The sequence below is a fragment of the Hermetia illucens genome, chromosome 2 (assembly GCF_905115235.1).
Source record: "Hermetia illucens chromosome 2, iHerIll2.2.curated.20191125, whole genome shotgun sequence".
Lineage (NCBI taxonomy): Eukaryota > Metazoa > Arthropoda > Insecta > Diptera > Stratiomyidae > Hermetia > Hermetia illucens.
In genome coordinates, this window is record NC_051850.1 from 11469211 (window position 1) to 11604419 (window position 135209).

General features: G+C 41.0%; 1 protein-coding gene across 1 annotated transcript; it reads right to left on the reverse strand.

Annotated features, from left to right (window-relative positions):
• Positions 1-40486: 40486 nt before the first annotated feature.
• LOC119647951 (leucine-rich repeat-containing protein 15) lies at positions 40487-113345 on the reverse strand. Its single transcript, XM_038049338.1, is given in 3 exon segments — positions 40487-43757; positions 57712-57846; positions 112419-113345. A coding segment is annotated over 1 exon segment (2103 nt). The 5' UTR covers positions 43628-43757; positions 57712-57846; positions 112419-113345; the 3' UTR covers positions 40487-41524.
• Positions 113346-135209: the final 21864 nt, after the last annotated feature.

Genomic DNA, 135209 nt, shown 5'->3' on the forward strand with positions numbered 1-135209 from the left:
AATCGTCCATCCTCATGTAGGGGGCCAAAAATTCTGCGGAGGGTTCTTCTCTCGAGCGCGGCCAATGGTTCGCAATTTTTCTTGCTGAGAACTCTCCGAGGAATACATGAGGACTGGCAAGATCATTGTCTTGTACAGTAAGAGCTTTGACCCTATGGTGAGACGTTTCGAGCGGAACAGTCTTTGTAAACTGAAATAGGCTCTGTTGGCTGACAACAACTGTGCGCGGATTTCATCATCGTAGCTGTTATCGATTGTGATTTTCGACCCTGGATAAGAGAAATTATAGTCTCCTATCTTTATTCTTCCCATTTGACCAGTGGGGTTTGATGTTGTTGGTTGGTTGGTTTTTGGTGCTGACGTTGCCACCATATATTTTATTTTGCCTTCATTGATGTGCAACAGAAGATCTCGCGCCGCCTGTTCAATCTGGATGAAGGCAGTTTGTATGTCTCGGGTCGTTCTTCCCATGATCTCGATATCATCATCATAGACCAGTAGTAGGGTGGACTTAAACAGGATCTTACCCCAATTATCTTAGCATCACGGATCACTTTCTCGAGGGTCAGGTTAAAGAGGGCACTTGATAGGGCATCCCCTTGTCGTAGACCGTTGTTGATGTCGAATGATCTTGAGAGTGATCCTGCTGTTTTTATCTGGCCTCGCACATTGGTCAGGGTCAGCCTAGTCAGTCTTATCAATTTTGTCTAGATACCGAATTCTTTCATGGCCGTGTACAGTTTTACCCTGGCTACACTACCATAGGCGGCTTTAAAGTCGATGAAAGCATGGTGCAACTGATGTCCATATTCCAACAGTTTTTCCATCGCTTGCCGCGCAGAGAAAATCTGATCTGTTGTTGATTTGCCTGGAGTGAAGCCTCTTTGGTATGGGCCAATGATGTTCTGGGCGTATGGGGCTATCCGGCCTAGCAAGATATCGGAGAATACCTTATATATGGTGCTCGGCAACGTGATACCTCTATAATTGCTGCACTGTGTGGTATCTCCCTTTTGTGTGAAACAAATAATACCTCCTTGCCACTCGTCAGGCATTGATTCGCTGTCCCATTCCTTGAGTACAAGTTGATGAACCACTTGGTGTTACTGGTCGCCTCCATATTTAACCTATTCGGCTGTAACTCCATCGGCTCCTGGCGACTTATGATTTTTAAGCCGATGAATTCCACGGACTGCTTCTTCTATACTTGGTGGTAGCAGTATTTGTCGGCGTTTTCAGTTGGCAGGACCTCCAACTGGCTGATGTTCTGGTTGTTCAGTAGCTTATCAAAGTACTCAACTCATCGCTCCAATATGCGCATTCTGTCGGAAATCAGATTTCTTTCATTGTCTCGCAGGATGAACACTGAGTTGTGTAAGGCTTCATCTTGCTGACTTGTCTGTAAACCTTGCGCGGATGGTGTGGTTGCTCCCTGTATTTTTCAAGTTCACAGACCTGTTGGTTCTTCCTTTACTGTCTGTGAAGTCGCTTCTCCTCTCGTCGGAGTTCGTGGTAAGTCTCCGCGTGTGCCCGCGTTCTTTGAGAATGCATCATTACTCGGTATGCAGCATTCTTCCATTCCGTTGCTAGCTTACATTCAAAGTCAAACCAGCTGTTTCGACTTTTTTTTTACGGCTGGGGCCAAGTATCTTTGTGGCCGTATCAATGATAACGTTCTTCAGGTGGTTGTGAAGATCATTTGTTGATGCTTCATCTCCAGGATCTCTGTTGACTGCGGTTATTACGGCATCCATTTCCCTGTTATAAGTGTCCCTATCCAACGCATTTCCTGCAACGCTGATACATCTGCTCTATATTGGGACAGGGTATCGGCTAGCTGCTCAGCAGCTCCATTTCTGTACAGAGAGCGCACGTTCCATGAGAAAATGCGCAAATCGTTATTCTTTTGTCGTTGCCGGGTTCGTCGTTGTGTTATCCGTCCAGTTCGAGGCTCCTGTTATGGCTTCGTAACAAGTTGTTTTCCGTCTAGGGTTGTCAGCCCTACCCAACCTCCAATCTGAAGGACCAGTTGGTACAATGTGTGCCGTTTTTAGCCGCGGGAGACTCGCCTTCATCCTTCTCCGTCTGCAGCTTTTCGTTAAAAAAGGGTTACCAGCGGTCACCATGTGGAGATGGAGATAGGGTTTGGTAGTAGAGCTGTTGGTGTTGGTTCAGCAGGCATTTCTCTAATTTTATGCTCCATTATGGGTACCAATTCACGTTTCGCCCTGGGATCTATACTACCATTTGACCACCTTCGCTTTCACAGCAGAGGCGAACGCAATTTCAACTCTCTTGCAGGCGCTGGCGAACGTTGCGAGGCCACATTATATGAAAACTATGCTTCGCGGATGGGAACATGACCGATTTAAATTTTACGGCGAGCCTAAGTGCCTTATTCGTCATGCCGTCTGGGGCTTTACAATTGGTTATTCTAGTACATATATTCAGCAGCTAGTCTCCGGTGACTATAAGAGTCCCCCCACCCATGCAGAGATCACTAGACGCTACGCTATTTCCCCAGCAAGAGGAGGGCTGGGGAAATAACCTCTGATTTGTCAACAAGAAGGTAGGGTTCGTGATCTGCGCAGATGAACGTCCTATAAATAGACATGTTCTTTTCCCCTGATCGATCCTACCTACCGCCCTCAGAGCCGTTTTTCTGGCATGCTGATCGAAGTCGGGCCAGTTCATTATTCCACCATTAACTGGGTCTTCTATGAGGAATGCTGCGACGCATACTTGGTCTGATCCATTTTAGCCAAACTTTGCAAACTACAGTGGTCTGTCGACTATAGCCTGTATGATGCGTATGGACAATACAGGAAGCGGCAAACGAACAAGGAGAGCCAAAAAAAGGGAAGGACAGCACTGCAGAAGGTCGCTGTTAGGATTTGGCAGTGGATAGACGCAGACAGCGGACATACATTGACAGGCAATATGTTTTGAATCCAAAGGCTCTATTCAGGCTATCGTCCCGGTAATAATGATGACGACCTTGAATCAGAAGCCCAGGTATATTTGCATATATGACTGATCCGTTAAAATGATAACCCTTCTTCACGGATGAGAAAGTTATTGCAGGAAATATTGGCTCTATTCACAGCGTTCTGACTTGCCTTCCGATTGTGAGTCATCTCAGAAAGGGTGTCTTTCATAGAAAAAATAAAAAATCTTCTGATAAGCAGTCAACCAAAACCCTTCAATGATTCATTTAAGAAATTTCATCCAGATACCTGCAATTTTCAAACGATGTCCCTAAACATTCCATCATCATCAACATCAACATCAACGGCGCAACAACCGGTATCCGGTTTAGGCCTGCCTTAATAAGGACCTCCAGACATTCCGGTTTTCCGCCGAGGTCCACCAATTTGATATCCCTTAAAGCTTTCTGGCGTCCTGACCTACGCCATCGCTTCATCTCAGGCAGGGTCTACCTCGTCTTCTTTGTCTACCATAGATATTACCCTTATAGACTCTCCGGGCTAGATCACCCTCATCCATACGAATTAAATGGCACCCCCATCGCAATCTGCTGAGCCGGATTTTATCCACAACTAGACGGTCGTGGTATCGCTCATAGATTTGGTCGTTATGTTAGCTACGGAATCGTCCATTCTTATGTAGGGGGCCAAAAATTCTTTGGAGGATTCTTCTCTGGAACGCAGCCAAGGGTTCACATTTTTTTTTGCTAAGGGCCCAAATCTCTGAGGAATACATAGACTGCCAGATCATAGTCTTGTACAGTAAGAGCTTTGAGCCAATGGTCAAACGTTTCGAGTGAAACAGTTTTTGTAAACTGAAATAGATTCTGTTCCACAGTTGGTGCCTCCATTATGAACTCACGGCAAACACTAAGAAGACTAAGAGTGGACTAGTTACGTTCATTAGGAACGTCAGGTGGGATAGCTACAGGCTACCCACCTTAGCAAGGGCGGAAACGGAGCTGGTACAAACAGTCAAATATTTAGGAGTGCATCCTGACTTCAAGTTAACGAGGAAGAACAATCTCCCGGCACAATACCACAAATCATGCGGATTGCTCCGGTGCTGTAAGACTGCGGTAGGTAAGACCTGGGAACTTCCATCAAAACGGATTCATTGCATGTATATATCCATAATATAACCCATTTTGGTGTATATGCGCATCGTATAGTGGCTGAGACTCAACTTTGCGAACAGCAGGAAGCGACTGCCATAGATTCACAAGCTCGGTTGCCTAAGTATTACTGCAGCAATGAGTAATATGATACTTCTATGGGTCAAAGGCGCCAATCATAGGCCCATGCGTCAATCTAGAAATTTCTTAACAAACATCAGATGGTTCTGATGTCTGCCGATCATATGGTTTCCGAATACGTCTTCGAAAGGACATATTGTATTCACCAAAAGCGAAGAATGATCGATAAATGGCCATGAGTCTTTCGGGATTACAGACCTCTTAACCTTCACCGATGGTTCAGTCATGGAAAACGAATCAGGCGCAGGGGTGTTCACGGGATAAAGGAACTGGATCGATCTCTCGGAAAAATGAGGACCATATTCCAGACGGAGATATATGCCGTTTTATTTGCAGCGGAAGAATGTTTGCAACAAAATGGAGGGGTCGTACTATTCAAAACTGTCCCGACAGCCGAGCAGCATTATGAGCACTAAACAGCAATGATATATCAAGTATGTTGGTGTTCAGTTGTCATCAGGTGCTGTTGAAACTTGGCCGACTGAACGAAACAATCCTGGCAAGGATTCACGTAGCCGAATGGAGAAATTTGAACTTCTGCCGGTAGGCGAAAATCTTTGTGAAGGAATCCGGGGCCGGCTTTTTTGTTGTCCCTTAAAAAGGGACATGAAAACACTAGTTCAGCTTTTAGCAAGAAACTTCCCATTAAATTATCACATGGAAAAATCGGAGTGGTGGTCTCGACAGCCAATTTGAGGAGGAAGAAGATACGGTCCTGCCCTTCATATGCAGGTGCCCGGCCTCCTCAGACCTCAGACGAAAATACCTTGGTAAGGTTTTCGTCAACAAAGAATTTGCGCCGTCGGCGAGAGGCCGATGAATAGGCGATCTCCGGGGATAGTACAATGGGCCTAGTAAAGGTTTGAGTGCTTGGAGCTGTGACTCTTCCCACTAAACTAAACTAACTAGCTAACTAAAGTCTTATGTCCAATTTCAACGATCTTTTCTTGGCCTCCTTTGGGATCAGAGCAGCTCATAATTTTCAAGTTCCTCGGGAATAAGTACGCTCCCCTGATTCGTAAAGCCTAACCTATTCTTAGCTGATCCCTTCTAATTTAAAGAATTCCACATTTACAGAGCTATCATCAGGCCTGGTTTACTGTTTGGTTGGTAAACCACAATGACAAAACTGCCTTTAACATTACTGAACGCAGAGCGAAATTTTGTACTATCCAACTGTATCCATACTAATTGACTAGTCGGAAACTTCAGTGCGCAGGTCATGGACGAGGTAAGAATCTTTAGGCGTTCCGTAGGGCTCGATGCACACGACCACAAGATAAACCATGAAAGGGATTGGAGGACCCGATATACAACTACAGCAGGACCCTGTTAGGATTTAGTTATTTTTTTTTTTTTTTGTTATGGATGGAGGTGGAAATCTTAGAAAGACGCTGCTGCGCCAGGTTGCAGCAGTGTGTGGGATTCACACCCACTAAAACCACCCCCACTCTTCCGCCCCTCCCCGCGGGACCACCGTGAAGTATTACTTCGCGGGGGAGGCTCTGGTTCGCTATACCAGCTCGTCTATGTCACGTCTCCGTCGCGCCGCCTTCCGAGCTCGATCCAACTCCAGGAGTTTTGTCTGCACCACGGCTACTGCCTCATTTACCGCCATCTAGTTTTCCTCCGACTTCAACATCTCTTCCACCAGGTTAGAGGGCTCGATGTCCGCCCCTAAGATGCTGCTCAACCTCCTTTTCTGCTGCAGAAATCTGGGACAATAGAACATAACGTGCTCCGGGTCCTCGAGTGTAGCACCGCATTCAGGACAGTTGGGAGACTCGTCCAACTCGAAGCGATGCAAGTACTTCCTATAGCCACCGTGTCCCGTAAGGAACTGTGTCAGGTGGTAATTCAACTCTCCGTGCTTTCGGTTGACCCATTTCTCGATACAGGGGATCAATGTATGGGTCCACCTGCCCTTGTCGGAGTTATCCCATCGTTGTTGTCACTTGCCACACAACTCTCTCCTGATGGTTTTTCGGAAATCCGCATTCACCTCGGCTGGATTTGCCTTCCGTTTTTCGTAGAGCCAGTGTGCCTCGCTCGCTAGAAGATCTATAGGGATCATTCCTGCGATAGCACACACTGCCTCCGTCGACGCGTCCTAAATGCGCTGCACACCCTTAGCGCAATTGGCCGGTATGCCGAACATAGCTTCCTCCGGTTGACAGCGTGGTTCAACGCTCCCGCCCAGACAGGGACTGCGTATAGCAGGATCGACCTCACCACTCCCGCGATGAGTAGCCTGCGACTATACTTCGGCCCTCCCACGTTAGGCATCATCCTTGCAAGGGATGAGCTGGCATTTGCTGCCTTTTCTCGCGCATAATCCAAGTGTCCCTTGAAACTCAGCTTGGCATCGATCATCACCCCCAGGTATTTGACAACCGATTTTGAGAAGACCTCACGATTACCAACCCGGATGGTAACCGTGTTGTTCTTCCTACGGTTGGTAATGAGGACCGCCTCCGTCTTTTCGTCCGCCAGGTCCAGCTTGGCCATTCGTAACCATGACTTGATGGTATGGATGGCTTCATTTGCATAAAGCTCCACGTCCTCGGGATGCTTTGCAATTGCAACTACCGCCAAGTCGTCCGCAAAACCAATCAGCGTTGTCTCCTCCGGCACGCGAAGGCCAAGCACTCCGTCGTACATTATGTTCCACAGCAGCGGTCCCAATACAGAACCTTGAGGCACACCTGCTGTCACAATATACTCCTTCGGCCCGTCGTCCGTCTCGTACCAGAGAAGTCTATCCGAAAAGTAACTCTCGATGAGCCAAGCCAAGTAGCTATCCAGCCCCAGTTGGCTGAGTTAAAAGCATTTTTGACGTCCAGCGTCACCAGAGCACAGCATTTGCCCATGGCCATCGCATTTCGAGCTAATTCCACGACCTTTGCTACTGCATCGACCGTAGAACGGGCTCGCCGAAACCCATATTGCTGCTCTAAAAGACCACCCGCAAGCTCGATGAACGGGAGCAGTCTGTTGTATATCACCCTCTCCAACATCTTCCCCATGGTGTCTAAGAGACAAATAGGGCGATATGAAGAGGGCACGCCGGGTGGTTTTCGAGGCTTCGGTAGCAAGACCAGCTTCTGCCGGGAAACACTCCTTCCGCCATGCACGGCTCGAATGTGCTTGCGAACCACCTTGGTCTGGCCTTGACCGCCACCTTTAGAGCCCTGTTCGGAATTCCGTCCAATCCCGGAGCCTTGTTGTCCCCAATACGTCTGCAGATTTCCCAAAGTTCCTCTTCGGTAACATCAGGGATCGAGAAGACGTCCTGCTGAGCTGCCAGTTGGGGTTCTCTTTCGTCCTGCTCCTGCTGCGGGAAAAGAGTTGCAATTATTTGCAACAAGAGCCGTGCCCATGTCACCTTAGCCTTTCCACCTCCAGAGCGTCGTTGACTGCTTCCCCGGTTCCCAATGTGGAGGAAGATGGCCTGGTGGTCACTGTGGGTGTAGTGCTCACTCACTTGCCAAGCCATCCCCCTCACCAGTGAAGTGCTAACAAATGTCAGGTCAACGATCGAACCCGACCCTCTTCCTCGAAAGGTGGGCACGCATCCAACGTTGGCCAGCACGATGTCTAGCTCCGCAAATGACTCCGACAGAATTTGACCTCTGGTGTTCGTCGATCGGCTTCCCCACTCCAGGGCCCACGCGTTGAAATCGCCCGCAATGATTTTAGGGCACCAGACTGTCTAACATCTCCTCATATTGTGCTAAGGTTGCACTCGGACGAGCGTAGCAGCTGTAAATATGGACACCGTTGACCTTCGTCCTTATAAAACCGGCTGCCGGGGGGGCCATGACTTCCTGAATGGCCTGTCTTCCGCACGCCCAGATTGCCGCGTTGCCAGACGCATCCACCGCCCAAGTCGCACCGCCGTAGTTTCTGTACGGCTCGCAAATAACCGCGACATCGACATTCGACTCTCGAATGGTTTGCGAGAGCAGGTCCTGAGCTGCCTCACAGTGATTGAGATTGATTTGTATCAATCTCATTTGCCTGTGCTGTTCAGCTCCCTCCTATATACCGGACATCTGCTGCTTCCCGCAATATGCCGGCCGTCCACGCCCTCTTTCGCACTACATAACATACACCGTGGATCTCCGGTGCAATCTTTGATGAGGTGCCCCTCTTCCCCACACTTCCTGCAACTCCTCGACCTATCATGCTGGCTAGTGCATGCCGCCGCAAAATGGCCGAAATCGAGGCATCTGAAGCATCTCTTTAGAGAGATTTGTTCCCTGAGCCTGCATACGACCCAACCTACTCTTACCTTGCCCGCGGTAATCAACTTAATAGCTGATTCCGCCGGCAAACTAATAATAGCGGTCTGTGTGCCACCATATGCCTTCTTCATCCTTTTTATGGCATTCTGGTCTATATCGCGATGGTTGAACTGCTGCTTTAGCGCAGCACAGATGTCCTCCCGGGAGGTGACTTCATCTAGGTCCTTGCACTCAACCACTATCTCCTGTTTCCGAGCTCTTACCTCAGCTTCCTCTCCAAGTACACTTTCCAACTTCCCGCGGAAGTTATCGGCCGACTTGTCGGCGGATTTACTTAACTCCAGCATCAGATCCCCTTTCTGTGTTCGCCTAGTACGGCTCACATTATCCCCCAAATCCTTCAATTCCGGGTCTGACTTCACCTTTCGGAGGATGTCGGCATAGGACATATTTCCCTTCTTGGAAATAATTATTATTTCCGGGCGGAGCTTCTTTTTGTCCTTTTGCCTCTTGTTGCTCACCTTAGTCCATTGTTCGGGCCTCCGGGCGTTGGTTTTTTCCACTTTTGTAGGTGTTGTGGCTGCAATCGTGAGATTACCGACTTTCGCGGGTACTCTCGCCGGCTCCGCCTTCTTTGGTGAAGAGGCTTTTTTCTTCTTCGGGACTTGCTGTGGTCCAAGAGGCTCGCTGGTACCGTCTCTAGCCCGTTTTCCTGTCTTCCCGCCTGGATTTAGTAATTATGGTAGATGTGAAGGCACTGTGGGGAGGTGTGGGTATAGCGGCATATCAGGATGACTAATCAAATAAAATTGACACCCTTCTTTCCTGTTTAAATAATTGGGACAGATCTCAGATGGAAATGTGAGGAAGTAAAAAAGGATTGTGAGTCACTTTAAAAAAGTTGATTTTCATCAAGGAAAAATATAAACTCTTCAGGCAAGAAGCCAACCAAAACCTTCAATGATTCACCTGAGAAATTTCATCCAGACATTTTGCAATTTTCACATGATGCACATAAAGATTCCATGCACATGCATAAATACATTCGTTGATTATCCAAGACAAGTCACCTAATGGCCTGCAGCTCCTCCAGAGCCTATAATCAATTCAATCTGAATTGAACCATTCGTACCACTATCCGGGCACGAAATTGCCCAGACCATCCTCAGTTTGACCTTCTAGAATCTAGAAAATCACAACGTTAACCCTTAAATTTATTTGCGCTCGGCTCGAAATGTATCTTATTTAATTGTTCCGGTTTCTACGCTACGGGCGGCATAAAATTATGATGACGCGATCTGCATTCATGTATACCTTCAGTAACCGTTTGAATCTGTAGATATGCGGATATCTTGTCCAGATAGTGTAAGAATCTTCCCGGCTAGCAGTGCTGGTGTCCCTCGTTGCAAAAAGTTCAAAGTCATTGATGAACTGCCGCCAATGGGACTTGTTCGGATTCATTTATGCTGGCGTTATTTAGTCCAGGGATGATGGGAAATCGCATCGTGGACATCCAGCGGAGGGAACTCTCGCAATTAGTGGGGAAGTTTATTGCAAAAGCTTATGTCTCATGGTACCTACCATGCACTTAGGTATACCTGCTATACCAGCCTCAGCAAAAAGTGGGTGGTAACAGAACCCATCTCCATCAAATTGAAGAGGATACTTCTTGCAGGCCTCACTTCCTTGATATTTTATGCGTATTCGCAATTATTCCGCAATACCCTAACAGCAGCCCTACCTCCAGCAATCCCCTTTTCCACAAAACATCTTAGAACATTTTTTGTGGCTGGTCGTCAAGAAGATTGAAAACTCGTTCAACTTCCTTGAAACTTGCAACCGATATAATGTCAGTTCAGCTTGCAGTCCGCTTCCAGAGCTATTATTATCCAATTAAAATTATTATTACAGGTTGTTAGATACGAAGCGATCCGAGCTGAGGTTCTTACACTTGCTGACCGCATCTTCCGAGCGTCATGTCTTTCGTGGATAAACTGCTCAAAGAAAGGCCGGAGGAAGGCCAGAGCAGGGGCGCGGGTTGTATATTGGCATTTTAATTGGTCGACAAGTGCAAGACAGTCATTATCTCCAAGTATCTGAGTATCTGACTAAGTGCAGCCGCTGCAGAGTGCTATTAAAGCTGCCCGGACTATTGTAAGCTGGCCTGCAGTAATTAGAGGAGTCAACTGTTTGTTAGTGAAAAGTAGCGACGTGCTAGCCTTACGTGCGGCTGGGAAGGCATGAACATTGCTATGATGAGATGCATACGCTCTGTGTCTACGATACGCCATACTATCATCAATTGCATATCATTGTGTTCGATTAGATTGCATCTTGGTTTCATTCGCTGCAGCACAAGATTTTAGATTGTTATTAGGAGGCAGATACGAATGGGCGATGTGAGTTCGATCCGTGCATCAGAGCCCATTAGAACGATAATATCGGGTCTGATTTAAGTACATGTCTCTGATATGGTACTGAATCAAGTGGTAATGACAGGGCAACGTTGGGAGATACAGTGCTTAGGGACAGCTACTCTTGGCCCAAAACTATTATCTAACAAACTAAGTTCGGGGCACTGCATTCAATCCCATCATTTCGAATAACTCTGAATGAAACTTTGAACCTTTCGATGCACTTAACCCTTGGCTTTCATATGCACCCCTATGCCCTACATTCTCCCACCCAAGTCCTCGAAGCTATATACTAACACAATAATGACATTGACCGGATTATCATTTAATACTGCATTCAAAGCCTCAGATACAGATACAATCTATAAGATATGGAAATCAAATCGGGGCTGCAATTTCGTTCGTAATTGATCTCAAGGATAACAGGCGCATATTAAGGATTCCTGTTGGAGCATTATAATAATTACAATTTTCAGGTGTTGCGGTAGATCTAATCGAAAGACGATATAACGTGAAGTGAATCGATTAACATGTCCATTGATATCAAAGGCTGATTGGGGGTGAATTGCAGGAGCTTGGTGAAAGTTTAATATCGAGCCGATTATTCAATTTGCATGTTTCTCATGGAAATTAACGAGATATGTGTCACATTTGCAAGCTTTAGAACAGCAATTAAAGAACGGATATATATAATCAAAAGGTTGGCTTTAAGGTTAAGGAATTACTGAAAATTATTCAATAGTGCGCAAAGGAGGTAGTTCCCCGATGTGGAAAGGAAAATTAGGTCTTTTAGGACGTTGTTAGTGCCTGATGTTAAATTAGTACTAGCCACGTTCTTGGGATCTTCCTACAAATACTACAAATCAGAAGCTTAGTAAAGGAAAATAGGATCTAGCCTGTATCAACATTAAATAAGATTAAATTAAAGAACAGACAGGACCTAAACTCTAAGCACTAAGTCCTACTGAGCTACACAATTATACTAGCCCCTGAAGCACTCTCTAAGATTCCTACTTGCCTACAACACTCGCAGGTTTCTTGTGAATCTGGAGACGTCCCCCAAAACCAGAGGGTTTACACATCCCTTATTGAAATGGACCTGCGCATTTCGACGGAACTAGGTCCATTACCTAAATGAAGGATCTTCACGTTTGTTCCTACTAGATACTGTGGTACCTAGATCGCTATGCGTTGATGTTTTTTAAGGGTAGGGAGCTGGAAAGCGTTTGGGCACCTGTCTCAGACATACTACCGGCGAAACCACCCTCCACCCCTGGAGAGTCTAGGACTCTGAGATTTGACATACTACCTCAGGCTAGGCTTATTCAGTACGGAGCCAAAACCCTTTGGATCCAGAGAGCTTTAGCTGCCTTGGCATTTCTTCCATCCATATCCCTGTTTTTTGCCTTAAGAATGCCTTAAGTGTAGGTAGGTAGGTCTCAGTGGCCGCTCCGAGAAGTCCAATTAGCGCTGTGGTGCCACGTTTTGATACCATAAACTCTTAAGGCCGTGGCTGCTGTTTCGAGAGCAAGGAGGCACCAGTCTACTTAGATCTTCAGAGTCAGCCCGCAGAATTCATGAAGAAAAGCAGCTCTCTATCCAGCAGCAAGAAATTTCTCTGACATCCCCTAAGAATGGTCTACCAAATATCCGCAGTCTGAATCTAGCTAGAGCTGAGCAATCGTAAAAGAAGTGCCTGAGGGTTTCTCCCTCTTTTCCGCGGCTTCGACAATGCGAATTGTAGGGTAAGCCGGGCCTGGCGGCATGGTCTCTTACAGACCAGCGCTCTGTGCGGACCGCCGTAATATTGTATGTAGGTTTTGTTATAATCCCGCCAAATCTTCCTTCTATTTGCGATCCGCGGCAGCTAAGTAGTTCGAGTAGATTCCAGAGGGGGGTGACCTTAAACGTGCCGCGCCAGCGTGGATAATATCGTTGCTGAGTACAAGGCCTTAATGGCCGTTTGGTTGTCGGTCAGAATGGCTTGAGCCTCGGATTATGCCTTATTGACCTTATGACCTTATGCCTCGGATATACAGTGTGTATTCAAAGAAGCCTCCGCACCGACTTCACAGACCATCTTTGATCCGACGGTGAAGAATATTGTGTCATAGCCTTGCAACACACCGCCATTCCCTCCCCTGGTTGGAAAGTCCACAGCCCAAAGCTTTTCGTGAAGTTCAGCTTGCGTGTGTCATAGTGCATGGGGAATGCTCAGATTTCCCGAGGTACTTCGTCTGGGATGTTACTATGACTGTACAACTTTGCACTAAAATGTATTTAATGTGGTGGTCAAGGGGGAAGAGATACAGGAGTATATTGTCGTACGCTAAGATGGGACGCACCACAGCTCAGCCGGAGACCCCATTTCTTCGCAAAGGTTCTGTTGCATTCGGTAGGTGGAATTCAGGTACCTTTGTTTTGGTGGTGAATAGCATCAGTTCCGTTTTGGTTGCCCTTATTCGAGTTTGCATCTTGCTACCCATAGGCACACTTTTCGCAACGCTCCGTCTATTATGTGAATCATAATAGAGAAAAACATCCCTGACAACAATATCACCAAATCGTCGGCATACGCCACGACCTTCACCCGGCTGCTCCTCAGTTTTGTCCATCGCTATTAAGCAGAGCACGGGGGAGATTGTGCCACCATTGGACTTATCTTAGTTCACAGCTCTGGCCAAGTGCTTGCCTTCTAGATCCGATTGGATTATCCTGGATTTCAGCATGGATATTATCCAATGCGTAAGATACCCGTCCAATCCAATACCGGTCAAGGCTTCCTTGATGGCGTTGGTACTAACGTTGTTGAAAGCTGCCTCTATATCCAAGAAGACAGCTAGCTTATGCTGCTTGTACTGCAGTGACCGCTCAATCGTGCCAATTACCTCGTGAAGAGCGGCTTCTGTGGATTTGTCTTTAAGGTAGGCATGCTACGACTTGAAAAGCGTTCTCTCCATAATTGCCCTGAAGTGGATGCCCAGGACGCAATCTAGGGCCTTTAATACGTAAAAGGTGAGACTGATTGGACGAACGTCGTTTGCCGACATATGACCGCGCCTGCCCGCTTTCAGTATGGGAGTCTCCAAGACTGTAGTACGTATCCTAAAGAGATACAGCTCCGGTAAATCTTGACAAGCCAAAGCACCCATTGCTGTTGCTTCTGTAGCATGACTTCGGTTTTACCATCTAGCCCCGCCATCTGGCATTATGCCATCTGGCTGTAGAGAAGCTGTTTATAGCCAAACCGAACTTATTTTCGATAATTACCGATTTGAAAGTCTCGCAAGGCTAAGGTGGTTGCAAGCCCTTTAAGCGACGCTCTGAGGTTTCTAGCAAGCAGCGCCAAGGTTGCAATAAATAATTCCATCCATGAGCTGAGCTGAGTCCGTTGGTATCCGGCATCCAGTCACGATAATAAACCCCTCTGCCACCAGTGAGATTTGAACAGGTGATCCTCTTGGGGTCTCTGAATGATTTGGAGACTCCTGCGGTGGCAGAAATTATGAAAACTATCCAACTATTATTTGAGAAGGATTTTTGGTCAGGCATTCTCCAGTTCTTCACCGAGAGAATCCCATTGTTGATTAGTAAAGTGGTATCTTGGACCTTCTCCCAACCGTGACAGTTCTGCGAGCTGGGAAAATGGAAGATTGGTGTACTGCCCCTTTTACATACAAATAGATTTGTATTAACAATAAAAACAAAGAATGACTTACCCCTCTCGTTTATTTTCAAGCTACCCCAAAGCGAATGACTCGCATTGACGTCGTAGCCTATCAACAGGTGGTCCTTCTCTCTTGCTATGCTGCTCGTCAAATGTTGCAGTGCTTCCGGCAAACCTGATCCGTCGTAAGCGTACACACTCTCCCTCGCGAGGATATATGGTCTAAGTCTGTCCTGCCCACCTTTGAAGTTCTTTGACGGTTCGGTTGCCTCCGATGTAAGGGCTTCTGTACTAGTGCGATGAAAGCGTCCACTAGGAAGAAGTCCCTAGGAGAAAGGCGCACTCCGAGTGCTGGCATCGATTATATTCTGGCTGTCGCCCGCTTTCGCCTTTGCGTTCCTGAATCCGAACCGTACTCTATAGTCTTATAGTCTATAATCTCCAATGCCTCCAAGCACTCTCCGTTTATATGGAGTAGCAAAGTTTGGCTGTTTATCTGGGGTTCCTCCTACATGATAACAACCCAGTCGTCCATGGGAAACCAGCTGTTTTGAAGTCGTAGGGATTAGACGAGTTTGTCCGACTAGACTCCTGGGAATCTCATTGTACGTCCTCCCAGATGTAGTCCCGGCAGAATTGGGTCTTGTGAGCTATAACCTGGAATCCACGGGCCACCTGAGAAAAACCAGGAGACGGATCCCATGTGTTCGCTTTAACGTTCAGGAAATATTCAAAGATCATCTCCAACATCCTGGCTTCAATGCTGGTCCACACTTCCTGTGCTAGTTTGCCGCTATTGGAATCTCCATCTGCCAGTGCTGCAAGTAAGTAACTCCTGTCCACTTCGCTGAAGAGTTTCGCCCGTCAACTGGCTATTGCTACTTACTTTCTTGCAGAGGTTGCTTAGGGTCTGATCTCTTGCTCACTCTGCTCCGCTTGTGTTTTTGTTCGAGCTTGTCTTGAGATCGATTGTGTTTGAGAGTGGCAGGTTTCGCCTTCTGTTCGTTTGGCATGCGTTTCGTGTTATATTCCTTAAAAATTGCCTGGTATTTAAACAGGTTCTTTCCATCCCGTTCGTCGACAGTCTCAGCCTCCGTATTCTTAGCAATCTCGCCGAGAGTATGCATAGTCTTCTGGTACCGGCTCTTGAGCAGGGCTCCAGTGGACCTTCGCTTCTTAACCGGTTTCTTCTCGATTTTTACTTTCGTCGACGGTTTTGGGTAAGGAGTACGATGTGCGGTTGATTTTAGCACATTGGTGCTACGGCTGGCACCGAATGTATTATTCTCGACGACTGCTGTCCCCTGGCTGAATGCCAGAAGCTCGTCTTCCGATGATACGCCTGGTATCACCCCCTTTTCTTCCCTCGTCGGTTTATTTTGTTTTTTGTTAATTAAGTGCGCGTCTTGGTCTCACGAGTATTCCGGTGAGAATATTCACCCTGGCTAGCGCGGCCACCAGGATAAGGGTCTTACTTTGAACAGAAAGTGTACTAAAAGCCAAGCTCTCCTATGACCACACAGCCCTCGGCGTAAGCTGTTCCACCTTAGTTTGGGGTCCTATTAGCACGTTCTCTAGTGTAATCAGGGCAATTCCCGGGCTGTTGAAGTAGACAAACAAATCCTCGTTAGTTTAATGAGCCTAATCCCAGCCTGACCGTACACACTCTTGACCCGTCCGAAGACGGTTTCCAGCGGCCATCGCGAGGAAGTCGTGTTAGGACTTACCGAATTATGCAACTTTAACCTGAAGCATAAGTAGACCGAGCCGCCGCTTTGAGTGTAACGTCCCACTCGGCTGCACATGTCCTCGCATTGCAGCATAGGCTCAATTCTGGTGTTCGGGGACGAAAGACACCCTTCCACCGAAGGGTGATAGCGATGGCGTTCCCATCTTTTGTCGAAGAAAAAGTTGAGGCAGGCATCATCCTTGCACTAAATGCAGTCGGGCGATCGTGATTTCTCGATTGAGTGCAGGTAAGATTGAAAATATCCATGTCCGCTAAGCAACTTAATTAGCTAATAGTCAATTTCATCGCGCTAGCGATTGAACCGCGCCCGCGCGTCATTTAAAAGATTTAAGAGGTCCATCTACCGCTAGATCCTCTTTCCTAAGATTGCTACCATGCACAGAGGATACGACCTTCACAGTCTATACTGAGTGTGCGACTCAGTTTATTCATACTGGTAGATGCAAGACCTACCTAAATCTCTACCTCTCAGAGAGCCATCCCGGTTACTATGGTAACAGATAACTTCCAGAGGGCGATCAGACCCGGGTCTCCCAGGGTCTTATCTGAAGTGGCTCAAGAAACTTCAGATAAGTCTACTACAAGAGAATTATTTACTCAGGAACTCCTTCTTTGAAGTTTCAAAGCAAATGATATCCCCTTATCTGCCAGCATCCTTCAAAGATTTAAGTTAGCAAGTAGAGACCGTTTGTTCTATAACTTTATTGGCGATGCAAACGCTTGAAAATCTTGAAGTGGTTTCCATCAGTTGAACCTAGATAGCAGAATATATTCTCCATAACATTAAATCCATTCAAAACTGCACCAGTCATGCGATAATTGCATAATTTAATCATTATTGCATCTTTGACCTACATTCGGGTTTTCAACAAAATTTTTCTCATGACTACTATCACAATCGCTGATGCAACTTGATCCATTATCAATGTTTAATCAATAAATTTTCACTTAAGTATTAATTAATTAAATTCAATCCGCTCATAAACGCATTTAACATTCCACTCGGCTCATTTCGAAATTTAATATTTTAACAAATTTCCAATGGTTCCAATGGATGCCGGCTCAAATTAAATATTTTTTGTCGTATCTGATGTTATACAACAAATCAAAAGACACTTGAAGCGCAAAAGCAACCCATTAGACAACGACGTAGTCAGCTTTCGGTGTTGTGTTCCTTGGCTCGTTTTCCTAAATAACGAATTTGTTCAGCGATTTTATATGCATAATCAAACGATATATTAAAATTTGAGCTTGAAAGCTAATACCGAACCGTTTACCTGGAATACTCGAAAAAAGATAAATTAAAAATGCACAAAAAAATACGAAATTCTCCTGGAAAAATAAACACAGCCCGAGAAGATACAGAAAAGACAAAACACCTCATGAATAAATTATTTTTAAAATCATTAGAAATTTAAGAAGGCAACAAAGTCAGAGAAATATCTTTTATCTTTTTTGAGTAGTTTAGCCAGTTTTTAGTGGTTTTGTGATTTGTACTTGCTCACTAGGTTGAGTCAGATTATAGATTTGGTCATTTTCCCAGATTAAATTCGGTGACTTGCGACTTTGGTGTAATTGTGGCCTTAAACGTTAAATTGCACGTAAATGAGGTATTTTTGGGTAAATCATGTTGAATTGAATGCGGAATTTAATTACGACTGTGACTTGGCAGGTATTTGTGATGTGGTTGGCTTTCAGGATGTCTTGCATTGAGGTCTGCTGTAAATAATTGCATAAAATTCACTTTTAAAGCAGATATTTCCAATACATCTTTCGAAAATAAGAGATGCGTTTGTGAAATATCTATGTTCATTATGTTGCAAATTACAATGTGCTGTTACTTATCAATTTAGGTGAAAGTGGTAGCAGAAACTGAAAATTTCACGCAGTCATCGCAGATTAAAATTGAAAATTGTTTGTTTCCCATAAAGGCCCAAAAAACTGCCCACCAAGGAGCAATTGCAGCTAAACTCCATGTGCCAGTTTGAGAAACATCGTTATGTCTTCGTCACTTCCGTAACAATATTTGGCCACACGATGGTTCCACTTGCCCGACATTCATTTCGACTTGACAGTGTCATTTTATTTCGTAGGGGTTAATAATTTTACGCGAATGTAGCAAATCTAACCCACTATAACTTCGTTAATATTAGTAGGATTTTCACCAAACTTTCCAGTATAATGTTTTCTACAAAAATCTATGTTGTTGCAAATTTCACGGTTCTAAAAAAAACGCGTAAAATTTTCAAAATATAATAATAATATATTTGATATCATAACGGGGAATATTTTGGGGCTAACAGATCACTTGCATAGGCCCCCCTCATTTTTATAATTGAATTCTCATTTTTGCAATCAATGTCAAAACTAATATCTGCTTCGAAAAGTACTAATGGTGACCTTTCATTTGATACCCCGAATGGCGAAAAAAAGTAGACCTCCACTTTTGAATCTATAGAAAACCCCCTTAAACTTAACGTAAAACAATGTTACTTCCTGGAGGGAGGAGAACTACACCCTGCAATCCAAAAGAACATCAGAATGGTCTGCAAAAGCGATAGATGTACAAATATTCATGGAGGTGTGGTTAGACCTCCCTAGCAAAGCAGGCACCTCCACGGATAGAGCTCTTCATGTCACACAAAGCCTCTCTGAAGCTTGTGATGCATCGATGCTTAGGAGATGTTCATTCTCCACTAGAATACCCAATTATTGGTGGAATAGTGAACTTGAAAGCCTTCGAAAGATTTGCCACAGAGCCAGACGAACGGCTCAGAGAGCAATAGGTAGGATCGATCAAGGGCAAAAGGAGGATGCCGACCCGCAATAACCTCAACCTCGCCATCTAGCGGAGTAAGAGGTAATGTTTTAAGGAGCTCTGTTCGAAAGCGGACATAAATCCATGGGATAGCGTCTATAAAATCGTGACAGGACAATCCAGAAGCCATTCATCTCCGTAGATCAGGAGCCCTATTCTCTTGTTGAAAACAATCCAGGGGTTATTTCCCCAGCAATAGGGGTGTACTGACAACTTCCATCGTCGCCTGAATGCCATAAGTTACCAGGGACGAGCTGCTGGAAATCTGCAGTCGAATAGGGGATAGCAAAGCCCCAGGTTTGGACGGCATACCGGATAAGACCCTCAAACTTGCCGTCAAATGTAGACCGGATATGTTCGCTGAGTTGTTCGAAGCGTGCATGTCCGAGAGAAATTTTCCTGTACCTTGGAAGCGACAGAAGTTGTTGTTATTGCCTAATGCTGACAAAGCTCCTGGGGAATCGCCTATATGTCTTCTAGACACTATGGTGAAAATATTCGAGTGCATAATTTACAGCAGGTTGCCCCCCATCGCCGAGAGCCAGAGAGGCATTTCAGATCGGCAGTATGGATTCTGTAAAGCTAGATCAACCATTGATGCCATCAAAATGGTTACGGGCTGGGCTGAAAATGCACTTCGCGGAAGGGGTTGTACCAGCAAATATTGTGTAGTGGTGACCCTGGATGTGAGCGATCCATTCAACTCGCCCAATTCGAACTTTATAGGAAAGTTTCTGGTAAAGATTTGTGTTCCCACCTACCTTGCCGGTATTGTCGATAGCTACTTGTAACAGCGGACACTCTGGTATAATACAAGGAGTACATTGTCTCCCCGGGTGTCCCACAGGGCTCTGTATTGCGCCCACTACTGTGGAAAATTATGTATAATGATGTATGTACTTAAACTTCCGTTTTCGGAGGTGATGGGTTACGCCGACGACATAGCCTTAGTTGTAGTTGCAAAACATCTCGAAGGCGCTGGTTGTATTTGAACGAAGCAATCAATGTTGTAAAGGCTTGGTAAGAAAGTGCTGGGCTGGAACTCGCGGAGGAGAACATGAAAGCGGCCCTCACCACTAAGCGCCGCAAGAGAAATCGCGCTTGCTTTAGAATCGAGAATCGTATCATCATCTCCAAAACGGCCATCAAATAGTTGGGGGTGATGATAAACGGAAAACTTAATTTTAAGCAGCACATGGAGCATACTTGCGAAAAAGGATCTACCAGTATGGTTCTGGCAAAGGTGATGTCGAACGTAAACGGAGAGATCAATGAGCAGATGGCAACAACGATGCGACCGGTCGAAAACGGTCATTGGTCTTACAAGTTGATACCTTCCATCGGGGAGTGGCTGAAGAGAAAGCATGGGGAGATCAATTATAATCTCAATTAGTTTCTCACCGACCATGGAGAATACCTTCAATATTTCACCCAATTGTCCAAACTGCGACAGTGTCTCAGAGGACCCAGCGCACGTATTGTTCTAAAGTCCTAGGTTCGTGGGAGGAAGGAGCAACCTAAAGGAAACTCTAGGTGAAGTGCTATCACCAGACAATTTTGTTCGGAGAATGGCAGCTTGCTAGGAGGCTTGGGGTACGATCAATTCCATGATGGCAACAATCCAGGATAGACTACGAAAAGTATAAAAAGTTAGGACGACGCGCAGTAGACGGAAGGAGACTTAGTTTCTTTTTCTTTTTCTGCGGGCTTTGTCCCATTCGCAAGCGGAGGTGGGCTCGTTGTGATCGGTTTCGCCATTTGGATCTATCAAATGCCTGATCTGGAAACTCGTAGCTTTTAAATCCCCATCCAGCGTATCAAGCCATTGTTGTTTCAGCCTCCCTTTTGGTGGTTCACCATCGACTTCGATGTTCAGACCAATCTTGGCAAGTAAATTCTCGTTAGCGCGAATAACATGGCCATACCGTCGAAGATGCCTCTCTCCCAATTTTTACACAATTGGTGCAATCGATCGCAGATGCGTTCATTTCGGATGTGATCAAAACGTGTCGCGCCACTAGTCCAACGCAACGTCTACGCCTCCATCAGCACAAGACGTCGTTCATTGTCTTTTATAGTTGGCCAGCACTCAGAACCATAGAGAGCGACAAGACCGACGACATTGCGGTAAATTTTAGATTTGCGACATTCGTCGATAGCTCGATCACAAAGAACACCAGTTGTGGAACGCCACTTCATCCAGGTTGCGTTAAAGCGCGAAGCAATTTCATAGCGTAGTTCTTCATCGGCTGAGAGCATTGACCCGAGAAATTTAAATCGCTCAGTTCTGGGCAGGTCATGCCGTTTCCAGTTAGGGTGCCAACATTTAGCGTGCAGACATGCATTTGTTTTGTTCGGACTAACTTACTGACTTACCACATTGCATTCAAGAAGCGAATTTAACCCGAGTTGCATGTTTAAGGCCCCGCTTCGATACCAAGAATTTCTCACTGCTTCCGCTTTTCGCAGTTTACCACTAAACCACTTTCGGTTTTTTTCTCTTACATGAATCTCAAATAGTAGAAAAGCACGTGTTCTAGGTCTTCGGGAACTCCGTTGCCGTATACTTGGATAAACGTATACTTGGATGAATTTCCCAATTTAAACCTTTAGAGGTGCTGGCAATATCATCCTGCCTGTCTGTCACAGGCACTTTTCTCAGAAACGGTTCTTCTAGTTGACACGAAATTTGATGGGAAGGCAGTAACATCATCGTGTGTGGAGTTTAAGGAGGGCTCCAACGGATGGAAAAAGGAGTAGGTGGCTATTTGTAATGGAATGTAGTCACAGGGGTGCCAAATGGAAGCTCTTGATTAGTATTTTTCGAAGCCGATATTAGTTTTAACATCAGTCTTAAAAGGCTATTACGCATAAGTGACTCTGATAATTTTTTTGTCATCTCACTTCTGCCTTGGAATCCCCTAATCCCCAGATAAGAAAATGTAGCTCCGGGTAAGCTTTGGTATGGAATATGGTGGCTCTGGTTTTATCACAACTCGCACGCACGTTCTGCTTTGTTAACATATAAGGAATAGAACTAGCATCTGCAAACCTTGCATTTTCAGGATTTCGACACCAGCGTTAGGTACTGATGATATTTAGCTTTTCGGTATTACTTTTACTTTGACTCATTTTTTAAGAAATATGTTGTCCTCTCTGATGCTTCGTAACATTACTCATGGGACTCCCAATCACAATTGTTTCCCACCGTTGTTGGTTTTTGGCTATATTTTATTAATAATCTTGGACCTCCTTAGAAATTCATACCTTCCATACCTTAGTGTGAGTGCAGCTTCCGCTACATTACGCGGCCACCAAATAGAGTCACTTGGCTCTTTTTATATGTGATACTGCCACTTCCACCTCTACCCCCTAATCGAAACAATAGATCACCGAGTATCATACTGAAATTTGTCAAAAACGCGCTTTAGACAAGACGAAAATCTGGATCCTTCGAGTGACTGTCTTTCCACTTGCTGTCCCCCTATAGACCCTGCTTCTTTTTTGACGATTCCTGCTTGAAATACGCAATTCCTTGAAGAAAACTGAGAAGACCTCGTTCCTAATTCACTAGACCCCCTCCTCTACTACATCTGGCAGAAGGTACTGGAAGTGAGGGGACCTTCTGCCCGATAAGTGCCTTATAATGTGACTAGCTAGTTACGTACATGTTAAAAAGATGGAGGTTTTAGTTTTCTAAGGACTTCAGCCTCGTATTAAAAGATGATCTAATAAAAAGTAGGAGCATTAGCGTAGATCCTCTCCTCACTAATGCACGCAGTTATACTAACCACGGATTATCAAACTGAAATCTAAGGTGCATTCCCTATGAAACAGTTTACTTCGTTTGAAAATGCTGCCGAACTCAAAGCCTTTAAGAAACATCACCCGTTGACATTCAGGCCTACCAGAAAAGGTTAATGGATGATACCATAGGTTGTCCAGTGGTGGTATGCATAGACCTCTATTTTGGAAATTGGATGTAGGGTTCCAAAAGAATACCGCATGTTATTTCATTCCTCAAATCGAGTACTTCAAAATGTTCATGTTTCGTAAACCTACATTTCCAATAATGACGTAGCATACAAAGGGGGTACTTTCAGATAGGGAGCAACCAAATGTCACACTGCCGGTCATGCTACTCAGCGAACTATTAAAACTGATTTCGAATTATTTGATTATAAAAATATTTTAAATAGATCATTTCATGATTGCATCAACCGGAAACGGTGTTCCAAATTACAAAAAAAAGTTTGACAGCCAGAAAAATTATCGAAAAAATCTAGTTATTTCTCACTGGTAGTCAATATTTATCTGTTTTTGTAACCATTCAAAATTTGCTAGAATTGACTAAATTCAACATTTTTTATTGAAAGATAAATACGCATTGATTTCACCGATCGCGTGTTTTTCTCTCCCATGGCCACTGAATATTCACAATTTGTATTGACGAAGTAATTTATTTAAATTTTTCCATCATTTCTCTTTTCATCTCGTCATTACGCCAACAACGATTAGAATTATAATCATCGCAATAAAGTTGAAATTTCGATCAATTGGAGGTTCGCTCGTGTAGATAAATCTGTTTCTGCCTCTGTGCCATCTGTGAATAGAAGGCATATGGCTGGACGAGATTCAAAAGCTGATATTGAAAAAGATATTCTGGAATGGATCGCATACAGATGCCAATCTTTCAATGGAGATGCTTATAATTTTGATTGATCTAAAAATATTTATTTTGCAATTTCTGGAGGATTTGCACATTACGTATCTGTTTTGATGGCGATTTTATGATTCTGTTGGGGGTCATGGGTATTTTGAATAGAATGTATTTCCAGCTGTTTGGTATTTTTTAGATGATTGTATCTTTGATCTCTGAGCAAAAAGTTTTATGGTATCTAAGTAAATATTTTATTTTGATATGGAGGCTAACATTAGATTTTAATGTAATGTAATGCTCAGGAATAAGGAAAATCCAAAAAAAGTGAGTAAATGAACATCTTCCTCAAAGCCTGGAGACTAAGATCTTTTTCTAAAAAAAGCAATGACTCCCGTGACATATTGCATTTGGACGCCAATGAAGCAGTTGGATGGTGACAAAGTCGGAACCGAGTTGCTACACTCTTTGTGTCTACAGAGGCTCCCGGAGAACACGCAGGCCATCCTGGCATGACCAGATTCGGGGTCTCCGGACATGTTAGCCATCATCGCGGACGAAGTTCATGAGGTCCACGTACAACCCATGGTTGGTGAGTTGTCTCGCGAAAACTCAAACCAGGTGGCTCAGTTACATCAGATGGCTGCATTAACAGCTACCGTCTCTGAGTTGGCAGAAGCCGTCCTTGCTTTTCGCTCGGGGAGTAGCACTAGATCAAGACCTAGATCCTTCTCCTGAAATGGGTAATCGGTTAAGAATTCTTTGAGATCTTTGGCAAGTCCCGCAAAATACCGCAACTTCACTACCGACCGTCTTCTCTCGGAGCCTGTTAAGCCTGATGTTCAACACCACATCAACACTACTGGTTCCCCATTTTTCTTTAAAGTGCATCCGTTACTACCGCAAAAGCTCGCAGTTGCGCGGAAATAGTTCAAAGAGAGACCTTGTGGAGACAACAGACGTCTAAATGCTCAGACAATTCCAGACATACACCCCACCCCATTCATCCTTGATTTTGCGTACTCTATTTCCTCGACATTGGACTTATTTAAGGCAGATGCCTGTAACTCCCGAAGAAACTCCGAAAATGGCAATATGCACACCTTTCGGACTCTTCGCGCTCACTAGGACGACTTTTGCACTGTGCAACGTGTCGCAAACCTTTCAAAGGTTCATCCACTCTGCCCTGCAAAACCTTAACTTCTGTTTCGTATATTTGGATGATGTTTTGGTCGCGTCTTCCTCAAAATCATTTAGAGCATATCGAGTGGAGGGTCTAGTAACTTACGTTTAAAAGTGCAAACTTCTACAATCGCAGGTGAAATTCCTCGGCCGCCTGATTACCCCGAAGACATTCCACCGGACCTAGTCAAGGTGAAAGCGTTTTCGAGTTTTCCGTTTCCAAAAATCAATAGGGGTCTCAGAAGGTTCTTCCGTATGTCAGACTTCCATAGTCGTTTCTTGCCCAAAGCCGCCCACCATCAACCGATACTTAACGCCTTCTTGCTTGGTCCCAAAACCAAAGATTGATTTGATTGTCTGGTTTAGATTGTCTGGTTCCTAGAGGCTGTCTAGGTGTTTGAGACTACTAAGCAAAAGGTGACGGATGATTCACTTCTGGCATTCCCTCAGGAAAATGCACCCCTCAGATACGGCCGTAGGGCAGCCCCCACCAGAAAGTGAATCGAATCTGACAACCGTTGAGCTTCTTCTCCGAATAGCTCAATCCCACTCAACGGAACTACAGCACCTGTCTTCGTGAGTTACTCGCTGCCTACCTCGCATTTAAATACTTCCGGTATCCTCTTCAAGGCAGGCTATTCACATTATTCACGACCGATTTACTTTTGCTGGAAAACAAAAGCCCGACAATGCGTCCCATCGCCAACTTCAGCACTTGAACTTTATCAGTTAGTTCACTTCCGACATCCGACACGTGTCTGGAAAAGATAACGCGGTTCCTGACGCTACGCCACGTGTTGCAGAGGTCAAGATCCCCGTCGCTTTCGATTTTCCGGCTGAGAGAATGCAACGTCATTTTGGAGGATGACATTTCAGAAATATTAGGTTACCAACTATGTAAAATGCGTGCGTGATCGATTCTTAATACTTACAAAATAGAGCAATGACGGTACGTAGCCGTAATTGGCGCGCAGCGCTCCTTTTGGGCTTTAGTGGCAACCAAATATATCCTGAGCTGACTTTTACCTGCCGAAAAGGCAGAACTATTCAGGATCCTTGGCAATCAGCAGAATCCCAGGTAATTTCCGTCCCTTATACCCTATTTATCTAAATATCCTGTACCAAAATCTCCGAATTTCACAAAATACCTGGGACCTGTGAGGCCAAACATATCCGCGAAAAATTAGCCGAGAAAAGCCTGACGAATTTCCACCTCATCACGATTTGTTTCCTATTTTGTTTTTTAAAAATAAAGCTTTTTTTAGGCATAGATCTGGATAGATATGTACTTCGTACCATCACCATTTACTCGTATAAATATACCAGAATGAGGAAGACATTGGCTGCGGACTCACAAATGACGTTTTAGGTAGTTCCGAAATGCTGGTTTAGATGCAAAACAGTTTCCTCGGGGTCCTTTTTCAACTATTCACATTTTCCCAGAAAATTTAAGACTTTTGATAGTGTTTCATTCTGAAAACTCCAGCCAACAGATCGTTTTGTATATCTCTGTACCTAAAAGTTGAAGAAAGAGATTGGAAATTTGTATTCCATATGCTCCATAAACCCTTCATTCAAAATTTTACCAAAATTTCATATTTCGAAGAAAACAATCTTATTCGATTAATATACATCCAAAAATAAGAGGAAGAACTTCTTTAGAACCACAAAGTATACCATGGACATGAGTTAAGGTATCTCCAGAGACTATCTTAAATACATTCAAATTTATTTTACTTACATTCGAGTATACCTGTATCTATGGGTGTGAAAGTAATGCCATGAGAATATCCGATTATCTTCCAACTTAATTCGGATTACGTGCCTTATTATTATCGGCAATTGCTACTGATATTTCAATAACATTTCAATAGGTAAACATAGACCTTATGGAATGGGACCTAGAAGATCAATACGAACAGGTAGATACATTCAGAAGATACATTCACGACATGGCCATGAAAAGTAAAAAAGTCCGAACTTAGTACAGAAGTGCGGGTTGAAATTGGTCAAATATTGGAAAAAAGTAGAAAGGGCAGTAACGATACAATAAGTCTTTTCGACCACGTTCGACCATGTTGTCTCTTGTGGAAAATAGTACTCAGGAGAACATTGGAAAATCACAATTTGCGGAAATTAGATACTTAAAACTTTGTTGGGGACAATGTCCGAAAAAGCCAAATCAGGGCGGTAGAGAGCGGCGTTAAAATTATGCGGTTTTTCTATTATTCCTAGTTTTCGTTATGTGTTTCTATTCCAGGACCCTGAAAAAATTCCGGATCTGGGTAAAAGCATCTCCTTCTTCCTCCCTCCCTCCCCCGCCTGTTCAAATTTAAGCAACCTAAAAGTATACCACATACCGTATGTGTTCGGGTTCGTCCTCGTCTGGGTCACAGGTTGTATCGAATATACTCGTTGTAACGCCTAACTTGAAAGTGACGACATGGTTCCCAATGTTAATGAATGCATGATATCCCTTACAGAGCTTTATGATGTATTGTTTCCGCATTCTCCTCCCCGAGTTTGTCTTCACACGAATTTGTTATATCGCTGTAGAACAGAGCCCATTTAAATAGCCTTAGAGTCAAGATACTCATTGGATCCATCATCGGTGTCGTATCAAAGTCGTCTATCCCGTGGTAGTGCCCAACAGGAGTAACAAGGTGATTGCCACTGTGCTTCAAAGATGTGCGGGGCAGTAATAGGATGGCTCGCCCGAAAGTTTACTAGCTCTAGGTATCAATATAGGCTGCCGAGCTGATGCGGAGATCTCCCGTCTCTATGGGAGTACATGAAATTGCATTAACTCTACGGAAGTTTCCTGAGTCGTCGCTTTTTTCGATCAGCTTATCGGTCTCTCCCTTCCCTGTGTCCTGGTAACTCAGTGGTTAGAGCGCTAGGCTGTCGTAGCGGAAGGTCTCAGTTAAAATCTATCCAGGGCAGAGGGTTTTGTATCCTGGCTAGCAGTCGGATGCCAGTCGATTCAGCTGTGGATCAATGAGTACCTGAGTCAAATCAGGGTAATTATCTCGGGCGCTTTCTACATGGTACCTCCTGTAGTGAACCCTTACGGTCTGGAATGAAGTGCTCCAACATACTTCAAAGCCCTGACCTAACTGGATTATCACGCTAACGATTATTATTATTAAGCTTCTTAGTGGCTCCCCCTAAATGGTTGGGTGGAGGTAGAGTGGGTGAACTACACCGACGCGTCAGCTGAAATCAAATTCCTTACTAGATGTTGCGCGGATACGCCTGATTAAAGTGATAAGACATGTTATGCACTAGCGCAGCACTAATGAAGGACCAGGCCCGCCTTCTCAGTACGTATCCATATGAACAAGCTCATCTAGATTTTCGCTAATCATCAGCAATCACCGGCGACGGAGAGTAAGCTGTCAAAGCACGTTCTCGAACTTTCTCAAAGCTGTCGTCTACCATAACTAAAATAAAACTGCCTCATACAACCCCGAATATTTGGCCATTGGGCATACATCATTGCAAAGATTCCTGCTGGAGTCACTTCGGAGGTGGGTAGGAAATGTAAATTCTAAGCGATCCTTCAATGGTTAAGAAATAATTTAATTAAATTTTTCCATTCCAGTTAGCAGCGGTACTGAATATTTTAACTTCTTTTATGTTTGTACTTCGAACTCCAGAGAAAACTCAGCATCTGAGGGAATCAGCCTTTCCTTCCTCCCTCACGACCACCAATGATTTTATTCTGTCTTGACAATCAAACTTACTAAACCATTAAATTCATTCCATACTTTCAGCGTGCTAAATAAAGTTGGTTAAGCCCCAACCTCTCGATCTCGTTGATCTGGCCTGCCATGCCGGTTCATGATGGATGTTTGTGTTCGTCTTCGTGCTGTTCTGCTGCTGTAGGCTTATCATCTGCATAGCATTTAGGTGTGATAACAATGAATGAGATGGACAGTTCCTTTGGTCAATCAAATAAGAATAAAAAAGTAGGTATTCCCCATATTCTACAAAAAAGCAGAAGTAGGAAAATACAATAATATCCTCCTAGGTAAAACAGTTATATTCCTTGTAAACCGTAGATGTGCCATCTTACTTGAAAGATTTAATGACTTGAGAAGTCGGGACTGTGCAAGATCGTTGCAGAAGAATGACTTGCTTTCAGAGCATTGAAGACCGAGAGCGCTTCCTCAGCAAAACTAACGCTTCCTTAGAAGCGTTCCTGCCGACGGTGCAGTCAGTAACGCCCAATTCGGCACAAATCGATGATATTTCGCACATGGTCTAATGAAATTTCGTAAGTGTTTGACGGTTTTCGGATTTGCAGAGAACAGTTTGTATGGAACCTCATTCAAGTGAGCAGGGACGACTTTGTCTATCAGCCGGTTCATAGTTTGAGATATAGTGCAGGGTCCAAAAAGCATTATCATGGACTGATAAGGCGGTTGCCCCGGAATAGTGAAGGTAGTGTTATCCTTGAGCGTACAATCCAGTTGAATTTGCTAGAATGCCTCTTTCAGATCTAGAGAGTAAAAACCCTTAATGATAGGTAAAAGATAAAGGTCCCTCACAATGGCACTCTCCACCTTACACGCATTTTGCCAGATTTCACCACAAGGGTGCCCTTCAACTTGAAAGACGAAACGCTATCAAGGACAACATCGAATCTGGTCCGCTGGTAGGTTATCCCCTGATATTATTTGACGTTCTCGACATTTTTGATTGAACATTGAACGTTGATTGCAACTTCGAAAATCCGTACAAAATCACCACCAAGTTACAAGTTCTACATTAACAAAGGTATAAGAAAAAAACGACATCGATTCCGTCCAACCATGAAACATCAGTTGATACTCTACCTACTATCGAGTGGCTATTCCCGTCTTAACACACATTCACCTAAGATTGTGACATATCCCTACGATTCAGTCAGGACGTCCTGACTGAACCGACTGGTGAGAACGACGTTTGTGACGTAAGTGAAGCGCGGAAGGCTTAGTTTTCCCCGTCGAGACATCTTCCACCGCTTGATATTACTGTGGTATTACATGCAGCAACTCAGAACCGAAAGAGTCGGTTTTCTGAATATTGTCGGTGGTCCGAGAAGTCCATAACGGCGCCAATGAAGCGATAAAAGGGGGTTCGCCAGATGCCAGAGACCTTGAGGTAGGAGTTACATCTGTCAACTCCAGGGGACAATAATTGGCCGTTGCCACTGTTCCTGGGAAGACAGCGAACCAACTTCTTCATTGCGGGAAAATAAAGATTGGGAGGACAATTTACAGCATAAGGGGTGGGGAGTTCCAATCCGCTCTTTTAAGTGTTTGGGTACGGACATATAGAAGTGGCTTGCAAAAGGCAGGATAGAAGCATTTTGTGTTACAAGTGTGGCGAATCCGGGCACAATGTGGAGACTTGTGAATCTGCCTGCAATGTCTTTTGCAAGAAACACGGTCTGCAGAAAGAAGACATGACTCATATTCCCGGATTCAGGTGGTGCCAGGTCTTCAAAGAAGACTTCTAAAAAGCGAGAAGCCAAGCAAGATGATCCACATTCTGCAAGCAAACAAACTGCTCACTAGTTGTTGATCGATGATGCAGGATAAACGAGCTGACTTGTAACTTTTTAAAAAGCAGCGCTGGGATTGGAACTTACTTTCTTGCTTACTGCTACCATCTGGGTGAGAGATGTGGTTAGTTTGTGAGTGCAGGCACATGGTCGAGCAGATGGCTCATTTGGGTTCGTTGCGCGGACGTAAGGTATTACAGAATTTACCTTACACCGAACGATCTATGTCTGCTTTTCGGAATAGGCTCGTCGCCTTACAGGACGAAATTAGAAACACGGGAGGAATAGTTTTAGTCGGAGGAGACTTTCATGCTAGAGCCCTGGAATGGGACATGCCCCTACCAAATTCCTGAAGCACACAGATTTTGGAGATGTCTGCTAGGACAGGACTCATTGTCCTAAATATCTGTAGTTCTCCGACATTCCGGCGCCATGGTTGCGAGAGCAATATCCCTGTAACTTGTGTTGCGGAGTTCCTTCAAGTATGGTAAATCAGCAGCAGTATCCAAGCGCAGACAGACTGAATCGCTAGTTAATTCAACAATGAACCTTATCACAGCAGCCTGTTATGCATTTGCCCCCAAAAGACAACTGCCTCCCGCCATATTATCTGTGTACTGGTGGATGGCTGAAATTGCAGGCCTACGAAGAAACTGCCTCAGACTTTGGTGGGTTGCTCAGCATGCAAGAAAGAACCATGGGGCCTTGGCTATATGCTGGTTTCCAAAAAACTCGAAATCCATCGATCACCTTGTTCCATGGAAACAGCGAAGAAGGAATAAATCGCGCAGACCTTTTTCCTGCCCACCCCATCCGAGCTGGCCTTGTGGGTGAGGGAGTCAATACTAAGCAATGCCCACTTTTCACTGTAAACAAGAGGAGTCGGTCTTGTCCATGAAGGATAAAAAGCATCAGTATCGGATGGTATTCCCTGCGAAGTGTTGAAACTTATATATAAAATCAGGGCATACAACGTCTGTTTGAGAGAGGATATTTTTTCCTGCCGCTGAAAGGTTGCGAGACTTATGGTGATAAGCAAGAGCAAAACGACTCCGGGGCACCGTCAGCGTATCGTCCTCTCAGTATGCCGGATATAGCGCGGAAGCGCAGAAAGAACATCATATCACGGGTGGCTCAGAGATCTGTCTTTAGCTCGGACATTTGGAACACCTAATTCAATAGTCTGCTGTGACTTGGTGAGATGGTTTATAGATCACATCCGGCCGTATATGCGAATGATGTTGCGCCACTTGTTGCCGCACGCACGGTTGAGGAAGTTAACGCAGCGAGTAAGTGGAGAGATGGCTAAACTTGGGTTCTTCCTTGCTGTGGGGAAACCGAAGTCGTTACCCTGATCGAGGAGAAGGTTCCCAGAGTCCTGCCTAATTAAGGCTGAAAAATCCACGGTCTTGTCGAAACTGGCGGCGAAATACCTTGGCATCATGATGGACACGAAGATGAGCTCCTTCAAGCAGAGTCATAACTCCGAAAACTAGGCTGCGGCTAGAATGTCTGCGATTTGCCGACTGATGTTCAATGTCAGAGGTCTCTTATCTGGTACGCGTTGCTTGCTGATGAGTGCGGTTCAGTCCGTCCTTCTTTATGGTTGTGAAGCATGGGTTGACTCCCTCAGTAAGGAGACATATCGCAAGTACAAATACGACGGGCTCTGCGAGTTGTGCCCGCCTATCTTATTATCTGTTAGTTATGATGATAGCTGGAGTTATTACGATCGATCTCCATGCTGCTGAGCTAAGGTTTATGTACCTCAGAGAATGCAAGGGAAATAAGGAAGGCTTCACTTGTGAAAAAAGAGCCCGTGCTGTCTGCGCTTGGTAACAACCTCGAGAAAGAGAATGGAGAGGTTGATGGACCGCGCTTCTCATCAACAACGTGCGGCCGTGGTTCAATTAAAAGCACGGTGAGATTGACTATTTCCTAACCCAGCTGCTAAGCGGATATGGGTAGTTCCAATCTTACATGCACCCAATCAGGAAATCACGGTCGCCTGACTGTATTTATTGCAAGGATGTAATGGATAATGTACCTCTTTTTTTTCTGCAGAAGGAAGGAACGCGACGCCATTACCTTTCGATGGAAGGGTATCAAGTGTCCCCAACACCATAATTGAGGACATGCTGCAGAGCAAGGACACGTGGAACTGAGTGGCTCGTTACACTCATAGTGTACTTAAAGGGGAAAAGAGGGAGATGGATAGGGGAGATGCGAGGGTAGTTGAAGCTTCCTGAGTCACTCCTGTCCTGAATTGGCTTGACCTGAGTCAATATGTCAAACGGTTCCGGGTTAGAGAGCTAGATGCCTAAGGGGGTTTTCAGTCGGTAATTCGTCTGAGGCAGAAATCTGGCACTTTGCGTGTAAAGGCATTTCAACTCACTGCCCACAAAAAGATAATCGGGGATCAAATCTGGAAAAAGTAGAAGAAGAATGAGAATGCTTCCACGTGGTAACTTTCATAGTTACTAACAAAACAAGTCTGGAACATGTCCAGATGTCGAGATAGTGGGTTCTGGAGTTCGACATATTGGACATAGCGGCTTAGGCATCTTTTTAGGTTCTTGAGATAGCTCTAAACTTTTGATTAATTCTAGCCAACTCAGATGGTCTTTTGATGACTGCCCAATCCAATAAGCCATTACAAAGGTTTGGCCTAATATGATCGGATAGCTCGGAAGAGTCAAGGATACGAATTACGGAAACAAAAAGAGTCACATATTCCTTTGACTCTATCGCCCTTGCTTGTGCAGGAACATTTTCAGTAAAAGATATGCCCAATTTAAGAAGCAAGTGAACGTACTCTCTTTACTATTGAATCTTTTAGCTCCATTTGCCCTTCCATCTACTAAAGAAAGTCTAAAAACTACCACTCTACCGTACATGGTCACAAAACTAAAAATTACGTGTCTTTTCTCAACCGGAAAGACTTATATAAAATAAATATTCTGAGACTATAAGATACATTCCTTTCAAGTAACGAAATCGAAAACTTTGAATTGAATGATTTCTATACTTTTTCCGACACCATTGCTTCCTCAGACCGTCACTAATGATACCAAAAAGAATTCATTCGTTTTCAATGCATCTTTTTTTTCACACAGATACATCACATTATCCGAAAGATATGTATTACCTGATAGGTACTGTATGATTTCTCACCGTATTACGCCAACTATGTAATTAAGGTATTCTGGAGGAGCCACGCTTAGAGGAAGCACGGTCGAAGGCTTTGTTGTTGGCGAAATAATTTGTATGGCATTTTATCTGGGATTTTTTCACGGATTTATCTGCAATGTAATCATCATTACGTTGTGCGCGTTCTGAATGTGTGTGAAAGATATGGATATCGAATTTAAAGTTAATTTTGGTGGCGATTGTTGAGTAATAATTGAATAAATACGGAACTTAATGATTTTATTATTGTGTTTTCCTATTGAATTTGCGTTAAATTTAAGTGGAGTTCGGGATGCTCAGTGTTGGGGTACTTGAACGATTATTGAATGCTTAATAGATTGAATAGAACAGAAAGCAGATTGCGTTGGTTTTGCGATACTTGAGTAGAAGAGGATTCATACGAATTTTCCATCAAAGTTCAACATTGTAATTCGCTGTGCTTACATTTTACTGTTTAAGAGGTAACATAAAATATGTATTTATTTTGAACCTATTTTTACGTAGCTGTTGGAATATGCATATACTTCTACCCTCCCTGGGGCAATGGATGGATGTATCTATTTCATGCTGGTTTGTAGTAGAATGGAATTGAAACATTTTACTGCGGCTTTCAGAACCTATATGATCAGTCCCATGTAGATATAAGGTATCAAGGGCTTTATCGCGTTAATTTTAATCGAATCCTTTCCGATCAAGATTGAAGCGATTGGCTTGTTGCCAAGATCTATGAATTCAGTATCATTGTTAGCGTGCTTTCTTTTTCCTGAGTGACCATCCTTGGTCACAAAAGCGGAAATGCTAAACTGCCTGATATTTTATTTTGTGGAATAGATCTACAGTAAAATCCCGAAAATTCGTATGGTCAAGGTACTGATAGTTTAGTAAGAATTGTCGGGAGCATAAAACAAAAGAAATTAAATCTGGGAACCGAAAAAGGTCAGGATATGAAATATACAAACATTGGAAGGGAAGGGTAGAGGCATCACCCCCGCAAAATAGTTGTAAGTAAACTTACAAATCATCAGAATCAATACTTTTATATTTAATGCACAATGTTGTCCTAGGTAGTTGAGATTCGCCGTGGACTCGGAACGGAATTTCCAATGTCCTCAGGACTGACATAATTATCGATGCTATAAAAGACGATCGTGGAAGGCAGCAAACTACAACAACGTTTATTTCATTGGGCGAACGCATAATTGAACTTTGTGAATTCATTAAGGGTAGGCGGAATATCCAACAAAATATCAGGGCTCTGATACGTGGCATTAAGTTTTTCTATATTAGGGCGGGAGTGGAGAAAAACGTCCAAGCGCCATGTGGCAAAGTCACGCGAGAGACACATGTGATGGCACCTCAACATAAGGTAGGTGAGAACGCAGGCAAACGGAGTAGGGAGTAAGTGAATCCCTTGGTGCCCAACAAGTGGCCAAGAAGAAAAAGGCCTTTTTGCCGATGAAAGCTGAAGGGCCTACATCTCGTATGCCCGAAGAATGGACAAAGGGGGGCGGCGAAAGAAAAAGAGAAAAAGTTGATTCGTCCGGAAATAATCATTATTTCTATGAAACGAGATATTATATTTTAAACCGATATCCATTAGAAAGCCAAAGCGGATTCGTAATTGACAGACTTGTGTGGCAGTGTGATAGGTATCAGGGGTACCTAAAAGGGGGATCTGATCCTGGAGCTAAACAAATCTTGCGAAAAAAATAGGAGATAGTTTTCGCTGCCAGGAGGAAAAGGTGCTAGGTGAGCAAGCAGACGCGAAAGCTCGAAAGCAACAGATACTAATCGAGTGCAAAAAGTTAGACGAGGTCACATCATCATCAACGGTGCAACAACCGATATCCGCTCTAGGCCTACCTCAATAAAGAACTCTAGACATCCCGGTTTTGCGCCAAGGTCTACCAATTCGATATCCCTAAAAGCTGTCTGGCGTCCTGACCTACGCCATCGCTTCTACCATAGATATTGCCCTTACAGACTTTCCGGGCTGGATCATCTTCATCCATATGGATTAACTGGCCCGCCAACCGTAACCTATTGAGCCAGATTTTATCCACAACCTGCGATCATGGTATCCCTCATAGATTTCATCGTTATGTAGACTATGGAATCGTCCATCCTCATGTAGGGGGCCAAAAATTCTTCGCAGGATTCTTCTCTTGAACGCGGTCAAGAGTTCGCAATTGTTCTTGCTAAGAACCCAAGTCTGCGAGTAATACATGAGGACTGGCAAGATCTGACAGCACAGTAAGAGCTTTGATCCTGTGGTGAGACGTTTCGAGCGGAATAGTTTTTGTAAGCTGAAATAGACTCTGTTGGCTGACAACAACCGTGCGCGGATTTCATCATCGTAGCTGTTATCGGTTGTGATTTTCGACCCTAGATAGGAGGAGGGGGAGAGATAGGAGGACGAGGTCACATCACGAGAGGATATCTGTGCTGCGCTAAGGGAACAATTCAACCTTAGCGAAATAGAAGAAAGTGCCATCAAATAAATGAAGAAGCCATATGGAAGTACACAGACCGCTACTATTAACTTGCTGGTGGAATCAGGGACTAAACTGACTATTGGGGCCAATGTAAAAATAGGTTGGGCCATATGCCGGCTTAAGAGATGCTTGAGATGCCTCAGTTTCGGTCACTTTCCGGCAGCATGTGCTAGTGAGCATGATAGGTCGGGAAGATGCAGGAAGTGTGGAGAAGAGGGCCACCTTATCCAAGAGTGCACGGGAGATCCACGATGCATGTTGTGTAAAGGGAAAAAGGGAATGGACGACCGACACGTTGCAGGTGGTGGCAGGTGCCCGGCATATAGGAGGGCGCTGAATCGTAGGGCTAAGTAAGGTTGATACAAATCAACCTCAACCATTGCTAGGTAGCTCAAGACTCCTTCCTCTCGCAAACCATTCGAGATCCGAATGTGGACGTGTGGGTAATATGTGCACCTTAGCGAAACTACGTTGATGCTACGTGGATGAAAGACTCATCAACCAACTTTGGATGCGTGCTCACCTTCCGAGGCGCCGGGCTAGGCTCAATCGTCGATCTAACTTCCCTCTGTATCTTGTTGGCGAGAGGGATAGCCTGGCAGGTGTGTGAACACTACACTCGCAGTTACCACCAGGCCATCTTTTTCGACATCAGGAACGGCGCTGGAATAAGTGAACCAGTAATATTAACGCGCAACGGAAGTTTCACCGCAGTAAAAAACCAAACTACTGATCGAACCAAGAAATCGCGCTAATGAGAGCATCGTGTCCGCGAGCGAGAAGGATCAGAGGGAAGCCAGAACATCGTAGTAGTAGAAGTAGTCTCAAGAAGGCTATACGGAAAAGTAAGCGGAATTGCTACAAGCAGTTGTGCCTCGAGGCAAATACGAACCAGTGGGGCACTGCTTAGAAGGTTGTAATGAACAAGATTCGTGGATAAAGATCACCGTAAGTGACGTTCCCACAACAGAAAGAAAGTGGACCTCAACCAACGGTGCAACAGGACGTCTTCCCAATCCCAGGGGTTACCAAGGAGGAACTATGGGAGATCAGTGGACGAAACGGGGATAATAAGGCTTCGGAATTGGATGGGATTCCGAACGAAACCCTGAAGTTGGCTACTAAAATTTGGCCGCCATGGTTAAAAAGTACATTTGTATCGTGCATGGTGGAAGGAGTGTTTCATGCGCAGTAAAAAGGCGGAAGTTGGTTCTGCTACTGAAAGCCCAAAAACCACCTGGCGCACCCTCTTCATATCACCATATCTGCCTTTTAGACATTATGGGGATGTTGGAGAGGGTGATTTACAACAGGCTGCTTCCGTTCATCGACCTGACGGGTAGTCTATCGGAGCGGCAGAACGGGTTTTGCAGGGCGCGGCCCACAGTCGACGCCATTGCACCGGTTGTTGATCCGGCCCGCGAGGCATCGCCCGCTGATAAGTGCTGCGCAATGGTGACGCTGGATGTCAGAAATGCCTTTAACTGGGCTAATTGGGATTGGATTAAGGGCACCCTGGCTAAACTGGGTAACCCTGGTTACTTAGCTCGTGTAATCGAGAATTACCTTCAGGAGAGACTTCTTTGGTACGAGGCGGGCGACGGCGCGAAGGAATACGTTGTGACGGCAAGTGTTCACAAAAGTTCTATACTGGGGCCCCTGCTGTGGAACATAATGTACGACGGATTTCTCGGCCTTCGCGTGTCAAAGAAGGCAACATTGATTGATTTTGCAGACGACCTGGCAATGGTTGTAGTTGCCAAACACCACCAGGACGTGGAACTGTATGCAAACGAAAGCATTTATACCATCAAAGCATGATTCCAAATGGTGAAGTCGGATGCGGTCCTTATTAACCATCAGGTCGTCTCAAAATTGATCATTAGATACCTAGGGGAAATTATCGATGCCAAGTTGAGCTTCGAGGGGCAACTGGACTACGCACGCAAAAAGACAGCAATGGCTGGCTCATCTCTAGCAAGGATGATGCCTGATGTTGGAGGGCCAAAATCTATTCGCCAGCTGCTTACCGCAGGGGTGATGAAATCCAACCTGCTTTACGCGACTCCTGTATGGTCGTACGCACTGGATATCGCAGTGAACCAGTGAAGGGTAAGTTCGGCATACCGGCCAACCATGCAGAGGGTGTGCAATGCCCCGAATGCGCCGCTACACCCGAGGACCCGGAACATGTTATGTTCCACTGTCTGAGGTTCGCGACTAAAAGAGGGAGGCCACCCTCAACGCAGTTATCGGACCCCATAATTTCGTGTAGGAGATGGTGAGGTTTTTAGCAAATTGAAGTGCGATAAACACAATAGTAGCTGCAATATAGGGGAAGCTGCAGGAACTGAAACGAGCCCGGAAAGTGCGACGGACGCGTGATTTGGTTGTGCTGGCATAAACAAGTGCCCTATTCGCCATGTAATATTTCACTTCAGTCCCGCGGGGATATTGGCGGCATTACTGCAACCTGGAACAGCAGTGTCTTTTTGAGGTTTCCATCTAAAAAAATACTCGCAGTAACAACGAAGGAATACTGGGTATTTTCAGTAGGCTGGTAGTAAACAAAACACCGAGCCGATGTACCACACAAAGCGCTTGAACTGGCTGTTAAGCACAAGAGAGGGAGGAGCTGTTTGAGGCATGCTTAGTGAATAGATTTTTTTCGAAGGTATGGAAACTCCAAATTCTTTGTCTAAAGTTGACACTAGCCGCTTCGTGGCGCTCAGGAGGGCGAAGAGAAACTGGTAGACAGTGGAACTCCGACTAGCTGAACGTGATGGTTGAAAAGTCAAGTATTTGAAGGTAATAAAGCGTTTAAAATATTGAATTTAAATTTTGTTATGTTAGTGGTACATCATCACTTAAAAACCAGCAATCAAATACTTTGCAGTGATGATAGACACTAGGCTGAATTTTTTGAAGTAGCCGTCCAATATCAATATTGCCTTAGAGAGCCTGCAAATCCGTGATGCACGTCTGGCACAGACAGATAAACTATAATTTCACGCGATTTCTCACGAGTCATTGGCGGATAACGTAAATACCTAACTGCCGGTATTCGCTCTTAGATTCGTATAGGAAAGGAGGAGTCTAGAGGAAACAGTGACAAAGACAATATAGTTGAGCAGAAAACTGCGCTTAACCTGATCGTTGGGTAGATTCAGTGCAGTCTAGGTCTAGTAGGTAATACTTTCTGGTGGTTCCGTCCGCAAGAGGACGCTAGACAGGGGTGGTTTTATTGGGTCTTTTACACAATCTTACAGTATACATACACGTGTCTTTTAAAGACTTCGCGGGAAATGAGGCAGGCAGGCTGACAGACGGGCGGGCAGACAAACAAATAGTAAACCGATTTCAATGAAATTTTGCTCTGAAATCGGGAGTGATTCAGATCTCTACAGAGATTTTCGAAATTAGTAAGAGAATACGCTTTTTACCTTGTGAGGATATCCTGAAAACAAAGTCTATTCATACTTACAATAAAATCCGAATTAGCAAAACATTGAGAACCCCCCTCCCCTCGGCGAAAATAAACCGCCCTTCACTCTTCCTTTTCAGTAGTTAAAACACAAAGATTTTCAATTAAGTATCGAATGTTTATTTCAATTTTTTTAAGTTATTTTTTTTTAAATATTTTTTTTCGCTGTTTTTTCTTTTCTTCCATTTCTTTCTCAATATATAACCATATTTTTGTTGTTTCCATAGATTTTGTTGTTGTGTTTTTCATTATGTATCAATTCGAATTCGAAGACTATATACAAAAAAATAGAATGTTACATACAAGTATATAAACTTAAATAATTATAGTAGTGAGTAAAGATCTTTAGTCGAAATTTCACAATTATCATTGTATCAAATATTTATATTATTATGATCAACGAAAAATCTAAAATTATTTCAATTAAAAATCGATACACAAAAAAAGATAAAGATAATAATTTACAGCACATTTCACAATACAGTTTGCTATTTCGCGATCCATTCGGGGTGGATGGTGAATGACAAAGTGGTATTTCAAGATGATCTTTTTTCTTGGATTGGATTTTTTTTTGTTCATCCAAATTTATACAAGTTTATAACTCAAAAAACTTAAAGTTCAAATTTAGATTTATTTTTTTTATTTACAAAACAATAAATACATTACACAAAAGGCAATTTAAGCAGAAAAGATTCAATTTCGAATGGTTTAGTTTTGTTTTTGTTTATTTTATGACTATATAGGTTTCTTGAATTCTTCCTGGAATTTAGATACAATACTTTTTTGTTATATTTTTTTCGTGTGTATTCTATTTTTTTTTTTTCATCTCGTTTGTGTCGGTTTTATTTCTTACGTAAGTAAAATCACTGGAATTGTTGCGTCTCCAGCCGAGGAGGTGGGGGATGGTTTGAGATGGGAAGAATTAGTACAAGTTATTCCAGAAGGGTTTTTGTGTAGTTTGGCTCAAGAACATTGACTTTATGTAACAATTCTCCCAATTTAAACAACCCCCACCCTTCGGCTCCATATACTTAGAAAACAATAGTCTAAAAGTAACTTATTTTTTTATTCACTTATAATATTATCAATAATAATTAATTGGTTGTATATATTTACACAATTACAAAATTTACAAGTCTTTTAATTGTTTCCTTTTCATCCTTTGTTAAATGTTCACAAATATTATATCTTTTTGTTCCGTAAGTTTATCTTTTATGACTTTTTGACTGATCTCCTTGATTTCGAGTTGCTTTTCAAAATTTTTGCTTTTAGTTTTCAATAGTGGTCGCATGGTCATCGGGTCGTATAGAGTCCCTCGTCCTGTTTAGGTTCCTTTAAGTTCCCAGAAGGGTTCATTGATATGAGATTTAGGAGGTCGTGGACCAGCAGAAACTCTATGGTAACCGATGACCATCTTTTCGGCTAGTATAGGAATTACAGTATAAGTTTCATAAAATACGTGACATTAATTTGTATGGGGGCGAAAAGCATCGTGTGTTTTACAAAAAATAAATTAATATTTATCGAGGGCAAGATAGTTTTCAATTGTTTGGTTGTTTGCTTAGCCCGAACTCCCATATGTATCTAATATGCCCGGCGTCACTTTTCTCTGATGGTGATCGCCTGGGATGTATCTTTTTTGTTTATAGTAAAATTCCTATGACTCAATTTTTCACTTTCTATAGTTTCTCTTGTTCGTGGTAATGCTTTTGTGTGTTTTCTGCTTATTATTTAAATTAATAATTTTTGTATCAGTATCTTTTCAAATTGTTTGTAATAATATAATTATTAATTATATTTCTATACCTAATAACTTCTAAAAGATCATCAATGATAATGCCGCGATGTTAGTGACCTTCGACCGGCTGTATTGCTATTATTTATGCTACCGTTTCGCATGGGTAGCGCAGGAGGAGGGGGTGTAAGGGCAGGCGAGGGTGGTTCACAGTCCCGTTCCAAGGGTAGCGAATAGTGACTGTTCTGGTGAATGTAGTTATCGCTGCCGATGGTGTGATGCTTGCCGTAGTTCAAATTGTTATTCGTGCGATTATTAAGGATCAACTGGGGTTGGCTGTAGTGATTTTGGTGAGGCATCGTGTTCGAATTGTTCGATTTGAGCACTGCATGTTGCTGGGGTTGTGCTTGTTGGTGCTGCTGCATCATCAGATGATCTTGACTTAGCTGTAGGAATGTTGGCGGGCAACCGTTAGTACCGTTATTTAATGCAGTCGAAGTTGGTACTTGGAGTTGCTGAAATTGCTGCTGCGAGGCACCCCTCCCCCGTGGAGGAGGTGGTGGCGCTTCTAGCTATAGTTCCGTCACCGGTATTGGTCGTATTGATGAGTGGTGGTTGTTGTGGTGGGGGTAGGCAGAAAACGCCGGATGGACACCTAAATTGCAAGAATGCTGATGCCGGGCCATGTAGTCTTCATCGGAAAAAGTCTTCTGGTATTCGCGCTCTTTGCGACCCAACGCGCTGTTTCCCCATCCACCTTTGAGCACTTCACGGATTTTTCGGCGACATCGATATATTATCAGAGCTAGGGCAGTGAGTGTTGCTGCTGATCCTACAAGGAGAGCTCCAATCATGGCTTGTTTCCGGGGATCGCTATGTGCGCATCCTAGGAGTTCAGGACTGACCGTTCGTAGAGGTTCATCACGCAGCCTTTCTGGTGATTTACACAGCACATTGGCGATATTATCATTCGTTGCGTTCTTCAAAACTAGCAGGTTCCTCAGCCATAGTATCCTACAGTCGCAGGATATGTCGTTCTCTGACAAGTCCAAAGTGTGAAGATCATTCCACTGAAACAGTCCTTCTTGCAACGTAGCTAATGCATTGTCTCTAAGGGTAACATGTTTCAAATGCGGTAAGCCACTCAATGCACCCTCTTGAACCTCCGTCAGAATCTTGTTTGATGCGATAATAAGCGTTTCTAGGTTTGTATTCGTACCAAAAGCTCCACTTTCGATCCTCTTCAAATTCAGTCCACCGCTAATATCCAATTTTTTGAGACTGGTCAAACCAACAAAGGCACCTTCTGGCACTACCTCAAACACATTTTGACCAAGAGTTAACTCCTCCAGTCGAGTTAACGTACTCAACTCCACAGTCGGAATTCGGTTCAATCGATTGTCCGATAAGTCTAAAATGCGTAATCCTTCTAATCCCTTCAAGGATTCATGTGAAATATTGTAAAGACCGGCTGTCTTCAGGTCAAGCCGGCTCAATCCTTTCAGGTCGACGAACGCCTCCTTTTGAATTGTCTGGAATGAGTTGCTTCCGAGGAAGAGCTCGGCCAGACTGGGCATAGCTTGGAACGTAGGGGTCGGAATGCTCGTTAAGGTGTTGTCATCCAAGTACAACACTCGTAGATTAACGAGTCCATTGAAGGCAGTAGGGTCTATCTTGCTTATCCGATTCGCCCCAAGATTCAACTCCTCAAGCTTTGTCAGTTGCGAGAAAACGCCTCGTTCTAGTTCGTCCAAATAGTTCCCCCTCAAGTTCAGGACCGTCAGTGATTGCAATCCCATGAATGTGAAATTATTGATAGCTCCTAATTTGTTATGGTTCAGATGGAGCTCTTGAAGTTTCCTCTGATACGCGAACGTCCGCTGGGGGATGTTCATCAGGTGGTTGTAGCTCAGATCCAGGAAAGTCAATTCCGCATAGAACTGAATCGATGAATCAATTGTTTTAATTTTATTGTTCTTTATGACTAGCCTTTGAATCGACGGATTCAAGGCAATCGGAAGTACATCTAAATGTCCTTCTCCGCATTTTACCACCAAAGTTTCATCATCACATTTACAACCAATCGGACAATTGGCTAGACCTGTTGTTCGTCCAATTACAGCCAATAGTATCAGGACAATGGAAAGCGAATAAACAATGTGTCTCGTCCGATAAATCCAATTTAGCTCGTTCATTTTGTAAAACTTTGTTTTTCTTCTATCCTTGTTGTTGTTGTATAATCCAGAATCTTAATGGTATAGAAATAGAATCCTTTTCTTCTCGTTCCGGTCGAGATGAACTCGTGTGTGTAAATTTGCTGGATTTCTGGAAAGATAAGAGAAAAAAAAACGGTAAGGAAGGAAGTTCATCAGTAAAAGTTCGATCGATTATTTCATGCGAAAGGACTATAAGAGATGTAAAAAAAAACCTACAGGCATGCCATAGTTGGGAGCCTTCTGGCCTAGTCTAACTGTGAAAACGACATTCTATTTCGAATTTAAATTGCAGGAGAATATTCTGAGAGATCCTTTTGTCCTGTCTATCCATCTATCTATCGATTGGGTGTGTAGTGTGCGGAGGATATCCTGTATTTGTTTCGTCGAGTTTTCAGTCACAGGCAGCATATGTAAAAATTTCAAAAAAAGGACTCCGGGACAACGGGTGAAGGAGCTCAATTTTATAGGTACCATGGCCTGGTGCTCTTAGCACAAGACTGCTCGGCTTGTCTGGATAGGTTTTCTGTCGCTCTTTTTTCCCGGTTTTTGTTTTATTTATTTTCGTTTTTATTTTTTGTCTCCCCTGTTTGTTGAATGCTCCAGGAAAGGGTTACTTGGGGAAACGTTTAAGTGTTTGTGCGATTTATTGTTTTGAAAGACAAAAGGAAGTAGGAAGGAAGTTAGAAGCGTGAGGTTTTCCCATTATAGACGACTAAAGCCCGGCACAACATTACTAGAAAATCTGCTCCTGGTTTTTGTCTCCTCTAAAAGGGTCTCAAAACAACACGATATATGTACATAAAATTGAATATCAGAGAATAGAAAATGGAAACTAAATAGACCATGGAAATCGACATCGACAACAGTTAGGACGGAACATTGGAGGCAAAGATGTTTGTTGCTGCTTTCGGTCGTAGTCTGATGGCAACAGAATGCTTTCAGTATGTCCGGATTTCAACTAAAGAGAGAGCACAGGAAAAAGGGAAAACACCGAAGAAAATTTCAATCGTAAATGAGATTCAATACAATCGGATATCGGATAGCCTATATGCCTGAAGTGAACCGACTCGGGAGAGTCTCTAAAATGTATGCATTAGCAGACGTGTGTTCGGTGAATCCTTTTTTCTTCCAGTTTATTCATTCGATTTGAGTTTTCTGTTACATTTTCGATCCTTGGATGTTTGCAATTTAAATGTGTTCCAGAGAACATCTTGAAAAGGGGTAGAAATGTCTTTAATTCGTCCCAGATGTGAGGGCCCATGTATGAAGTGATATTTTAGAGGCGAATTCAGGGAGCAAGTGGTGGAACAAAACTGGAGTGAATTTAAAATGAGATGATAGCCAGGTCAGGGTAATACAATGGATTCTGTCTTCCCTGTCTTCTCTGTCCTCCACATCTTTTACACGGAAACTGGCTGTTAAATAGAATTGGGGTTGAGAAAGGATTCGAGCACAACTGATTGGCTTTAAGAAAATCCGAGAGTTCAGCGGGAGGTGAAAGTAGATAGTCTCCACTGGGAAAGTTCCCACCAAATCCTCCTCCCAATAAAATTCTATGTCAGAGCGATTCTCGTAAATAATCCTGTTCACCGGATATCTATAGAAATTGTCTCCAAATTTATGCCATCAAAACAGATATTCAACGATAGGCAAAACCAGAAATGATACCGGACAATGGGCAACTTTTCATAGGGTGAACAACAGAGGACCAACATCGGAACCCTGTGGGACCTAATTATCAACAAATCGTAAATTTAATATCTCCATTATCAACAAAGACAAACTAGCTGAACTACTTCAACTAGTGGACCTAAAAGACAGCGTGATAGCGGACAAATTAAAATTTTCATTTTTAATTAATGCCATCAATTCAACGGAGGCCTCTCAAATTATTACCCATTATATCCATACGGGGTCGACTTTCCTTTCCCTGTAGTTTTTCTTTCTCTGGCCCTAAGGTCTCACTGGAATCATCCAGCGGACCGAAGAAAAACTACTTTTTACGACTTTTTGGTGTGTACAATTTGTTAATTAAGAAATTTGAAATATATGACCATATTTAATGTCTTCTTCTAGTAATTTGTAGTTGTGTTTTCAGCATGCAGTTTCCGCTGCTGGTATTCCTCTCGACCACGCCATGAAACAATCTGAATCTGTTTTTTTTTCAGGCCATTGTAATTTCAAGTAAAGAATGCAAAGTCATGCTGTGCACAAAATGGAATATATTAAAACGGAAATAATCGATTTAATGCATTCTCGCGCCCTAGAATGTGTTTTGTGCCCTGAACAGAATCTGGGTATGCAAAACACTCATGTCCACCAAGCATACAACCGAACACTCCCATAGGAGAGGACCAGAAAAAAAAAACGAACTGCAGTAAACTGAGGACCAGAAACAGAACATAATAAATTTCATGGTGCTGAAAAGATTTATTTCTTTTACAGCATGTCCGACAGATATAGCACTTTGTCCATTGCACACCAAATGTATAATACAGGCGGTTGCCTCTTCTGATATCCCCACATACTAGAACGAAGGACAAGGATAAGAAGGTGGCGAATCGGACGACTTTGGGGCTAAGTTTTTTTTCACCAGTTATATCATGTCATGTACTTCATGCCGTTGTGTCGACCTAGGGGCTCTTCCATACATTATGAGCCTCGTCACTGATGCATGGGGCTAAGAAATGGAGAAGCTATAAAGTAGAGTAGAGGCTGCATCGCTTTATTGCATTCTGTTGCCTGGAAGAACCACAAAAGCGACGAAGACTGTTCAGTCCTCGTCCAGGCTTCAAGGCATGGCCATAGAAAGACACAAGTACCCGTATGCAGGCACAAAAGTACTGACCATAATAGCATGACGCTATAAATTAAAACCACTTTTGAATGGATTTTTCGACATGCCACTTCCTTCAGTTTATACATCTTTTAGATTCTATGGAATGGAATACTATTTGGACGGATCAAGTCGGTCATTTGAATTGTGGTTTTCTTCTCCAATGAACGTATGAATGCTAGAGGATGGCAGTTGTGGTGTTAAGATATCATGCAAGCTTTTTTCTTCGTGAACATAAATATACTACTCGGCGGAACAATTGTTTTTGGGTGAAGGCTTGAAAGGAAACCCCCCTCTGAGGTGAGATTTTAAATGCTGCATTATTAAACGACAGGAAAGAAAAATCTGAATTGTGACTCGCCCAATCGAAAGACAATTTCAGTTTTGTGGTCAGAAACGAATGGATTTATTCGGACGGAATATCAGTTCATTTGGAGGTGTTCGTTGTGAGGGTAGGGGCGGAAATGAGCTTCAGCATTTTGAAATATTGCATGGAACTTTAAGAAAAGGTTTAAGGTCTTTGAGAATGCCGACAGTAATGGTTGCAAGCTCCTTTTCTACCAGTTGGGGTAGTGCTTCCTTTTTCTTTTCACCCTTCCTGGCTCCCAAATAAATAAGGGATCTAAGGCAGGGCTACAAGAATGTCTCTATATCGACAAAGCCTAAAAAAATTTTTAGGACTTAACTTGAACTCTAGGCTGTCAGATACCATACAGTGAGCGTTCCAGGCTCGAATGGCTTCAGACTTCAGACCTTCAGTCTAAGTTTTCCGGATCTAAACTACGTGATTGGGAACAGCGCTTTCAAATCAAGCACTGACTTTTTTGAGCCTAACGAATTGCTGGTACAATATACTCCCATCATTGGGATACTAGCTTCGGAGGACCAGCCATTTATTTGAATTTTTTTTTGACCTCTTTCGCATTCCTTTCTTTGTTTAGCGTTTATCTAGTTCAGAAGCGGGGTAATACCTCGACCCACGTTGGGCGCCGTTTTTAGAATGATTTAACAGGACATCATTAATAGGGAAAGGATCTACTGAAGACAGCCATGAGCTCTTGTTATCCAAACTTAGCTACCCACAGGGGAGTGGTATCCAAAAAAGCCTTTCCAGGTCCACTTAACTTGACAATTGACAACTGAACTTTGTGTCCTTGCTGTTTTTCATCTGGTTCTGACGCCTTCCGCATTCCTTACTTTGTTTAGTGTTTTCGTGTGTTCCGTAGTGGTTTCGTTCAGAAGCGGGATAGACCCTCGACCCACATTGGGCGCCGTTTTGAAAATGATTTAACAGGACATTATTAGTAGCAAAAGGAGCTACTGAGGACAACCACGAACCCTTGTTATCTTAACTTAACTACCTACAGGAGAATGGTATCTAAAAAAGCCTCCCCACGTCTAATTAACTTGGCGACTGACAACTGCACTTTCATCTGGTTTTGACGTATTCCGTCTTCCTTTCCTTCTTTAGCATTTCTCATGTTCGGATTAGCTTTTGACCCACATTGGGCGCCGTTTTTAAAATGATTAAAATTTGTCATTATCAGCAGGGATTTCGGGCCCTTTTTGGTTAGAACCAACTATTTATTCTCAGATATGATACTCGTCTCAGAAATGCTCGTATTTTCGCCCGCCGGGTGGATTTCGGATTGGAGGAGGTGGATAACCCTTGAAAATAGACACACGAACAGTGGGGATTAATAGGCAACAAATAAAGGTCTGCAACTGAACAGGATTCTTGAGCAAATATAATGGCCTTGTCCAATGCAGTGACCAACTGAACATGATTCTTGTACAAATAGGACGACGTTGTTTTCGAGGCTTTACAACCCATTTCGGACCTTGTCTTTCAGGATGTCCTTCCTGCAACCATCCGTCATCAAATCATCCAGTTCCAGCCATCAAGTTCCGCTTATATGCTTTACAGCGCCAAAAGAGTTAACTAGTAATGGATGAACCCCAGTAAGGAACCGCTTCTTATGCCTTAAATGGTTAATAGTAGGTGGAAAGGTTCAAAGAATCTCTTTAATGCAGATTTCTGCTAGCTGTAGACTCGTACCTTGTTGAGGAGGCAAGCTTTATCCTGTCATTTTGTACAAATTTATCCTTCTTTAAGGAAGATTATATCCAGGAATTTGGATTTGGGAGTCCTAAAATCCAATTTGCCTTAACAGAAATTTGTTAGTTAAATGAAGTGGCACTGGATCACCATATGAAAGTGGGAGGGTGGGGAGGCGAAGGGATAGCATACAAGCAATAAAGAGACATTAATTCTTGCAAACTTTGGCCCTCATCCTGTCACTTTTATCACCTGTAAGTCCTTGAAATTGGCTGCCCTTCTTCAGAACCCAAAGCAGCATTAATTCATTAGTCCTTTTGGCAGTAGAAATAGTCGGAGGGCAAGTGGAATAAAATAAGGACAACATGGAAGTGAGGAGTAAAAAATTTATTTAGGACGACATGGGAGTGAGGAGCTAAGAATTTATGCATGTGTGATGGGATGTGTAGGTCAGCGTTGATGTGAGAGAAAACGCTTGACGACTGGGCTAAATTTTTAGGTATACCAGCCATGAGTAGACTCTGGAGCAGTTTTTAATTGAATATCTCATGATACGAACTCTTTGTGGATAGTGCCGTGAATATGGAAGTTTGCCGACGTCCTCTATTTTACTCTGAGGCAAGTTTGCTGTAGTTAGAAAGTGAAGGGTCAGTGTACAATCATCTGAATCTAGGTCTAGATTTCCTGCCTGTTGAAAGAGTGTCAGCAATCGTGTGTAGTTAGCCCAAATGACTGCCAACGTTCGCTAACCCATGTAATCACAATGGTTGAAATTCAAAATGAAAGGAAGAAAATGTCACTCATAAGCCTTATCCACCCTCTCTTAGCTACCAGCAGGATTGTTTCAAAAAAGGGCTATTTTTTACATAGTTGAATCACGAGGTATCAGGTCGGGTGAGAATCTGCTATTTAAACCTAAAAGGTAGCATACAAGGGTCTGCATTGCCTCATGGGTTCCCCATTGAAAGATCACGCTATTCAGATTATGAGAAGTTCGGCACAGTGCGAGGTCACGTTGTTTTAGTTTTCTCTCCAACTGCTATGGTGTCGCGAGTAGAAGCTTCCTGATTTGGATGAATTTCGGGTTGTCTCTAAGAATTTACAAGCTTCAGATAACCGAAATTCTAATAAATTACGTTAGAAGGACAAAATCACCAATGAAACCGCCTTTACTCCCGAACTGGTTGTTACCACAACAACTTCTAAGCACATATATCTGGCACTTCCAGGCAGGGGTACTTAGGTCTGGACGAACCTGCTAGTTAGACATATGTAGCCATACTCTGTCTCTCTGTTAATCGTCACCATTCGCGACCACTAGTGTGCGCAAAAATGGTCGTTACTCTTGCCAGCTGCCAGTGGTGATTCTCGCTTTGTTTGGAAAAGACAGACCCAATTTTATTAGAGGGCATCAGGCAAATATTCCTGTCCGTACAGAACATTCCACTTTTGAACGATTTCGAACAGCTTCCCACCAGCCTTTTTTAAGGACTTGATAACGAGACCATGTTGGCTTTTTTCAACGCCCCCTAAGCCGACCAGAGACCACAGAGAATTTTGATGCGGGACTTTCTCTAATTTAAGCTCAATTCTACATAGTGAGGGTTTCCCTTTTTAAAACAGGATTTACCTCTGGCAAAATTGGGGCCTATCCCAGAGACGATATTAATTTTGAATATTTGAGATCCAAAATATATTTTCGTTGCGATGGCGTTCTATGGAACCATAGACATGCCATTGAGAGCAAGGAAGTATCTACGAAGACAGCTTCCTGTGTGGACCTGTACGAACTCCACCAACACAAGCCTAGCAAACGTCATTGCTTTGAAGGCTCCCCAGTGATAGATGACTTAGGAAAAATACAGAGTAGGCAAAGGATCCTTAGGACTTCAGAGGTTTGCAAAGGATGTAATTATTTTTGGCTACAATTTACAAAATTGTGAAGAATTCGGTGGTTACATGATCTGAGGTTAGCTTACCTTGATCACTATTTTTTGTTGTGATCCTGGCAACTGAGGCTGGTTTCGTCGAGATATCCCTTGGTAAGTCTCAAAATATTTGCGAAGATCGATTTGCATCCTTGAACCTTTCAAAAATTGTTGTTAACCGACAAATTTCTGCCGGCGTAACTTGTAGAGAGGTATTATAGTTGGGTTTCATTACATCTTGCCTCCATTCTTGTTACTTTTTGTGAAGGACCTCTTCAACAACTAAGAATGACACAACAAGGGGTACAAGAGGACATGTTCATGATAAGCGGCTTACTATTGCATACCAACTGCGAACTTATATATGGAACCATTCACGGAGACCCTCCGGGCACCGAAATTATCCTCTTACTTTCGTCCTCCCTACATGAGCCCATCTGTTCCCTCAAACCCTCACGACCAATTTCGTCAAACTGTCGAAACTACATCAAACCAACGACAAATTAAACACTTTATGACTTCCAACTCAAAAATTTAAAATAGATTCCACCAAATGAGGGTATACACAAGCACAGAAGTCAAAACAGGGACGATCCTTTCCATTTCATTCATCACAATGACCTCTATATCCAACCATAATTCGTCTATCGCAGGATCAGTGAAACTGTCACAAAATTTTATCATGAAAATTGTTTATTGTGAAAATTCAAATTTTCGACATTAAGCACGCGACCATGTAATTTATTTTCAAGGAATATATTGAAAGATAAAGGACTCGAAATTCATTGCAGATGTGGTAAGAATGGTTCTTGTGGTTTTTGCATGAAATGGGAAGGACACGTGGCGGAGAGAATATTGTAGGGATATGTCCTTCCGAGGTTGGGATATAGGAAGACAGGCCGGTGTGCGGTTTGGGGATGCGTTGAGGTGTTCAAAATTCAATTGTAGCTTTAAATTCCTTAGGGAAAATGCGCTCAGGGATTAGGGCTCAAATTAATTAGGTTTAGGCCTGATTGTGATCGCAAATTGTTCATGAATAGAGATAAGGCTAGTCATAAGTTGGGAGCAGCTGATATCGCGGGGATTTTTGCTGGATTCTAGGGATGGATCACTGCTCTCGGTGCTTTTTTCTAGAGTTCGAATTTTTGGTTTTGATGAAGGAGGTGAAGGAGGACCAAAGTCTTGTCTAAACAAATTCTGGACCAGCAAAAATTTTAGTGAAAATTAAGAGCTCCATTTGTCTCCCATCGAATTCTAATATAAATTGAAATGTTTTCCTCTTCCACAGCTAAATCAATCAACCAAATATAAAAATTTCACGCAACAATGATTTCAATTTCAATCAATTAAGATGATCACCATTTTTCCTTAATTAGCAATCATCGCTTGGGTTTTTGGTTAGTCTAGTCTTTGAAGAGAAACTCTTGAATCAGTCGACCGTGAAGTTTCAAAAACTCTTTTCAATTCAACCCTCTTAAGTGCTCAAAGTCCTTCAATCGCTTCATAGAAAAACCTTTAAAAAAGTGAATCTACCTTCAAGCGTTTCATTTGAGCTTCAATTGAGCTCGTCCAACGTCAGAAACCTAGGAAACGTACTCCTATATATTTCCAGGAAGGTATTCAAGGAGCGAGTTCATGATTCCTCTAAAAAAATTTCCAAGCAAAATCAATTGGAAATGGATTCCGGAGAATTTTAAATGTTTATGGAACAAATTTTTCCTTAATTTCTGAATTAAATCAAACAGAAATTGATTCAAAAAAATATGCCCAAAAATCCCTCAAATTCCTCTTGAAATTATCTGTTGTTTACGGTTATTTTCACAATCATCATCCAAGGACGATGAATACGCAAGAAGGCAGGCAATTCCTCTTATAAATTCAATTGGGTGCGAGAAAGGAAAATATCCTGACAACTGAAAACGAAATATTCCCATACAAATCCGTTGTGACCAGGACTCCGCACAAAAAAAAAGAATGTGATGTTTTCCCAGGATAATTGAAGAAATAAATGGGCTACGAAAAAAAATTCAGTCTATTCGCGCTCCGACACACATAATCCAAAACACTCGGAAAGGTAAAACAAAGGACAACATTCAAAAGATTGACGCGGTCCTTTTTTTTCCCCCGGAGTGCCAAGTTGGGGCTGAAAAAATTTATAAAATAAAAATAGCAGAACATCGGAGACCAGGCCAATTCACAAGGACCTCGATGGCCGACGCTCTCTACTCATTACCTTTCATTATCATTAAATGGACCTTATGATATTCCTTTTTATTTTGTGTACGAAAAATGAAAGGATACGCGCCATATTACACTCTACCACGAGCGATGTCTTTTCTTTCGCTATGAAATAACCGGAAATCCTTTTTTGTGTTTATGTAGGTTCGAATACAGACTTGGATCTACATAGATACGAATACAAAGCCTGGCGAGAAGTGGTCCTGTCGAAAAACTCTATAGGAATTGTATAGATGAATGTTTTTCCTAAGGTAGGTCCTACCTTTTTGCAAATCAAGGCTTTTGTGGGGAAGGATACTCTCTTGCCGTCGTTGCCTCTTTGTAGTCATACCGGCCTATATAATGTTGGTTTGGTATTTTCAATTACCCTAAAAGGTCCTTGCCTTGTCTTCTTGTCTCAGGATATATATTCTTTCTATTATGCTTATTCATTATTAAGAAAAATCATTTAATATTGAAGTAGAAGAAATGAGTGAATAGAAGAATTGGAACTGTAAGAGCTGTTTTGGGACTTTTGAATGGAATAGAATGGAACAGGGAGTGGTCATGCGGCTTTTGATGGCGAGGAATAAATCTAAAAAAGTTTTTAATTATGCAATTTGAAAGGATTGAGGCAGCAGACAATGTAGTTAGTATAATAATGATAAGTGGTGATTGTTGAATAACAAAAAATGGTATAGAAATTAACCTGGGAAATAATGTCAACTCCGGGAAGGCTCTTCAGTAATTGTCCTTTCCTTCTCCTTGTCAGCAATAAGTTTTTATGATTATGAAAGGAGCTGATTGTTCTTCTCATTAAATAGTTTGTGAAGATTAATCTTGAGATCGTAAACGAATATTAAGGCTCGGGAGCTACTTTTCCACAATAAGGACTGCGATTTCCGTGGATACCAAGATATTGTCAAGCCACTTGGAAGAAAAGCTTGACATCGATAATATGGGGCCATACTTTCGGGCCAGAGACTCCTCCAATTAAAAGTTCAGTTTTATTTCTTCTTCTTCGCACAGACAGATGTAGCAAGACAGATGCATACCACTCAGGAGGAGAAAACGAGGCAACTCCTGGAGAGCACTTCCGTGGGTGACGAAAAGTCTTCTTAGTCACCTGCAAAGTCATAGAGTCGCTGATGCGAAAACGGCCGGTAAGACATCTTCCATCTGCTCTTCAGCCGACTGTAGCGACGGTGGATGTTAAAGCTGCCGTATTTCCCTCGACAACAAACATCGCAGAAGCAACGTCAGATCTATCTTTCATGTTCCGCCGCAGAAAACCCTTTCAATGCAGATAGCTTTATGATCGTCAATCCAACCTGCAAAGCTATGAGCGTAGATACATGCGAACAAACAGCAGGTTCGCTCCGTGAATTCTTCCGGATGGAAATGTTGGCACTTGGTATATATTGGTACCATTGAAGGTACCGTACCTGGGCCAATGCACAAAGCTAAGCAAGTGACTCCAAAGAACCTGAATGCTCCGATTTCATCCGCTTCCCGATTTTGTATGTTTGCCAAAATATAAAAATATGGTTTCGCATAGATATAAGCATTGATCGCACATCAAAAGTCAAAGACTGCATAAAAAAGACGTTCCAAGTGAACTATGGAAAACCACCAGCAACAACAATCGCGAACACGTGACCAACAGGTGCAAGCAGTGACGTCTGTATCTCAACAACTGGCTCAAAAAAACATGCAAACAGTGCCGACATTTTGAGGCTGAGATGGTGCTCTCGCTGCAACGACGAGTGCAACTATTAGTAACATGGATCGACCCAATTAGTCTTACTCGATGGTCAGCGACGTCGAAGGGAACCCGATCTCAAATCATCATGGGAGACATCCCGAAAACTAACCCAGCTTCCATTCAACAACCTGCAATGGGAAACCCCGTGAAATTCGGTAGATGGGTTAGATAGGTTAGGTGATCACTGCCTGGGATTCAATTTGGAATTTGGAATGACAGGCTGCATCAGACTCATATAAGAGACAATTTCCAAACATCTGACTATGAACCTCGAACAAGTTCTCTCCTTTAGAGTTCCCGCGGTTTGCTTACGGTATTGGCAGTTACTTATTAGATACGTTTGACAGAAAACCTGGTATCCCAAAGTATATATTTCCCAGGAGTTAATAAAACGGCTGCATTCAAAGGTGGAAGTGGCGGCTAAGATGACATCAGAGCACATTGAAGCCAATGACGAGGGCAGGTCTATTTTAACGACCTCTGCTTGGTGACATCTATGGTAGCCAGGTTCGGACAAAGAAGTCGAGATTCTTGCACACTCCTGCTCCTATTGCTTCTTGTGTTTCTGAATATTCTGCTCTGTTGGGTTAGCAAGAAAGTGAGATCTTTTAATGGTGACGTGTTTAGCGGGGCACTAAGCAGACGAGATGGCAGACAATCTAATGTGCAAATTGCGTTCGGTGGAGAGGGGGGGATTAATTATGCCTAAGAAAACATCGAGCTTCTCTAGAGCGTTTATCAGCGGAAAATGAAAAGACGCATGAACGTTTTCCACCCACTATTTCATCAAAAGGACCTACACTATCAGATGACATTAATTAGAGGACCCCAAATGGGTGAAAAAGTCTTTCTCCGGGGTTTTCAACAAACAAACTCGAGATGAACCGTTTTATTAGTCCCAAAAATGGAAATTTTGAAAAAGCACCTTAAAGAAATTCTGCATATTGGTCGATCAGACGTTGAAACACCTGATCGGAGATGAGAGCATTCCCAATTGAAGGCTAAAGCGTTGCTTTGGGCGTCTTCGTCGTTTTATACATTTGACAATTAACGATGTAGCTTTACACCTAGACGTGCCCCAATATTTCAACAAAGAAACACGTGTACGCAACAGATAATCGTGCGCGCGAACCACCATCTTGCAATTACGAATTGGAACAGAACCCTATCGCCGATGGAGCTCCATTTCTCGCCGCTGTTCTAAACCCTGGTACTTCATCCATTCGTGTAAGCGGTCCTGAGGTAAATGTTTTTTTTTGCTAGCCGTTCGCCACTTCTACGGACGAGGTACTAGAGTACATAAAAGCAAAGTTGGCTTACTTTCACCATTATCATGTTTCAGACTGACAGAAGACACCAATCCCGACCTAGTGATAGGTTCTTTTAAAGTCAGTTATCCGAATGAATGTGACTCAATCGACACTCCTTCTTTCTGATCTGAAGTGTCAACGTTCATCTAACCAGTCTATCGGTGGTTCATCAACAATTTGAGCCACGTACGTCCAGTCACCACCATGCATGTTGTGCCTTTTTCTATATTCCTTCGAAATTTGTGAACTCCAGTTTCCGCTTAACCGCCCGCATGCGGTCATAACAAACGTCTGAAATCGTATGGCAACTTAGGGAGTTGAGCCTTCAAGTAGGTAGTGTCCCACAAAAACGCTTCAATACCAGTCACAAAAAAAAAGGCGGACTCGTTGATCTCAATATGTGTACTGACAACAAAAAAAATGATTATGCAAACCACAAAGCATGAGACTACATACCAAGAGTACAGAGAAGAATCGTTGTCAACCACATTCTTGGTCAAATAATGCGATTTAAGAAGCGGTTTATTCTCACAAATCTCCAGTTTCAACTATTGGAAATCTATCGATTTGCAGAAGTCCGGCTTTTAACACATATTAAGGAGACTCCCTCCCCTGGCTCACTTACAATCCCCTTAAAGGGTCTCAAATTGGTTGACCCAGTAATGAGGGATGGTCCGTGGTGAACTGAGGACAAACACCTCCCTAGCGGGATGAAGTATGATTCCAGAAGCTGTTCACTCTGTTGACTACCTAGTTCGCCTATACTTAAACCAGGTCAACCAGATTGTTTGAAAAAAAACTTCAGCATTCTAATAATCCCAAAGCGGTTGTGGCTGAATGAACATTTTACGACAATGAATACTGAACTTAAGCCAACATTGGAAGATGGCAGATAAGGACCATCTAAATCCACCCTACCTGTCAAAAGTCAGCTCGGAATGGCCTTTTGATCATCTTATTTCTCCAGAATTGTAATATCATCCCGAGTTGTTTCTACAAAGGACGTGAAATGTCAGGAGGAAGCCATGCTAACAAACGTAAATGACAGTTGAAAAAGGCATGTGGGTGTGACTGTGTCAACTGTCATTTTCTTTTGTGGCTTCCTCCTGATATTGCACGAACTTTTGCGTGAGCAGCGTAAGATAACTGATAGGTTCAATTGAGGAGAAACTGTCATCCACTTTTCTTGGTCCATAGACCTTTGTGCTGGGCAAGGCAACATTTGTTGAGAATGCTGTAACTGAGGTTTCAGTCAAGGGAGAAGCAATCATTAGACGTTGTCTCACCTTTGACCTGGGAGCAACGTGACCGAAAGTAATCGTTGGGTTTACGACTAAATATAAGGCAGGAACCAACATCTGGTAACCATTTTCGCTGAGGCTTCTCCGCAAGGATAAGTGGAATAGCATCTGACGAGCTGTCTCGCCCCTGATTGAAGCCATCAGTCATCACAGTGTTAAGAGTTGGTGGAGCTATGCGTCGGCAGTAGTTCTTCCTTTATGGTCTCAGAGAATCAAGGACATGTATTGTCCGATTTCTCTGGTAATTAGGTATGGGTACTTCAGATAGTTCGAGAAGCTTTTATGAGAGATTTTGAGGTAAGAATTTTCGTTTTCAACAGAATGATCTGGGGATGTTATGTTAATTGTCCTGAAGCCTGGTACAAGACAAAATAGAGCCTAAGATTTGGCGCCTACTTGCAACTGCCTCTGTTTTCCGTACGTATTTCACGACGTAAGTTCAAGAGAGATTTAAGCCCTAATAGTAGGGCAAGGTATGCAAAAAGTAAAAAAAACCCTGCTTCTCCTAATGTGTCAAACCTTTGAGTCAAGCTACCTTTCGTTAAGGGGACATCTGGTAAAGTAGACTCAAACTACGGCAAGCCAAGGTATCTAAATTAAAGCCCTATCTTAATTCATCCAATAAAATCTTGTAATTCGCCGCTTACCTTCCAAATTATTTTATATCCGTGGCAAGTATGTGGTTTAATTGTTAAATATCCAAATAGTAAAATTCAATCCCTTTCGTGATGCGGTCGTCATTTCGTTAAATCGGATGAAACTCATCACCTCATTTTGTTAATCTGTAAATAAATAAATAATTGGGTTTAATAAATATTGGATTTAATATATGGATTTTGATGTGGTTAATGTAGGTAAGTGAAAGTTGTGATTGTTCATGTTTACTTGGTAAGGACGTGTCATTTCATTTCTAGCGGAGACAGTAAGGATATGGGAGACGATTTAATATACATTTTTTAGAAGGAATGTATCTTTTTCTTAGGAATATATGCGATCTTATAATTAATCGAAAGAGCTTTTAGTTAAAGAAACATTCAGATAATTTGAAAGAAGTTCCATGTTTAGTATATGAACCATGTCAATGTGTACCAGCATCACCAGAGAGGGTTGACAGAGTGCTGAAGAACAATTTGGAGTATCTAATCAAAGCCTAACTGTATCTTTCAAATTTTCCGCTTGCATAGATTTTGTTATTCATTAAATCTGCATTCCTTACCCGACTAACCCTCACTACACCCAATTCAGTTCCTCGCTGGTACCCTCTTAATAACCCAGTAAAACTTCAAACAAGACAAGTAGGCTCTCAACAGTTTGAAGTATCGCGCTACTTACATTCTCCTAACCATCTATACCCTTCTTCAAAACAATCCAGGAAAAGGAACATTTCACTTAATTAAGACTTAAGATTCTCATTTCTCAGTGCAATAATCATTAAAGTAACGACCTCAGAGGCGCACCAACCAAAGAGCTCCGTGCTCAACCCAACAACAATCTCACAATGCCTCCAGCACAAAAGGCTAGCCAAACGCCAAGAATGTCTAGTCAACAAGAATCCATTTCAGACTTTCAGAAACGATACATGACAAGAAAAATCTTTTTGAACAGCACTGAGACCCCCTTTTAAAGACATTCTGCTTACTCTTCTGATTGCTTAGATACGAGTATTCTGCTGACTCACCACCCATAAAATTACTAAATAGGAAGAGTGGTCCATTCTTCATAGCTCTAGATCCATCTATTTGTCGTCCATCATCATTGGTCACATCATCAACCTCATAGTCATCTTCATCTACATCATATGCCTCAGAATTGTGGACCTCAAATGCTCTTGTCGTATCTGAACAATGAATGTCGACAAAATGTTATGCTGGTCAACGTGCAATCCATTTTGAGCCACACTCCAGGGTCCATGCTAAATAAGTCATATCATAAAAATTATATTGTTAGCAAGTGAGTAGTGAAGTGTAGTGAACCTTTTGTGACCACTGGGTTAAGTAAGTTCTTTTTCCCTGTGCCGACGTGAAGGAATGTATCTTTTTTATACACTTTCCGCGTGGTGGCTTGATGGACCTACAATGCATGCTTCAAAAGGGTAAAGATACGTTAAATATTCAGAGATGACCTATGAATGGAATTTAGATTTTTTTCGATAGATACATCTTCGGATGACAATTAATTTATTCTTGAACCAAGTTGCCTATATCCCAACTCTGAATTTTCTTTTGTAATTGCATTAATGAAAAAAAATCTTAAAATTGTCGAGTATCTATTTTGGCTCCCCCAGTTTGACTTTTCATTTGGGGTGGAGTACAAAATATAGATGCTTTGGGCTAAGGCCAAGTTCGCTGAGCATATGAGACCGTTGTGGCGAGCCCTTCTTTAGAGGTTTTCCTCCCCTTCGTTTGGTTCGACCTTTTCATCAGTTTTCATAGCAAGGAAGGATTAAGATTGTCAAACAACAAGGTCACTCACTAGTGAGAAATTTGGCGATGGACCGTTCAGAAGCAGTTTGCTTGATCCCTGTCTATATGGGCTATTCAAGTTTCGGCTCAGGGAAGGAGGAGGATCGAAAAAGACACCTTGAAAGACTCTATTCCGAGGCCTAAATATTTGGGCTAGGTAGTATGTAGTAAGGCTGATTGGATTTTGGATGAACGAGAGGAAGCGGATCATGACAAGAAGCATCCGATAGGCTAATGAGACAGGCTACAAGGGTGAAAATGTCTGGAACGAAGAGGAGTTAGACAGCACAGATGACGCACTTCAGAACGCAAAAATGAAACAGAGGAACGCAAAAAAATAAGTTGTAGAAACGGGAAGAGCGGCTGCGGTTGTTTCCGCAGAGTAAATGGCCTTGGGAAGACACCATCAGCTGCTGGTATGACATGATCTCCTAAATTTCTTTCCTTGACAGGGCAGTAACCATAAATGATCCACATGATTTTATAAGATGGTTCACAATACATTTTTGAGTCTTATTTATTAGGTCATGGCATCTCGACCCAAACTAAGATCGTCCTTTTCAAACGAATCTCCGAATCAATGAATGATCATCCATTTTTTAGAAAATCTGTGAGCCTTCCTCGTACAGCGCTAAGTCTCATTGCAAATCCGTTGCAAAAAAGTAATACGGAGAAGGGACTGGATACCCCATACTTTACGAAGGAGTGAACAGGAGGCATAGGTAAAGATCCTTTTAGCTGATATTTTCAAGGCAATAAATTTGCAAAAACTACAGGAGTTGCGTCAAATAATCCGCTGGAAAGCCAATTCAGTGGTTGTTTGGAATTAGGGATCCTATGTTGAGGATACAGGGAGTCCTGAGTCCACATGCAGTTGATGATGGACCGGATCACTTGGGAATCAACTGACTTCCTTTGTTGTAGGTCATGGACCCCTCTTTTTGGGTTAAAGACCCAAGTTTATCGAAAAGGTGACTGAGCGTTTCATTCAGGGCAAACGCAACTTATCAGACCCTACCTCACCTCTGCCCTGGGAGCTACGTGACCGAACGTCAACACGTAATGTCTTACTTTTAGCAAATCTTGCTGCCTTAAGTATGAAGGAAACCTTGCGATTGCCTTCAATCCTGGACCGGAATCTTATTTGCTACTTAAGTGCAGGCAGAGAGAGCAACTAAGAATTCGTCCGCAACAGAAAGTTAATCGGCTGCTATCAAAGAGTAATGTAGCCTTAGTGAGTTAGTCCAATTGTCCATGCCCTAAAATTGGTTAACAGTGCCAACAGCTTTTCCTCGTATCTATTTGGGGGTACCTATATGTTTCGAGTTAATTAAACTCTTGGCTACTACTCTCTGTATGAATTTGAGGCTTCACCTTGAAAAACGGTCTCATCCAAATCTTCCCGGATGATCCTTTCTTCCGTGGCATTGGTGCCTAACCTCTGTTTTCCACAACATTCAGCAACCCCACTTGGGTCACACTGCTCCCAGGACAGAAGTGAGGCCGAAGCTGATGTTCTGCTTTTGTCCTGGACGAAACTGGAGTCGTCTGGAATTTTTTTTAAATTTGGGTTGAGGGTAAAATAGGGGTCCATGGATTAAAAAAGATTGATAAAGTTTCTCTCCTATAAACAGGATGACAGTCTCTTGGCTCTGTCAGCTCCAAACGAAGTTTAGCATAAAATCGAATTTTCGGGCTATTATTATGTAGATGGGTGATCTCCGCAAGATATCGTCTAGATACCGCTTTTTCACTCATGTTTCTTCGGGTCTTTTTCATTGGCGCTTTGAGCGTGTGAATCCTGCTTGATCCTACTGTTTCGATGCCCTCCTTGGCCAAGATTCGTCGCAAGCCTGGAAACATTTCCGTAGGGTATGTTATGCTGGCTCATTGTCTGTCCATCTTCACCCTCTCTTGTTCGAACAAAGTCAGTGAGCGATTCCGTTCCTTCGTATCTTGCACCTTCTTTATTAAGATATGGTTTATAGTTGGTCGAAATCCAATCCGAATGGAGAGGATAACGGTACTCAAAGAGATCAAAAGCAACATAGCGGGCCAAGTTGATGGAAAATTTAGGTAGAGCAGTGGGAACGATCGTGAGAATACAAGGACCCACACGAACGAGTTTTATGGGTCCATGGCTGGATGCATTTATAATTACGACGATACAGGTAAAATTCTTTTGCAGGTGGCATCGGCTGATTGGGGGTCAACGGCCATTCAATTGAAACAAGGAACAGCTTTGATTATGATTGAGATCGGCGGCCGTAATGACCAAAAAAGGCCACCTCATAACATGTTGCTAGGGGACACTGGGATAGGATGGTCCTGTGGGGCTACCGCGCCTCCTTTTCACACGAAGAATGACGAATACCGAATGGGGATGCATTCACCGCAATTTTCCATCCCTCGATTGCAGTATTTAGGCTTCGAATTGGTCAACTCCAAGCTCGTGATCGAGGCGTTATTACTTTTTCTGCTTCTTGTTGGCTTTTTGCTCGTGTTATTGATTGCCCGACGTTTTCCTTTCATATGCAGGTATTTTCGACCCATCTTGGTCCTAATCCCAACTGTAGTACATAACAAGGCTGAAGTATCCAGAAACCGGACTGGTCTTCCCTAGTTCCATTTTTTCACTTACCATTTTGAACAGTTGGAAAGTATCTAGGATTCACTTAGATTTTTCCAAGATATTCCCTTCTATGTTTGTACTTCTGCACCGACCGCTGCTTTTAGTTGTGACAGAAAAAAGGCGACATGTCCTGCTGTGAAAGCTACTAAGGAATTTCATTGTTGTGCTTTGAAGGAAGGGCCGATACCCCACAGGAAATATAGTCAACCAATACCAAGGGTGATTTCAGCGAGGAAAATCAACAACTAACAGGGGGGGGGGTTTCCAGTGTGAAACACAAGTGGGACCAATACAACCGTACAAACCGATCTCTACTGCATAGAATACCCTTACAATATCAGTCCCTGCCAAAGTATTATACTTAGGCTCATTCAAATGACAATAAGCTAACCAACTCTCCAAGTAAAGCGGCAAAATCAGATAACGAATTGTTTTTGAAAAAACCTTGTACCGAAACAAGGCAAAGAGCTGCATCAAAGTTGTTTAGTATCTGTCTGGAGTACCTTATGTGAAAGGTACCAGTAGGTTTGAACAGATCTTTGTTGTAGAGAGCCTTCTAAATAGTGATATATTCGAATGAGGTTAACAACAGTCTAGTGAGGTCGTCAGTGGGCGAGTGACGGAGGAGAGGAGAAACCTTAATGAAGCTTAACGAGGCAGTAAAAAAATTGGATTAGAAGTGGATACGGATAAGGCTAAAACCAAAAAATAAATACTTAAATTAGGTAAAGCTTCATATTAAAGGATTTCAATTTGACGGAAGGTGTGATGTACTTCAATTGCAAGGGGCAAGGAACTAGGCAAGATCCAAAGACAGATCATGTTTTCCAAAAAAAAATTTATTACCCCTTATTACCGATATTAAAAAGCGAAAATGTAAATAGTGAACGAAACTTGCTAGGCCCCCATTTAAATGCACGATATAAGGAAGACGACCACTGCCGTAATAGTCCCCCAATTGATGGGATCACGATCCGATCGCCCGGCCGACAACGTTGGGCCAATCATTTCAGGAGATCAAGGATCATCAGCAGGAGGAAAAGGACGCGAGAAGGGTGCCAAAAGCCTCGAGTACAATGGACCACTAGCGTTCAGAGGCTTTGCCTCTCCCCCACCTCAAACACACAGGATGCAAAAACATGCCCGTGTTTTTCATTGAATACCAAGAGGAAGTCTATCGATGAAATGGCTGATTCAACAAAGTCAGAAGGAGGAAAAGTCCAACAATTTTTTGCTTTCCTGAAAATTGGTAGTTTCCTGAGGTATTATCGGTAGGCAAAAACCGAGCTTCGAAATTGACAAACCATAGAATATCTACGGCTGCCTAAAGGACAATTGAATTCATCACTGATCACCAAGCATACAGCAGTCCAAATAGTGCAAACATACCAAGGTATTCATCACCTTTTATTTAGTCACTGGCTAAGATTGGCCTCAACATTGAGATTGGTGGAAAAGGATCAAAAGGCTCACTGAGGCAACCATGGCTTGATACGCTAGAAGGTGAATCGAGGGCCTTTTGACTGCGCTCGGACCAACGCTATGACCAAGAAGAATGGCGCATTAGATTTAAAAAAATCGACCCCTTACTGGTTAAGACCAAGGCTAAAGAAGAAAAAAGGAGGGCACCTGATTTAGTAGCGCTCTCGATGTCCCTGATTAAGGAATCCCCCGGAATTTCCCTTAAGTCAAATGATTCCATATGGACAACCAAATAAGGTAATTGTAAATGACACGAAATTGTAGAGGAGAGAAGAGAGCTCCTGTCGAGTCTGGTTTAGACACAAACTTTCGTTCCACTGAAGTCTATATTTGTCAATTGTTCTTAATGCGTTTATTAGGGGATTCAAACATTTAAAACAACAAAGGCCCCCTTCTGACAAAGCTTGCAAAAATAATTGTCAGAGTTTTGGAAATTGACGTCAGTGGAGTTTTGAACCAAAATATTGACCTCAAAAAAATTGTTTTTCAAATTAAGCTAATAAATGGCGGTTTTCACAAAGGTCTTGACTGGGGCCTTATTTGCTTTAACAGTCAAAGTCTTATTTCTCAACCAATCTAGAGAAAAACCATCAATAATGCAAACCAAATCGCCTCAAATTCCAGCCCATCGTCCAATGAACTCCCAAACGTATGCGACGATATCAGTGATTAATGATTTCCATTAATAAACCTACGAAAAAAAAAATGCTATTTCAGTGCAAAATTTTCTTGGCCCCAGTCTTGGGAGTTCGAAAAAAAGGACTAAGTCCGTAGTCCCCATGGATTGATGGCTATCAGCCGCTTTGGTCCAAAGTTAAAAGAAGAGACACTCGAACAATGTCTTACTATCTCCTCCCTTTCAGACCATTCTAGGCCACATTGTGCGCCAAATGCAATTAATCTAAGACTTTAAGAGCTCCAGTAAAAATCTATGATATAATGCCCCCCCCCCCCTTAATATTTCTTTCAATTTGCCAGAATGGATGCAAGATGAAAAAAAAGATATGTGGTCTTGGAATTCAATCTTTGTGAAGTGATTTCGGTTCTTCTTTCACTGATTGTTGGTTGTGTTTTGTGATGATTAAGGTGTGGTTTATGAGTACTCATTGGGGTGATGTTGGGAGAGATAGAAAAAAAAACGAAGCAGAACGTACTCCAAATAGTATTACAACATAATTAAAGCCGATTAGGTGGTCATGTTTCCAAGATATTCGGAGGAACTTTGAAAGAGGTTTGGAGCTCATTTTTCTTCATTTCGATGGGAGACGAAAAAAAATCATGCAAGTTGCGTGAGGTGCTCTGAAATGAAAAGATGAAGAAGATGAAAGATGAAAGATAGTTCTTATTGTCCAAGCAAGTTCTAGATGTAGATGAACCATGTAATTAGCTGAAATTAAATTTTAATTCAAAATGAATAGATGGAAATTAGGCATTGTGTGGGGCAGATTTCAATTTCAATTGAAAGATCTCCTGCGATCATGGTAAGTATGAATTTTTGAAGTTTGAAGAGGTTGTTGTTCACCCAAGATGGACTTGAAATGTTTTGAAGACTTCAGGGAGGTAGATGAGTATGTTGGGAATATGAATGTAGTTTAAAGTCGGTTTGAAGTATATTGTTTTCGAGGGTGCTTGTGGTGTGGCTTTGTTGAGAATTCGTTGGGAGTCAAGTTAGGACGAATCTAGTCGGGACTGTCTTCTAGAAGCTGAGAGACCAACTTGGTACATTGAAGCTTCATCAGTGGAGGAGTTTTCTAGCTTTAGAAAGAACTAAAAGAAGTCAAAAAAAGCCCAAGAAGAATTTATAGAAAAAAGATATTTTTGAGGTCCAATCGAAGTAAATTTTCTCATCAGAGAACACAATGCAGATGGACTGAACTACAAAGTTTGATATGGACCGAGCAAAGACCTAATCAGCAAGTTCAAGTATGGCTTTCCCAGAACTAGATCAGATAAAATTTTTCATGCAAAACTATAGCAACCATCTAAAAATTAGGCAAACAAACAGTTATGACCGCTCCGAAAACAACATTATTCGCACTTAAATATCTATTCCATGAATGTATCTTTTTCCCAACGCAATTTCCCTTGGACTTAGTAAATTCTCACACTCCCAAATTAACTTGTCAGATGTTTACTTGAAAATAATTTTCATCTATATTTTCCTCATTTTCGGCTTTAATAGCTCCCATGGAGATGGAACTTTACGAAACTTCTGATTTTCATCTTTTGCCTCATTTCAAATTCAATACATTTTCAGGTGACGTCTTGAAAAAGTTTAAAACTACATTTCAGAACCACTAAAAATGAAACCATCATTTCCTCATCATAAAAAGATGAATGATTTTCTTTCTACGATGCCATGGAAGGTCTTAGCCTTAATTCAAATTCTATTTTTATCTTTTCTTGTAATTTTTTTGCTATCAAACTTTTTTTTTCTTATTTATCCCCAGAAAAAGTACGAATAGCAAGCAAATAGTAATAGAAAAGTATATTTTTCATGAGTAAATACATCAAACGAGTCCAACAGATGAGGTCGGTCAGAAGCAAAAAAAATGAGAAAAGCTTTTATGATAGTAGCATCAGAAATATCATCAGAAGCATCATCATCAAATATCTTTAGATATTTGAGCACATAACTAAGTAACTTTGGTTTTATTTTCTCAAAAAAAGAAGAAGAAAGACAGACATTTGTGGTTTTAACGAATTAGCATTAAAATTCCCGCTTGCTGGGTTCGGTTTGGCCTCAGTTGGAGTGTTAACTAAGAAGCATTTTATAACGTAATGAACGTACTACAAGTTGGTTACCCCAGACGATCCCAGCAAAAAAAAAAGCCCCGAAAAAGATGTAAAAATCTGGAGAAAAGCAATGGGAAAATATAATGTGGGTTTAGTATAGTGTGTATATGATGATAATGATGATTTTATATGGTCCGATGGTTGGTGGAAACCGTTAGGAATTGAAATAGATACGTTTAATGGGGATCGAGTACAGTGTGCTGTTAATAAGCACACTTAAAAGTGATTATTCATTTTTCAAATACGTACAGATGCACACTTGATTTGGTTGATTACACGTAGCTAAGTCGAGAGTTACGAGATCTGGGAAGAAAGTTTCTGAGGTTTTCCCAAACAATATTCCTGGAAATTGAAACTTTTTCTTTCATTTAAGGGGTTTTATGGTGCGGCTGCAAAAATTTAATAGTTTTTCTCGACTCTGGGTAAGACCAAATATCCCACACTCTCTCTGAACCATCAAAAACTCCAGACTTCCCATTTGTTGCCAAGACAAATAACATCATTAACCCCTTGACATTATTTTTCATTAAAGAGAATTACAACTATCGATTACACCTGAGTCGAGACTCCCAGGGTCTTTTTTTGTTTTGTCGGCCTCTCGAGTCCATGAGAACATGGGGGCCGGGAACAACATTTCGAAATGATCTCTCCCGCTTGTAGAACCAGACTATGTGTCCCCCGATGCGTTGGAAAGAATCAAATGCTTCTAATCAATCGCCTAATGTGACATTATTATTCAAAATGTCGTTGTCATTTGAGTGTTATTTGTCGTGCCTAAATCAAATTTTAATCCTACATACACTCATTTATCCAAGTGTTGTTTCGCATTCGGAACCCGTATGTGTTCAAAGGCTGAAAGGAAGGTTGACGTATCCACACACACCTCAGCCTTTTGCCTGGGCTAAGGGACGTAAAATAGACAAAGATATTTACATCCATGCCCAACATATATCACATTCACGTTGATGATAATGATGATGGTATGTCCCTTATTCAAATAAGAAACGAGAATTACTGAATGTTGTTTGTATATAATCAATTCATTTTAGAAGTTGTTTTTCTTGCTGTTTTCTGTATCTTCATAGATAAACAAATTGAGTTGATGTAAATCTACCACTATCTGTCTACCCATCGAGCTGGATAGCGTGGTGCGCGCGCTAGAGAGGCCTTGTCAGATTCAAAAAGGAATTGAGTCAGTGAATGTGTTTGAGCACTCGCCTCTATTCCCAGCCACTAGAATGAATCAACCTGCCTGAAGGAGCCCTCGGGTTTGTTGAATGCCATACAAAACGCATAAATTAATCATTTAATTTCGACAAAATGAAAGAGGAAAGGCACAACACCTACCTGATATGAACTACTGAATGATATCGATTCTTGATAGGGAAATAGAGGCTGATGTGTAGGTGTAGGTGTAATACGATACAAACTCAATAGATTTATCGGTGGTTTTATCGGTTTGCAGAGATATATTTCATATTTTTTTCGGGGGGAGATTATATATGATCACCGAGACTGAGATTAGAGCTTTGTGTCGTGTTTTCGGGTTTTTCTTTTGTACCCAATAAAGTGGATATTGCTGTTTTTCGATTGTAGATTTATTTATTCATCTTTTTCAGATTTTGTTATAAAGAATGGATTAAGATCAATTATTTATGATTTAAAAAAATAAATTTTTCATAACGGTAAACTTGCTAGAAAGTGACAAAAAATTTTTATTTTTTTTCCAGATGGTCCTACCAAACTAAGATCTCTTTTCACACAACATTGACACTCAATCAACATCGAAATGGTTTCATCAGATAGTCTGAAATGTTAAAATTATTTATTAATAATAAATTCCCCAAATTTATCAAAAATTGTGTCACCAGCATCGAAAAAGTTCAACACTACCCACTCTGAATATGGGCATGAAAATCAAAAATTTCTAATCAAATATTTTTAAAATTTCCTTTCCTAATTAACATATCCGAATCTCTTCATCCCTCTCCATACCCTTTTGCAACTTTTCCAACCAAATTACCGAAAGGAAACTCTCAATTCATTAGAAAACCATGCATGGAAAAGACTTTATGGCAAAATTTTCGTCGCCCACATGTTCACAGTAAAATCCCCAGACTGAATTGTAGTTGACAGTCGTGCTAGAGGGTGATTTAGGTATCGTGGCTATGCCAAAAGGGTGAGAGGATTCACGGAGGTAAGACAATACAACATGACACAATTAACTTGTTATAGGGATTATCAAAAGTAATTACTTAGCAACGCCAACTCTATCATTCGAAATCCGACCCAACATTCACCATCACCACTGCCACCCCCCTATGTTCACCCTGTCTGGCGAGGATTCGATTAGTTAATATATGCTTTTGGGTATTAATTCCTGTTTTGAATGGATATGTATTTACGCCTCGAAACATGTTATGTGCCGAGTGCCAAGGGATTTCGCTGGAATAATATACGTCACAAGGGAAGTTAAGAGACTTTAAATGCCCACCCCCGTGTCGATTTTGACTATCATTTGTATTTTACTACACAAACACAGACAAACATTTCTGGTATTTATCAGATACATCCGTATCCGTATATCAGTTCGGCTTGTGTCTATCCAACTTTTTGCCGTTTCCCGAAAATCCTCTTTTCATCCTATCAAATCTCATCTTCATCATCATCCCCTTTTCCTGACAATCGGTTGCTTGGTGTTGATTATAAATGGACATTGTTACAAGAGTTTCATCCACTTGTACCATGATTGTGCAGTTTCATTGGATTTATGGTCATTGCAGTTTTTCATAATCCTTTTAGCGTTCGCCAAGCAAGGAATGAAACTGCTCATTCAATTCATTGCCTTGAACGCAATACGGGGATTACTGATGAATGAGTTTGTTATGTTGAATGGGGTGGAAAGTGCTCAGGGTGGGTTTCAAGGCGAAAATTTTGATTTTGATTATAGTTAAAAGACAAAAGGATGGAAATGGAATCAAACGGTGCATTATAAAAGTGTAATCCGGTTGGATTTGAAGTATGGGGGATGTTAGTTGCGGATAGGGTTGAAGGTCGGGTTGAGAGAAAAGTTAAGGAGAAATTAAAGTGCGGGTGGAGTGGCGGAATCTTTATATTGTATGTTGCGTACGTAAAAGATTTGGCGCCCAATGTGGGACCCGAAAGGTGGTACCGCTATCTTTGGGATTAGGATCAGAGCTTTCTCCATTTGCGAATATTCTGATGCCCAAACGAACTTAGGAGGATCTTTTTCCTCTTGTAAGTTCGAGCTTGACGCTCAAAACAGACCTCTTCAGCAGATTCCTCTGCATAGCCGCCTGAAATTATTGCCAAGGTGGCGGATTGGAGGATGTAGAGAGAAGTAGAATCAACCTTGTCCATTCACTTGTCCATCCGAACCTTTGGAGCTACACCTTTAAAATGTTTGCGGAGGAGTTAACTGAAATCATTGACTGATCAATTAAAGTTCAATGTCGCATTTTCTTGGCTTTGTAGGTGTCTGGTTTGGATCGTGGCTTGGAGTTTCGACCGGACAAATCGAAGTTGGGAGAATGGCCGTGCCCCGTCATCCCTTCTCTAGTCTGGGAGGTACTTAGGTCTAGGATTCCGATCAGATTCCTCATAAAGCGTAGGTTTCTTCCCATTATATTTGAAGCGGCAGGAGAGAAAAGTTTAGGTTGGGGTGCGCCGTAGCAGGGCCACCATATCATCTGGTCTCCCATGGAGAGGAAAGGAAGGCGGAGCCCACTCATCGCGTAGGTGCTGGAATCAGTTCAAGGCTAGTCCTTCCCCGGCCATCCCGCGCATGTTAGTTTTCTTTGTGATTTGGTCTTCTCCCTTATTAGGCCTTTTGGTAGTTCAGCTTCTTTGGGATTGAAATTTTCGGTGGTATCAACCGGCCTCGAGACTTCACGTCAATATTAGAGTAGCTCACCCTCAGTTGGTTTAGTTCCTTTTTAGTTATTAAATCCAAGCACGTAATACAGTCTCTGTGTCCTGACAGGGAAGTACTATTTGAGGACCAAGAACTTCGGCCCTCATCTCAGCGAACTTCTAGCATCCGGGTTAGCTCCAGCACGTCCTGTCCGGTTCCACATATTATCTCGCGGTATCTGTGTTCACGGCTGGCAAACCTATTAGGGGAGCTTGGTTGGTGATGCAACGCTGTAACAGAGTTGGCGCCCAACGTGGGATCACAGTTGTTGAGTAAGTAACATCTATGTTGAGCAATGATTAGATAATTTGGAGTAGATATGGAGCTTTGTACTGATGAAGAGGGAAGTCGCTCCCGAAATATTTATTTACATTTAAAACCAAAAATTGTAGTTGGGAGGAAGCTACCCCTTGTCTATCAATTTTAGATATGGAATTCAGGGAAACGGGGAACTCAATTTTGATTGGTTCAAACCTTGGTGTAGATCCTTAACTCTCGCCGCTAAAATTAACCAACAAGGCAACCAGTAACTTTTATGTATAACGCACATCCAGAAAGTAAGTGTATTCAAATTGTATAAACTTAAAAATAAAAATTATTTAGAGAAAATAAATATTATTTCAAATATACCACGAAGACTATATGCATAGATTCAACTCCCAGGGCATTGTTCGAAATTTTATGAGCAGAAAAATCATTGCGCATTTTTGACCGCCGACGGTAATTGCGGGAGAAAAATTCCGCGCATAAAGTGTGGGCTTAGTAACATGTATGTGGTACAGTGAAATGTTGTGCGCCCTCGTGGTTGCGGCATATGTCATTACACAGCTGTTTCTGGCTTGTCACATGGGTTGGGGAAACACCCTGGCAATGAAGTAGTCGATGATGGCGCGGTTTTCACACTTGTCGTGAGACTGAATTGACATTTTTTGCAGGAGATGATCTCACTTCAAGAGTTTTGAACATACTAACCTGAAAAGAGTCTGATTTTGAAGGGTAGGTGTCAGGTTACATGGCAATGATGCCAAAATGTCAGAAAACCATTCCCTTAAGTCGGGAGAGCCCCTGTACACCTACTTTCTGGCCGTGCTTCGTAGGTCGATCAGAGCCTCTCAGTACAGCCTAAATTTTAGCATGCATGCATGATGTAAGTCGGTGCATCACCTCACCAGACAATTAAAGACCGAGGGGCGGGGCGGGGGGATGATTCTCGGACATTTACGTTTTTCAGTTCTTCGTGTATTCAATTTAAAGTCCTCCGGACCATGTTGAACCACCCGTATCAAAAAAGTGACTCCACAACAACTCCCCATTTGAGATCCCTTCAATCCCTTCCACTTGTACCGCATTATCAAAATGCCACCTTCAGGGTCATTAAGTTCCAAATCTCCTCCTATCAATTTGCTCCCTTCCTACCGTCGAAAGTCGATATAGATCAGAATCAAGTACCACTCAACACTGTAAACAAATTGAAACCACCTAAATTAGTCTCTCTTCTTGGGCCACCCAGTAGCACAGCCAAACAATATCAATTTCACTGGAAACCACTTTGCTCCACTTGTCAATTGGCTATCGTGATTCAAGAAAAAGCAACATTTCCAACGATGACCGCTACAAACGAACCAAAATATCATTTCCATTAATTTCTCCTGTCGAGACCAAAGACAAAAATCGACGGTCACTTATTATTAGACCTAATTAAGAAGCTTGTGCGTATATATCTCTGTGATACTGTCTGGGCCATCTTTCCACGGAATAAAGCCTATGACCTGGCCCAAAAGACCTTACCGCCACCAGTCACTCGACTCTCTGGTTGATAGCTAGCTGGTTGGGCTCATTAAATCTAGAGATATGACCAAGTAGCGACCGTGTAACAGCAACAGCACAAGTAAAGAAAATATGCTAATTACTACCGCATCCACTTTTCACTTGGAAAGAAAAGCAGAAGCATTACATTTTCTTACTCTCTTGACTGTTTCTTTGTTGTCATACCGTCATGGCTCTGTCGTGTCCACAAGGTCTATTTTGAAACTTTTCTACGCAGATTGTGCGATATCGAATAAAAGCAACGTTTTAATGAAATTCCAATCTTATCTGTAGTTTGCCGTGGCTGGGTCATACTAATAAATAAATGAACTCTCCTCGGGAATTGTGCCAAGCGAGATACAGTAGACCCGTAGTGCGGCTTGGGCTTGGGAGCTATCAGATACAAAAACACTTGATGGAAATAAGGTACTTAAAAATCCTGAATTTTCGGAAAATCAATTCAAATGATGGGGTCAGATTGGGATGAGAATTTCCTTTTTCACCGGCCGCACGGATATCTGAATAATTGACTGGGGCTATTAAAGGAGAAGAAGAAAATAAGAAGCCGCACACGATTTGGTTTTTTATTAGAGTTTGTAGTGATTGATTTAGGGATGCCGATAGCCATACCAAGTGATGCCCGGCCCTGCTCCTGTTGAAGTTTAAAGAGAAAAGTAATTTATTCTTCCTTAATTCCCAGGGAGCCACGTACTTCCTTTTCAATTTCTCCCAATTTATTTGCTTCCCATGCCCACACAATCGACATTAAATTTTCTATCCTAAATTTCGTCTCCGAATCGCCTTCAAGAAACTTGGATGAAAAATCTAAATCTCATTACTCCGGAGTATCACTCGCTTCGTTGATTATCTGATTAAGACATTTAAAGTATTCTCGACTTCATGACGGAAAACAAAAGTCTATGAAAAATCAACAATAATCCAATAAAAATTGTTTATCGATTGTTGTTACTGTTGGCGATGAGAATCGTCAATGGGAGTCAATTTCAATCGAGACGATATGGTTCGATAACTCAGTGATTGAACGCATCATCGGTTGGAGATTGTGGATGAATTTTCTAAGGAAATTTGCTTAAAATACGATTTTCTGGGATTTTTATTGCTTGTTTTTAAAGGTGAAGATGGAGTTGATTGAGTGTAATAAAAAAGCAGTCAAAATAGAGAGGTGTGGTTGATGATGTAGTACGCTGGGATTTGTAAACGTGATAGGATGAAAAAATGAGGGATTTTTAGGTGGAAATGTGGTAGAGGTAAGTCGATTACTGAATCTGGTTTTCGGGAGTTTGATGTCTCCGATCAGATAAGAAGCAATAGCGCCGAGTTGATAGTTTGGTTAATTACTCGCTTGACTTCAATTAAGACATTCCTCACCCAACTCTGCGAAGGACTACCTTCTTAGAATTATTTGAACAGATTATCGCTTTAGCCAGCGTGGTAAATATTAATTTCCGCTAGGCAAAAGGAATAGAAATGCTGGCATTTTGGGCTGTTATTCTATGGGCAGAGTTGAAATACAAAAATACGCATAGGAAGAAGCAGGGATCCTGCAAGGTAATAGTGAGGATAATATTTGGAACTCTCATTGAGTTCTTGGTTGAGATTTTGAGTCATACCATACCAACCATATCTTCCAAAATGTTGGGGATGCATAGTAAGCAAACTCTGAGTTTGATTATCTCCTCATTTAAGTCTCTCTTGAGTTGACCCTCCGTGCTCTTTTCGTTAACTACAACACCATTGTCTGAACCTTGCTTCAGTATCCTCGACCCTATACCCTCGAGTTATACAAAGATGAAAAGAGTCGCAAATGTCCATATAATTCCGTTCGGCCGTCGGTATTTCCACACATTTATTGGCACCCACAAGGTCATATGTTCAGAAATTGTCTCAGCTCGAACGAGTGACACAACAACAACAACAAACAAAATCGCGAATGCTAGGGTCGGAAAAGTGTCAGCTCAGTCAGCTCCCCGTATATCACCAAGACTTTAAATGTCATGTTCCGCCACCTTGGGACCGTACCAGGACCTCAAATACAAAAAGGAATGTTTCTTAAAACTCCTTTGCTTCAATAAAGCCAAATTCAATTTTTAAACTCACAAAAATGTAGGTGGCACAGAGCAGACGCTGGGCTACCACTGCCCTGGAAACAGCATGACCATCGCCTAAATTTACTTGAGTGGTTTTTTACCAAAATATAATCGATTACTCGCGTCGTCTTTATGAACGCATATAAGCGAGCAAATAACAGTATGTAACCAGTTCGGCCACGCTTATCCAGCAGATAGTAAGGAGGCATCTGATGAGTTGCATCTTCACTGGACGAAATCGCAAGACATCTGCTTTTGAAAAATTGGGTGCTAATCCAAAAAAGAGAGGCCAATGGACCAGAAAAAAATGGCAGTGTTTGCCCACTTGGTACGGGTCATCATCAAGTGGAGGACAAACTTAGGATTCCCTCATTCCCGGAGCAGCAGATTTAGCGGCGACATAGTCTACAAGAAAAACTCAATGGGTTACCCTAACTTCCACAAGGAAAAGTCGATGGATCACCCTAAAAAAAGAATAGGAGCCCACAAAAGAGAAAGATTAGTTTTGTACCTTCCTTATGTTTGGATCACCTGAAAGATTTTCTCTCATAAAAAGCGTCTATTATCGTCTATTATCGCGAGCCCTATCTATCTCAGGGCTTATCATAAAGTAGTTTACGTCAAGGTGATCTTTTCACTTAGTCTGCAGGCTCCGTCACTTCAAAAGGTTACGGAGATATGTGGAGAGATGTGGAAGTTGGCGGGATCCTGGTGGCATCGAATGAATTAGTTACCTTTCAGCTTCATTTGTTGCACCGGCGGCGCCTTGAAATCCTTTTGACTGCCAACGAAAGTGGGTATGAACAGCCTTATAGCCTTGGTCGACAAAACTGTAGCTGCCACATGTTACAACGTATCAGGCAACTAGGCTATGGAGACTCTTCAGGCTGCAAAACCTCGAAGTAAATTTTTTGTTGAGGATACAGAAAGTACTGAGTCTTCATCCACTTGGTAACGCACCAGAACACTTGGAAAGTCCACGGATCTCACGTTTTAAGTTAAACACCTAAGTTTTCTTAAAAAAGGATCACTTTTAAGGTATACGCAAAACAGAGCAGAGGTTACGTGCTGGCCCTATCACTCGATGGTCATATAACCGTAACAGGTTTGCGGATTAATATAAAGGAGTTAACAAAAAGCGGGCTCCAACTTGTGATAAGGCCACTACCAAAAAAAGGCTACGTCTGAGAAATTGTCACTACTATTGGACTACTAGAAAAAATTAGACCCCAAATTTCATTATTCATGTCATCTGCGATAGAAAGCTTCCTTGGCGACAGAGAACCACTTTATTTGGGGCCACCCCAATCCATGCCAGTACTCTTAGCATTAAGTGATAGAGAGTGTATTATTGTTTTTGAGGGTTAGATAAATATGTACAAATAGAGTCCAATGCGCGTATCGGAGAGACACAGTCCAAATCAAACTCCAACCGGTCCGGTTGACCATTACAGGTTGGAATACCAATTTATGAATTCGATCACTTTGCAATTGTTAAAGGAAAAGGAGTTAGCGACAGCACTTTTCAAAATAGGGTCCTTGTGGTATAACGCGTTTGCCAATTATCAAACGCTCTATAGACATTATTTGCCGGAATAGACGCTATATATGAAATCGAATCATCATCATTAAATAACTACCGCCAGCCGAGGGAGGAGGAGAGAAAAGTCCTGTGGAGTCATGTCTATTCCATCGATGAAGTCAAGCAACTTGGTAATGTCATACGTAGCAAGCCACCCTTACACAAAAGTGACAGTCAGGAAGGGCGCATTTTTAATATGGAGCTTCCATGAACTGATGCTGTCTGGTCGCACACTGTTAATTCATTTTCGCAAAGAACTATGCATTCAAGGTTTGATCAGGATCTAGAAGTTACTTGTGAATGGCACCGCGAGGATCGAAAAGACAGCCAGAAACACGAAGCATAGTTTTCATCATGAATCTGGACCTTTTTCGGACGAGGAGAGTTGATTTCGAGCCATTTTGAATTTTGGGGTATCGTTTCGGGGTGGTATTGGGAGCATCAGGCTTTCGTCTACAGCAACCACGTTAGAAAGAAAATTTGGGTCTTTTTAAACACATTTCAAAATTTTGTACCTCATTCAAAATTTTTGGAAGAAACTTGGCTTAGGCTTTTTTCACGACGAATTTTTTGCGATGCTGCCTGGAATGGTGCCATTGGAAACGCTAAACTCTTCACTCATCAGAAGCTGTTTCACTTCAGTCACATTCTCGACAATGTTTGATATTGATGGATGACCGGCATGTTCGTCGTTCTCGAAGAGTTCCCTTCACTCCTTGCGCCACTCAAAAATATTTGAGCGGGCCATGGCAGCATTTCGGTAAGCCTACTTAGTCAAGGGTTTCCTTGGCAGTTTTTCGAAGTCGGAAACAAAATTTCACGCTGTCGTGTTGCTCGAGTGTCTGTTGCACTGTGACCAAAAGGATAGCTGTTCATAGGTACCAGTGTTCTGACTTCGCAAAGGGTGCTGGTTACTACCTAGGTCACGTTCTGCTCATAAGAGAGAGAGAGAGAAGCTCACCTGTGCTGCCTAGAATACACTGTCATTTGCGATTCAGCAGCTCCACGAAGTACTTCGAAGGTAAGGAGATAATTCCCTAGGGTATTCAAGTACTTTGCTCGCGATTGGAGCCCCAGCGTTCCAAAAAGCCTGTATGCAACGCCGTTCTTTGTGGTGGTGGTGCTTGATTCCTGATTGCTAGTTTTGGGACTGTCCTACTATGCTGCTTGTTCCCTGGCCTTCACAAGTAAAAAGAAGCAACAAACAACAAAATATAAATACACAGTCAGCCCTGAGAACCTAAAACATTCCTTAATGGGTATACCAAAGTTCATCGCCAACAAGGGAGTATTGATTGAATGACTATGTCGATGAGACAAATCATGTTTTAGACTTTTTTGTCGCCTGATTCACAATCACTGTTGTTAATTAGAAGGCGAAATTGGCAGTGAAAAGGTCACAAATGCTGAGTGTCACTTTTACCTTTTGCATCATCGAAATGGCGGCGCAAAATTGTTTTTACCTCATTGTACGGAACAAATTTACTATTTAAACGACAGATAGTAAAGTTTAAATAGGTCTCATTAAGAGTTTAGATATTTATCTCCAAGCATGCACCATTGTTTCCCACCATTGATAATGTAAAGGTGACCAAAGACATAACTTTTGTTGCCTCCCAAGCTTTCGCAACAATCCCACTTTAATCCGTCCCTCATCCAACAATGTCTAAGTCCCTCACAGTTCAAAGTCGTAACCTGGCACCTCAATCCATCTAAAAGGCATGAAATCTTTTACCAGACTAAGACCTTGAATCATATAATAGGCATAATTGCGTCTAATGCAAATCTCGTCAATTATAAAAGTAATTATCTGTCTGACTAAAGTCTCAGTTGCACCTATAAATCAATCACTTCATAAATCAGCTGAATTTAAATGGACACTAAATAAAGACAAAAACCCACATCACTTAAGATACCTTTCTCTTCCTTATGCATTTTTCCAGATAGCCGTTTCGCATTTTTATTAGAGTCTCTGAACATGGTTGGGTCGGAGATAGTCTTACTTCAAAATGAGTGGGTATCGACAAGCATGTGTATGGTTGTATCTTTTTTTTTAGACAACCCTCGCATTCCGTCGGGTTTAGATGCAATCATTGCAATCATCACACCTTTATCTTTCGCACGTTCCTATGTATTTTTTTCCACCAGTCATCTTCCTGCATTTTAGATTTAGATTTTTCTTGTTTTCAACCCAGTATCTGTCGGAGATATATCATACACACGTAGTCAGATACGGATGCCATGGTAAGATACAAGGCAGTAAATTAAAGCTATTCTAAAAATGTCGAATAGTCACGATTTATCGCCACTTTTTAGTGCAAAATTGGTAACCGTGTGATGTTGTCTATTATTCCAATTTTAACGAGGCTTGACTCGGACACTTGGCTTCGAGGTTACAAAAGTAACGACAGCGGCATGATTATATAAAGCTTGAGTTGAATACAAATGATGACTTAGTTTGATGAAGCCAAGCTTGAAACGGATAGGTAATGGATGATCGAACGGAACGATGGAGTCAGCGAGTCAATCAACAAGATTTAATGTTATTCCACGGCTGTTGTCGGGATTATCGCTTGAGTCCTACTAAGTACGAGTACTTAAGTTTAGTATCTTTGAATGGATTGCAGTGAGGACTGAACCGGGGAAGGGTAGAGTGGTTGGATTTTAAGGGGGTCGTCTGGTAACTATTCTGGGATTCCAGACTACTTCGAAGGGACATGAAGTATGCGGTACTCCTAGAAATCAAAGTCGTCAAGTTTTCCACAAATTTTAGCTCCAAGGCCGAGTACATGAGTGGCTTTAAATTGGGTTAGTTCGGGGTCATAAAAGGAAAAATTTGAAAGGAAGGCCTAGTACCCTTAGCTACCCTCTTTTCCCTCTTCCAAGAAGAAATCAAGAGCCTGGAAATTCGGCACTAAACTAGATTGTGATGGAGGCAAATTACAAGGACCTAGAGTCCATCCTAAGAATTCCTACATTGAGTCCAGCCTCCCCCTTAAATTAAGAAGATTCTGTTCCGTAATCCGGACACCTTCTTCAAACATTACATTAGCCCCGATGAAAAATAGGTATCTATTCAAACCGACTCCGAGAAGGGAAACTAAAGAAGAGAAAAGAAAAATTGCAACTGAAATCCACCAACAGAAAAGATGCAGTAGTCTAGGCACGTACATGAGTTCCATGTCGTATGTTCTACGCTGCCACTTTGAAGCGTGTCTTAAACGACCTTCCCTCGCTTTCAGCTCGCTGACTGACTATTGTACTTTATCCACGTAAAAACTCACCGAACAACGACAAACTCTAGCAACAAAACCAATCAACAACGCAACATCTAAACAAGAGATACATCCAGATAAACACTTGTTGAATAAACTAACGATGGGAAGGAAACGGAGCTGAAATTTTTGCATTTCAAACTGAAAACAACAATTCATTGAATAATTGGTCAGAAAATGGAAATGATGATGATGACGATTGTGATGATGTTGATGATGAAAAGTCAGCATACATTCATACAAACAATTTCCACACTATTTTCAGATACAACATTGCAACGGTGGCTTTACCATTGTGCATTCCCGGGGAGTTGTCAGAGTGCAGACTGTTTGGGGAGTCTGAATTTGTTATTGTTTGGCTGTTGTTGCTAGTTTTTTGCCTGTTTATGGTGTCTATCTTTTAGAGAGATGCTATTGTTGTTAGCTCTTTTTAGAAAAAGCATTACCTTGACAGGTTTATGAGAAACTACAGAGCGTCACGTTTTTACATTTCACTGGGCTTTTTTCAGTCAACTGATCAACGCATTCGCTTGGAATACCTGTAGATTTATGACCGTTTACATTTGCATATTTGCATGCTAACATAGATTTAATATGTACTAATGACAAGGCATACAAGTTTTCTGCATAATACCCACAACTATCTACGTCGAATATTTAGATAATAATCGACTGGTTGTTTGCCGAGTTTAGATAGTTGATGTGACACCGATGTTTTTGCGTAATTTTTAGATATTTAGGGTAAATTGTGGGGGTAATAAATGTTGCTCAATTGAGCTTAAATGAATTTCGAGCACGTAGAATGTTTATTTCGAATGAAATTCAGGAAAAAACGGTTTGGGTTTTCGAAATGAAAACAGTGCGAGATGTGAATACTTATTAGAGATGCATACCAGGCCAATTTTTGATGATATCATGGAAAATTTTGAATTCTGTTCAGATTCTTTAAATTTGCTTTTTAGTGAGAATGAATCTGCCAGTCGTGACTTATCTGTTATTTATGTCCTTATCGAGAAAAACGTGAATTACATAGATACATTGAACCAAATTACTTCAGATTGGTCTCAATCAAGAGTTGGAAATCTAACTTAGCTCCCAGGTGTTTCCCAGAAAAGAACAACAATAGTATTAGGTGGCAGCCTTGCGGCACCCCAAGTATGGTCTGTGAAAGGCAGAATCACCGCCAAATCTTCAAACCCAAGGGTCTTTATAGGACATATTTGCGGGGCTCTCTTGACTTTCGCACTTTCAGTCTCTCGAAATTCATCCTCGATCTTCAGGAAAAGCGGCAAAGTTACAATAAATTCAGTGCATCCTCTTTTCACGGATGAGTATGTAAGTTCGATTTCAAACACGTTTTCACATCTAAAATCTCCGAAAAATTTAGATTGGGTCATTACATCGGCTGGAAAGTATAGGAGGCAATCTTCTTTAGGAATGCATATCGGAAAATTGGCATTTATAAGCCTCAGGATGGACCTACTCGTTCGATAGTCGTCAATTTCCAAAGTAGGGTTTAATTCCGCCTTTGAAGGTGATGAAAATGCATTTGGAATTGTATTTTGGTCATACCCAGGTTCATTATAAATTTTAACATGTTCGAGTCCCACGTTGGGCGCCATTTGCAATAAACCTTGGAGCCGACAAAGAGACCATCCTCATCCCCAGATACACATATATCTGTTGTAAAAGGAATATGTTTGTTTCAATGCTGAACGCCTATAATATCTCCTGCTCGTTCCTTTTAGCATATTTGGGGCCCAGACAGTTTCTTCTTCTTAGGTTTTTCCTTTCTCTGGTTTGATTTTCAATGATACTCGATTTCGGCTTGCTCATTTTCACATCTAATATTAAGTGTAAGTGATAAGTCTACACGAGCGAGCTCGCCCAAAGGCAAACACGAACATCTGTGACGAACCGAAATTCGAACCCCGAGAGCCTGACCCTGAACTAACTCACCCTACGTCTTTAAGACAATCTTTCTTACTGATGAGCATCGAAAATTTGGCTTTTACAAGCTTCTAGTGTTTTTTACACCATGTGAAGACATAGCATTCTTTTAAAGGGTCCACTCCTGATGAGAATAATATTCTGAATCTCAAAGGATAACCTGACCATCTAAAATATCTCTTGGGTCATTGTTAAAAGTCGATAAAGGCCCCTCAAAGCCATACAAGTTGACACAATTCAAACAGAAAAATTTGAGGTCTAAATGGTTCAATATTTAGGACCATATTTCGGGCTCTTCCCGGTAAAACCGACGTTTTGTATTTTTCTTGATAACTCTGGATTTCAGTTTCAAAATCTGACCAAATAAGACCAAACAGGCAGGATGAACACAAAGATATATACAAGCCTACTTTTTGTGTCTTTCTTGATAAGTCTGAGTTGCAATTTCAATGTCTGAGCAAATAAAACCAAACGGGCAGGACAAACACAGAGATACGTTCATATATACAAGCAGAAGGCAAATCAAGAGAAAAACTCTTGTAGATCGAACGCACGACTCCTGGTTGCCGCATAGTCAGAGCAATAGAAAAAGTCACTTAATATTAGATGCACATATCCGCGGGCATTAAGGAGCTGACCAGAATTGGCCTTTGACGTAGATAAGACCAAAATTCCAACCTTGATTCGGAGACCAATTAAGTCGATGGTTTGGAAGCGATTACGCCCCAGAAAATTCAGGTTGCACTGCCCCGGGGAAGGTTATGGCATTCGTTTCCTGAGATACATTAGGTACCATCATGGTTGTTCACCTAAAGAAGGGACCATTATACTCAATCTGTCAAGCAAATAATCAGATTAAACCCATCCGCCAAAGGGTTACGACGAGATAAACTGCAGACTAGGGCTCTCTTTAAAGAAGACAGAGCCTTTGCTTTCAAAACGGGTGTTCCGATGGGTGAAATTCTCAAATGGAAGATTCAACTGGTAAATGCTCCCAGCGATTCTCACGTGTCTCCTCGTTTCAATGAGCAGCTTCGAGGACAGAAATGTTGAGATGAGAACAATTAAATCTGCTGCAATAATGTAGTTTCACCGAAAGTTGTTTGGTAAACCGAATTATTTTATTAACTTTTCTGGTTCTAAGTTACTTAGGAGGAAATTTGACGGGTGAGTTCCTTTTCCCAAACTGAGTAAGACCATTCCATCTCAGAGATATCCAACCAACGACTAGCCCCTCACCTTTAGTCTGATCAGGAGCTCCTACTGATACAAATGCATGGGCCCAACCAAGTGATTGATTCACTTCAGGTGACTGAATTCCACAAAGCTTACTCAGTCAACATCCAAGTGATTGATCCAGATGTCGTACTTCTCCTAACAGCCTACACGGTTTCTACTTTTTGACTGGAATGCCATTAGACACCATACATGCAAAGAAGCTTCCAAAAACCTTACCACATAATTAGTGGAGACTTTCTCTGCCATAGACCAAATGCAGAGTAGCTAATCTTTGATAGTGAAATTGCTAGAACAAAAGGGATCGAACTATTCCACTGCAGCAGATTCCAAAAGAATGCCTCTACAGCAAACCGTCAAAATTTTCAATCAAGCATGGTATTTTTCTCATCGCTGTGGGGGTAGCAACGGGAGAGTGTACCTATAGTGGTGGACGAAACCGCTAGTTAGCCCTTCCCTGATTCATGCCTGTATCTAAAGAGGAATATTTTTGAAAGGATTGCGTATATGTCGCGGGACCGGAGAGAGGGTTTCTTCACTCAAATTTGTCTTAGCAGCTGGCTGAAGGCTTAGGAGCACATATGAGTTCTTGTTTTATCTTTTCGACAACTTATAACTTTCACCTTTCAAAGGAATGTGAAATGCGGTCTATGCATAGAGTAGTTCATAGAAATACATCCAACTGAAACTGTCGTGCAAATGGCATGAACTTGGTATCTTGATCCGACGCAATTTTCATAAGAAAAATAATTGAGAATTTGAGATAATTCTGTTAGAGGGCGCCTAGATGAAGCTTTCGCATCCAGCAACGTCTTCATTTCATCACGGCGATCCTATAGTAAATATAGGACCAGCTTTGTCTATAAAGCGGGAACATGAGTAAGCATAGCTCATCCTTCCAACTGAGTCCTTTCCATGAGCTTATCAGGCCGAATTTTCCGGCGGATTTTGGCCTTAAGTATTTGAACTTGTCAAAGTCAAATGCTCAACAGAACTGAGATACCACAAATCCCAAAATGGTCTCAATCAAAAATAATAGGAAATATTCAAGATTGGAAAAAAAGGTTAGCCTCACTGATTGCAGTCTACAAATTATTCACACGACTTTCCCATAGTCGTTTCGACAATCATTTAAATGGTAAGCAACGTTATGAACAAGCCAGACTCCGTACCTATATTTCCTCAAAAAAGACCTCGATCCACCAACCAAGGTTTGGACGGATCACATCACACACCTCGGCTCATCAAAACATGAAGGGATTGCAGAACATCAACACTTGCTTCATTCGCTCCATCTAGTCCTCTTACTGACAAAGACCGAAGCCACCAAAAAATTATCAGGAAAAGGATCAAAGCCTTCTTGTCAACAGCCACCATCAGAAATGGTGTCATTATCCTGGAGGATGAACAATTGCAAATTTTAGGTAAATGCGGCCAGACTCAACCATAGCATTGACTGATAAATCCGTTGTTGATATGAACCTTGGATAGGTTGGAAAAGAATCGAGGACCCAAAAATGAAAGATTGGGATTGGGATGGGCTGATCAATTCCATCAGTTTTCTAGCCATGAAGTCATCATCATCAACGGCGCAACAACCGGTATCCGGTCTAGGCCTGCCTTAATAAGGAACTCCAGACATCCCGGTTTTGCGCCGAGGTCCACCAATTCGATATCCCTAAAAGCTGTCTGGCGTCCTGGCCCACGCCATCGCTCCATCTTAGGCAGGGTCTGCCTCGTCTTCTTTTCCTACCATAGATATTGCCCTTATAGACTTTCCGGGTGGGATCATCTTCATCCATACGGATTAAGTGACCCGCCCACCGTAACCTATTGAGCCGGATTTTATCCACAACCGGACGGTCATGGTATCGCTCATAGATTTCGTCATTGTGTAGGCTACGGAATCGTCCATCCTCATGTAGGGGGCCAAAAATTCTTCGGAGGATTCTTCTCTCGAACGCGGCCAAGAGTTCGCAATTTTTCTTGCTAAGAACCCAAGTTTCCGAGGAATACATGAGGACTGGCAAGATCATAGTCTTGTACAGTAAGAGCTTTGACCCTATGGTGAGACGTTTCGAGCGGAACAGTCTTTGTAAGCTGAAGTAGGCTCTGTTGGCTGACAACAACCGTGCGCGGATTTCATCATCGTAGTTGTTATCGGTTGTGATTTTCGACCCTAGATAGGAGAAATTGTCGACGGTCTCAAAGTTGTATTCCCCTATCCTTATTCTTGTTCGTGCTTGTGTTTGACCAGTGCGGTTTGATGTTGTTGGTTGATTCGTCTTCGGTGCTGACGTTGCCACCATGTATTTTGTCTTGCCTTCATTGATGTGCAGCCCAAGATCTCGCGCCGCCTGCTCGATCTGGATGAAGGCAGTTTGGACGTCTCGGGTGGTTCTTCCCATGATGTCGATATCGTCAGCATAGGCCAGTAGTTGGGTGGACTTGAAGAGGATCGTACCTCTTGCATTCACCTCAGCATCACGGATCACCTTCTCGAGGGCCAGGTTAAAGAGGACGCATGATAGCGCATCGCCTTGTCGTAGACCGTTGTTGATGTCAAATGGTCTTGAGAGTGATCCTGCTGCTTTTATCTGGCCTCGCACATTGGTCAGGGTCAGCCTAGTCAGTCTTATTAATTTCGTCGGGATACCGAATTCTCTCATGGCCGTGTACAGTTTTACCCTGGCTATGCTATCATAGGCGGCTTTAAAGTCGATGAACAGATGGTGCAACTGTTGTCCATATTCCAACAGTTTTTCCATCGCTTGTCGCAGAGAGAAAATCTGATCTGTTGCTGATTTGCCTGGAGTGAAGCCTCTTTGGTATGGGCCAATGATGTTCTGGGCGTATGGGGCTATCCGGCCTAGCAGGATAGTGGAGAATATCTTATAGATGGTACTCAGCAACGTGATACCTCTATAATTGCTGCACTGTGTGCCATGAAGTGTTGCTGGGAAATGTGAACTATTGACGAGAAAGAACAACAGAAGTTCCCACTCAACGAAACAGGGAAGATTAACAGCCCAAAATCCGGAGGGAGAGAACTGATTTTTACGAAAACGAAGCTCAAAGATGCTGTTGAGAATGCATCCCAAAAGAAGCCTCTGTTAGACAGGCATATGGAAAGACGAGCAGACAGTCGTTTGGTAACTAAAATCACATTCTGGTGCCCATCCTGTTCAAAGGAACTGTTTGAACAACCAGAAGGTCCATGGCGTAAAGATATGGACCAAATTGATCTGTGGATCGATGGCGTAAGGACCGGTAGAGCAAGGACGTTAGAACCTTGTCTAAGTAGAATAGCAAAGCAGTGGCGCAAAGACACTGGAAAAATACGGTGGGATACCAATCATCCAAAGGCAGACCAAGCAAGGCGAAGTAAACAATGACGTTATTAATGCCAAAAAGGACTTAAAATTGACATCCTTGCTGATTTAATTGCAACTCTAGGCATGGATCGATCTTCTATTTTTGTAACGAGGTAGCCACCTAGAATATTGCTGTGCAAAATAGATCTAAGTAGGTTTGAGTTGCGGATATTTGTCACCTATGGCATTCGCATGTTCTCTTGTTAAAAATCCAATTTCCATCCCTCTAAATTTCCCACAATCTTCCCTCCATCCCTAAATCTTCCGTACCAGATATTTTTAGAAAAAAAAAAAAATAAAAGTATCATTTTGCACGCATAAACATCCAAACAATGAAACCTTGTATCAAACTACAATGCACCACCGTCAAACAAGCACAGAAAAAAAAAAGATATTTTTCGTCGGATTAGGATTTTCCCAGGATTATAGAATAAAAAGATCCCTAACACCGTACACAATCTACAACCAAGAGATAAATAAAATATCCACATGTAACACATCTAGTCCAGTAAATATTTTACGCTTGATTCTATTGCGGAAGGACATTATCATGAAAACCAGAATGATGAATGTCGTTATATTGAGAGAAATGATGACCCCCATTGCGTGGGAAAATCCTGGACAATAGTCAGTGGCCAATAAAATTCATTTGGGATTGGCAATAAATGAGAGGGAAAAAGGCGAAAATATATTTTATGATGACGTTGTGATTCGGAAGAGGTGAAAATTTGTTCCGATGATAGTTGAATTGATTGGGAGGGAAGGAAGGAGGGGAGGGAGAGTTTTGGGCCCTTGAAAGGGAGGGGATGTGAAGGAACTAATTTTAAAGACCAAATTTATAAAAATCATGGTTTGATGACTGCAGAATTCGGAAATATTCTCAGAAAGTGTTGAAACGATTTAATAGCACAAATCGCAAGCTTGTAATATAGTCAAGCCCATCCAGTTTACAGCCTTTTAAGGGTGATTGCTCGCGGGGATTCTCATAGTTATCGCACGAGAGACGCACAAATCGTCTGCGACAGTGATGAATTTCAAATTATGGAAAAGTCAAATGATTATTCCGAGTGATCAGGCTTTTTAAAAAGGGCGCCCAACGTGGGTTCAAAAGCGTGTGATGATTCAAATCTATTTAAAAAAGACTAAAGGACCATCAAGGACACCGTCTATCCTTCAAAACCAAGTGGTAAGGATGCATCAAAAAACACTTCCACGCTGACCTAAATGCAAGATTCTGATGGGCTTGTTATCAGTATTCATTAATTTGAGGTTTAGTTCCGCCTTCGAAGATGATAAAAATGCGCTCGGAATTGTGTTTTGGGTCAAACCCTGCCATCCTCGGTTCATTGTAAATTTTAACATGTTTAAGGCCCACGTTGGGCGCTATTTGTAATAAACCTTGGAATCGAGAAAGAGACCAACCTAATACCCAGATACATGTATATCTGTAGTAAATGGAATGTATTTGTTTCAATGTTGGACCGTCTTCGATTAAACGAGTATAATACCCCCTCCTCGCTCCTTTCAGCGTATTTGAGACAGACACAGTCTCCTCTTCGTATGTTATTCCTTTTTTTGCTTTGATTTTCAACGATACTAGGTTTCAGCTTCATTATTATCACATCTAATGTTATGTAAGTGATAAGCCGACACTAGCCAGTTAGCACACAGAGGAACACAAACATCCGTGACCAACCGAAATTTGAACCTCGAGAGGCTGATGCTCAACCAACTCGCCCATCGTATTATTAATCTTCTGTATTTGAAATAATATTTCCTACGCCAAGCACTGAAAGTGTTATCTAATCTCAGAAGCCCTGGAAAAAACTTGAATAAATTGCACCCGGCAAGTGGATATAAATTCCATCTCATCAACTTAAATAGGCTCCACTCAACCCGCAGTAACAGATTCTAAGTTCATGATCAATTTCCTGCAGTTGTCATCACCGCTTCGCATCTCCCATTCAATTTAAACATCTCACTGCATCTGTGCCTCAAGTAATCTCATGATTTACTCCCCATTTCACATTAGAATGCAAACTAAATACACTTCAAGAACTAGATACTAGTTTTTTTCTTGAAATCTTATGCATAATCACAATAATCCCTTAAATCCCATGTATACATTCCCGTTTGTTTCCTCTTCAATTTCAATCGCACAACAACAGATACAAACTTCCAGATACTCAGATATAAATTCAAATACGAATCTTACACGCCTTCAAACCCATCATCATCTCCAAATAAATTTATCCCAAAAATTCACATTGTACACTCTATCTACGATTTGACTTATAGATACTTTAGGCTTAGTTAAATATTTCTATCTTCTAAGCCAGCTGTTCATTTTCATTCGACACTTGGTCGCGTACATGGGCTCTAAATTGAATTTTCTGATCAAGAACTTTTTTTTCCCTGCTTTCCTCCCATTCCTATGAAGGGGACCGACCGAATGGACGACATCACTATGTCGGAAGAAATATCAGATTAAGGTATCTTAAAGTGAAGCTTGGAAAGATGAAGACGTTGGTGACGCTAACGCCGACTAAAAGATACAAATCAAGATAAAAATGAGACGATTCTACAGAAAAAGATAAAATTGGGACAAGTTTGTGTGAAGCGCCTTCAAGAAATGTAACAAGTAGACGCGACAAACTACTCTACATCATCTCAAGATTGAGATAGCGTCACACGCATCCGTGCTCAAGAAAAAAATGGAAAATGGATAATTTCCACAGCCTTAAGATTTACAATGAAATTACATTAACCTGTACAGCGTGCAAATTAGTCGCCACCTTTATAGCGGAAAGTTCAAGACAAGATACAGTGATAACTTTGTTATTTTTCGACCCCTCCTCCACCTGTTCTTATTTCGTATATCGCGACTTAATTTTAACTTAATTTTCGGTTTTCAGATAGGTACTTGCCAGATACTTACTTGTTCCAAGCTCTTTTTTCCGAGGAAAGTAATTTTTCATCAAATTTATGCGCTGTTCTGGGTGGCGGAGCTTGAAATATATTAATTTTAGGGCGGAAAAAATCAAAAGGAAGGTTACGAGCGATGATATTAAACTGCAGGAATTCACCGGGGAGGATAATGAAGTAATAATAACAATAAAAAGTAAGAGAAACAAATTCCCGGAAAAAAGAAACAGGGAAGCTGTCGAGACTGAGTCCACTGTGACCCGCGCGAAAAGATACTCTTCCAAATGCACAAACATACAAAATCTGTTGAATATTTATGAAGTTATGATGGATAAAGTTTTCGCTTTTCTTTCCATACTTGTTCGTACAACTTTACAAGGATACTTGCCGTTTGCTCTGTTTATTATTAGTGTCTTCGTGTTTTGCTTTTATTTCTGGTTCTTTTTTTTTTTAGCCCCAGATACGCCATACAAATTTTCCAGTTGTGTTACTTTCACGTTCTGATATTCTGTGCCCGTTTCGAGTACTAATTTTCATATCATTATTACAATGAGAATGATGATGATTAAGATTATGATGAAGACCAGAAAAAAAGGAATGATGAACAACTTGTACCAAAAATCAACAGCAAAAAAGTGCTTAGTTGAAGGATGCTTCAAGATGGAAGTAGGCAGGGTAGGGGATGAACTTCATTCAGGATCTTAATTTTTTGTGTTTTCTAGCATTAATGAGTTATCTTTTCGGGAAGGTTGATCGTGCTTTTCTTCATTTATTTCAGGGAAAGTGGATAATGTACTTTCGGACGTATTAGGTATGCTAAGGATACTGAATGACTTGGGATGCTAATGATATTCAGAAAGTAGAGCATCCGCATCCAATCGGTCCATCTGTAGCTCGGAAGTTAAGGAAGTTTATTAGGAGATGTTAATTAGAGAAAGATTCAAGAAATTGCGGCGAATACGATATTGCGATGTTGAGATTATTTCTCTGAGATAGAGGGGGTTTCCACAGTTTTTGTACGAGCCCTAAATAGCCCCTAAAAATAAGTATTGATTGGGTTGAAAAGTTTACTCTTTTTTGTGAACCTTTGAATATGATGAGGCCGGGAACCATCACCAGTAGATATGTTTCGCAGATAGGTCCGAAACCGTCACAATTTACAGCACCAAGCTATGGGAGGTTGAGGTTCAATTCTGGTTGGGGGCAAAGGACTTTGTTCCATAGGCTGAATGCTGAATATCAGTCGGCCCCACTGTGAATAAATATCTGGGCGGAATCAAGGTGATAATCCCGGACAAGCATAGCGCTGAAAACCTTTACTTCGTGGTGTGCCACTGGAGTCTAGAAATGAAGAGCCCTAACACGCTTGAAGGGCTATGATTCAACGAACATTAAAGGTCGCTGACTGATACTGTCCTTAATATAACAGAAAATTTTGTCATCCACTACCGTCGCTTGTTGAAACTTCATTTCATCATTGTGAAACATGTTCTATAATGTGGCCTAATCATCGTACCCGGAAGAGGTTGTTTTCCCTATTTCCATTGCCAATGCCGTGCCAGAGTCGTATTTTCTTGGGGTAGATATCGACACAGGCAACTAGATAACTTCGACAATCAATTGTTGTCCTCAACCTGCCAATTGGGTTCCAGTCGGCTAAATTTTCTGCATTCCTTAAATCATTATTATTTTCGTAATGTACACTGTAATGGCCTTTGAAGTCTGAAAAAAGAATGGTTTACAGGTGGAGCCTAGCCGAGAACGAAATTGGGAAACTGATGTATCACCCCACGTTGGGCGCCATTTTTAAAAACCGCTGAAATTTGAAAAATTCATATTGACTTGCGGTTTCATCCAAGACAGGAGCAACTCATCAGATGCTGCCTCACCTCTGCCTTGAGAACAGCGTGACCGAAGTGGTTACAAGTTGGCATTTGCCTCGTTATATTAATTCAAAAGCAAGACATATGTATGAATTATATTGAAGACAAACCCGTCTTGTAAAATGTAGGCCTAAGTCGGCCGAAGCTGAACTAAACGCTGCTCCCAGGGCAGAGGTGAGGCAGCCTCTGATGAGTTGTCTGTGGCCTGGACGAAACCGCAGGTCAACATATTTTGCAACTTGGGTGCTTGCTCAAGGATGAGGGTCCCGTGGACCACAACCGAGAAAGCATGTTGCTTTCCAACAGATCCGGTCCGCTATTAAGTGGATGGCAGACTTAGGAATCCCTCGATTCTTAAACAAAAGTTTTTGAAAAATTCATTTGATTCCAATTGAACGAGCCTGTGGATGATAGTCTTTGCTGTGAGCTATTATAGAAGATCTTATTAGGTTTGCCTACCGGGCCAGCTTTTCTAAATGCTTGCCTATCTGATTATTGCAGCTAATTTGATCATCTCTTACGTGTCGGATAACACTCATAATCCCTCTTTCGCTGAAGGAATATCCTTTTTTTGGTACTAAGTAACTCGATTACAACTCTTTAGAGAACACCCGCAAATAGAGGTTCGCCTCTGAGCAGAGGCCTTTCAAGAGGTTTCCTTACTTTGCAGCACACGTAACTTACTCAAATCTCAAGCAAGTAAATCTTAGGCTCTCAATAACGCTCGTCCTTTGCTTCTCAATTAGCCTTACCCATCACCCTCTGGGCAATGAATTGGCCGGATAGCTACCAAGGAGCCAAATTTAGTTATTCACTGTTCCAAGTGGAGTTAGGTTTTTGTTGGGGACTGAACATCAACTTGACAGCAAGGCGGATTTTTTTTTCTGCAGAAAGCCCTCACTATGGAGTACCCGATTTAAGCACATTCTTCCAAAAATTTGCTTGCCTATCACTTTCATTAACCAACCCATCCAACCCAACCAAATCCACTTGTCTTGGGGTTGGGGTTTTCGTTAACCACCCACCTATCTTGGGGTTTATAGGTTACTTATGACCTCTCATTCAAACTGGAATAAAGTTGTCTAATGGTCACTTTGAAGCTAATCTGGCTAATAAAATGCACAAATTTAAAAAGCATTAGTTCAACGCTAACAAATGTCTCTTTGGCCGGTACCAGGTCCAATCATACAAGGGTGCAAGGGTCACTTCGTGGTGACAGCTGAAGGACCAGCAAATTTGAAGGGATGGGCAGAATGGAGGTAAACACAAACGACTAGAAAACGCCGCGATAGGCAGATGGTAGTTTGTTTTAAAAGTAACCAGGAAGAGATATTCAGACATTACTTTAGAATGAGTTCGTTGGTGACCTATGAAGAAATGCTTACTCTCGTAGAATAGACGTAAAAAAGGCTACCGTTTATGATGTACGGTTTGTGAAGATTGCCCCAAGGATCGTAAATCATCCTGTAAAGCATTTAGAACTCTAGATGGTTTTCAACACAAGGCTTTGGTGAGATGATTTGCCTCACTAAAATCTCCAACCCCAAAATTGATGGTGGAATTAGGCAGCTTCCGTTTACCGAAGTCGGCTGGAAAGTTACAGAAGATGCTGATCATTCAGAGTCGACTTTCCGTTGGACAGATTAGGGTCGCTAGAATGGGGTGATAATTTCAGTCTTCAGAAGGTAACTCATCGAAGTCGATACATTACTTTAATGACGTCCTGATTAGCTAGAAAAAAATGTAAAAGTCACCAAAGAGCTTATTTTACGACTGAAGTAGATATGCAGGCCATTCACCCCAAAAAGTTCGGAAAAAGTAGCTCCAAATTACCAGTCACGGATACCAACTATTATCAAGCCGACATAGAGACGCTGCCCGAGTTTATCTAATGACGTCATTTGGCGAAAAATGTAGATCTAACGATGGGTTTCACCAACCCACTATCGCAGTCAGGCAATGTGCGATTATCAAGGTACGTCTTTATGGTATGAACCCGCAGACCTAATTGACGTAGCTTACTACAAACATTTGCATATGGTGGTAGAGAAATGGGTTTCAAAATACATAGCTGAATTTTAAATAACATCCGAGTTGATAAATATGCCATTTCGATTGATATAAATAGATTTTCCGTTTTGCATAACCTTGAAAATAATAAATTTGAAAGTGCTATAAATCAAGCCTAACCTTTTTGGGGCCGTAAAATATGAGAGTTTTTACCAAAAAATTATCAGTGATGATCGATAAATTTATGTTGCTAAAAAGCATCAACAAAATTCGTTACAAATCAGAAACACAAATCATAGCCGCACGCAATTTTTCCCCGTATCCCCATACTAAACTGAAAAAGATTTTCTTATCTCCCCAAGGTAAAATGAAATCAACTTCGCCATCATTTCTTACCTCATTCTTTCCATTGTACGTATTCGCATGTGTTGGTATTAATGCGTAATAAAATTTTAATTGTACACCAGCCACTATCAGACAAAATCGTTCTAATTTTCTCTTTAAATTGATGTAATAAAATCCACTCAATTTCAATGAATTACGAGGGACGCACCGATTAATCATGCAATGGCCTCGTCAGCGAAGTTTATTTTATGCAAACACAATTACGAGGCATGAACATGAGAAATGCGGAAAAAAGGTGTCATCACGCCATTTTTATATCACTTTATTGAAATGGAGCTTTAGGAACGATTCATTTTTCAAATAATGGAAATATGCAGGTTAGGGGCTATTATCATGGGACAAATATGTGTTCTGTAAGGGGGAACTGGGTTTTGGGTATAAAAGTGATATGAGATTTTAAATTGCGATCTAGTAGCATGAATATTCGTCGCACTATTATTTACGCATATTTTTTTTTAATTTATATCATTTAATTTGGTAACAAGGAGTAACTAGTTCGAATTTCACTCAATTTGAGTTAAAGTGATTTACGATTAACTGCAACTTTCCAACGATCAATGGAAAGTGAGGCAACTTAAATTTAATAAATTCATGAAATCGATCCGTTGAGATATTGCACAATTTTGCATGCTCCTTGGGCAGATTAATTATGAATGAAATTAACTTAATTTGAGTGAAATTTGGCTTCTCTAGATTTTTCTGCGATTAGGGATATACAATGTTGTCAAATGGGACAAAAGTTATAGAAAAAGGAGAAGATTTTCCCACTCATATTACACAACACTAAACTACGAAAAAGATACAGTGGAAAGTGCCATCTATTCAAGATTATTTAATAGTAGACATTATGACCTCGGCATTTTATGATAACAAGTACTACGAAGATTGACTCAACTATCAATACAGAGTCTACCCCACTATCACTATACATCTTTGGGTTTTCTAAAAGCTTTTGTTACGTAGATTCCATCACCACTATCCTCCTCCTCCCCCTTCCCCCTGCACTATTCAAAGACTTCAGTACAAACCGAATGGCGAGCCCAGTGTAAACGGTATTCTATCAATAGTTTATGTACATTTCGACCTTTTTCAAATGTTTATTAAACAGAAATTATTGCGTGTACGCAGATGAAACAATGAATTCCAATGAACAACTTGTCTCCGGTAAATATTTACTTACAAAAATTTCTGTTGATTTATTAATGTGATGAGAGACATTGAAGCATGGAATCATGGGAAATTAAAAATGAGAAAGATAAATATGGTCGGGAAAAATAAAAAGGTTGTAAATGATGTCATTATTTATGTAGTTAGTAATGAAAGAATGATTTGGTTTTAAGGGTAGACTAAGGTACTGGAAATTATCTTATTTTGAATGTTATTGAAGTTTTATGGTTAGCTTTGAATCCATGTGATATTGTATCTTATTTTTGCAGAGCTATCTTTAGTCGTTTAAATCAATAGTCTATGTCCAGGTCAAGCAGCGATTTTGAAATAAATATGTACTGCTGGGCATTTTATAATTTTTTTTTAATATCTAAATTAGCACTATTTTGAGCAAATTCCCCCTCTGGCGAATGGTTGGATGGAAAGGAAATAAAAAGCATTCCTGGGCTTTCTAAATTCATTGCTTTACTTGGTTGGATACCAAAATTTCAGACAGAGAACAAAAGCTAGCGCACAGCTATGTGATCGTAACCCCGTGGGCGCATACCAATGCGCTGCATCACATACACGGCACTAACACTAACCTTTATGCGCGGAAATTCGTTCGCGCAACTCCCGTCGCGACTAAATATGTGCAAGACTTTTTCGTTACCATAAAATTTCAAAGAATGTGCTGGGAGTTGAATATTCTTTGTATAGTCTTCTTATATAGGGTTTCATGATTCTATTTCATGATGCTGAGGACTCAATGCACGCATGCATAGTTCTAACATCCGCACGAACCACTATGCAACCATTTCCGAGTAAATCGGATATAACAGATAGACAAATACCTGTCGACAGCGTGTAGCACAGACTGCATCTATTCTGAAGTGAGGAAAAAAATTAGATAGTTCACTAAAAGGACGGTGGACTTGCAGAATTATCCCAGATGTTTCAAAGTGAATTAAATGACGCCATGGAGAAGTCAGCGCGGATAGAAGATATCTCCTATATCTTTATCGGTTCGAGTTACATGCGAGATGATTCCCGAAGGTGGGGGGGGGGGGGGTATGTTGCTTTAAATGTTCGAAAATTGGACAGACAGGCAGATAAACAAATTGACAGATATAAAATGAAAAAAGAAATTTAAAATGAAAAGATATTCTGATGGAGCGAGAGCTTACCAGAAAATGGCCACATATTTGTAACTTAAATCCTCAGGAGGGTTTTTTTTGAGAAATGAGGTCCAAACTTACCTGAAAGGAAAGAAAAATAATTATATTTAGTATTTTTTGATTTAATTTTTTGAAAGTTTCTATTCACTAGAAAATTAACCTAAAATATAAAACGAGTCTCGAGATAAAGTCTGATAATTTGATGCTGGAAAAGATTTCGAATATGAGCTCCCAATATATTTAAGTAAGGCATATGGGGAGACCAAAACAAGAGGATAAATACTTGCTAATTTCTGAGACTCATTTAGAAATGAGAGACAGATTAGTAACTATAAAGCGAGTATTGATTCTATCTGAATACCCAAATAGACCCATGTTGTCCTCCCCATTATATGCTGTCTCATCTTTGCTTTAGGAGCAACGTGAGCCATAATAGGGGTCGTTCTCAAGCTCGCAAATATAAGATGCGCCCCAAAAGTAAGGCAATTTAAATTGCCGCGCTGCTTCTATTGTTCAACCACTAGAAGTAGGTGGAGGCGGCTCTAACCTTTGCCATGAAACCAGTTTCAGTACCCTTCAAACTGTAGAAACAACGGGAAGTCACTTATTGTAAACTTCAGGGCGCCGAACGTGTCCTACTCCCAATTTTCGAGACCGGGAAGAGGTTCACGACGAAAAATGCTAAGGGCGGCTGTCAATCAACAAAACCGCAGATAATGTTGGACAATTGTTGGACTGTGACCGTCGATTGAGTTTCAAGATGGTTAACAATGAACTGAACTGAAGCATTGTTACTGAAGATTTAGCGATGAGGAAAGTGTGCGCCAAGTTCATGCCCAAGGTCTTGTCAGACGAACAAAAAACCAAACGAGGGGAAATTTCGAGTGAACTTTTGCAACCTAATTTGTTGGTCAACTTCATCACTGTTGATGAAATCTGGGATTTTCAATACGACCTAGAAACAAAACGACAAAACTCTGAGTGTCACACCAACCAGTCCTCTAAGCCAAGAGTCCAAGAATTAGCAGATCAAAAGTGAAAATAACACCCACTGTTTTCTTCGACAGTAAAGGGCAGACAGTTAACACTGCCTACTACGTCATCAGGACAAGAAAAGACATCTCTTCTACATGCAAACTCCTCACGACAGCGCGCCTTGTCACAACCCACTACTAGTCCGAGAGTTTCTGACCGAACACTAGGTGCCCGATTCTCTCTATAGTCCTGGCATCGCCCCAGCAGACTTTTTTCTGTGTCTTCGAATTAAAGCAGCTTTGAAAGGAGCAGGATTTTCGCCTATACAAGAGATCCAATCAGCGTGACGAAGGCTTTGAGAGGGGTTTCCTTCCTTCAGGGCGCGTACCGGTTATGGCAGAGTCGTTGGAAGAAATGTGTAAAGGCCAAAGGACAGTACTTTTTCATATCTCACTACCTCAGAAACTTAATTCACTTCAGGATATTTTACAAATAATCAAAACAAAGGAAAATTTCTCCATCAAATATGAAATATTTCAATTTCTAACTCCGATCACTTTGTAAGGGAAGGGAGGGGTAGGGTTGAAACCAGGGCCGAATTTTTGAAGCCATTGTCAGAGGGACAAATCTTGGAGCTCGTAAATTGGTCTTTTGGTCTGCTAAAAAAATTATGCTACTATTACAGGCCAAACCGATGCAGACCTACATTGTAAGATCGCAAAACAGAGCAATGACATGCATCAAAAGCCTCGCTGATGGGGAAGAACCGTGTCTACTCCGAAATAGCTCGGCCAATCATCCATACCAGCTTTCCAGTTTCTAAAACATCAAATCATTTTATGGGATTCCAACAATTGTAACAACCATTTAATGCTAAATTTTCTGCTCAATACTGACAGGAAAATATCGAAGTTTTAAGTACTAAAATGAACTGATTTCCCAACAACTTCTCGGATATCATCCATCTTAAATTATATAAATGTGAGAACGCTTTATCCGAAGTAACTATAAATTATGATCATCATCCATGAAAAGCTGTTGTAATATGTTTAGTAATTTTTCAAAAGCCAAGCATAGAAACGTGTCCGAAAAATAAACAAACAAAATAAGAACTAAAAATATCAATATTTTGATTCAGAAAGTGGCTCTGAAAGATTGTCTTATAGTGGAAAAACTGATACGTTTTAAGATTTTAGATTTAGGTTTGCTGAGTTCGTTGTGCTTGAAATGCATAACTCTAAGGGGACTTGCTTCAATACATGTAAAATCTAAACATCCATTTTCTAAGTGATTTCAAGTGATAGTTAATAGTCGAGGAACGACGGGTTGTAGATCTAAATCAGGCTCAACAGATTACGTTGAGTAGGTCACCTAATCCGTATGGATGAGGATGATCCAGAACGGAAATTTTATAAACGAAATATCTATGGTACAAAAAAGAAGACGTAGCAGCCCTTACTTCAGATGGAGCGATGGTGTAGGCCAGGAAGCCAGGCAGCTTTTAAGGGTATCGAATTGGTGGACCTCGGCGGAAAGTCAGGATGTCTGGAATTCCTTACTAAGGCAGGCCTAGACAAGATACTGGTTGCTGCGTCGTTGACAATGATGATTGAGTTCATACAAAAAAGACTAAACATCCGACTTTAAGTTATGCTGTGATGTATTCAACTATTCTGCTATATCTCTACAATTTTGCGAAGATCCCTCTGACACACCCCCTGAGGACACAAGTTCAGACAGATTGTCCAGGGGATGCATCATTTGCTCAATTGCATCTTCTGTCTAACAGAGCTAGTGCTTCCATCACACAAACTTGGAGTCACTCTAAGAGTTGAGACCGGATGGAATGCGTAAAACTATGGTGATGATTTCGTTATTTTCAACTTCTGACTGATTGAGACGGATTTGAATCAACCTCATTATCCCACCGCAGTTAGCGTCTTTTTAATTTGTGACTTCCGGCCGTTTTGAATTTAGGCATCTAGGCACCTTCTTTCCACCGTACAGATACAGGTATACTTGTATGTCGCATCAGATTGTAGGTCAACAGATCGACCAACAGTGCCTGTACATGCCCTCGGAAGATGTCCATATAATAAACGTTTTAGAAACCTGTTTAAAGTGAGCTGCTCCTTAGGGTGACAGGCTATCTACCTAATACGAATCTTCCCGACCTCGAGAGGTTTATGCGCTGTCCTTCTTGAGGCTAACAATAGATGCCTTCCGTAAATCGTGCAATTTAAACTGTTCCGGTAGACCCTCACTGATGTCTGCCTTAGACAGGCCCTTGGACTGAATAGAGATTCTATAGATTTGAGTACGCAAGTAAACTTTTCACTTGGCTGAAGAAGGTTCCCGCTTTACTTAAGTCGCACTTTTCCAACATGAGAACCCTCCTTTGGTTCCTCCGGATCTCACTGACATTTCAAACCAAGTCCTTAGGAACGGGGTTAGCCTTCAATTTTTTTAGTATGGCTGCATAGATCATACAACCAGCGCCAAAATCGATTCGACACGTATCTTTCTTCTTTCCTCTTTTTTTAAAGCCTTTTTTCACTGAACCTTCCACAACCGTCATAAGCTTTTCGATTGGATATAAACTCCATTCCTGGTGCTCGCATTTTGAGAACTATTACCCGTCGCGCAGAGATTCGAATCCCCTTTTTAAAAGTGGGTGACACGCCTTTCTGGTATTGTTCCTCCTATTTTTCTCGGATCTTCTCATTTCCCCACGAGTGTACAGTTGTGTATCACCTGTGTTGACTACGTTACCGTGGAACGAGTGGTTTTAAAGCTTTCCTTGGATTCTTTTTCATCCTATCCTCGCTTATTGCACAGAACCCTCTCTCGCCACATTCTTGATTCCTTGGTGCACGTTGTGATTATCTTTAATAAATTCATACACCTTAACAATTTTAGCTCCAAGTAAGTGTGGTTCTTCCAGGTAAGACTTCTAACCAACAACGGTTTTTTGTATCGGAGAGGTCTCCATTCCTGCTTTCCAACATTTAGGTATGTTTAAAGAGCTGTTTTGACTCATGTCTTTTACCGCCCCAATTTTGGCCAAGATCTCATGATGATTGAAATTCTCATAAACGCATTTAGTTCTCGATACCGAAGAACCTCCTATTTTCGAAGTTACACCGTTCATGTGGGGATACTTTGACCAACCAGGGACCACGGGCGAACAAAATCATGCTTGGCCAAAAAAAATATATCAAAAAAATCAATCCTTTTTCTGTCTACTCAGCTCAGTGCCTTAGCAACTCGAATTTCCTCATTAATTAAAAAGTTAAATATAACAAAGACTCCTATCGAAAAGTAGCTCCAAACATAGACCATTAAAATTACGGGCGACTTGCTCTTGGGGTAACCTTATTCTGAAAACAAGTGAACATCAAAAGAAGAGATTGATGTCACTACTTCTGGTACATTTACAGGTTTACATGCGTTAATAAATTGAAAATATAAGAGATTTTAAAGAAAATATTGTTAACTCCTTTGTAATCCGGTTTTGCACATGGTACTTTCCAAATTCCGCTCCCAAACTTCCAATTTTTTGCCTACTATCCCCCTCTTTTCCTCAGAAATTATAAAATCGTCTCTTATCAAAACTGCCTTGTTCATTCACTTCGCCGATAAGACGCCATACAGACTGTCCGACAAACTTATGCAATCTTGCAATTAACAATTCAAAAAATTCCCCGAGAAAGTTTGAACCCTAAAAGGTCATCAATTCCGGCCAGTTTATTTTTTAGTTTTTTTTGCCTCCATTCCCTCTGTTACATTTCTTCTTCTTTCCCAGGCAAATATACAATATTATGGAGTCGACACAATATAATTAGCATTGAAATTATCCCCTTGTGTATAATTTACTGGGCTTAATTAAAATTACACAGATAATTGTGGAGTAGTGGCGTCAAATTATTTTTCATCTTTGTAATCAGATTGGTAATATTGCCTGGGGGGTTGAGTTGCTTTGGGTGGAGTTTGGGATGGTTGGGAAGGTACTGATGGGAATTTGATGATAGATGGAGATTTTGGTTTGAATTTAATGTTTTTGGGTTTTCTTTTTAATTTTTTGGAGGCACTGGCTCGTTTTTGGAGTATTTTAAGCGATTAGATACATAAATCATGAAAATTAGAATTAGTACTAATAAGAAATGGATTGGTTTTAGCAAAATTCAGTTCAACAATTAAGAACAAGTGCAATTAAAATTTCAAAATGGTTTTCAAAACACATTTCTAATTTGTAATAAAGATTCCGGTTGTAGTCTATTTTCCAAAATTTATTTTACTTATAACATTCCCGGTCAAATTAGAGGTTTTCTCGAGCAAAATTCACCATCCGCAATGGCTAATTCGTTTGAGAAAGCCTTTGATTTGGACTATTTTCTACCAATTACTTTGAAAAGGTTCTATGCTATTGACAAAAATAAATTTTTTTTTCAGAAAAGATCTATTTTGGTCCGAAATATCACAGTTAATTATTAAATAAAAAAATCAGTACGACTAGAAGTGTCATTTCAAGGGGAACTAAACTGTCTTCATACAACGATCCCAGATGATCATCAGATTTTCTTTCTCTTGAAACATGAATATAAATTTGTGTTTAAAAATTGATAATGTAAAAATTGATAAGATAAAAATTAATATAAAAAATAAATAAAAATGTTAAAGAAAATTCAAAATAACTCTCAAATTCCGAGTTAAAAAGATACTTTATCCCAGATAATAGATACATTTCAATAATAATTGTGTTCCGTTGGCTATTTTTCATGGACATTTTTTTAAAATACTAAACAATTGTAATTCATTGCTATTTGTATATCACATTTTGATGCTATTTTTAGTATTTTAGTAATTAAAGTAATATTAGTATTTGTAATTCATAAAAGTACAAAATAAAGTTGCTATAATTATAATTCCATGAACAATTTGCCATTAAGAATGTTCGAGTTATGAGTTTGGTTTCTTTTTTAAATTGTTACTTTTATACATAACCCACTACTCACAGGTGACTCAGGTATATTAGCTTATCTCTTGGTCTAATTGTATTTATAAATTTTCAGATAAAATCATGAAAGTAAAGGTAATAAAAAGAACATTCACCTTTGTTTTGGTCCATATCTTCTATTTATATATATATATTATCTAATTGTTTATCTATTTTTTGACATTCACAGATAATTTATTGATATTCATAGAAAATCTATCGATATTCATAGATAATTCATAAATTCACTAAAACCAAGTGAAAATAAGACAAATAAGACTATTCAATTCAGAAATATTTGAAGTTTCTTTTGTTTAAAATGGTTAGCTCAATGATATTTATTTATTTTAATTCATATTTAATAAGAAATAATTGCTTAAATCCATCTTTCATAGCAGGTTGAAAAATTCAATTGTCAATTTTTCCAATAGGCTCCAAGATACCACCATTTTTAATTATTTAATAATAATTATTTTTATTAATTTAATAATTAGTACTAATCTTGATAATATAATGTTATAATTCTAATTATAAAAGAAGGAACTACAAGACTTTTGTTAACAATACTTTCCAAGAGTATCTGATAATGATTCTACCTAATTTTTCCGTAAATATGTTCAACACTTTTCCCATCCTATCCATGAGTTGTTCCACTATCTACCCTCCTCTACTCAACCTCAAAATCGAACTAGTTCTAACGATCTTTCCCTCAATTCTAACTACAGAAAAAAACTAAGCCATCAATACAAACTAATAATAATTGACTCATAGCTGATAACCTCATTTATTGGGTTCTTATTTGTACAAAAGAACGACATAGTCGATAGTAGACAATTTGTTTAATTTTTTTTCCCTGGAATTTACTACATTCTAGCCACAATTGCGTCCCCTTCAATGGCGGCTTGGATGGAAGAAAAGCCCAAGTGCTCGACTTTTACAACTTTTTCATGTAACTATGATATGAACATGTAAACGAATAAAGTACATGAAATAGAGTACGCTTGAGGGAAAGTAGAATTATGGAAAATTGTCGGTATTGTAACGACTACTATGGACGTGCATACTCGTAGTTTGTAGTAATAGTAATAGTTCATGGTAAGTGAGAGATTATTGGATTTATGTATGCCCCGAGTTTGGAGGATGAGATAACACGATTATCATCAAGAGCCAGTGGGTTAAGTAAATTTGTTTTCTATGAAACCATAGGAGTTTTCGGTGCTAGAACCTAGGAAGGAGGCCACAGAAAATATTTGTGTACCCCTAAACTACTTGTATTTAGAACATAATATTGATTTTTGTAGTTTGTACGAGTATAGTAAGAAATTATAGGTACAAGCGCCAGAGAACTACTGGTTTTGGCATAACATTCGGTTAATTCATGAGTTTGTGTTAGATTTTGAACCGAATATATTATGAGGAATATATGCTCTTCAATTTGTGCTAAATGTCATATGTTCTTTCATTCTAGACAAAGGTTAGCACACGAATTTAAATGGTTAAAACGATGGATCTTTCAGTGTTAAAAATGTAGCCCCGTTTGCGTGAGGAATACCTATGGACTGAAGAGTCCCTCCTCTAAGTTCCCGGGCATGGGGGCGGTCTGCTTTTGGCAGTCCTGCGGCGGATACAGTCGGTGTCTTGTTGGCGACTGTCAAGAGCGAAATCTACCGGCACTATTTAGCAGCAGCGGGCCTTAGATGGCTTAATCAAGGAGGATTTGTTCCGCTTATAACAAAGCCCGATCACGAGAGCTCCTTGGTCAGACGCGTGCAAATGCGTACAAGATTACGGCGGTCTGCACGAAGCCCGGGTCCATAGGAGACCATGCCACAATTCGAACTGCCGAGGCTACGGAGAAGGAGGCAGACACTCAGGCATTTTCTCTGCGATTGTCCAGCTCTAGCTAGAGTGAGGCTATGGACACTGGGTAAACCATTCTTTCGGGATCTCAGAGAGATTTCTAGCGGCGGGGTGGGAGAGCTGCTTTCCTTCGTGAATGCTGCGGGCTGGCTTTGAAAATCTGAGCCGGCTGGACTCTCCTCACCTACTGTCTATCTAACAACCTTTTTTCCAACTGCAAACCTCACATGACCGGGCTACTCAAGATAATATAGTCAGCTAGTATCTAATGGAGTTCAGGCCGAAATGGAAGCCTCAATGCTCGTTTGACTTTGAGGAGGTATTTGAAGTTCTGGGTTTGCAACAGCTACTACAATAGCACGACAGATAAGGAGACATTTCCTTCGAGGTTTCCTTCCCCGATTTTCTTCAAAAAGGCAGGTCCGGTTGGTTTAATAAAAGGGGTGCTTCTATACCAGAAGTTTGGTTCACATTCCCAATATCCTCCTTCCGAATAATCTAGGGTTCAAAAGTTGAACGAACTTTTACCTTTCTTGTCCTTCTCCAAGGTTCGAGAGCCAATCGTTTCCCACTTTCAAGACTAGATAACTCTTCATCGAACAAGTTTCTCCAAACTTCCCGATAAATTAGTCACCAATCATTCATGCATCTAATCAAGATCAATTAAAAGGAACTTCCCTAACAAACCTATAAAACCTGATTGGTTCTCATCCATCAACATCCGCTCGCTATTCACATGTAATTGCCAAATTTCCGAACAAAACTCTTCAACCAAGAGGAAAACTTTTACATTTTATAGTCCCATTAGATAATTCCTTTGCAATCCAAGCATGCAACAGCTTCTCATTTTCTGATCTATTTTATTGTCCTCCCCTCCATTTCCCGCTTTAGACCATCTTTAAAAAAAAACCTATTGTTGATCCCATACAGTTGGTAAATATTTCTCGCCCCGTTGGCGTTTCCAAATGCCAGAAATACTATTCTGGTTCCATCCCATCGTGGTCATCTTGAAAGCCCTCTCATCCCTCCTCCAATCCGCTATAATCATATCCTTGTGAGCCTTCTGCTGGCGGGAAAAAATAGCTAAGAAAAACAAAACTTTTTATCACTTAGCCTGGCCCGGGTCTCCTCCCTCGTTCAACATATTTTTTTTTTTCGGCCTCGTGGTTCGATGAAAAGCAACGAAATGGAACCAAGAGGGGGATGGTAGAGTGTAAGGACTTTTGTTCGGAAATGGAGATATTGTGGTGGTCATAAAATTATCGGTGGACTTACATTTTGCTAGTAGTGTACATTGAGTAATCGAAAAGTTTTGTTGGGTGTTTTTTTTGTTTTGTTTTCCTGTGAGGCTGAGGGATTTCTCTCTATTTTGGTTTATTTCAGTTGTTCGATTTTTATCGATTACACGTTTTTGTACTTTTATCGAAAGTTTTATCATTTTATCTGAAGGACGTAGGTGGTGGTATCGCGGGTTAGGGTAGGTATTATGTATAATCGCTTAGGATACTCGTATTCATCATATTTTCTATTTCTAGGCTGAGTTTGCGGGAAAATGTTGGGGTTTTATTCAATTAGTTGAGTTTCCGAAAGTGTGTTCAAGGCACTTCCATGATTTTATTTCTGTTTATATGGCAAATATGAAGAGGACGATTGATTTTGGTAGATATGAATCTTTTGGTTTGTATGGAGTATTGATCTTCCGCAATGGATGTTTGTTTGCTTGGGAAGATTTCATTAGGGTCAGCCAGCGTACAGAGGTATAAGCTACCTAGCTTTCCTTCAAAATTAGGCCTGATTTCCCAAGTAATAATTTGAGACTTCCACCTTTTTGAGAGTTAATTGTCTTACTCAGGACGGTAGGGAGCAAATTCGTGCTTCAAGATGGGAATTATTTGAAAAAACCGGACCCAGGATTAAAAACTCCGAAATCCACTCTTCCAAGATGGCCGACGAGTGGGTCGCCCCAAGAAGTAGAGGAAGCGCGAACGTCTCTGAAAGTCGTGGGGGAGCTGAAGCGCATTCAGGTGTGGTTGACGGGCTATACCCCCCCAACGGGTGAAGGACGACCCTTACACCCATATAATGATACGGTAAGCATACTCGTATATACTGCCTGCAACAAATTTTATTGACATTTTCGGAAGGATTGGACATTACTTAATGCTTCGATTCGTCTACTCGATCAGCTCCATCCGACAGCAACTGGAACCACCTACGGACAAAACCTCATCGAGTGCCAACATCTTAAAGTCTCCGACCCTATCTTGCTCCCATGCGCCATCCATGAGACAATATTCGCAGGCTCCTTAGCAGGTCATGGATCGGAAAAAGAGCAGCCCAACTTTTTAATTCGGTCCCTTCCCGACAAAGCTCCGCTCCCCCGCTACACTAAATCCTGGTACTTCATCTATTGACGCTAGTGGCCCCGAGTTAATAAAGGTGACCTTCCCACCAAAGGCTAGGGTTCGCCACTTTTACGAATTTGACTTATCCCCACGGAAAATCCTTCTTTCTGGCTACATTCCTCCTCTGACTTTACCTCAATCCAGACCTCCAACACTTTTAAACTCTCTTGTTAGGAACATCCTTGAATACTACTTCAGATAACATCTGGTTTTCCTTCTGAAACTGTAACTATATCGCTTTTAAAACTGTGCAGCGCAAATTCATCCGATCATTCTCATTTTAGGAAGAACTCTCCCTGTGTGAACTACCCGGAGCTGAGTTTGCCCGATCCATTTGGTGGTTCAGATATCTCACAGCATGTAAGACGGCTTGCGATGTACACGTGCTTTTTAAGTTTGGAGAAAAACCCACTGAAGTCGGTGTCATCCATAAAAGGCCGCATTAGAACACATTTGCTATTGTTACCCTAATGTGATTTGAAAGTCGATATTTCACTTCACATGGACGCTTCGGCTTCGCTTTTTCCATTTGACCTAGGGACAAGGCATAGGAGCTCAATTTCAAATTTCTGTCCGCTCCCAGTTATGGAGTCTTAAGCAACTCATCCTTTTTGAAAAATGTCTCTATTAGGTACTAGCGGCTTTTCCCATTTTTTAGCAAGATATGTCGTCGATGGTAAGCTTGGTCAGGATGAAGTTGAGGGTTCATCTCACTATCTATATAGCTTATCACATCGCCACTGCTTCTGGTAGCTTATAGTCCACTTTTCAGCGATTTGAGTATTCAGGGCAATCTAAACTAGAAAGTAATCGTCAGCGTGGATGACGTGGTGGTGCCACTGAAGGCACTTCCCTCGGAACTTCTTCACGGTGGGTGCAAAGGCATATCGATCATTGATCTTCTGTTCTAAAATGTCATCATAACGACATATGAAACTGATCCAAATGTTATTCAGTCTGAAGTATATTTTCTATTCAATCTTTCAAACGAAAATATACTTTTGCCCGGTAAAGTCAAAGTTGTTTTTCGAAGGGTTCCTTATTTCGGAGACCATTTGAAGTCTGCTTCAATGAAAGACCTTGAGATCCTTCAAGATACATTTTTCGCATACAGTGGAAAGCCTTTAAATTGTTTTCGTTCCAAATATAATTATTTTATTTTTTTAGGCGTTTAAATGTATTTTTTTCAAATTAAATTAAATAAATAAAATAATATTTAACTAAGAAAAAAATAATATTCAGACTTAGGTCGAAAGTTGTTCCGTACCGTCCACTGAACTGAGAGATTTAATAAATAAAAATAACCAAACGAAAAGTCGTTCGGTGAAAGGCCACTTGTCCATGCGGAGCAAAAAACCAGAGAAAATATTTCATAGTTTTTGTGCCAAAACCAGATCTTTTAAGGCTTCAGTTTTTGCCGTTGATTCGCTGCCCATATTTGAATGCTACTAACAATGTCAAAAATTCATCTTCATCCGATTTCCAAGCTAATACCCCCACACAGATACTCCCTAGGTAGCAAAAAATCAGAACTCCTGCATTAACCCCAGGCACGTGGAATACTAACTCCCAACATGATCTAAATAAACTTGAAAATATCTCAACAATTAATACAACAATAATTATCCATCTTCCAGAATTTAACGTGGGCACATTTTAAAACAATCTGAAATCTTAATCCCATCCATATATAGAAAGCAATCCGCATTAAATTCAAACAAATAAAAAAAGATACAACTTGTTTTTTCGGTCCCCTTCCCATTGTAAGTTGCTGATTCTTCTTGTTTTTCTGGTTGGAGATATTTATATATGCAAAAATTTACGGTAATGCGAAATATAAAACTAACTTAGTATATGAATCGTGAAATAGATATTTTAATTTTTTAACACTGGTTATAAATGTGTTATTGGCCTTGAAGGAAGATGCTTCTTTTTACGACGCAGTGATATCATGGAACTTGGCACTGGTGGCAGAAATTAACTGTGGTTCAATCGATTTGATAGTCAGTCAGGCGGAAATAAGATTTTTTAATAATATCAAGTCTTATTAAAAACAGATAAATGCCAACTGAATGAATACATCATAATCTTTAATCAGGTTCATTTTTCAGTAGAATAATAGTCGTAAAAAATTTTGGCTGCTTGTTAACTGAGCCCCGGAATTAATACATTTATTAACATGTTCGTATGTATCTAAATTCAGGGAATGTATCTAACATGAGTTCTTATAACATAATTCAAAATATTTCGAGTTCTTTTTTTTGTTACTGTTAATTATCGCAGAGACCCAGTCTAATTTTCAATCATAACAGTCAACTTAAAGCATAGTTACCTCTGCTCTGCTTGCTCAAGACATTAAGTGAGATTATAAAAATGATGAATTCCAGATAATTAGCTATGATGTACGGGATTAATCCGAATATGATTAAGATATATAGTTTGGTATGTTTGTAAGAAGTCCAAACGTACAACAAGACGCCATAAAAGAAAAAAGACTACACAACCTACAACAGGTACATTTCAAATTTGTCGATTCAGATTGAATGAAAAGCCCAAGTCGTAAGAGAAGCAGAGAAAGAAAGGGGACCGAAAAAAAAGATTCATAGAAAATAATACACAAAAAAGAATCCAGAACTCATCAAAAAAGGTGATCTTAAAAAGAATCTGTAAAAGAAAAAAGACAAGCCGCTTAGAAGTAGTTTTTTTTTGGTATATTTATTTTCTGTTCTTTAGTTTTCTATTCATCTTCTGTCTCTTGAAAAACTAATGAGCGCAAGTGGAGGTCTTTAAAAGTTTGTAGTTTTTGAATTTATTTAAGATTAACTTGGGTTTATAACAAATGTTGAAGGTTCTTTTGTAGGCAATTATGGAAATATATGGTAAAATGAAAACAGATATTTTGGTCAATAGAGGTAGAATGGCCGGTAATGCTCACTTGGCAGTTTGCTAAAATGGTTGTCTTACTTTTTGAAAAAATTAAATGGTTTAATGACTGTTGATTGAAGTGGGAAAGAAAGTTACTGAAATGATGACATTTGAAATGGTTTTAGTGATGGTGCAGTAAGTCATCTTTGTATGTTAATGATTTAGAATATTTGGGAAAGTTGAATGGACTAAATGTACAATAACAGTAATAATTGGGGTTTTCATATATATATATATTATTTTAAATTTGACATAGGAAGACAAGTTGATAGAAGGAAATAGAATAAATTATAATTTGAAAGCTCCAATTCTATTTGTTTCTTGGTTTTAATCCAAATTAAAAATTCCATTTTTTATTTCATTCAAAACTGTTTAGATACAAATATCGAAAAATTAATGAATGGTGAGATAGTCTTATTTATATGAGGCTTTTGACGTATTGTTAATTTTATTTCTTTTAATTTTTTAATAATTGTAGGTATAAATTGTAACTTTTCTTTAATAAGACTAATTCTTATTCAATTAATTTTTTTTTTATTTTATTGTAATATTTTGAAACGCAATTTTTTTTTCGTTTTAGCCGAAATAACACGATAAAATAAAAATATAACTGGAAGGAAAATAAAAAAAATTACAAAAAATTCGTTTTATTAAAAAAAAAATTGTAATAAAATAAGAAGAAATAAAATTAACATTTCACATGCAAAAGTGCACTTGAAATCATTTTATAAAACGAAAATATATCATTGTTCTTAAAATAGTAATGAATTTAGTTTAAGAAATGCTCCTCGATTAGGCAAAAACCGTGCGATAAAATGAAAAAGTCAAATAGAATTAACACTACGTCCAAAAATCTCTATTCACAATGATATAGTCATATTTTTTTCGAAGATATAGTCATCTTTATTTTGTAAATCGGCACAAAAAATTGGAAAAAAGTTCTATTTGGCATAAATTAGATTCGTTTTTCTAGTTCTAAAATAAAACAAAACAACCAACATTTTGCTATTTCTATACTATGCTAATTACTTAGCAGCCAATCGCTTCCATCATTTTAATATATAAAATTAAGTTAATCTTTTCTCACTTATATGATAAAATTAGCAATTGCGTATGAATTATTTTGACCTTCCCACGATAAATGAAATCATCTTCATGAGAGCAGTATCGGGAACAGATTTATTCATCTCTAAAGCGTTATATTTTCGTTTTAATTTATTTTCACTCAGAAACATTTTAGAAAATTGAAGATGACGATATCAAATTTGCATAGAATTTTGGAGAATATATAATTTCAGTTTAAGTTAGTTTTGGTAATAATACGTTTGCATTTGTCAATCTATAACTATAAATTCGTATCTTCAGCGAAAGGTGATTGGTATATGAGTAATATAAAATGGTTTCTAATTTTAGAACAATTGGCTTATTCCAAGAAGCTGATGAGAATAGCCAAATAGAATTATTTTGGTCGTATTAAAATTATCATTTTATACTACATGCATTTGTTGGAAGTTCCCATTGTGCTTTGGTTGGTAGATATTTCACAAAGCCTAGCATCTTGGCTTAGCCCTTGGCGAATATTTGATATAAAAGAATGTAAACCTTGTAAAGCTAGTAAGTAGCTTTGTACTGATGAAAGGGGTAAGTCGCTCCCGAAATATATATTTACATTTAAAACTGAAAATTGTAGTTTGGAGGAAGCTACCCCTTGTCTATTAATTTCAGGCAAGACTGCAAGCAGCAGACAAAAATCTAATCTCATTTTAATATGCTTTGATAAAAATCATTGCATCGCACTTTTAATTTCAAGTATAACACTCCGAACGGCTTATTTTGTGCTAATTTATGATATTTATATCCAATTTTAAGGCCTTCCTTAGGAAAAACTTTTAAGTACTTGAAACCTTCTTTAAAATTAACGCTACTAATTCTTCTATCTAGATTCAGTTTAAACATGAGCCCCTCTCAATTACTTTATATATTTGCTTTTTGATTATACAAATTCTTTTATTGATTAAAATAAATAAAATTATTAATTGGTCCAATATTAACCGCTTCATTTTGCTCTCATTCGAAAGCATTGTCACCAAATTCTTATGTTCAGTTATTTTTAAAAATTTTTTCACTACCTCCGCCACTAAGGCTCAATTTGTAGTTGACTTTACTCAATTGTTCAATTTTAATACTTTGAATATATGTACACAACCATTTCGCGCTAAATACTATTATCAGCCGGTAAAGTTCTATCGAAAATATGAGTAAATTTTTGCCCCAATCTGAAACCTGAATCAACAAACCTATCTACTTCCCTCCATCCCCAGAAAGCACTCACATACCCACCACCCAACCACTAGCCTAATAAACATTAATAAATTAAAATCAGTCCCCCATAAAATCATACGTTAATCTACCTTGTGCAGAAATTCAAACAAACTCAAGGCAAACACAGATAGTAAATCCATAAATTAAAGATAAAATTACAAAATTACTCAGCTCATTGTGCAAAAGAAAATCTGGAACGCAGTCTTTGCTTGTTGATACTTTTTTTTGCAAAACAAATATGGTTTGTTAGTTATAACACAACTGGCGTAGTACACGATGGTCTATACTGATTTAATCATTGAAGACTTCCGCATTTATCAGGCTAATCAAACAGAATCAAAGGGTTACTCACTTTAGAGCTGATTTTCCAACTTAATGTACACGTATGTATTATTCATACTCAACTTTGCCATCTTGGATGAGTTGATTACAATGAGGTGAATATGTATAACCACATTTCCTTAAAATGGGTGACGATAGTTTGCGGAAGGTACAACCCCATAAATAGAGCTCTATTAGATACACTACAATAGAACGAACGTATTGTTTTGGATTGTTGACTGAGAGGGTCCTGAGTCAGCTTCTTCTATTTTTATAATAGGTGATAACAAACTATCAATTTCTTTAGAATTGGAAAGCCAGTCATTCTTAAATATATATTTGTTGGCACTTTTATCGCATCGTATAATATATTTAATATTTGAAAGTCAGTTTCGATATCTTTGGAAGATCAAACCAAGGGTTCACTTTATTTAGTAATATAAAGTCACTTTTAACCTTAACAAAGTTTAAATTATAATTATCAGAAATTGTTTGAAACTGAATTATAAATCAAACTAACTAAATTCATTTTCATCTTAATCCACCGGCATTTGCTAGTCTCCAGTAATAAAAAAATATGGTCTGTCAATTTTTGATAATTCTAATTCTTTTTGAATATTATTTATAATTCTAACCGGAAAAGCACTCTATATGCAACATATTGCCTCAATAACACTAAACAAAACAAAGCTGAATGTTAAACTATTATAAGAAAAATTATAGTTCTTTTTTGTGTAATTTATAATATCAAAGTAAATTGCTTTATCCCAACCTATCATTGATTTTGAAATTATTATGAAATTCTAATTTATTTATTATTCATTTATTGCTACACCTTGCGAAATTAAAATGTAAAATGAGCCACTTGAATCATTATATTCGTCTAAAAAATCATTTGATATTGTTTGATAATAATTGCAAATTATATTGCCCCTGGTAGTATAATAATTGCTTCAGAGGAAAAATAAATATAAATATGCATTGGACAGGCAATTATCAATAAGGAATAGTGTCTTTCCGTGCCATTCGTGACCGTTTTAATAGTTTTAATTTTATATTACATTTTGATATTCATTTTCTGCTTAATTTATTTTAATTATTTTCAATGGTATAAATAAGATTCATTGAGCCAAAAAAGGATAATTATCCTTATTTCTATTTTAGCTTCCCAAAAATATTTCTAAACTGTCACTTTCCTCCCTAACTCATCAAATACTTCCTCCCCAATTGACCATCCATTTCGTCCCTATCCTAGTTTCAAATCAAAGAATGATCACCCTCATATAAGATATATCACTATTTTCAATAAAAATTACCCAAAATGCGAACATCTAAAATATTTTCAAAATAACATTCCAAAACTTACCAATATCGATATTTATGAATTTTCGCTACGGTCATGATGACACCATCGCCAAGGACATAACTTTATTTCACTAGACAAATGTGTATTCCAAAGAAGATAATTTGCCGGTATTCACACCGCCAATGACACTACGCACTCAATATACATGTATAGATTGTATACAGATATACTAATGACTGATAAAGTGACGGGGCAGTTCCAATGACACCAAGTTGATTGCACCTTTCTTTCTCAGTGATTTTCAAAAGAATCTTTTTCTCTTCTTATCAGCTTGACTTGATATGATTTAATTTTGCACTGTATAATTGCAATATATATTTCTTTTATATATATTTGCCTCCTGATTTGTATTTAGGTATAATATATTCGTATACACACTTCTATAAATGCACCAGATAAGATTTTAATTAATTTTTAATCTCACAGAACCAAAATGATTAATTATTATATTTTTTTTTAATACAAAACTCAGGAACACTTTTAATATAATACTTTCATTTAAATCACAACGAATTGAAAATAAATACAATAAAAATTCGTATTCAGATACTTGTGTTGCGTTATCAATACAATATCTCGTTCACTTGCATCGATACTTATAGGCAATGAAAAATTATAAAAATCCAGTAAAACTCAAGGTACACCAAAATCAGACTCAGCGTTATCACCTTCAACTGATAACAAACGATAAGAAGACTGATATTGATAGTATAATATCTTTTCACATTCACAGGAAAATGAAATATCTTTTCACTTTTATCTTTGGAATCTAGTAAAAAAAACTGATACAGTCCTTCTTTTTACGAAAAATTTTCTCGCGCATCCGTCTTTCGTATCGTCTACTTCTCAACTGATTTCATACTGATTTGGTTTGCCATCAGCACAACTCGGTTTCTCCATACAATTGTACATATACAAACTATATATATCTGAGACGGGTTTCACTCATGGCTTGTGCGAAATTGTCCAAGAGCTGGAAAAGTCTGAGCCCAAGTATTCAGGAGGGGTAGCTCACATATGGTGTCTCTCTCCGAAAGATACTTCGATCTATCTATGAAATTCAGTATCTGAGTTGGTAACCGACGCAGGTTTCAGGTTTGCTCGCTCTCTGAACCAAGGGTAGGGATGAGAGTCGCGGTGTATAAGAGATTTTAGAGAGAAAATTCAACAGAAAATTTCCCGCGAGATGGCATCGATAGTCGTGGCTCGGAGGGAGACTTATATATTAAACTTGTAGTTTAAATTGTAGAGAGAGACTATCTGTATCTTTTCCCATTTATATAAAAGTATCTGAAGAAGATAAACATTGAGAGGTGTTTCAGGAAAGTATCCTTCTGAAGTTTAAGGTTGGGGATTTGACGGCCCCTGGGTGTCAGGTTCAGTTTGTTCCTGTTGTTTATTGTTCAGGTCTTTAAATATTGGTTAGAACTAAGATGCAGGCACATATGTAGCTATAAATGTACGTAAGTTCTAGTAAGGAATTTTGAAGAATATTAGTCTAATAATTTACCTAATCATGATTATTAAGATGAAAAATTTACTCAACACGTTTGGAGAATATTTTTCCTGATAAGATGAAAACTTGAATTTAGAAATAATTGAGAGCGTACTGAAGATACGAATGCATTAGTAGAAAACCATGTTCTCAGCTCGTTGGCTACAAAAGATTTAAAATGCAAATTGGCGCCCAACTGTGGGGTTAACTGCCATGAGTAACCAAATAAACAAACTCATTACTAACTGAAATGTTAAAATTGCTGGTGCAAATTGCAAATTGATTAAGTGATTTATTGTAGAAAGGTTTTTCTCTTAAAATATGTATTATGCTTCAGGTGCCTTATTTCAAGTGGAAAATTAACAGAATGTAGCTTATTAAACTGTGTCTTGGATTGGAGTCATTTAGAAAGAATTTTGTTATCTTCTAAATTATGAGGCCTGCAATTCGGAAAAAGATAGATCCTTAGGATAGTTTTAACAATTAAAAGATACAACAGTTCTCTGTTTTCATTGGTTGATAATTTATTTATCAATTTCCATGTTGATTTTCAAAAAGCGAATATGGTACATTCAGGTGTCAACTTTGGATTACATGAAAAAATTATAGCACCACTTCAGACAAGGAACAAGAATCTGAAAGGGGATGGATGGCCCTGAAAATTAGGAAAATATCAAATGGATTTGAAATTAAGCTAAAACTAACTAAAGACTTGGTAGAGTATTAAAATTGGAATAAACGACGAACCGTTTGGTGGAAATCAGAATCCCAAACTATTAATCATTATTCTTTTTTAGTTTCAAAGAACTCAGTGACTGATTCCCCGGCATCCTTTCAATAAAGCAAGGAAAATTATACATTTAGAGGTATGTATTTAGACGATGCAGGCTCTTTTTAAATCTTTAACAATAAAAATACATATTCACTTCTTTAGCTACGGGTGACTATCACACCATGGTGATAGTCCCTTGAAGAACACCTGCTTCATGATCTTGAATTATAACTTATAACCCAAATGCTAAACGAAGTACATGTCGATTCTAGCTCCCTTATTATTTTCCTAGCCAGTTTGGGAAATTAGGTTAAGTTCTTAGTGTTTCAACCTTTTTTAAGGCATTAAAATAAATTAAGTTTCATGAGCCTGATGCATTTGGAATATAACCCACGTTGGGCGCCATTTGTAAAAAGCTCCAATGGTGACTTTTCTCCTAAGAATTCGGGACGAAAAACTGCTTATGAAGCCCCACCTTAATTTTATCAAATTGCTTGCAATGTGAAATAACAAAACAGAACATCTTAGAATGAAACAAGAATTTATATTCAAGAATTAAAGAAAAGTTAGAATTGGATTAATTTGAAAGTGAAAAATAGTTGATATTTATTTCTCTTTTCAGATTAGATCAAATAATTCCTCAACTAATAATTAAATAAATTAAAGGATTATAATGACTGAGAATATACCAAAATATAAAAAATTTTCAGCTGACGAGAAGTTGTGTGATTTAAGACAATCCACATATCTTAATTTTCATGGTGGCGAAGTGGTGATAATAATAGTCGTTAATGCAAGAATCCACATTGGATCAGGGCCTTGAAGTGTGTTAGAGCACTTCATTCAAGACCGTGATGGCACACTACAATACATTGTAGGAGGAAAATGAAGAAGAGCACAATGCTAACCACATTGGTTAGCATTGTGCTCTTCTTCATTTTCTTCAGCCTTTGGCCCGTTCACAAGCGGGGTCGGCTCGTCGTGAACGGGTTCGCCATTTTGTTTTATCAAAAGCCTGATCTAGATCTATTCGCGAGGCTTTCAAATCCCCATCTAGCGTATCGAACCACCGTTGTTTCGCCCGGCCTTTTGGTCAATTACCATCGAATTCAACGGTCAGACCAATCTTGGCGGGTGAATTGTCGTTAGTGCGAATTACGTGACCATACCATCGAAAAGGCCTCTCCCGCAATTTTTTCACGATCACTGCAACCCTTTATCCATGGCGGATATCCTCATTTCGGATGTGATCAAAGACTGTCATGCCATTAGTCCAACGCAACATCTTTGTCTCCATTACCGCAAGACGCCGTCCATTGTCTTTTATAGTCGGCTAGAACTTAGATCCATTGAAGGCAACAGGGTGAACGACACAGTGGTAAATTTTAGATTTAAGAACATCAAAGAACACCAGTTGTGGAAACCCACATCACCCAGGTTCCACTAATGCGTAAAGCAATTTCACAACGCAGTTCTTCATTGGCTGCTTGCATTGACCCGAGATATTTAAAGCGCTCAGTTCTGGAAAGTCATCATGTGCCTGTTTCAAGGAGGTCGTTCGTCGAAAATTCGGTTTTATTCAGATTAAATCTGAGAGCGTCTTGCATGAGGCGATCATTCTATTTTTGGACAAATTGTTCGAGATCATTTTTGCTATTGGATCATCAAACATTATCCGTATAAAGCAGTGTATAGGGCGCTGGACGTTGCATGTCCCGTGTGATAGTGTCCATAACGAGAACAAAGGGGAGTGGTGAGAGGGGGCTTCCTTGATGAACACCAACAGAGACACAAAGCGGTTTTAATACACGTGCCATACTTCGAAGTTTACTTTTCGGATTATGGTAGACCAACTGAACCCAGCCCACGAGTTCTTCTGGCACTAAGTGTTGTCGTAAAGCATACCAGATGAGTTCGTGTGGCACACGATCAAACGCTTTCCACAGATCCGGAAATGCAATGTAAAGAAGCCAATGCTTCTCACGGTGTTTCTCCATGAGTAACCGCGCAGCATGAAATGCGTCACTGGTTCCGCAGTTTTTGACAAATCCGGATTGATTCACGGTTATTATAACGAATACGGTAGTGCGTTATAAAATCTCCATAGTATGAGATAGTAACTGGATCGGCCGGTAATTTGCACATTCTGCTGGGCTACCTTTCTTTCCATATTGGTACTTTCTTGCTAGTCAGATGGTGTTTAACTTTCCTCAATGACATGATTGAAGAATTTGTTGGGCCACAGTTGTGGCCATGTGCAATGTCGTTATTCCAACTATACTTTATCCCTTTCTCTGATCTAAGCATTTTATTCCTTTTTTTGTTTCACTGAGGATAGTACCTAGTGCCTCAAACTCTCCTCCTTCATCTGGACTTGGAACCAGCATGCTATGCAAATAACATCATAGAGTTTTCAGGGCACGAGGTTCTACAGAAATTGTCACAGGCTCCAACCACGCATACGGAAGCATTAAAAAGGTATTGCCTGGATCTCTGACAAAACTGCTCAAATTTATCAGAATTAAAGCCGCCTAAAGGGTGCTCCAGCAAGACTACCTAATTTAAATACGACACTGCCTACACTGAACCAGCTATAGGCATTCATGAATAGAACATATTGCAGCGAAATTATTTAAATCTGTTGCACAATTTTGACATTATGGACCCGTAGGAACTGCGAGAGAGATTTGAATGGATAAGGCGCTCTATCAAGGAGACTAGGTACAGGAACAACTATGCAGAGCAATAACAAAGATGGCAACTGGAACTATCCCTTCAATATCGGTTGACAGAGACTGTGATGATAATGGCGACATGCATGAGATCCATGCATGAACTAGGCCCCCTGGTTTCGATAAAAATGAGAACTCCACTAGAAGCTGCAATGCTACAGAAGAAATCAGATAATAAAAACAAGAGTAGTGGCGAGTTCTACCTCGTCGATGTTAGAGTGACAAAATAGCCGTCGCGAGTACTTCAAGAAACATTGGAAACATTCGGGATTGATGCACGAGAAAATATCCTTGGTATATGGAAAACCTATATTGAAATGTCCTCCGGGTTAGGATTTGAGAATAAACTCAAAGTCTTCCTTGATTGTCATAAGAGGCGGCTTAAAGGCATAGAAATTTGTGAGCTTAAAACTTGCAAATTTTCAAACTTTATTTCTACCGAAAAGTCAACCACGCCTCGGATAGGGATTGACCTCACGGCTATGACCTTCGGCCATCGAAAACGGATTATGGTTGGTTAGTGGAATGTGCACATGCAACAGAATGCGCTCTTTCTCCAACTTGAGCTGGAATTCTAGTGATATAAGCTGGATATTCTGGGCCTATGCGAAATAGGATGGTGGGACTCTGGAGAGTATTCCTCTCTATCTTGCGATAATGTACTTTTGTATTCTGGAAAGCCAAGTGGCAGCAGACGCGAATCTGGTGTCGGATTGTTTCTGACGGGTAGCGTAAGACGCGCTCTCCCCACCTGTGAGCCGGTTTCTGGCAGACTTCTAACTCTAAGATTCCGGTGCAGGTTAAGGAGCACCACAAATGTACAATAATACGCACTAAAAGAGAATTCCGATACAGTGGAGAAGTATGCTTTCTACGAGCAATTAAACGCGGTTCAGGGGAGGCTTCCTGAAGTAATACTTTGATCATAATGAGTGATCTGAATGTGAAGGAGGGATCTGACAATACCTTGATCGAACATGTGATAAGGAGAAACGGTATTGGTGACGATAACGGTAATGGTAGGGTTCATGGGTTTCTGCAACTTTAACCGGTTCGCCACTAGTGACACATAGTTCCAGCAAAAACCTGCCATATGGTCAACTGGCTTTCAACTGACCGACAAGCAATCAGATCGACCACTTCGCGATCAACAGTAAATTAAGGAGTTGTCTGATGGATGTGCGAAACAAGAGAGGCGTTGATATCGGCCTCGAAAAGGATCATCATCCGATGGTCACTTTCGTTCGCTTGCGTGTTGCGTCCGCCACTTCTCGCGGGGTTGGGGAGATGCCGCCCCTTAAGTTTAACGTCGGCCGCTTGCACGATCCAGTTGTCGCTTGACCGGGGGAGACGTGTCTTGCTGATTGGACAGCGGATATCGATGAGCATTGCGTTGCCACCAAGAATGCTCTTTCCTTGGGTGCTACACAGGTCGTCGGCCACGTCACGAAATATGGCTGTCCACGGAATCGTGGAAGTGGATCGGTGAACAGAATAGGTTGAAGGCTCTACTGATGGTCGCGAAGCATGGCCGGCGTGACGCGCTCAAACTTCGATACCAAATGAAATCCACAGAAGATCAGCGTAGTGTAAACCGTGACAAGAGGGAATTTGCTATTGCGCTGGTCGCAATTCAGGACTGTATACGGCATCACGAAAGGGTTTGCATGTGGTCGCCAATCTTTCGATGATCCTGTGAAGGCCGTCAAGGGTGGATTTCTCACCCACGACGATGAACAATTGAAGATTTGGAAAGAACAACAATCAGTTCCGGTCAGGTGTCAAGGTAGTAAAATGCCCGAAGTCTGTGTTAGTCAATGTCAGTGTTATTACAATACTGTCCACAAGGGAAAATCGAAGTCATCGTAGGAAAAAAGAAGTTGGAAAGCTACTACCGCGAATTCCAGTAGTGGTAAAATCCTTAAAGAAACTAATCAGCATTGCGGAATGGTTTGACAAGCAGTATTCAAAGTGATGAAATTTAAAAAAAAGTTTCTCTATTTTTGACTACAAAATAATTTTTTGAACTAATACCGTATTTTGGAAAGTCAGAAACTGCGTTAATCTGATTTTAAGGAGGTATTTTGGGTGATCTGTTCATGATCATCATCATCAACGGCACAACAATCGGTATCCAGGTCTGCCTTAATAAGGAACTCCAGACACCCCGGTTTTGCGCCGAGGTCTACCAATCCGACATCCCCTAAAGTTGTCCTTCGAGACGATTCGAACGGGTATGGGCTAATGATGTTCTTATTGGGGCTATCAAATTTAGCAAGATAGCGGAGAATATCAGTTAGCAACTTGATACCTCTTTAACTGCTGCATCATGTATGGGACAGATAATGCCTAGTTGCCAGCTACCAGGCATTGATTCACTGTCCCACACCGTGAGCACTAGTTGATGAACCACTTGGTGTAATTGCTCGCCTTCATTTTTAACCAATTCGGCTCAAATTTCATCGGTCCCAGGCGACTTCTGATTTTTAAGCCGACGAATTTCACGGACTGTTTATTCTATACTTCGTGGTGGCAGCATTTGTCGGAAATCAGATTTCCTCTTTGTCTTGGCATGATGAACATCGTGGTGCCTCTCTTGCTGACTTGTTGGTAAAACTTGCGTGGCTAGTGCGTTTGCTCCCTGTACTTTTCGAGTTCGCAGACTTGTTGGTTCTCCCAGGCTTCCTTCTTCCGTCTGTGAAGTCGCTTCTCCGCTCGACGGAGTTCGTGATCAGTTTCCCCACGTGCCCGTCCCATCCTTTGAAAATGCAACATTACCCTGTGTCCAGCATTTTTCCATTCCGTTTGCATCCCTTTTTTAGGCGCGCGAGGCTCTCCTTCATCCTTCTCCATCTGCAGCTTTTCGTTGAGAAAGAGCTCCCAGCGGTCAACATGTAGAAGTGGAAATAGGGTTTGGCAGTATAGTTGATGGTGCTGGTTCAATAAGCGTTTTTTAGGTTTTATGTTTCATCGTGGGTACCAACCCAGAGGGATCCCTGGAGGAAAAAATGGAAGCACGGTCGTTTTCCAGTTGGTCCGAACCGTGGTGATATTCCTGCTTCTTGACGCTGAGAGTAGTAACTCTGATATCTGGGTACGCTCTCGGAAGTTTTCATATTTCATGGAAAGATTTCGTTTGCCAAAAGTTGCTACTATGGTAGTTCGCGGTGCAACCTGCAGAATTATAGATAGTCAACATCCTTTTGTGAGAAGTTCATTCGAAAATATCCAATTCTTGAACAGTAAGCGATAGGTGTCGTCTGTTCCTTGAACAATGGGAATGAAGAGAAATATAAACAAGTTGACAAAATTCGGGCTTCAATTGGAAGGAACGGGTTCACTGTGTTTAGAGTTGACAGCGTACATATCTTCCTTATAAATCTACAGATTATTCCTGAACTCAATGGTACCTTCCCTGCATTTCTGAGAGCATAAAAGCCACAGAAGCATTCTCAAAGCTATTATTCACCCGAGAAAACGGTCTTTCGCAACCAGATTGATTGATCCCTTCAAAGTGCTATTTAATACGTTCGCTGACAACAGAATCCGCCCCAATGTTTACATCCACTGTTTACGCTGGATCGCTGGAATCTAAACAATTTTGAATACCTCCAACTAAGAACTGCTAAACTCATTGGATCTAAACAATCGTGTGTCTGCTCCTCAATCAAACAGTTGCATTGCAACTTTCCCCGATCTGCAGGAAGTACAGCGCAATTAAGTAAATACATTTTACCACCCTCATTTCGATGCACATTATTACTTCAAAGCATGATATAGGTGGGTGCAAACATATATGGAGCATGGCAACGAACAAGCTCCACACGTCGATATTGGCTTTTCAGATTCATCGTCTGTGTGTGTTCTTTAGCTGGTGTACTTGCCAACGTATTCAATCAACAAAAAATCAATCACGAATGCTACATGTTTGCTATCATTACTGGATATCGTCTAGTTCAACTATGCGGAAAAGCGGTGTAGGCAAAGGGGGTGCCTCAAAGTTTCCAAGCAGTTTTGTGGAGCAACTATAGAGCACCTGAAGTTTTCCCAATAAAAAGGATTAAGTTTAACTTTATCTTTGAGTTCCCAAGTTTCGGTCATTGACTTTATTAGTTTTAGGAAGTCACTGACCCACTGGATACAAGAGGCTTCATTCAACCCCAGGAACTTTCTATACCATGGAAGTAGCTTCGAGTATAAATTTTGAGCCCGGGATCTCAAACTCCTTTCAAACTTCAGCTTCCTGATGACAACCTCCTATACGTAGGGCAGTATATCTAGAAGCAGCTTGCTCTGTTTTGGTTACTAGAAATTGGCTCCATCTTTCCAACAGTCCCTCGCTCTCCATCTTTAAACAAAGTCCATTGCCATATTCCCTGCTGGGCTAAGTAGCAGACATCACTTGCATAGCATATTTTAATAACACATGAGGAACGCTAATGTTTGACCATATTGTTGGCATATAGAGTCATCTTTAAGAAAACAAATCAAAGCGCCAAAGGAGCTTCTGTTCGACATGTTTCGCAATCGACTTGTCTATCCCCGGCGGTTCTGGTTGGAAAACAATCTCATGTTTTCCATACTAACGGAGAAACATATGCTGTGTCTGGGTATGGCCGATGACTGAAGGAATGCTGAAATGGCAAACAAAAATGAACAAACTTTGATTATTATCATTTTGATTCACAATCTTTGCGTGTTTTAGATATCGTAAATAAAGATCTGTGTATATTTTCCTTTTCGCTGTAGAAAGTTTTAGATGAATTATCTTGATAGTGGTAATGATGACCGGAAGCGAGGATGAATAAGGAAACAATCGATTTCCTAGATATGAGATACGTCTGTCAAATGAAAAAGTGATGTCAATAGCCCTGCCATTGCATAAAGGAAGCATTTTATTACTACATATAGCAAATATCGGTTTAGCAGTTTCTAGTATCTACATGGGAAAGCTGGAATAACAGGATCTTGAACTGCAGGTTGTCAAATAGAATAGCTTGTTGAAGTTAAAGACGTAGATGTCGTAGCAATACGGCACAAAGACTAGATGGAGTTTGAGCTTATCAAAGACAAAGTAATGGAATTGGAATGACCTTTATATCTTAGCCCTAAGTCAATTAAATATGGCGCGTAAACGACAAACCTAAGAGGAAGTCATGTTTTAAATATATCAGTTAGACTGGGACTAATTGTAGCCAACATGTCTACCTTCAAAAAAACCAGATAGTGGGAGAATGCTCCCTGACATCACGCTATCATTGCAAGGCTCATGTATTGCAGGTTGCTTAAAGAAGAGAAAATCTGAATTGAAATTTGAAAAACTTTGCACTAATCTGAATAGTAATACTGGGGAATTAGAATTTACGGTTACCTAGAGAGATCATAAGGGTACATCTGCGGACATTGGAGATGGTGTATAACGCGTGTTTATTCAAAGCATTTTTTTCAAATATAAAGAAAAATAATGGGTGGTCTTGTAAGTAAAAGACATGCAGACGTTTCTGGATACTCGACGTAACTGCCGAACTGCTTGACAAAACGCCTAAGCCGCGATTAACGGAAGCTACTCAAATTCCCGGACGACTCTCTGGCAAGCAGCATGGTCTGAGGCCTCCTCCTTTACTTGGGCTTCGGACATACTATGTTAAAAGCCTGTGTTGGAAGTCAACAGAATTTGATTCAGTCAATCATAATTCCTCCGCTGAAAATATCTACCTATAGAGCCACTACTCTCACTATACAAGCTCATGATCTCACCAGTTCTCAATTATTGCTAAAAACTTTGTTTTTAACAAAAAAAAAATGCGAATAACTAACAGCGTTCGAGAAGAATATCCTGTGAGGAAACTTCGGCTTCGACCTGAGGCGACCTGAGGATGGCCAACTTCCACGCCTGCGTAATATAATGACGAAAACTATCAACGATACCGTACCTCGTGCGCAATAGATCACATGAGGATCAGTACGCGGTGCTAACCGATCATTTGATTCAAATGGATAAGGAAAGTTTATAAGGCTCAAATCTGCGGTAATAAACGGCGAAGAAGACCCTGTCTTTGGTTGGGCGATTTTTCATCTTTCATCTTCGTAGCCGCCGTTACAGACTTTGAGCCGATTATTCAAGCTGTAATCGACCAACATTGTGATAGTAGTGACACTTTCCCGCTTTTCTATTTCGTCTATCATACTTGTTATTTGATTCAACATGATCCTCTAATTATGAGAACCAATATCGTGCACGGTATTAAGAGCAGGACACCCATAACAAACTTTCCACTTCAGTTGAGATACTTTCAACTCCGTATGAAAAAACGGACAATTTGCAAGACTACAAAGATCCTCGAGTAGTCAACGTTAATCGCTTGCTTAGGGCCCTTCCAGTTGGCAACAGTGTTTTATTCGTCATAACAGATATTAGTATCTTCAACAGCAATCAAAACACTGCAAACCTTTCATAATATAGACCTCCACCGCTGCTGAACAGCTCGAAGTATACGCCTTCTCTACGAGGTAAGCTTGTCTGAATTATTATTTGGTTAAGCTTTGTCAACATATTGACTTATGAGAATTATCCTTTCATCCAGAGAAACATACAACACAACCTTCTTTCCACGAAAAGATTCCATCAGAAAGAGCTTATTTTTAAGGTTTTGTGTGAAACAAAACCTTATTAGAATCGAGACGGTGTCTGTCTGTCCGTATGTCCGTCTGTCTGTCTGTCTGTCTGTCTGTCTGTCTGTCTGTCTGTCACACCCGATTTATTCGGAAACGGCTAGACCGATTGTCACGAAAATTGGTGAGAGTATGTAATCTGGTGATCCCTTTACATGCAGTAAGTGGCGCCATCTTGTGTTAAGTTTAAGGGGGGGCTCCCCGTACATGTGAATGGAGGGTGCAAATTTTTTTTTTGCAGAATGTAGCCATGTAGGGTATCAAATGAAAGGTCTTAATTGGTACTTTTCGAATCTGGTTCAATATTTGATATTAGATGAAACATAGGGGAGTGAGGGTTCAAAATATGACCCACAAAAAGTGTAACAGGTCTCGTTCTCAGAACCTATTCAACTGAAAAATCTGAAAAAAATCACAGTGGTGCATCTCTACGAAATCTAGGTCTCAAAATATATCCGGTTCCGATATCTGCACAAATAAAGTTAATAATAGTATATTTCCACATTTTAGAAATTTACCCAGCACCCCCCCTTATGTTCATCCCAGAAGTACAAAATTTGGCATGCCTATAATGAAGAATATAATGCACAGTTTGGTCAAGTTTGAAGAAAATCCAACTATTACTAACAAAGTTATAGGGGGTGAAACTTTGAAATTTCGTGCACTCTTCAACCTGCATGACGTCATCATCACATATCAATTCGTCAATACCACAACGAAATGAGTTCTTATGAATTGGGTCGCAGAGAATTATTTTGTTTAGTTTTTTAGTTATTTGTCAGCCAGACATGTGTGTATGTAGGTATATAATATATGCGTGCTAATGAACTTTGGGGGTAGTGTCTAATTCAAATAGATATAAGAAGTAAATCGGAAATATGGATACGATCAATTTATATACGTGCATATATGTATACGGTATTCGGAAATAGGCAGTTTGTTTGTTTAGGGTGAGCGTGATATCTATGGCTGCAATATGTACGTATGTCTCGTAGTTTGGAAAAATATGAAGGATTATGTTGGATTTGTAGCTATATACGGATAGAAAAATGTGCGTTGAAGTTTCTTCCAAAAGATGAACACAAAACCTTTATACCTGAAGCGCGAGCTTCCGGTATTCCGACTTGTTTATAGTTAAATCGACTCCCATTTGTAGAATAAAGCAGGTCGTTTACTGGGCATTCGATGTCCTTCTTCTGAGTGTCCTTATGCCAACAAGGTGCAAAGCTATATTAACCGTGCTTTAAACGTTTTGGAGGGTCTGCAGTTGTGATGTTGTGGGCCTGCGTCACATGATTTTGAATGCGCCTTTATTAATCCGATTGGATTTTATGTCCGTTAATTCCAACAACAGTGAAAGGTCAAGAGGTGATATTTATGTCATCCGTATACGAAGCTTCTTCCAATCGATCGTTGTTTGTTAAACCATCCTGGTATTCACCTATAATACCTACGACTAACATTAGGGTCTTACAAGGCATGAATAGAAGTATGATTTGCCTGTAGTTCTACGTGCGACCTTGACTCCCCTTTCATGGATGAAACATGTATATGATATTTTTCTGCGAATTGACGGTCATTTTCTTTCGCTATTATATCCTTTTCATATGTGGGAAGAACTATGGTCAATATCTGCTAAAAGGGATCTTCGCAGTGCGATAAACAAAAGCTCCCTGCTGTTAGGACCTAGCCGGCGAAACGAATGGAGATCATTGGAAATACGGTTATAAACTTGTCGGCCGGATAAATGGGGTTGTACGGAAATTCACTTTGCAAGCGCCAGGGAGATGACTGAAGGAATGGTGATTGTTCGTAAAGGTGCACTAAATGAGTTACAGCTCTCTGGCAAAAATGAGTTGAGAGGTGGATGGGCCACACAGCCTATCGATAGGTTAGATCCGTGGCTGAATCGAAAGCATAGAACGATTGATTATTTCCTTCCTCAGCTTCTAATCGGGCTTAGCGGCTTTCAGTCTTAACTGCATAAAATTGGGAAGCATTGATCCGCGGACTGTGTGTTCTGAAATGTCGATAAATTTTTTTCCTTGGGGAAGGTGGCATGAGATTCGTCAACAGCTATATGCAGATCCAGGAGAGCATTTTCCGGACATCATTGTCAGAAAGATGCTGACGAACCCAGGCAGGTGGAGTTGCGTTGTGAATAACGTTCGAGTTATCCTTGAGTGAGCTCGACCGGTAGAGGAAAAGATGACATTTGGTTTAGTGAACTAACAATTCCTTCTTTCACCGTCCTTCCGTTGGTGAAAGAAGTTCCTATGGCTTCCTATAATGGGACAACAGGGGGGCTAGTCCGAAGTATGATGACGAGAAAGTGTTTTATTGGTAGTCCGAAAAGGTTCTTTTGCGGAAGTCCAAAACTACGTGTTTGGTGAGTAGTACGGTACGGAATCGTCCATCTTCATGTAGGGGGCCAAAAATTCTTCGGAGAATTCTTCTCTCGAACGCGGCCAAGAGTTCGCAATTTTTCTTACTAAGAACCCAAGTTTCCGAGGAATACAGGAGGACTGGCAAGATCATAGTCTTGTACAGTAAGAGCTTTGACCCTATGGTGAGACGTTTCGAGCGGAACAGTCTTTGTAAGCTGAAATAGGCTCTGTTGGCTGACAACAACCGTGCGCGGATTTCATCATCGTAGTTGTTATCGGTTGTGATTTTCAAACCCTAGATAAGAGAAATTGTCAACGGTCTCAAAGTTGTATTCTCCTATTCTTATTCTTCTTCGTGTTTGACCAGTGCGGTTTGATGTTGTTGGTTGATTCGTCTTCGGTGCTGACGTTGCCACCATATATTTTGTCTTGCCTTCATTGATGTGCAGCCCAAGATCTCGCACCGATCGCCGCCTGCTCGATCTGGATGAAGGCAGTTTGTACGTCTCAGGTGGTTCTTCCCATGATGTCGATATAGTCAGCATAGGCCAGTAGTTGGGTGGACTTGAAAAGGATCGTACCTCTTGCATTTACCTCAGCATCACGGGTCACTTTCTCGAGGGCCAGGTTAAAGAGGACGCATGATAGCGCATCGCCTTGTCGTAGACCGTTGCTGATGTCGAATGGTCTTGAGAGTGATCCTGCTGCTTTTATCTGGCCTCGCACATTGGTCAGGGTCAGCCTATTCAGTCTTATTAATTTCGTGGGGATACCGAATTCTCTCATGGCCGTGTACAGTTTTACCCTGGCTATGCTATCATAGGCGGCTTTAAAGTCGATGAACAGATGGTACAACTGTTGTCCATATTCCAACAGTTTCTCCATCGCTTGCCGCAGAGAGAAAATCTGATCTGTTGCTGATTTGCCTGGAGTGAAGCCTCTTTGGTATGGGCCAATGATGTTCTGGGCGTACGGGGCTATCCGGCCTAGCAAGAGAGTGGAGAATATCTTATAGATGGTACTCAGCAACGTGATACCTCTATTGCTGCACTGTATGATACCTCCCTTTTTATGTATGAGACAGATAATACCTCGTTGCCAATCGTCAGGCAATGATTCGCTGTCCCATACCTTGAGCACAAGTTGATGAACCACTTGGTGTAACTGGTCGCCTCCATATTTAACCAATTCGGTTGTAATTCCATCGGCTCCTGGCGACTTATGATTTTTTAGCCGATGAATTGCACGGACTGTTTCTCCTAAACTGTCCGTCGTCTTCAGTTGGCGGCACCTCCAACTCGCCAATGTTCTGGTTGTTCAGTAGCTCATCGAAGTACTCAACCCATCGCTCTAATATGCCCATTCTGTCGGAAATCAGATTTCCCTCTTTGTCTCGGCAGGATGAGCATCGAGGTGTATAAGGCTTCATCCTGCTGACTTGTTGGTAAAACTTGCGCCCCTGGTGTGTTTGCTCCCTGTACTTTTCTAGTTCACAGATTTGTTGGTTCTCCCAGGCTTCCTTTTTCCGTCTGTAAAGTCGCTTCTCCACTCGACGGAGTTCGTGATAAGTCTCTGCGCGTGCCCGCGTTCTTTGAGAATGCAACATTACTCGGTATGCGGCATTCTTCCGTTCCGTTGCTAGCTTACATTCATCGTCAAATCAGCCATTCCGACTCCTTTTGCGGCTGGGGCCAAGTATATTTGTGGCGGTATCCATGATAACGTTCTTCAGGTGATTGTGAAGATCATTTGTGGATGCTTCATCTCCAGGTCGTCTGTTGACTGCGGTTATTGCGGCATCTATTTCATCCAGGGTTGTGTTGCAGATGGCTTCAGTGTTAACTCTCACCTGATTGTCAGAGGGGATTCTAGGTGGTATTGTTATTCGAGCTCGGAGCACCATGCCAACGAGATAGTGATCCGAGTCTATATTGGCCCCCCTATATGTTCTGACATTCATCAAGGCTGAGAGGTGGCGGCGTTCGATCAACACGTGGTCAATTTGGTTGAAATTGGTCCCATCTGGAGAGACCCACGTATGTTTGGGGACCGCTTTCCGCGCAAACCAGGTACTTCCAACAACCATTTCGTGTGACCCTGCTAATTGAATAGTCCGCAGTCCGTTATCATTTGTTTTTTCGTGTAAGCTATGGGAGCCAACGTATCCACTGAATACGGGCTCCTTCCCTACTTGGCTGTTAAAATCCCCAAGTATGATTTTGACATCATATCTGTATATCAGGCTTCGAGGGTTCGTTCTACTACCTCGTAGAAAGTATCCTTCTCCGACTCTGCAGTGTCTTCTGTAGGGGCGTGAAAGTTTAGGAGGCTTATATTTCTAAACTTGCCTCGCAAGCGCAGAGTGCATAGCCGTTCGCTTATGTTTCCAAAGCCGATAACAGCAGGTTGAATTTTTTGGCTGACTAAGAAACCTACTCCGAGCACATGGTTTACTGGATGACCGCTATAATATATGGTGTAGTGGCTTTTCTCCAGGAAACCGGTCCCTGTCCATCGCATCTCTTGCAACGTTGTTATATCAGCCCTACATTGGGACAGGGTATCGGCTAGCTGCTCGTCAGCTTCATCTCTGTACAGGGAGCGCACGTTCCATCAGAAAATGCGCAAATCGTTATTCCGTGTTCGTTGCCGGGTCAGTCGTTTTAAAATCCGTCCTGTCCGAGGCTCCTGTTGTGGCTTCGTAACAAGTTGTTTTCCGTGTACGGTTGTCAGCCCTACCCAACCCCCAACCTGGAGGACCAGTTGGTACAATTTGTCCCGTTTTTAGGCGCGGGAGACTCGCCTTCATCCTTCTCCATCTGCAGCTTTTCGTTACGAAAGAGCTCCCCGCGGTCACCACGTGGAGGTGGAGATAGGGTTTGGTAGTAGCGCTGTTGGTGTTGGTTCAGCAGGCATTTCCCAGGTTTTATGCTCCATCGTGTGTACCAATCCACGTTTCGCCCTGGGACCTATACTACCCTTTGACCACCTCCGCATATTGTCGATCTCAAAACCGGTTGTGATACTGATCGCGGGAGTCATCCCTGGTGTCTTCTGTGCAAAAAAAAAATAAAGCAATCACAGAGCGCAATGGCAAGGTACAGTAAATGAGTTCCGACTATTTTGTCAAAATGAGTTAAGAGGGCGTATGAATTGCATGGAGGATTGAGCTTCACCGGTAGAGGACCGAATGGCATTTGGCTCTTTGAACTAACAATTTCCGTCCTCCTATCCCCTCCCGTTTGTGAAAGCAGTTTTCAGATTTTAAGGGATCCTTAAGCTGGGGGAGAGAGAGTGCTAGTCGGAAATATGCTGAAAAAGAAGTGTTTAGTTGGGAAGCTTCCATTATGTGCAGTGTGGTTCCTTGGTTCATTTTCCTTCTCGACACTTAATAAGAAGGCTTTTAACAATTTCATCGTCCTTGACACAATAGACCAGTGTAACGCTCCCATTGGGTAGAGTGACGAATGCGCTCCACTAGTTATAACGACAATTGAAGGTAAATGAGTTGTTTCAGCTTCGCACGACTTGAACCACCTGCGGCTTCTCATTAGCGCAAAATATTAAACTGAGTATACAGAGCCCAACAAACGAATCCAAACATTTTCTACTGTTTAATTTCCACTGATTCATTCCCTACCTTTGAGATACACAATCTCAATGCCTCACTAAAATCTTAATTCCTTGAAAACTTACTGCTTTTGAATAGAAGAAACCTCCCAGTCTTGGTACTTTGGCGTCTACCCTTCCCTTGCTTATAATACCTCAAGAGCATCATGTCAAAGTAAAATAAATGTAAACGTTTCAATTACAGCTACCGCAAAAATCGCCCTAAATCATTGCCTTCCGTTTTTCACCTGAGAAAGCTCGTAATGAGAAATCCACAAAAATCTGTCATAAACAGAATGAAATGGGGGAGCTGAAAGGAAAAACGCAAAAGGTTTTCCACAAAAAAAGTATGGAGGGAATTACTTCACAAAGGAGGACTGTATCCATTTCAAAATGTATAGTCGAGCAAGAGAGATGTGAAAGGTGAGCGGTTTTTTTTATCACGTAGAACGCTTTCATATTATGAGGTCGAATAAAATTGAAGAAAAATAAAAATGTGTCATAGAAATAATAAATTGAAAAGTCGATTTCATGGTCGTTCAGTTGAGGGTGAATATCTGTAAGTGCCTTGGTGGAAGATAACTTTTTTTCTGGCAGACTGGCAGAAAGTAATACAATACCAGACTTTTGCTATCTTAAATCTATAGGAGCCGAACACGTTGAAAATATCTGAAGGAGGTACGTAAGCAGATCCAACAGTAATCGAGTCTGAAATATACGCCCAGAGCCATTGTCTTAATGGGCTCAAGACAAAATGTCAGTCATTTATATACTTTATGCTCTTTGAAATTGAAGGTAAACGTATAAATAGACAGATGAGCTCTTTAAAATTACCCTAGAGCCCCGAATCACTTAACCGAGGTAACTTTAACTACTCCCACCCACCCAGCTAATAAACACGTACAAACCGTCTAGCTGATCCGAACCCTATTTAACCTTGCACAACCTAATGGGTTACCTCCGCTTTATCCCTGCAAGCCGATAGCAAGACACTATAGTCATAAAATAGATACTCAGACCGAACGGGAGAGGAGAGTTCTTTAAAACTGTGGCAAGAACTCTCGAACGCGTTGTTCACTTAACAATGTTTTTAGCGAAACTTCTTTGTGCAAATAATTATCCCTTAATGGATGAGGGATATCTTTTTAAGAAGATGTATCCCTAAGAGCGGTATAATGCCCTTCTCGTCTATATCGCCCGCGGCATCATCTTCATCGCGTCATCATTGTTTCTCGTGCTTGTTTTCAACGCCCCCCTTCATCTCTATCGGCTTAATGCCACCACTACCGGCATCATTGTATCTTTTCGCGAAATTATCTTTTGTTCATAATCATTTTCATTAATTGCTAATTAACTGCTACTCGACAGATACACACACAAAACACTTCTTCTCATTTGTGTCGAAGATAAAACGAATAAAAATATCTAAGGAGAGAAAAAAAAATCTTTACCAAGGTAGAGTACTTGTATCTATTGGATGCCTAGGTTGGTGGGAAGAAAGCTTTCAGTAAAGACCTGAAAATATACGATACGAAAGATGAGAAGAGCACTTTTCGAAGCATCCGAAGATACATGAGCATCTTTACTTGAGAAACTTCTTCAAGATTGTTGTATCTTTTGGTGGATTACTGAAGAAGTAGATAAGTATCGTTTGATATTATTTACAATGTTCTTCTAGAATAAAAGATAAATTCACCTGTAACGTAGATGCTACATAGATGAAAGATATATCGACACGAGGAGAAGATAATGAAAAACATTGAAAGATAGAAAAGATATCTTGGTAAATCTTGAACTAAGTACCAAAGTAAAGGAATTTTTGATATTTCGGATTCTTTTCTAGACAAAGAGAGAACTTTAGTTGATATTTCAAAAATTTATGGGAATATTCGTTATTCCTTGTGAAGTAAGCCCGAAGAATATTCAACTATTCATAGAATCAAATATACTTTATGTACTATCAGAGATAGGGGTAATATTTTTTCTATGGATGGTAAAGTGAGGGCAGAGAGCCTGACAGGAATTAGTTTTAGGGATGGAATTCCAGTTTGTAACGTTATCTTTAAGAAAAATATGCCATTATAGCTATTTGTAATTACATTTTAGTTAAGGCGTTTTTCCAATTTGTATCAAAGCAGTATTCTAGGACTGGCACTACTCAGATCTTTCAATTGATACGGAACGTCTCAAAATTAAAATTTACCGGAATGTCATCCGTCCTGTCACTTTCTATGGTTCTGAGTGTTGACGGACTATAAAACACAATGAACGGCGTCTTGCAGTAATGAAGACCAAACTTCAAACTTTTGCACTGTATTCTGAACTTTTCCCCACTTACGTGCGATTTAGAAACTTTGTAGAAATTACCGACGAGCAAATTTTTGAAATTATACGCCACATCATACACTATCGAATTCTTGCGCCAAGTCTAGAAAGACTGCAAAACAGATTGGCTGACTACTAGATATTATGCCTGGTATTTGCGCACCTCTAAACGACGGTTTGATTTTTTAGATCTGTTGATGTTCACGTATATTGACCATCTCCTGTAGATAACAACGGCCCACTCACTTACTGCAAGTTTCGGTTCTAAAATTATCCTTATTTTAACATGGGAAACAGTTTTCATTGTGCCTTGGTAGGGCCAAATTTCGAAATACTCAATAGTTCTGGTAAGTGCATATTGCACTTCGTCGACGATAACCTACCTTGTCGTGGTATGGGAGCTCAGTAAAGAAGATCCTTCGGGAAACCCGAGGTGACACTTGAAGCTAAACGGTAATAAAAAACCAAAGCCAAGGTGTATCTACCGTACCGAGGGCTAAATGTTCACATGTGTCAAGATTTGGCCGCGAACGGTGAACTCTGGGTCCCAGGTGCCTCCCAGTTTCAACTAGCCTTGCCGCGGCAAAAAGGGGCTCAGCCGTGATCGACTTATTTTCGCCAGTAAAACAAAGGCCATGACAGCCAATTGTGAAGAAACTAAAAACTTAAAAAACAAAAGAATTAAACAGGACTTTGATCATGGTGATCCAACCCAAACTGCCCTCTTCGATGGAGAACCTGAGTCTAGACTAACTAGCGGACGAGCCGAAGCAATCCCCTTCTGTCAACACTCCTGACCCCGGGTTCCAATCGGCGCAACCTGCCGATGCTAAAGTTTTACCTATGGGGAAACATCTGTCTTCGGGCAGCAAACAGTATCCGAGCAAAAAGCCTTCTGGCAAACGGCCTCCGGGCAAACAGCCTTCGGGCCAAAAGCCTTCGGGCAAACAGCCTCCGGGCAAAAAGCCTTCGGACAAACCACCTTCGGGCAAAACACAAGACCCGGGTTATGCCATTGTTGAAAGGAAAGGATCGTCAAGAGCATCTGTGGCTAATGGCAAACCAAAGCGGCAGCGGTCTTCTGACCATCTCACCAGGCTCGGCGGGCAAAGGCTAAATCTTCATTTGCAGCGAAGGCTATCGGAACCGATGGATAGATCTTTTATAATGACATCAATTCTTTTAGTTACGATACAGAGCAGTGTGAGCAGCTTAGGAGGAAACTCCTCCTAGCAGTAAGGACTGCATCCTTGCAGGGGATTATATTATGGTTTGAGTCGGTAAGTGTATATCGTAAAATGTTACGGATAAACTTTGCCGATGAAAGCACGATCTAGTGGCTTAGACAGTACTGCACCTCCTTCAACGGTTTGTGCGACTGACCCTGAAGAGAGTTTCCGAGCTACCATCGTTTAAAAAGTGCTTTCTCTGGCTTCCGCAAGAGGAGCGTAATGGTGGTGAGGTCCTGGAACAACTTGGAATTCAGAATAACCTTAACACCTCCACATGGATACTACTAGGTAACAAAGCAGGAGAAAGAGCCGATGGTTCGGGAATTTTCCTCACTATCGGCGTTCCTGAACCGGACATTACGAAGGTTCGGAAACAAAAGGGCTACCGGCTCTATTACGCGCTTGGGACACATTACAAGCTTCGGCTCCAAAAACTATCATAGGGTCGCGCAGCCCACAGCATCTTCATATGGACCGTAGATGAGGTGCCATTTCTCTCAGATAAATTTGCAGCATTTGAAAGCGGCGGCTGCTGATCAGTCGTCGGATCAATAGCTGCAAGGCACGTATATACCTCATCATAAGAACCAAGGTGGTTGGTAGGAAAATGAGGGGCTTGAACTTCCGACACGGCGACTCGTTTATGCCAATGAAAGTGATAGACCCCGCTTCTACACGGTGGTTTCAAAAGACCTCCAAATTATCTTGGCTAACGACTTATGCAATGGCGACACCACAATGATCAAATTGACCACAAAAAGCCAGCACAAAAATAAAGGGATTCTATGGTGCTCCACTTATTTCCCTTATGACGTAGACGAAGCTCCCAGTGAAACATTCAACAGAGCTAACCAATATACCAAAAGTAATGGCACGGGAATAATAGCAGGGTATGATATTAACCATCACCATATATTCTGAGGAAGTTCCAGCATCAACGCAAGGGAATCGAGACTACTGGAGTATCTAGTAGGGACCAAATTGCAGATCCTCAATTTAGATAATGAACCCACTTTCTTCAACGTGGTCAGGCATCAGGCCATTGACATCACGGTGGCATCCCCTGATATTGCGGCTCTTATTGGAAAATAGAGAGCATCCAACGATATCACACTCTCGGATCACAGGCGCATTGATTTCGTAACGGGCATGGTTCCACCTCCACCCACTTCATTTCGGAATTCACTTAAGGTAGACTGGACTACGTACAAAACAGAACTGAGTGCCCGAGTTATGATCTCTGAAAGATGAATCAAATCCATTGCTGGAATTGAAAAAACAACCCAGATGGTCACTATCAGCATGAGAGAAGTTTTCGAAAAGAGCTGTCCATTCATAATGCAGAAGAAGGGTAAAACACCATGGTGGAACTCGGATTTGGCGAAACAGAAGACAACGACTCCTCAGCCGAGCTCTAAACTCTGATTCAGGCGCTGCCTGGATTCGGTACAAAGAGGCTCGAAAAGCTCTAAAGAAGAGCATATAGTCTGCCAAACAATCATCATGGAGACACTTTTGCGAAGAGATCAACTCTTTTGAGGCAACCTCAGAGCTAAAACGAATCCTT